Source organism: Raphanus sativus, chromosome 6, assembly GCF_000801105.2.
Source record: "Raphanus sativus cultivar WK10039 chromosome 6, ASM80110v3, whole genome shotgun sequence".
In the NCBI taxonomy this organism is placed as follows: Eukaryota; Viridiplantae; Streptophyta; class Magnoliopsida; order Brassicales; family Brassicaceae; genus Raphanus; species Raphanus sativus.
Genome location: NC_079516.1, coordinates 18794887 through 18939065, shown reverse-complemented (window position 1 = coordinate 18939065; position 144179 = coordinate 18794887). Strand labels below are relative to the sequence as shown.

At 31.5% G+C, this 144179-nt stretch overlaps 13 protein-coding genes and 2 long non-coding RNA genes across 24 annotated transcripts in view; 9 read left to right on the top strand and 6 right to left on the bottom strand.

Moving 5' to 3' along the window:
* The window catches only part of LOC108836700 (probable xyloglucan endotransglucosylase/hydrolase protein 27), a 2135-nt gene extending 1740 nt beyond the window's left edge, over nt 1-395 (top strand). The window contains exon 4 of the mRNA XM_018609822.2: nt 1-395. This exon is cut by the window's left edge and continues 365 nt beyond it. Coding sequence (XP_018465324.1) covers nt 1-143 — 143 coding nt within the window. The 3' untranslated portion in view covers nt 144-395.
* An 11121-nt stretch (nt 396-11516) lies between these two features.
* Nucleotides 11517-15624, top strand: LOC108810103 (type IV inositol polyphosphate 5-phosphatase 9). Of its 2 annotated transcripts, none has more exons than XM_018582236.2 (8): nt 11517-11679; nt 11816-12006; nt 12362-12469; nt 12560-12851; nt 14223-14410; nt 14792-14867; nt 14961-15112; nt 15190-15624. In XM_018582236.2, exons 1-8 carry the CDS (start codon nt 11659-11661, stop codon nt 15416-15418), a joined length of 1257 nt encoding a protein of 418 aa, XP_018437738.1. In that variant the 5' UTR covers nt 11517-11658; the 3' UTR covers nt 15419-15624. The 2 variants fall into 2 exon arrangements, with proteins under 2 accessions (XP_018437738.1, XP_018437737.1); XM_018582235.2 differs by having other exon boundaries at nt 11519-11679; nt 14759-14867.
* A 10128-nt stretch (nt 15625-25752) lies between these two features.
* Nucleotides 25753-29343, top strand: LOC108811806 (zinc finger protein SHOOT GRAVITROPISM 5). Of its 2 annotated transcripts, none has more exons than XM_056987163.1 (3): nt 25753-27362; nt 27583-27985; nt 28582-29343. In XM_056987163.1, the coding sequence occupies exons 1-3, from the start codon at nt 27188-27190 to the stop codon at nt 29318-29320; spliced, it is 1317 nt and encodes a 438-aa protein (XP_056843143.1). In that variant the 5' UTR covers nt 25753-27187; the 3' UTR covers nt 29321-29343. The 2 variants fall into 2 exon arrangements, with proteins under 2 accessions (XP_056843143.1, XP_056843142.1); XM_056987162.1 differs by having other exon boundaries at nt 25768-27371.
* Nucleotides 29344-45096: 15753 nt separating this feature from the next.
* LOC108812922 (transmembrane 9 superfamily member 3) lies at nt 45097-47875 on the bottom strand. The gene is made up of 7 exons (XM_018585320.2): nt 47644-47875; nt 47384-47424; nt 46708-47293; nt 46491-46628; nt 46257-46413; nt 45684-46168; nt 45097-45605 (listed from the first exon to the last, which is right to left on the bottom strand). Exons 1-7 carry the CDS (start codon nt 47793-47795, stop codon nt 45386-45388), a joined length of 1779 nt encoding a protein of 592 aa, XP_018440822.1. The 5' UTR covers nt 47796-47875; the 3' UTR covers nt 45097-45385.
* A 4639-nt stretch (nt 47876-52514) lies between these two features.
* LOC108807381 (uncharacterized) lies at nt 52515-54407 on the bottom strand. The gene is made up of 4 exons (XM_018579659.2): nt 54072-54407; nt 53727-53911; nt 53501-53570; nt 52515-53124 (listed from the first exon to the last, which is right to left on the bottom strand). The coding sequence occupies exons 1-4, from the start codon at nt 54148-54150 to the stop codon at nt 52718-52720; spliced, it is 741 nt and encodes a 246-aa protein (XP_018435161.1). The 5' UTR covers nt 54151-54407; the 3' UTR covers nt 52515-52717.
* Nucleotides 54408-62799: 8392 nt separating this feature from the next.
* Nucleotides 62800-65506, bottom strand: LOC108810713 (glutamate decarboxylase 4-like). The gene is made up of 6 exons (XM_018582805.2): nt 65280-65506; nt 64494-64899; nt 64048-64262; nt 63713-63966; nt 63551-63603; nt 62800-63457 (listed from the first exon to the last, which is right to left on the bottom strand). Exons 1-6 carry the CDS (start codon nt 65363-65365, stop codon nt 62990-62992), a joined length of 1482 nt encoding a protein of 493 aa, XP_018438307.1. The 5' UTR covers nt 65366-65506; the 3' UTR covers nt 62800-62989.
* Nucleotides 65507-70662: 5156 nt separating this feature from the next.
* LOC108809198 (protein NRT1/ PTR FAMILY 8.4) lies at nt 70663-73155 on the top strand. Its single transcript, XM_018581338.2, has 4 exons — nt 70663-70812; nt 70898-71000; nt 71081-71298; nt 71729-73155. Exons 1-4 carry the CDS (start codon nt 70756-70758, stop codon nt 73010-73012), a joined length of 1662 nt encoding a protein of 553 aa, XP_018436840.1. The 5' UTR covers nt 70663-70755; the 3' UTR covers nt 73013-73155.
* Nucleotides 73156-75491: 2336 nt separating this feature from the next.
* On the bottom strand, nt 75492-77518 carry LOC130496468 (multiple RNA-binding domain-containing protein 1-like). 2 transcript variants are annotated; one of them, XR_008935609.1, is made up of 5 exons: nt 76913-77514; nt 76483-76551; nt 76284-76390; nt 75879-76066; nt 75492-75789 (listed from the first exon to the last, which is right to left on the bottom strand). XR_008935609.1 is itself a non-coding variant. In XM_056988538.1 (5 exons), exons 1-5 carry the CDS (start codon nt 77217-77219, stop codon nt 75735-75737), a joined length of 609 nt encoding a protein of 202 aa, XP_056844518.1. In that variant the 5' UTR covers nt 77220-77518; the 3' UTR covers nt 75492-75734. The 2 variants fall into 2 exon arrangements, 1 of the variants encoding a protein (XP_056844518.1); XM_056988538.1 differs by having other exon boundaries at nt 75996-76066; nt 76913-77518.
* A 5169-nt stretch (nt 77519-82687) lies between these two features.
* On the top strand, nt 82688-85071 carry LOC108809275 (putative Myb family transcription factor At1g14600). 2 transcript variants are annotated; one of them, XM_018581419.1, is made up of 7 exons: nt 82688-83079; nt 83579-83655; nt 83751-83787; nt 84096-84234; nt 84374-84497; nt 84587-84616; nt 84716-85071. In XM_018581419.1, the coding sequence occupies exons 1-7, from the start codon at nt 82905-82907 to the stop codon at nt 84944-84946; spliced, it is 813 nt and encodes a 270-aa protein (XP_018436921.1). In that variant the 5' UTR covers nt 82688-82904; the 3' UTR covers nt 84947-85071. The 2 variants fall into 2 exon arrangements, with proteins under 2 accessions (XP_018436921.1, XP_018436922.1); XM_018581420.2 differs by lacking the exon at nt 84587-84616 and having other exon boundaries at nt 82700-83079.
* An 8561-nt stretch (nt 85072-93632) lies between these two features.
* Nucleotides 93633-94916, bottom strand: LOC130496379 (uncharacterized). Its single transcript, XR_008935484.1, has 6 exons — nt 94850-94916; nt 94537-94672; nt 94312-94451; nt 94185-94224; nt 93901-94077; nt 93633-93807 (listed from the first exon to the last, which is right to left on the bottom strand). It is a non-coding gene; the product is annotated as an uncharacterized LOC130496379 (long non-coding RNA).
* LOC108838621 (meiosis-specific protein ASY2-like) lies at nt 94917-99860 on the top strand. 3 transcript variants are annotated; one of them, XM_056988405.1, is made up of 3 exons: nt 94917-96479; nt 97548-98692; nt 98790-99860. In XM_056988405.1, exons 2-3 carry the CDS (start codon nt 97724-97726, stop codon nt 99741-99743), a joined length of 1923 nt encoding a protein of 640 aa, XP_056844385.1. In that variant the 5' UTR covers nt 94917-96479; nt 97548-97723; the 3' UTR covers nt 99744-99860. The 3 variants fall into 3 exon arrangements, with proteins under 3 accessions (XP_056844385.1, XP_056844384.1, XP_018467027.2); XM_056988404.1 differs by lacking the exon at nt 94917-96479 and having other exon boundaries at nt 97282-97682; nt 97770-98692; XM_018611525.2 differs by lacking the exon at nt 94917-96479 and having other exon boundaries at nt 97282-98692.
* A 23372-nt stretch (nt 99861-123232) lies between these two features.
* LOC108807997 (replication protein A 70 kDa DNA-binding subunit A-like) lies at nt 123233-126311 on the top strand. Its single transcript, XM_056988045.1, has 10 exons — nt 123233-123947; nt 124023-124287; nt 124410-124509; nt 124593-124717; nt 124811-124895; nt 124960-125091; nt 125186-125379; nt 125503-125626; nt 125709-125924; nt 126000-126311. Exons 1-7 carry the CDS (start codon nt 123819-123821, stop codon nt 125223-125225), a joined length of 876 nt encoding a protein of 291 aa, XP_056844025.1. The 5' UTR covers nt 123233-123818; the 3' UTR covers nt 125226-125379; nt 125503-125626; nt 125709-125924; nt 126000-126311.
* LOC130495624 (uncharacterized) lies at nt 125309-126155 on the top strand. The gene is made up of 4 exons (XM_056987044.1): nt 125309-125379; nt 125503-125626; nt 125709-125831; nt 126000-126155. The coding sequence occupies exons 1-4, from the start codon at nt 125309-125311 to the stop codon at nt 126153-126155; spliced, it is 474 nt and encodes a 157-aa protein (XP_056843024.1).
* A 487-nt stretch (nt 126312-126798) lies between the features above and the next one.
* LOC130496542 (uncharacterized) lies at nt 126799-127875 on the bottom strand. The gene is made up of 3 exons (XR_008935703.1): nt 127611-127875; nt 127302-127428; nt 126799-127025 (listed from the first exon to the last, which is right to left on the bottom strand). It is a non-coding gene; the product is annotated as an uncharacterized LOC130496542 (long non-coding RNA).
* An 8182-nt stretch (nt 127876-136057) lies between these two features.
* LOC108806926 (protein indeterminate-domain 5, chloroplastic) lies at nt 136058-142375 on the top strand. 4 transcript variants are annotated; one of them, XR_008936059.1, is made up of 5 exons: nt 136058-136360; nt 136610-137006; nt 139204-140357; nt 141568-141729; nt 142105-142375. XR_008936059.1 is itself a non-coding variant. In XM_056989789.1 (4 exons), exons 1-3 carry the CDS (start codon nt 136177-136179, stop codon nt 140351-140353), a joined length of 1731 nt encoding a protein of 576 aa, XP_056845769.1. In that variant the 5' UTR covers nt 136058-136176; the 3' UTR covers nt 140354-140357; nt 142105-142375. The 4 variants fall into 4 exon arrangements, 3 of the variants coding, with proteins under 3 accessions (XP_056845769.1, XP_056845770.1, XP_018434643.1); XM_056989789.1 differs by lacking the exon at nt 141568-141729; XM_056989790.1 differs by lacking the exons at nt 141568-141729; nt 142105-142375 and adding an exon at nt 140941-141277.
* The last annotated feature ends 1804 nt before the right edge of the window (nt 142376-144179 follow it).

Below are 144179 nucleotides of genomic sequence, written 5' to 3'. Positions count from 1 at the left end.
TGCCGGAGTGCGTTGTGAATCCGGCAGAGGCTCAGCGGCTTAGGGTTTATGATCCAGTCACGTTTGGTGGTACTCCGAGGCGCCGCCGCAGCGGAAAGCACAGGAGCAAGAGAAGCCGTATGGATGGAACAGAGTCGATATGATTGATTGTGCATTGTCATTAAATTATGGTGTTGGTTTGGATGGGGGAGGGGTTTCTAAAATAAGTCTTTTTAGTGGTATACTTTTGTTACAATGCATTTTTGTTATTCAGAGTTAGAGAGAGAAAGAGGGGGGGGGGGGGGGGAGTTTTGTTCATTTGTTGCTTGTATATGAAATAAAGTGATTTATTTATTTATTGAGAAATCTTGACTTGTTTGAACAATTTTATGATAAAAGTTTAATTTCTTGTTTTTGTGAATATATTCCGTTTAACGAATATTCGCGTTGTATTTTCTTGGCATTTTCTTCGTAGCATATCTTTGATTAATTTAATTTCAATTTGGGTACTTTATAGACTAAAGTTTTGTCTCTCTGTTACTTGTTTTATTCAATGGGTCCAACGAATGTTATTCTATTTAATTGTGTGGCCTGTGGACATGTTCTGCACATATGTGTATATACATTCAATGACAATTTACATAAAACTATTAGGTCGTGTCTAAAGTATATATGTACAAATGTTTTTGAGCTTAGCTCATTTTCATAGTCGAGTTTCGCATTTTCGGGACCATCTAAAGAGATAAGACTTGTGGGAAATAGAGCATCCTTATTGTGGTCTTTGGACCAAGTACTAAGCATTTTTGGGCTTAAAAGAAAATAAAAAAGGCTTAATTACCTAAAAAATGTGTTGAGAAAGTCCCATGTTAAAAAGTTTTTGGACTGGTCCTTGCGCATTGGTGGCAGCAATTGATTGGAGAGAAGCAAGTAGGGCAAATACCTTTGTTTCGTTTCATAAACCTCTCTTGTTCTCTCCGCACTCTCTCTCTCTCGACGGTGATAGAGTTGGCGATACAACGATGTTCTCTCCGGACACTCTCTCTCTCGACTCAGACAGAGTTCGCGATCGATCCTTCTCCGATTTCATCCCGATTTGAAAAACCGACGGTTATTTAGTTCTTATGAATTCAATAAAATGTTTGTTTGCTTTTTTCTAATGTTTGTAATTTTTTTTTTTTTTGCAAGTTTGTAATTTTCTGTGTTTTTTATTTAAATGTTTAATATTTATTTAAAACTAATCTTTTATAAAAAAATCTTAAAAAAAACTAAAAATCCTAGCAATAATCTACTCATTTGGATGTGTTTCTTACCTTTGTTTTTTAACATCACAATATTAATAAAAAAAACCTAAGGACTTGATATTTGGTCTTAGCAATAAGGATGCTCTTATCGTTCTCATTGTGTTGTTTTACGGATGTCGATATTTTTTCTTTTGCCAGCTATGGTCTATCTGAAACCCTCGGCATGCTTCCAAAGCACTTAATATTATCCCGAAAATACCTTTTTATTTTTTCCTTTTCAGAAAAAGAAATGCCTTTTCGAGTCGGATCAAGTTGATGTGGGTTGGAACGCTAGCTCGTTAATTATTCGAAAAAGAAAACTAATTTTTTGATTAAAAATTGCATTAGTTGTTAAGTGTTAATGTTATATATTGTGTTAACACATTGCTCAACTTAAAAGATTGGATCTATGACCAAAAAATCTTAATCGATTAATTCCTCACAAAGAGGTAAGTTTCTTCGACTATCCTCTTTAGACTAATATAGTTAGGGCTGGGCAAAAAATCCGAACCCGAAAAACCGAACCGAATCCGATCCGAAAAAGTAGCACCGAACCCGAACCGAAATTGATTAAATATCCGAACGGGTTCAAAATTTCGGTATTTAAAGAACCGAAACCGAGCCCGATCCGAACCGAAATATTTTGGGTACCCGAATGTATCCGAAATAAATTTATATACTTAAATATATACATTATTTTTATATATAATGTATATTAAAAATATATAAGATACCTTTAAGTTTTCCAAAATACTCGGAAAATATATGCAAATAGTCAAAAGTAAATGTTTAAAATAGCTAAAGTATACTGAAAACACCAAAATAGTTAAATATCTATTGATTCTTTATCCAAATATTCAAAGAAAACCAATTTATATGTTAAATTAAGGTATTTTGACATATATGTTATGAAAATTTATATGTAATATATTATCTTTCTTATAGATTTTGAAAATTTAAAGTATATAATGAATTTTGAAAATTTAAAAAACATTTTAAATGGGTTATCCGAACCCGAACCGAACCCGCAAACATCCGAACAGAATCCGAACCAAAATTTAGAAATATCCGAATGGGGCTGAAATCTTTGACCCTGAAAACCCGAAACCCGAATGGACTGAACCGAAACCCGAATGGGTATCCGAACGCCCAGCCCTAAATATAGTGTTGCTGTTTGCTTTAAATGGTTTCGTTTCTAACCCTAAAATCTTATTCCTTTTCTAAGGTTTGTATTCGGTCTCAGAATCCTAGCTGCTCCATATCCTACAGACCTAGAATACCCAGAAATAAATTAGGATTACTGACAGATAATGCATCTAATCTATTAAAAGTGAAGTACACTTAAAAATTAACTTTTACTTAATGTTTAATATTACAAAATTTGCCACTGCTTTTATTAGCATCATTTAACAATATTACTAAACCAAATTAAATTTACACAGTCAACCAAAACTAACGTGTTTCATAACCAATATTACAAAAACTACATTATATCTAATCTATTAATAAAGGGTAAGTACAAATAGTAAATACCCCTAAGTTTTCTTCAATCATTACATATCCATGCCACTAGTTTTAAAAACTGTAATTTTGAAATTTTCCTAAACATCCAACTTAAATTCACGTGATATTATTGAGTTTAAAAACATAATCTAAACATATCTTAACTACTTTTAAACTTGCCATATTAAAGTATAAAAATTACATATATTTTCTTTTTCTACGTGTAAAGAGAGAGAATAGTTCTCTATATGTAATCTCAAAAGTTTATTCAATCAGCTCACTTTTGTTTATTTTTTTTGTCTTATAAAAATATTTTCTAGGTTATCATTATTGTAGCTTATTTTATCACTAATATGATAATTCATGTATTTTAGGTGTTGGTCATATTTTGTCAAATAATAGTCGTTTTGTAACAACTAATTGGAAAGTTTATTAAAACTAGCTACTATTTTTGGAATTTTTTTTAAAAGTCTGAGATATGTTTTATGGTTATTTTAATTGACAAAAAATAATAATAAATGCTAGAGGTTAGGATTAGGTAGTTTCTCAATGGCATATGAGCATAATAAAAGTTATTTTAAGTTTTTTTAGATATGGTTTTGATTAATTTAACATCTAACCACAATATTAACCATCACCCCCATTTAAAAATATTTATAATCCATCTATAAATCATAATTAAATCACAATAATATTTATTACAATTTAAAAAACATCCATACGGACGCACGGATCAGAATCTAGTTTTATTAGTAAATCTAAATTCCTATCTTAACTAACCAAAATGTAAAACCTTTAACACTAAAAGGAAATGGGCATCATCTAATTAGAAACGTATATTCTATTTTCGAAAAAACGTGTAAGTAACGTCTTACTTAACTAAATATATGAACCAAAACTTTTTTAACTATATTTTTATTGGATGCTATTGTATTTTGTTAGTAGATCTCCTAGGTTAGCTTAATTATTTATCAGTAGATGAGACTAAAACACAAGGTAACTTTTTTTTATCAAGAAACACAAGGTAACTAAATTCAAAGGTGTATATATATATATATATATATATATATATATATATATATATAGTTATAAAAATAGTTTTAAAACAAAAATAAATTAAGAAATGTTTTTGAAATTATAATTATAATGCATAAAATAATAAATTTCAGTATTACTAAATAAATTTTAAAATAAAATATATGGAACTTAAAATTTAGAATTTATTTCTTTCATATTTTGAACATGTTTTTATTTAATTATTTGAATTTTTTTTTAAATGGAACCAAAAATTGTGTTACAAATAGCGCATTATCGAATTACATAATATAAAACAGCAAATGTGACAAAAAAAACAAAAAAAAAAACAAATTATAAAATATATTAGTTGTTATATAATATATAAATCAAATATCTATAAGTATAAAACAAAAAATACCCACACACAATATCTAGTTGTCCTTAAGCGTAGATCCTAAAATCTATATTAGGAAGAAAATAATGTGGGCAACAATTTTTTTGACGGTTACAGGTTCATGTAGGCCCATTCAAAGTAGTCGTCAATCGGTTTTCTTATTCTTTTGACGAGAAGGATTTGGTGACAAATCGTGGTCCAACATTTTCCTCCCAGACCTTCGAGTAAGTGACGAAGTCGAAGGACGAAAATCCTTTAGCGACTAAAAAAAAGATATGACTCCAAGTTAATTTTTCTTTAGAGAGTTCGTGAGGTCGTTTGCCATTCTATAGCAAGGTCAATACATAGGCAGCAAAGGACCTACATTCAAGGTAATGGGGTCACTTGACACCACATAAATACTAAAAACTAAATTTGCAAGCCAAGTTTATAGAGTTGTGTTGGTGTGTATTTGGTTAGATAAGTGTCCAATGAACCCACAACAACTGAGTTCAAACCACCTTGATGACACCCATGTTTATTTATTTTTGTATTTACTTGCATTATGACCCTTCAAAAAAAACTTCTGGGTTTGCCCCTGATCACAATAATATATACTTTCTCCGTTTCATATTAAGTATCGTTGTAGAAAAAACATTTCGTTGCAAAATAAGTAGTACTAGGTTTTGATCCGCGCTTTAAAGCGCGGGTTACTTTTAATAAAATTTTAGTTTATTTTACTTTAGACAATTAATATATACATATGCAATTTTTGGAGATATATTATATAATTTACTAATTGAAACCCGTTTTGATTGGAAACAATATTCAGTTTATTTTTGTTTTTATATTTTACTTTTTTATGAAAATATCTGTTCGAAATTAAATTTATCACATATTTTATGATTTTATTTGGTATAGATGATATTTTATAATTTATATTAATTTTGTGTCTATAAGGATAATATAAAAGTATTCTATTGATATGATAGTATTAGTTTACTTTTATTATTAATAACCTATTATAAGTTTTTTATTTTAGATTTAAAATTTAATTTTAGGATAATTTTAAAAATTTCTTAAACACTCGTAATTCCAGTATCACTATTATATACAAAATGATATAGTAAATAATATTTTTATTTTTTTGTGTATATACGCATTTTCGATCGTTAAATAGTATTATACATGAGAAATGTTATTCAAATATTTATTATGATATATGCTATAGGATAAAAAGTTTTGGTTTGTACTGAAAATATTCATAAATATTAATTTGAATGATCTATTTTGATATTGATAAATAGATTTTTAAAAATAATATTTGATGTAATTATGTTTGTTAGTTTAGATAGGATTCATGATATATGTGGGTCCAGTATTTAAATTTAAAATATTTATATTAACCTTAAAGTTATCTTATAAATATAGGTAGATCCGATATCTGTGATTTGTTTAGGTGTATCGGTATTACCAAAACCAAGACTTAAACCATATTATTGAACTTATAAAGATGAACTAGATTTTGACCCGCACGTCCGTGCGGGTGTATATTTTTATAAAATATATTGTTTTTCATGTCAATATTAGAGTTGGACAAAAAATCGAAATCTAAAAAATTAAAACGATCCCGATCCAAAAGAAGTACAAAACCCGAACAGAAGTTGATTAAATATAAAAATTTTGGTATTTAGAGAAAGGAAACCGAATCCATTCCGAATCAAAGTATTTCAGATACTTGAATGTATTCGAAATAGATTTATATACTTATATTTTTTTGACTTAATGTATATAAAACATACAGAATATGTATGGTACTTATAAGTTGGTTTAAATAGTTGAAAATATATATAAATATCTAAAATAATTAAAGTATATTCAAATCACTAAAAATACTTAACATAACTATTGATTTTATATCCAATTATTTAAATCAAACCAATTTATATGTTAAGTTTAGGTATTCTGATATATGTTATTCAAATGTATAAGTACTATATTATTTTGTTTATATATTTTGAGAAATTTAAAGTATATAATGAATTTAAATGGGTTATCGAATCTGAACAAACCCGCAAAGATGCGAATTTGCTTCCGAACCAAAATTTAGAAGTATCCGATGGGACTGAAATCTTTGATCCCGATAACCCGAAACCCAAACAGACCTAAACCGAATCCGAATGGGTACCCGAACGCCCATCCCTAATTCACAATCTATTTTTTTCATTTCAAACACACCAAACATATAATTAATAGTATTTTATATATACTATCAGATAAATAATCACATATATTATATTTTCAATAATCACATATATTGAAAACATTTTTTAATAATGGTTGTTGGAAATATTTTGGTAAAAAATAATTTTTTTGAATATATGTATATTTTAAATCAATTTTTGATATAAATCAACTTTAAATTATTATTTTGATTTGAAATATGTATATAAAGTTTAAATTTTGTTTTATGATTATTTTAAACAAATGATATTTTTAGATTATTAGATTAGCTCATTTTCATATATTTTAAAATTTACACAAATATATAGTTTCTCATAATATAATAGATTTTCAACTTTTCTTAATAACATAAATTTATTATTTTCTTAATATAATGCTATCTATGTTTCTAAACAATATTATATCTTTTTTATATCGATATTCATGTTTCCAAATAAATCTTTTTTTTTAAATTGATATTCATGTTTTCAAACACACTTATTTTTAAACTATGTTTCCAAAAAAACATAATTTGTACTTCAATTTTAATAATATAGATTAAAATAATGAATTCATATATATTGTTATGACTAATATATAAAGTCTCATATTTGAATGTAAGTTCACCTCAACCTTCTTGAATCTTCAGGTACTACATTATGCTCCAACAGTCCACATCCAATAGCATATTCCAGGACAAAAGTGATATGCTTTGGTGTCAAAACCAACTGAAAAATCAAGTGTATCCATGTTTTTCATCGATCTAATACCAGAAAAGTAATCCATATTTCACCTTAGAAAACGACAATTACAACAATCATTAACAACTTGCATTACGCATATATATTCACAGAAAAAGTTAGAAAATTTAAAAGGGTTTGAAAACGTTCTCACATCAATCTTCATGCCTCTCGAGGAAATCTTGTAAGCAGCCCATAGAGCATTTTTCAAACAAAGGATTGAATTTTTGTGAGAGTGGGAATCTTCCATACTTGTTCATAGTCCTAAGTAAATAGTTTTCAAAAATTATCCTCATTCTTCCGAAAAATCATCACCAGAACAAAACAGGGAATTATAACCGGACAAAAAAAGAGAGAAAATGTTAGCAAAGGTATGAAGGGATTTAACCAAAAACAAAAAAGAGGATGAAGAGTTGTGAAGCGTACTTCTCTATTTTCACTCAAGTAAATTCTGTAAATCATACCAAAAGGCACATAAAGGATGGATCTAAAATCGTCTGATTAAAGCAGCGATAGGTGGAGAAGTATATAGGAGGCTCTTATAATTTAGGTTAAGAGGATAGAAATGGGGAGTAGCTACAGCTAAGATGGTTTTATATTCTGTTTTTTTGAAAAGAAAAAAAATTGTATCGTATGAACATATGTATGCTAATCAAATTCTAATTATTTGTTAAAATTTCAAACGCAGAATATGGAAACTAATTAGTGATGCTTGCTTAATTGTAGTCAATTTTCAAAGAATATCTTGGAAGGCAAGATTAGATAATAAGAATTTTCTACAAATATACCAAATATACCGTGAGAGCAAAAATAAATGATAAGAATAAGGTAATATGAGTAATAGAATAGCCGTTTGCCGTCAAAAAAAAAAAAAAAGAATAAGGTAATATTCCATTGTTAAGATTGCAAGAGCTATATACGGAAACAACTTTTCTATAGAGATTTTAGATTTGATCATGTTTCCATATCTCAATGATTATCATTAAACACGCAATATTAAGTTACGTCGGTTTTGTTTCGAGATAATAAAGTAAGGCAGGTCAAATTTGAGTTGTTGGTTTAGCAATATTAATGTTTTATTCTAGTGGCATTCCATTGTAAATATTTAGAAAAAGTCAGGGTCAATTCTTATTTGTACTTCAATTTTAATAGATTAGATGTATTTTTGGCAAAGTTGCAATTTCATGAAGAATATAATTTGGGAATGATACTCTTTTGGTATTGATGGTTGTTCAGTTATTACTGATTTGATAATGCTTAATGTATACTAGATCGCACGGATATTAATTTTCTGTTTGTTTATATTAAATTATGTATCTATAATATTTGATTGTTTTATATTATTAAGTTAGGGGTGGGTATTTTTGTACCCATTCGGATTCGATTAAAATCTATTCAGATTTGATTTAGATCTTTGTGGGTTCGGTTCGGGTTCGGATAACCCATTTAAATTATTTTAAAATTTTCAAAGTTTATATATATTTTAAAATTCTCGAAACATATAAATCTGAGAAACTTAAGCCAAAATACCTAAATTTAAATTAAAAAGAAGTTTAGCTTGAGTATTTGGATGGAAAATATATATTTTAAGTATTTTTTTGGTGATTTTATTATTGTTTATCTACTTTTGATTTTTACTTTTGACTACTTTTAATTTTCAAATGATGCGTTTGTAAAAGTTAACTGTAATAGACTAAATATTTTCGGTGGGTTGACAACCTATTGTATCACCTATACACAGTATCAAATAAGTATATATAAATAGACTTATATATAAAATATATATGAAAAAAAAATTTTGAATAAAATATGAAGAAATAGAGAACTGAGTAAGTATGGTATATACAAAATTGATAAATTAGTTATAATGTTTATAAGGAAAACATTATTATTCAAATTCTATAAAATTTGTAACATATAAAACAATTGGATTAAGATTTCTAAAAATTGAATGTATCAAAATTTAAATAATTACAAATTAATTATGGGCTTGAGTTTGTGTCAATATACATAATAGTTTGGGTCATCTTAAATTGGTTGATTCCCAAAATTTTAGCTAATTATTTAATTATTCTATGAGAAAGTTAACAGTAAAAAAAGTAATTTGAGATGGAAAATTTCTACAAACATGTGTTCACCTACGCTAATTATTTATTTAGTTATTTTGAATTGATTGTTATTAAATATGATAGATACGAAAACCGATTGTATTGTTACCAAAAAGGTTGAAAGAATAATTCAAAATAGAAAATCCCTATAAATATGCATTTATATTTACTTAAATTCAAAATAGGAAATTCTATAAATATGTATTTACACTCGTATTTAATTAAAATTAGATTTAGGATATGCATTAATTAACACTGTTAAAGACAAGAATATTAAAAGGTAAGTAAAGTTATTATTTCAGTGGCATATAATCGTAAATAAATTAAAAAATTAAAGGATATTTTATATGTCTGTTTTAATAAGATAGATGTATTTTGTGTCAATAAATTACATTCAATATATCTAAGAAGAAATAGATTTTAAAAAATCATCTCATGTGAAACTTTTAGTATGATGTCTAAGACCATCTCCAACCCACCTCTATTTTAATCTCTATATTTTCTTCTAAAATAGAGAAACTCTATAGCTCCAAATGGTGACCAAGGGAATGTGTGGGAATAACTAATTCCTTAGCATTCCTTACAATTTACACCATATACAAGGAATATTTGTTACCTATGATTCCTTAACATTCCTTAAGATTTATGGAATAAAAGACTACAATTATTCCTTATGAAATTAGAAGATGAATGAATTTTCCTTTTATTTTATTCCTTTTCATTCCATTTTTCCTATTCCTTTCATTCCTTTTGCGGTTACCAGTAAAAGCCTATTATAGAGGTGGATTTGCTCCAATGTATGACTCTATAATAGAGTTTCTCTATTTATAGAGGAAAATATAGAGATATGCTATTTTCATCTCTAAATATAGAGGCAAAAAGTAGAATTTCTCTATATTTTCCTCTAAAATATAAAAACTCTATTATAGAGACATACATTGGAGCAAATCCACCTCTATAATAGAGTTTCTCTATTTTAAAGGAAAAAATAGAGGTGTACATTGGAGATGCTCTAACCCGCTTCCGCTTTTCGCTTTAGCATATGCAACAACATTTTAGAAAGAAAAAAAGGATGGAAAGAAATGACTTATTAATATAATGGAAATAAATGACTATAAAATGTACATGCCAGTAATGAATGCATTTTGCTAGTTAGTGCAAATACGAGTTACATAAATTATGGTTCTTGTTCATTTTAGGTTAGGTTGGATACTGTTGCAGCGTCATATGCTACTAATAATACATTATGAGGGGATCCACATACAAAATTAATATAATTAAACTGATGTTATATACAATCCGTTACAACAAACTACCAAATTAATAGGACGAATATTTTCCATATAGTCATTGTTGGTCGAACTAGTTCGACAATACTAGAAGCTGGCCAAATGGAGAAATTAATTCCAGTTACATATCGAAATTAACATAAAATAGTTCATCCTTTTGAATACATGTTTATAGCGCGGTATTTTTAGTTGTTGCCATTATATACAATGTAGCGGTCCACTGTGATTAGACCGACCAAAAAGTAACGATTTTCACTTTTACCGATCTAACTAATACTCCCTCTGTTTCACAATAAGTGTCATTCTGAACTCATTTTCTTGTTACACAAAGAGTGTCACTTTACAATTTCAATGTAAATTATACTAACTTTCAGCTGAAAATTAATTGCAAACTGCATTGATTTTATAAATAATTTTATTTATCTAAAATACTATTGGTCAAAGAAGTATAATTAATTATAACTTACATATATTTCAACAACTTTCTTAATCTGTGTGAAAAATGTCACAACAACACTCTTTAAAAAACGGAGGGAGTAGAATTTTGATCAATACAACTACCAGTCTACCAGTTTGAATAAGAACTAATAAAATTTTATAATCATTAGTTAATATTTTATCTTTTCACACTACGGTGTCAGGTCATTTATTCTTCTTATTGATATGGGTTATAAAAATGTAACAAGTTGGCCCGTGTCGTCTTGTTCAAAACCATGTAAACTAATTCGTAATAATTGAAAAAATCGTTTTCAAAACCAAATTTGTAGTACAATTCCGAGGAGGACAAACAAAATGATTGGTTGAAAAATTAATAAGCGTGGGATTTAAGGACGTCTATAATGTAATTAACGTGGTTTGATGTCTAAGCAGTCCAACAGGCAACAACCAATAACTAACATTACACTAACCAATCATCAACCTTCATTTCTTTAAGTATTTAAATATAGGCTTAATAATATCGACTGACACAATTAATAAATGTATAATAATCATCGTCCACGTCAGAATTTCACCTCTTTCTCTCCAGCTTTGCATGGCTCTTGCTTTCTCCTTATCTCCTTCCCTCTCCCTTATTACTTCCTCTCCAAATCCGTTGCTCCTCCAATAATCTCTCCCCCTCTCTCTCCTCTATCACTTTCCCTTGCAATGCTTGGAAGTTATAAAGAAGTGAGTAATCTGTTTCCTTTTAATACCTAAATTGAAATAACAGATTATCCCATGCATATTACCTCATTGTTATTGATTACCTCTCGATCATTGATACACAAAACACTACGATGATGATGCTATATCTACTTGTAAGGTTATGTGGCCAAGACTTGTGGCCAACAAGATCCTAAGGAAAAGCGTTGGAAGCAACAACTTCGTTGCCGATTTTCCACCAGATGCTGATGAGCAGCTTCTAAAAACTCCTGGATTAGTCGACGAACGACCTACTTTCGATTCTAAATCAATCTTTGTCAATCAACACAAGACTATTAATCTCAACTACAAGTACATATATATATAACTTTATTCTCTTTTATTTCCATTAAGAGCTTAGCATATGCTTACTGCTGTATTCAAATGTTCCTCTATAGACTATAGTCACACACACACACAGACATATATATATATATATATATATAGTTATTTAATTGTTTAGTCGAAATAAATATTTTTACCGGTATATAGTTAGTGAAATTTGAGTGACAGCTAGCCCCTTAATCTTGAAGGGCATCGGAATTAATGCTACCAAGGAATCTTGGTTCCTCGTGCTCCGTGAATCTACAACTTTTAAAATCTTATTATCCAAATATAGTTGCACGTTTAAAGTTTTCTTTACGTGACATTTAATTATATGTTTTAGGGTTCTCGTTAGCACATGGAACGTTGGTGGAATAGTGCCGGAGGATGGATTTGACATGGAGGATCTCTTGGAAACACATAAAACCCCGTGTGATATATATGTTCTCGGGTAATTAATCAAACACTACAATAGCATCAAAAGTGTATAGTTTAATGATTTAATTGTCTTCAGCGTTTTGAGTTAAATATATATGTCTAGGTTTCAAGAAGTTGTGCCACTCAGAGCTTCGAATGTTTTGGGATCAGATAACAACAAGGTTTCTGCGAAATGGAACTTGTTGATAAGAGAGACCTTGAACAAGAGCGTGGCCACTAGTGATGATATGGACAAGGTAATTAATGGTGTTTCCCAAGATTTCAAGTGTATCATAAGTAAACAGATGGTCGGAATCTTGATCAGCGTTTGGGTCCGAGGCGATCTCAGGCCGTACATCCGTCATCCTAGCGTCTCCTGCGTTGGGTGTGGCGTTATGGGTTGCTTAGGAAACAAGGTAACTATATTTAAAATTTCCACTATTCTATTTTGTTTTCCAAATCTCACTGTTAAATAAATAAATATTCGATTTAGGTGTTGACTGGTAATAGAAAATAGTTACGTATGCTTTTATGTTTGTGGCTATATATGGTTATTTTATTTCGCGGTTGTGGTTGAACCTGTATCTATCTTATTAAAACAGAAACATTCTATTGGACCTAACATTTATTTTGTAAGTTTTTAAATTAAATACACATTTATACTATATAGTTAAACATACATTAAATCACTTTATGTTTCTTTCTTTATACTACTATCCATGTTTCCAAACAATATACTTATTTCTTTATACTACTATCAATATTTCCAAACAATATATTTATTTCTTTATACTACTATCAATATTTTCAAACAATATATTTTTATACTACTATCAATGTTTCCAAATAATACAATAATTAATCTTAGTTATTTTATATCTATCATTTTCTCTTTAAAATTTTGTAGAAACGTCATAATTTTAAAGTTCACTATCATAAATTGCAAAATAGTAAACTTTAAAATTCCGATTATAAGATTACAAATTATGAAGCTATTACAATTTAAATCCAATTAGATTACATATCGGTCATCCATCAGTTCACTCGGTTAGTCTCGGATTTTAGTGATTTTTTAATATGAATATTTTAAAAACATAAATTGAATTGTCAGATCTCCGGATTAACCGGTATAATCACAATCGGGTTGAATTTAAAAATACTGATTTAAATGAAAAAATATTTTAAATATACACTCTTTAAAATTTACCAAAATATTTGTTAAATTATTAGTGAAATTTTTCATCGTAAAATATTCCGCGCTTCAAAAGCGCGGGTCAAAATCTAGTATATAATTAAATAAGATGCATTGTCTTATGTTCTGTGTTCATTTTACGTATATATTTTCTTAATCCTATTATAGTACAAATAAGCAGTAAACCATAACTTATGCTTTTTCTCTAAAAGTATCAAAATCTAAAGAAGTAAAAAAGAATCCAAGTACATTACAATCATGGTAACCAAATTTTCTAAAAGTGTATAAATGAGTGCTAAATGATTGAGGAACACTTAACTCTATAAACCGGTTCATTATTTGTTGTATGTTTAGTAACCTTTTTTTTTTTTTTGCTAAACAATGTTTAGTAACCTTGTTTTGAAAAAAAAATGCGTCTTCTTTATTATAATATTTTTAACGTCAAACCTGTTTTGTAGCATTTTTAGTTTAGGTCTTTGTCAAAAAAAAAAAAAACCTGTTTTGTAGCATTTTTAGTTTAGGTCTTATATTTTATGTTACTGTTTACAAATTGGAGAAGAAAATTTTAAAAGTGTCGTTTGTATTTTATCACTAGGGATCAGTATCGGTTAGATTCCGGTTGCACGAGACGAGCTTCTGCTTCGTTTGTAGTCATCTAGCCTCCGGTGGGCGTGACCGAGATGGAAGGCAAAGAAACTCCGATGTCACAGAGATTCTTTCGAGATCGAGTTTTCCTAGAGGCACATATCTAGAAGATTTGCCGAAAAAAATACTTGACCACGAGTAAGTTTATATATTTAATTAATCAAGTGCACAACAATAAAGTTACTATTTAATTATTTTTAACGCATGTTTCATATTCACATACCTAGCATTACACTTGTTGGCTGTAAATTGAAAATTGCCAACTTGTTAGTAATTAAATGGTTATGGTCAGGCCATTACTGCATAATACTATAGTTTAAGCAATTTGAGTGTTCAATTTAAATAAGTCTTGATATCGCGGGAAAAAGGTTAGTTTGGTTACCTAGTTGTTAAAAACTATATATCAACTTGTGATATCAATTATGAATACATTTAATTTAATAACTATACAATTTTGTTTTGTTTTTGTTGAATCAAATTAAACAGCCGAGTAATTTTTCTGGGAGATTTGAATTATAGAATATCTCTACCTGAGGAGAAGACAAGATTATTGGTGGAACGAAAAGAATGGAAGACTTTACTAGAAAAAGATCAGGTAACTAATTATATATAAATTTCTCTTAAGCAAATTAATCTCGTATATAAAAATGTCATAACCTCACGTTTATTTATTTGTTTTGAAATTAAGCTAAGTATGGAGATCATGAATGGCAAAATTTTCAAAGGTTGGCAAGAAGGAAATGTCACATTTGCTCCAACGTATAAATACATTCCAAATTCAGATTTATATTATGGATGCATTGCATACAAGAAAGACGAGAAGAAACGAGCTCCAGCATGGTGAGTCTCTTACTGAATTTACATGTTAATTTACTGTATTTTTGTTTTTTTCCTTACATGCATTGTATTTTAAATAGGTGTGATCGAATAATATGGTACGGAAATGGATTGAAGCAACATGAATATACAAGAGGGGAAGTGAAGATATCTGATCATAGACCCGTCAAAGCAATCTTTACCACAGAAGTTAAAGTGTTGCAATATAGTAACAAAATTCGTAATCTCTTTTTCTCAGAGAGATTTGAAGACAGAATTGATGGATATGATCAGATAGATTCGAAAGACTACTCGTGGATTTCTACCTAATTTATGAATTGGGGTGAAATCTCGTTGTTGTACATATATATAGTACACCCAATTATAGGTTCTTAAGAAAACAAAAGGCATATAGTGTTTGTTTTATTTGTTTTGTAGATCATACTGCTTGTGACAAGAATAAAGCTGTGAAAGACTAACTTTGTATAACAGTATCTTGGTGCACAACTAGTGAGATTTGTATGTTTAATAGGTAAGATTCATGATGGGCATGTACCTAACAAAGATTAACATATCAGGCAAACTAGTCTTCGGAAGAAAAGAAAAATGTATTAGATGTATAAATAATTACCAAGTTGGCTCTATCTTCTGCCCATCTCCATTCAAGTAATTAAGGGGGTCCCCATTCCATCCATGTATTAAATAAATATGTTTACGGAGTTCAACAACTATATGTTCATGGTGTGAGATTAATCTCTAAATTCTATATAACTTATTATTGTACTCATGGTCTTTGGAAGATGACTTTCCATGCAATAACATTAATAAACTACTAAGGTAACCCGAGACTTGATTATTAAAGATTACAAATAAACGTACGTATGAGATTACAAGAAAAGTAACAAGATTCCACTTGTTTATGCGTATGATTATTGATTAATGGCGCGACTATGGATGAATGGACAACGGCATATGGTACTTGGCGTTATGTGTAGTGGAGCATGAACAATTGGGAACTTTTATAATAATATTAGCTCAATAAACAAACTGTATTTAATAATTTGAGATTTTATCGTAAAAGAAAGGAGATATGGTTCCGTTTAATTATAATAGCAAGTGGTTTTAGTAAATGTATGGGGTGTTGTCGTTTGTATTTCAACATTATAGTTGTTGAGAAAGGATAATATCAAATTATGAATATTTACTGAATTTTAGATATATTAATGAGTACGAAAATATCTCATTATCGATAAACAAATCAATCTCTGTCCCCAAAAACGGGAATATAAAAATGAAAAAAAAACCATCGCATTATAAATAAAATGATAACTATGTCCATATTTGTTTTCTGGGAAATTTGTTTTTAAGACAAAAAAATGATAACTACAGTATGTCTCATTAGGCTAATCCCATATACTTTATGTCTTATTAGGTTAAATATTTTCAAAATGGCAATAGTACTCTTAATTTAAATTAGAAATTCAAAATTACAATTAAATAAACAAAAGAATAATAAATATTAATATAATTTTCAATAAAAGTAATTAAAATAAAAAATATTAAAAATCCCCAAATAAAAAAAACTAAACATCGAATTTTTTTTTTCAAAGGGACCGATTGATCCTTTATCACCAGGTCGATCTATTTGCTCGATCCTGATAAATATGACAAAAACAACAAAAATATGTGGAGTACATACTGATCGGCCAAACCAAGGTCAGTCGATCGAAGAAGCTCGATCGATCGCTTATTCTAGATCGATCGATCCTGTGTCCATGTAAGTCTCCCAAATCGATTTCCTGATTTTCGTCGGTTAAATCCGATTTGATCCCCATTCGATTTGAACCGAACAAACAAGATTTAAATTCTTAAAACTCGGTTTCTAATCGATCAAACCCATTTTTCTCTTCGCCTTGAAGAACAAAGGGGAGAAAACCATCTTCTCAAGTTCATAAACCCTAACTCATTAAATTTCACTATGATTTGGACGATTCTCGAGCCTAACCCACACGATCTAAAGAAAATCATCTTCCCGAGTTCATAATATCACACCAAATCAAACTTTTTCTTTTTTTTTTCAATTTAAATATTGATTTTGTAAATCATGATTTTCTTATTATTTAAAAAAATACGATTTAATAAATAAAAAGAAACTGAATATTTCCAAATATTCTCTCTCATATTTTTGGAACTGATTATTCTTATCTGTAGAATCTGTATTCTCCTATATTTAGAATACAGTAAACATGTTTGAAATCGATTTCTACTAGTTTTAGATTTCGATAATGTGTAGATTCTGATTTCTATAAGTTTTAGATTTATATTAATGTGTAAATTCAAATTTCTAACGATAGATTAAGCGCATAATGTGTTTTCCAAATATTTTTAAATTATTATTGTTTACATAGATTACGTTTGAAACATAGTAGTCCAATGAAAAAATGGATTATATTTTCTACTATTTAGAATGTCATTTTCTGTAGAACAAAATATGAAATTATGATTTAAACTTTTTTAGAACTTGAAAAAAATACTAATAAGTTAATAGATGTATTTTATTAGTAGTTGCTATTTTGAATTTGTTTTTATTTGTAAAATTATTTATTTGATTTATTCTGGAAAGTGCTAAAGGGTATTAGACTAGTTACTATTTTTACAGATTTTAGAAAGTACTTATTGGTATTTTTGGAAAAAATATCAATAAGTTAATATAGGTATTTTGTAAGTAATTGCTATTTTTGAATTTTTTTTATTTGTGAAACCATTTATTTGATTTATTTTGGAAATTATTATAGAATATTAGAGGTAAAAATGATACAAAATAGAAATTAATCTAATGTGACATAGTAGTTATTATTTTTTGGAAACAATTTTCCCTTTTCTTTCAATGATCAATACGATTAGTGAAAAGAGAACCAGACATTGGCTACCTGAAAATAGGCCACTGCCGACATCTCAGGTCTAATTGCTCGTTGCCTTTTCTTCTGGTGGAATTAATTACGTTTTGGATAATTTAGATTTCGATTCCACTTGTTTATGTGTATGATTAATGGCGCGTCTATGGATTAACGATGTTACTGCTGTTGGAACTGTTTTTTTTTTTTTTTGCAAATGGCTATGACCGGATCTTAGAACCATTTGTGAACACTATAATATATTGTAATTATATGTCAAAAAGATCGTCTGAATGAAAAATGAAAGTATAATATGGAAGTATTTGTAAAGTATCTATCTCCTGCTCAAGTTAATTTTCATAAAGTTTGATTACACTGATACACTATAATTTTTTTTTTTTTTTGGATACATTATAATTTTCTTTAAAAAATGTCTAGGATAACACTAATAAATTTTTTATCATAAATATAGTACACAAGAAAAAAATGACCAAAATGTTTTATTTATTTTACATTTATACCTCTAGGGTTAATTAATCAAAACCTTAGGTTTATAGTTAAGAGGAGTTTTGGGATTAAGGTTTAAAATTTATAAAATAAGAAATAAATACTAAAGTTTTAAAAATAAAAATATGAAAATAGTTTCAAAAGGAAATTTTCGAATTATAAAAGAAAATTTGAAAAAAAAAGAATTTCCAATTTTTTTTCCAAAAAATAAAAAATTTTGAATATGAAACTATAAAACAATTGTTTTTTTATCTTTTTATATTTTTAATTTTTATATATTTAGTGTATAAAAGTCTTTTGACCTCTTAAATGAAACATTTAGGTCATTTTCTTTCTTTTGTGATATTTTGTGACAAAAAACATAGAAAAGATATATTTAGGACAATTCCCAAATTTTTATTTAGTTTTCTTTTAAATATTTTCCAAATGACATATATAATAAAAAAGAAACATTTATAAGAAACAAATTCAAAAACGAAAATATATGTATATATAATATGATTTCACTAAAAAGAGAAGTTCATAAAATAGAAAATTTTATTTAAAAATATTTTTAAATAACATAATATATATTTTGAAGTAATAAAATATTTATTTATATCTATCTTTTTCTTAGATTAAAAATATATATATTTGTATATAATGTGATTTCATAATTTTAAATAATACAAATATATATTTTTCAAAGTAATAGAAATATTTTTTATATATCTAACTATTTTCTTTGATGATTACATAAAATAATTAAGTAACAAAGACGAATATATGTTTGTTTGAATAAGAATAGTTTATAATTAGGTAATATTATTGAAATGTTTTATTTATTTTTCATAAATTTATTTTATTATGTTTTTCAGTTACAGCAAAAAAAATGATAAAATATATTTTATTTATATAATATAATTTCTAAAATATAATCACACAATTTTTGTAAACTATTTATTCTTAAGAGATATTTAAAAAATAAAAAAATAATCGATAAACATCTTTTGATAAAATAATTACAAAACATTTTAAATAACATAACACTATATATTTTAACTAGGTAGATATATTATATTTTATCATTGTTAAAAAAAATTTTCTGGAACTTAATATAACTATAATCAAAATACAAAAGTGAATCTGAATTCTCATTTTTAAGATTATTTAAAATATACTAGATCTTGATCCGCGTTTTTGCAAGTGCAGAATATTTTACGATGAATTTTTTTACTAATAATTTAACAAATATTTTGTTTGTTTGAAAGAGTGTATATATATTTCTTTTTCATTTAAATCAGTGTTTTTAAATTCGACCCAAATTCGTGATTATACCAGTTAATCCGGTGATCTGTTAATTCGATTTAGGTTTGTAAAATATTCATATTTAAGAAAATCATGAAAACCCAAGACTAACCGATTGAACAGCTGAATGACCGACGTGTAATCTAATTTAAATTAAATTGTTACAGTTTCATAATTTGTCACCTTATAATCCAAATTTTAAATTTTATTATTTTGAAATTTGTGAAATTATGACATTTCTACAAAATTTTGATAGAGAAAATGGTAGATATAAAACAATTAAGATTAATTATAGTGTTTGGAAACATGGATAGTAATATAAAGAAAATGATATTAACGATTTAGTGTAGGTTTAACTATAAAGAATAAAAATAAGAACAACTTATTCCATCTTTCTCTAGATTCACAACAATTTCAAGTTTGGAGAAAATGAAAGTTTAATAAAGGGAGAATTTGAAGAAAAAGAGACACTTTGAACTTGTGTTTGTCCTCTTAAGACTTTTGATTTTTTGGCCATTTTACATGTGTTTTATCCTCATGTAGTGAGAAAAATAGGAGATAAAAATTTTAAAATATAAAAAAATATGAAAACTATTAGAAACATTAGTACTATTTGTATATTTAATTTTCTTTAAAAATATTACAATCATATTTTATTTATTTTTTAGATGAAGATAAAATACTCATTTGACCATCTACTTAATTTAGAAATCAGATACTAAATATTATATACATATCTATCGTTGGTATATAACGCAAATAAAACTTTCTTATGTGTTCTACCTTTGCTATAATTCGTTCGGTTTAATTCTGGCAAAATGTCGTTAGTCTATCCAAACCTTGATTACAAATTATAGAAATAACTTTATGATTTACCTATCTTATCTATGTGTCATAATATGTTATAACTATTACCTAATGCTAAGCCTAGGGAAAATAGGTTTTTCACCCACTATGCAGTGTACTAATCAATGTAGGATAACTATACTATATATGTCTTACATTAATGAATAGTATATTGTCTTACATTAATGAATAGTATATTGTCTAAGATTTCATTCACGCTGCCAATTCTACAAGACTTACAGAGTGACGAGGGTCAGCAAGCAATGGGAAGAGGCCTCTGATGATAGTAAGTGTTCAGCCTTATAAGAGTCACACATGTTAACCGAGGAAAATGATTCACAACAAGGTTCCTAAAATCTGTTTGGACTTGTTAACCCTACGAAACGAAGACCGTTCAAGATCTCAAGCACATGAGGCAACACATCAAACACGCCACCAATATACCTGCATCAATCTCTAGCATGATCAGAGCATAAACCGGTCTTTAAAACTCAAAGCTATTTGATTTACTAAATGGGATTTGAGAATTATACCCTGCAGTGGATGCAATACGCTCTTTGACAGTCAGGTTTTAAGGAAAGAAGCTTTATAAACAGGAAACATCAACACAACTCACTCCTAGATGATGAGAAGCCAACAGCCTAAAAGGGCTTGTCAAGACAGATTTTCCTCTTTCTCTAGCTAGCACTCAGAATGTTCTCGCTATCCTCCACCCATTGTCTTTATAGCTCAGTTATGTGATGGCCGTTCCATAGCATTCCTAAATGCTGACTCTCAAAACATTTCCAATTATGTGATGGCAGTTCCATAGCATTCCTAAATGCTGAATCTCAAGCAGCTTCACCCTAAAAGGGCTTGTCATAACAGTTCCATAGCATTCCTAAATGCTCATGTGTCATCTGCTGGAGAGAGTTTTTTGTTATTATTGTGTTGATTTATCTTCAATACATTAATCAGGCTCATATACGAATTATTTAATTACATAGGGGCTCAAAATTTTACTAAGTTCAAAATATTAATTTGAAAACATATCCCATGTTGTGATGTTGATTGATATTCATGGCCTAGCCCTTTTTCCGTTCAATGATCATATTTTAACAAATACTGTGAGGAAAAGGCAAGTATCTTTTTTTTTCACTTTCGAGAATTGTCTTCATGTTTGGACTTTAAAAATTGCTAGACCATTTTATTGGGCTTACGATGTCAGTTGAACTGGTCTGGTATTATACATTATCGGAACCCAACAAGATCAGACTTCATCTTCAAGAATTTCGAGCGCATTTCTAGGGTTCTAGCCTTCTTCAACTTCTGTTTTTTTTAGCGGACCAGTTTCACGGCCAGTCTCTGGCGGAGCCACCGTCCATGTCGATTTGTCTGGATTTCTGCTCACCGGTAGTGTGAAACCAGAACCGTTACGTACTGCATTCATTTGTTGTCATTAACATAGTTAATAACGTAACTCCATGCTCCCACTACTTCCACGATTTTCCATTCAATGCATCTCCTTTTTATTCCAGTCGGTGAATTTGCAACTATAAATAGGTTAGCTTCACAATTAATGATAGGATGAAACATTTGGAATCTCTAGGCAAGAACAAGTTTTCGTTGATCACAAGATTGACCGGAAGCAATATTGTTTTGAGTTACTCCAGTCCTGTCAAGCTTTCAGGTTATAAACTTTTGTCATATCAGTTTGTATATGTTCCCAGTTTAGAATATATGTTGCTTCTTCTTATGATTGATTCCTAAGCAACACACATTATCAGGGAGTTAGAGAAGTGAGTGTGAATCGAAGAGAAACAGAGCGTGTTGTTAGTGAGTTTCCTCCTCTGCTTTACCCAGTTGAATCTCCATAGCATCTCCACATGAGATAGCTTTAAGGTGGAAAACTTCAGAAAATGGAAATGTACATCAATGCATATTTCAGTCTTCGATTATGACTAAATTCATATAAAAAGGATCTCTAAAATTATCTTATTTCTTTTAAATTCTACGTCTATATATAAAAGCCTCTGCGACATCAATGTAAACTTCTTCGTTGATGGTCGGATAGGCAAAGCCAATTATGAAAATAGCAAAAAATGAATGTGATTACGAAAATATGACTGCATGAAGTTTTAAAAAAAAAATCAATAACAAAATTCTGATTTAACATATTTTACTAAAGTATAATAATTTGATGATACAATTATATTACATATATAATTAGTTCTTCTCTTTTGGTGATGGTTCATCATTTATGTGAAAACTGCATCATTTGTAATTTTATATACATATATATAAAATAAAAAGATATGTCATTTGTCGTTTTAAAATATATACGTAATTTAGAAGAAATATAAAAAGCTTTTTCATATAGTGTAAAGTAAAATTTTGTATATTTTAGTAAAACAATTACTTTATTAGAGCAATACATTTGACAATTTAATACACTTGATTTGAAATAGAAGTAAACAATTTATCTTTAAAAACATAAAGTTATTATAAAATAAGACAATTTCATAAAAATAATAAAAAATATGGTAAATTTGTAAATTAAATAAAATTGGTCAAATGTATAATAATACCAATTTACAAAAATAATATTCCTGAAGTAATCAAATAAAAAATAAATAAAATTACCAATTATACTTTCAAACTAATAGTAATATCTGGTTAAATTTACTAATCAGTTTGGATGATGTAGTTTATTTGATAATTTTTTTAATAAATATGGATATTTTTTATAGTAACCATCAATATTTGATTATTATACAATCTAGCTAATTTTCAATAAAAATAATCACTTTCATTAAAGGTTAACAAAATATTTTTAAAAACTATAAAATTTAAGTTATTTTTTTAATTTACTTACCCGCCCGTATGGCGGGTTTACCCTAGTTTTTTATAAAGGATAGTGTATCTTTTCGTTCCATTTTATTTCAAATATTGTGTAGTATCTATATATATATATATATATATATATGCATTTGTATTATAGATTTTAAAATTTTGGCAACTTGTTAGAATTTATTGATGCAACGTGTATACCAAACTTGAGGATGAAGATATGAGAATAAAATATCCGAATATAATGAGTAATGATGAAATGAGAATGTTATTGTTCCATATAAATACTAATAAAATGTATTTTATATATTTCCTTTAAAAAATATATGAAAAGATAAAGAGAATCAAAGGGGGGAGTTGGGGGAGATGATGACATTTCTTTGCTTTGTAAATTTGGAGCATGTGACTTGATCCCTCTTTCCAACTCAAATCTCATATTCATATTTAGTATTGTTATTCTTTATTACTTCTCTTACTGTCTTTTCAGTTTAATATCTTTTTGCATGTCTGCATATGTAACTGGAACAATCAAACAATGCTTGGAGTGAAGCAAAGTGTTAAGCGAGATTTGGGAGATTAATCTCATCGTAGGAAATGATTACAAACGAGATCTCGTTTCTTTCCTTTATAGAAAGCTGTCACCGTAACACAGTCACATCTATTATCGTTTTGTTGGTTTCTTTTGCCTTTCGGTCCATTTGGAACAAATTTAGGCAACTGACAGAAACATATTGGCGCATCGCTTCTTTTCTTTTTATCAGTCTGCAAAATAATCATTCGACAGTAAGGAATATAACTGATATTTACAATTGAAACAGAAAATTATGTTAAGAAAAATTATGTTTACACAATCTGTCATTAATAAATTTGCATTGTCTTTGAGTTCAATTCCAACTTGTTTAATGAAATAAAATGAGTTAAAATAACTTAACAGATGTATGTAATGTTATATATCATTTTATAGTATTTTATTAAAACACAAACATCATTGGAAAATAACTTTTATTGTTACGTGTGTTTATAATTTTAACTACTACTAGACATTTCATAAAATTAATTTGGTTATACTAATATGTTAGAGTATTTTAATAAAATACACCCGTATGGGATTATTTTCCATTATTTTTTAAATAATTACGATATTTCATATGTTTACTATAATAAAATCTTATATAACTTTTCAGTTCATATTGTTTAAATAACTAAACAAATTTATGATTACTCTTAAAAATATTACAAATTAACATCAACTATTTTAAAAATCTAAAAATTTAAACCTAAACAGAAATAAATAAATTATCAAAAAATAAATACAAATATAAATTAAAACTAAAATAATATTTTATTAAATTTAGTTATATAGAAAATAAGCCAGGATGAGAATCTAGTTACGTTGTTATATTTGAGACTAAATTTTGGTGGTACTTCATAGCCGTGGTGTTAGTGTTGGGAAGGGATATTTATGATGGTGGAATAGTGAATGAGTTTAAGGTATCTTATTCATTCATCCATTAAAATCAATTAGTCGATGCTAATCATTCCGTAACAATATCTTAAAAGAACCTTTGATTTTGATGTTTCTTTTAAGAATCTTTGATTTTGATGTTATATAAGATTATTGTAACAACGACGAGAGCCCGAGTATGGTTTTGTTTTAACTGATACGATCTCCTTACTATGCTTTGCTGCAAAACCAAAACTAATTTTCCAAACATTACATAGAAAAGAAACGTAAGAAGATTCATACAGAAGACTCCATTCCAGAAACACTAGAATAGTGATTATAAAGAAATTAAGTTACAAAAAAAAGTAATTATAAAGAAATTTTTTCATTCTAATAGAGTGATTTTAGTAAGATTTCGACACTAATATATATAATTTCATTATGTTTCGATGTAAAATACCTTTTCCCCACATTTTTAGATCTATTAGTGAAACCTGCCTAAGGAAATGACTCGGAACTCTAAAGAAAGGCAAAAGCCTAAAAGTAAACGATAGTGGGGGTGGAACAAAAGGTCACGTGAGTAAGACGTAAGGGAATACTAATAGTATAAATTAGCTTAAATCAGGATCCCGTAGAGTTTATATTCGTATATAAAATAATACTTTCACATTTGTTAGAACTATTTTTCTATGCATGTATTTTGATCTATCTTCAGCCATTTACTCTTTTTATGTTTTTTCGTTCAGCTGTATGGGCAGTATAGTACATCCAATATATAAGCCAAATAGAGAATAATAGTTTGTATGCATTATTGAAACTTATATAATTTCATATTTAGTGCAATTATGCAACTATATCCTTGGATTATTCACAAGAACCAGATACCTTTTTTCTCTCCTTTGTTTCCAAGTGTAATTCGAAAAGAATCTTAACATGTAGTCATGTAGGTGTGGACCAACCTTGGAAAAATGATGACATAGTATTCATGTATAGTTTTTTTTTGGTGTAAGTATTCATGTATATATTGTTGGATTGCTTTAATAATATTGGAACGCAAACAGTGGCGAAACTACACCTATCCTAGGGGCAGCTGCTCCCCATGAATTTTCAAGTAAATATATTTTTGTACTGATTTTTTATAATGCGTTGATAATTCAAAATTATAGAAGTATTAAACTGTAAGTTATAGTTGTGCCCTGGATAACAAATATTTCTAGATCCACCACCGAACGCAAAGCTGTATTAGTGATTTATAATCACACTATATATAGGTACTTGAGAGTGGCAGTCAGAAAGTAAATCACACTATACAAATATGTTAACCTAGTTATTTAATTATATCTTACTACGTCATCTATGAGTGAGCGCCATATGAATATTTGCAAATAAAATAGAACTACTGATCGTTTAAATCTACATAACCTGCATTATAATTTTATTTTCCTAGATTTGATTTCGATCGGAACAGAAAACCGCTTAACTACTGATCAGTGAACTATTAGTCTATTAATGGAGATATAAATTCCACACAATGATCTAGTTTATTAATGTAAATTATATAGTATTATAATTGTTAATTTACAAGTCAGGTAAAACTCGTGCAGAAAATAACAAAAACTAAAAGTTTTAAATTTTCATCTCAAATAGATTATGAAGGTTCAAGAATATCAGACAAATTCATCAATCAGACAAGATATGGGTCCAACACAAATAATATATCCAACATACTCTAAGAAACAAAATCTAAAATGTAAATACAAAATAACAAAAAGAAAAATCTAAATGTATACCTAAATAAACACCTCCCCCTCTCCTTCTCTCTTTCCATGAGTGTATGTATGTATAGATTGTATGTAGTGATGGAACAGTGCAATGATCTTTATAAGCAGAGGCAATATAGGGATCAAAGACCCTAACTTGCTCTAAACTCTCTAGTGTACGAGTTGAGAAAGGTTAATGATACCAAACAGCAAAGAGAGAGCTAGAGAGAGAAAGAGAGAGACCCAAGAAAAAGCTTTCCATCATTTAACATAAGAGAACTTTGAAGAGTCTAAGTAAAAGTTTTTAAAGCTTTGTTGCAGAAAGCTTAATTAAAAGAACTTTTCTCTCCCTATCTCCTCTCTCTCTCACTCACTTTATTAGTCCTTCCTCTTCTTTGTAAAGCTGAACCTCCCACTATCTTCAAATTTTTCTTCTTCTTTTTTTTTTTTGTCTCTAGGTCTTGTTTCATCAAATCAATCTCTAGAAATTCAAATTACATTAAAGTCAAAAAGAGAGAAGAAAAAGTAGTAAATGATGAGAACAGATCAAGGAGCAGTAGTGATGTTGAATGCTGCTTCCAACAAGAACACTACTAACACATGTTGTGTGGTTTCCTCTTCTTCCTCTGATCCTTTCCTCTCCTCTTCTGAAAATGGGGTCACTACCACAAACACATCCAATCAAAAGAGGAAAAGAAGACCTGCAGGTACACCAGGTAACCCCATAATAAACCACCACTACCGAAAATTTAAATATAAAGTACTCTTTTTCGGTTTTTGTTTATTTCCTTATTTCATTGGTTTCTCTTAATCCCCGTTACAATCTCAGAATCTTAAAATAAAAAGTAAAAAGTAAGATTTCAGTTTTATTGATGTCACTCGAAACGGATGACATGTGTTTTGATGGATTTCGTTTCTTCTCTTCAGATCCAGATGCAGAAGTTGTGTCTTTATCACCAAGAACTCTTCTTGAATCGGACAGATACATATGTGAGATCTGTAACCAAGGGTTTCAAAGAGATCAAAATCTCCAGATGCATCGAAGACGTCACAAGGTTCCATGGAAGCTTCTGAAAAGAGACAATAACATAGAAGTGAAGAAACGAGTGTACGTTTGCCCTGAACCCACTTGTCTTCACCACGATCCTTGTCATGCTCTTGGAGATCTTGTCGGAATAAAAAAACATTTCAGACGAAAACACAGTAACCATAAGCAATGGATTTGTGAGAGATGCTCTAAAGGTTATGCTGTTCAATCAGATTACAAAGCTCATCTCAAAACTTGTGGCACCAGGGGACATTCTTGTGACTGTGGTCGCGTCTTCTCCAGGTTTAATTTCGTGTTCTTCTCACAATAATTCGATTTTAAATCAGAAAGAGTCCAATTTTTTGGAACTTTCGACCAATTTAATCAATTATTAGTATTGTTATACTATTATTCATGAAAGATGCAAACATTTGGACGGATGTGATAGGTTAAAAAATTGCTTAGGATACAAGTAATTTTGCTCTGTTTGTTTTGTAACTTTAGGATAATCACAGATACCCAAAACCATAAGCGATACTTATAGTACTATTTGATTTGACTATCCCTCATCATTCTTACTAATTCTGTGTATTGATGTGCATGCATCACAGTTTTCTAAGATTTCTCTTGACTATTGTGTTTGGCTTTGGGACATAAAGGCAAACTTAATAATTAGATTAATGACATTGACCCCCAATTATAAATAAAATACATATTTTAGGCTTTTTAGTGTACCTAAACTCATGTTAATATAGTATAAGTTCTAAGATATTTCATAGGTTTAAACTAAGAAGCTTAATGTTAAATTATAGTGTTACCAATATAATAATTACTTTGACACTTCATAACCCTATATCATATAAAATAATTTAATTGGTAAGTTTCTATTTTCTTTTTAGGGTGGAGAGTTTTATCGAACATCAAGATAAATGCTCGGTACGAAAAGTTCACCGTGAACCGCCGCCTCGGCCACAACCTACTGTAACTGTCCCGACCTGCTCCTCTAGAACTGCCTCAACCACAAGCACTCCATCTACAGAAACGAATTACGGTGGTGCGCTTGCTACTCCTTTACCTCTTGAAGGGCGTCCAATTCCTATAAGAAACTTCTCATCAAACAATGTCAATCTTGAACTCCAGCTTCTTCCACTAACGCCAAATCAAAACCCTCATCAAGAAAACCAGCAACACAAAGTTAAAGAACCATCTCATCATCGTAATCATCATGATACGACAAACTTAAACCTCTCCATTGCACCATCTGCACCATCATTATCTCATCAGTACAACAACTTTGATCGAATAAAAGAAATAATGGCGAGTGAACATATAATGAAGATAGCGATGAAGGAGAAAACCTACGCAGAGGAAGCTAAAAGAGAAGCGAAGAAGCAACGAGAGATAGCGGAAAACGAGTTTGTCAATGCCAAGAAGATAAGGCAACAAGCACAGGTTGAGCTTGAGAGAGCTAAGATTTTAAAGGAAGAATCTATGAAGAAGATAAACTCAACAATTATGCAAGTTACTTGTCAAACTTGTAAAGGACAGTTTCAAGCGATTGCGGTTCCTGCGGCGGATGAGACATCTCTTGTGGTGAGTTACATGTCGTCAGGGAATACTGACGAAGAGGGATCATAGAATTTGAAAAAGGTTTTACTATATGAAAAGAAACTAAGATAAAATTGAAGCATTTTATCTTATTGTTTTGCGTATTAATTAGTAACTAGATTTTGACCCGCGCTTTTGAAGCGCGGGATATTTTAACATGAAAAATTTCACTAATAATTTAACAAATATTTTGGTAATTTATAAAGAGTGTGTATTTAAAATATTTTTGCATTTAAATCAGTATTTTTAAATTCAATCCGATTGTGATTATACCAGTTAATTTGGAGATCTGACAATTCAATTTATGTTTTTAAAATATTCATATTAAAAAATCACTAAAACCCGAGACTAACCGTTTGAACTGATGGATGACCGATATGTAATCTAATTGGATTTAAATTGTAATCTTATAATCGAAATTTTAAAGTTCACTATTTTATAATTTATGAAATTATGACGTTTCTACAAAATTTTAAAGAGAAAATGATAGATATAAAATAATTAAGATTAATTATTGTATTATTTGGAAACATTGATAGTAGTATAAAAAATATATTGTTTGGAAACATTGATAGTTATATAAAGAAATAAGTATATTGTTTGGAAAGTATAAAAGTATAAAGAAATGAACATTAGTGATTTAATGTATGTTTAACTATAAAGTATAAAAGTGTATTTAATTTAAAAACTTACAAAATAAATGTTAGGTCCAACAGAATGTTTCTGTTTTAATAAGATAGATTACGTTGTCTTATATGTTGTCCTCTTTGTATTACCATACTATTGTAATTGTTTAATTTTCAGTTATATTAAAACTTCCTGTACATCTTTGGTCCAACAGTATTAAGACTAGTTTTTAACGAAGCTAGAGCTAATATATGCTTTTTTTTTTTTGCTCAAATTGAAATTACATTAAAACATAAAAGTTTTACAACAACCCATACATAGACACCAAAGCCGGCAGAACACAGATATGTCTCCGGAAGCTACAACCCATACAAGGGTACCAAAGCCGGCGGAACACAGATATATCCCCGGAAACTACAATCCAACAAAGGAAAACTAATACACCACCTATCTTAAAGAACAACCATGGTACTGCAACCATAAGGTCAGGATTAAATTGAATAGCCCCAAAGAGAAAACAAGACATCAAAACTGAGCCGGATCAGAATCAACATCTGAAAAGAAAGAACGCCAGGTAGATAGACCCTCTGGACCGAAGACATTTGCGAAACAACAGCAAACTCCACAACCATAAGGAAGAAGGAAACAGCCTAAAGCTGAAAATCCTTTGACAAACTTTCACCCGTTGCTGCAGAAAGAGCTTAGAAATCAACTCCAACAACTAATCAACTACAAGAAGAGAAACTGCTGCAAAGGAGCCAACCCAAAGAAAAAGGCGAAGCGGAGACGAACTGGAAACGGGACCAAGAGCCACCCCTGGACTCAACAAGAAGAACCCGAGCCCAATCCAAATATCACTCGGCGAAAACAAGAAACAGAACGAGAGTTGTCGAAAGACCAACAATGTCGTCAGCGAATGCCCTGTACCGCCTCCCGCGGCTACACGCTCCGTCAAAAGATCTCCGATCTCCAATCTGGCGCCAGACACATAATTGAACCCAACTCTCCCAACCACCTTGAAACTCCCGAGACCGGAACTAAAGACAGCTCCACCACAACCTTTCAACTTGAGCTAGAGAACCATAACCACCCGAAGCCCGAAGACTTACACCGCGCTAGGTACTCGTACTCCAAAACAACAAATCAAACCCCTCGATGAACCTCCTGAGACCTAACGGAACCACCGACCAAAACCACAAACAAAACCTAGCTTAAACTAAAGAGAAGGAGGAGATCCTCCCTCACGTAGCGGCGGTGAGGAGCACGGCCAACCACGGAGGGAGATCGGCAACTATGGAGTTTTCTTTTTCTTTTCTCCCTTGAGCAGCGGAGGTTTTCTTTTTCTTTGTGTAATGAGCTAGAGCTAATATATGCTAATAATGGAGATCCGTGGATGGAGGTTTTTAATTATTTATCCTACGTCCACATAAGAAACCTTGGCCAAATCTAGAACAGTTGTATTGCATATATAGTTAATTATCCTCCATCTGTATTTGAATTGTTTTACCTTTTATTTTTATATTTCAAAGTTTAATGGTGTAGAGTATACTTAATGCATTTATTTTTGAAAGTAAAATATAAAAATATGAATAGTGTATTTTTTTAATTTGTGTTAAAAATATTAAAACCAATTAAATACAAATATAGTATTTTTTAATACGAAAGGAGTATGTATGTTTTTTTAAACAAAAAAAATTATATCGATTCAAAGATAAGGAATTAGGATTCGGTTACAAACCAACACGAATACACCAACCCAATTTTTGAGGTTTCTAAACCAGCTTCGCTCGACCCGTTATTTTCAGCGCATATCTTTAATCCATAACCAAAACCATCAGATTCTTCTTCTAAATCTTTAGCGTAAACTTTAAGAATGTGAGATTCACTTTGTTTTCTCAGATATCAGAATTTTTTAAGATACTTTCCAAAACCTCCGAAACTGACTCAACTTCAAAAACTAGAGACCAGTAGCACTACAACACCGCAATGGGACACAACATCCACCACCAAAGCCGGACAACTCCAACACCAGAGTCTGCACTGCTGCAAACTTGAAAGGAGTCGAACCATTTCTCCACCACAACGAGCAACGAAATCAAGAGAGAAATCTGAGAGTTGAAAAGTCAGATATAATCCTCAAAACCCTAAATGCCGACCACGACCTTCAGCAGCTTCTGCCAATAACCTTGTCATGACCTCCAAAGGAAGAAGAAATGCTATAGTTGGAACCTCGCCCGTGACAAAGACCCAAATCGAGAAGCTATATAGCATATTGATTAGGTCGAAAATAGAAGGAAGAACAAAGTAAAACCGATATAAAGAGAAAAGAAACCCTCCAGCACCGATAAAGGCACTTACACGCAGCGGACACCAGAGAAGTTGAAAAATAAAAAATATGTTGAGAGGGCATAGATAAATGTCGGTTATGTCCTATGATCACACTACATGTAGACAAAACAATAATTTCAGTGAAGCATAAAATGAGATACCTCAAATTCTATAAAAGCAGTTAATGTAACATATTAATGGATTCAGTTTCAGAAAAAAACATATTAATGAAATCTACATGTAACCAATAATGGTTAGGTTTGGCAACAAGATTTCACCTTTAAATCGAATACAAAGTCGGTAATCTATGATTGCTTGGGACGAGTTTACATTTGAGTGATGGGAAACGTACTATTATGATGTCGTTTTGGTCCGTGGCCGTTACACTTATAACGAGGTAGATAAGCAAACATCTTTTCATCTTTCGTTAGATTCGGACAAAAAGTGTTGACCTATAATCATGATAAAAGAGTCTCACCCATTTTCACTTGTTATATTACAATTTTTAGCAAACTTTCTAGCTACACATTTACTGTCTTCTATTTTCTTTTACATTCCTGATCATTTTATTTACTACCAAATACCGATAATAAAAAAATAAGTTTATAAGGAAATACATATGCATATTTATAGTGTCCACAACACCGCTCTAAATAGCACACATCTGATTTTCTAGAGTTAGTCGAGAGATTCTAACTCTTCTGCTATCATACATAAAAATTATCTAAGCCAATCATTAGAATTTTTTTTTTTCAAATCATCATAAACCAATCAAGTATCAGTTGCGTTTAGAAATATTTTGCTGTTGTTGCTAAACATCTTCAGAAAAATCATTTAAATCTTAGTTTACAAAAAAAATCATTTAAATCAGTAAATCCACTGCATTTTTTAATAGAAATTCGAATGTTTATCTTTGATGTTGAAATAGGTATGAGCGGAAAGCCACACAATAGCGAGACATGTTTGAAAACCATTTAATTGGTATGAATACTTACATTTTAGATTTCTCAATTAATACATTATAGTGGGGATTTATTAGATTGGACAGGTCTATGATGTGTGAACGCACATAATAAATGAATGTCGTTACATGAAAAGAGTAATAGTTGGATTGAGCGGGACCTCGTGGTTCAGTGGTAAAGGACAGTTCTTGGATCCAAACATATTTTGGGTTCGATCATTCTGCGAAAACTAAATCACATTATTAACGGTCACCACGACTGCGAATCCGTCTGTAGGAATATTTGGAAGAGGGACTATCGTGAATTTTATCTCTTATCCGAGAACTATGTGTGGATCTTTAAAAGACTTTAATTTAAATTTGTTTCTTTAAAAAAAAAGCAAAAAAATACAAAATAAGATGACCCTTTGCGTATGAGACTGAAGAAGCACTACAAAAATCTAAAATCGGAGGTGGGTTTGGTTTATGTACATCTTTTGGACCAGTTTCGATGCAAAAGTTAGGGAGATCGATAGACTTTATTAATGAGGAATTGAAGAAATAAATAAGAAATGATATGAATGTCTGTAGCGAGAACTAAAGAAGTGGGTTAAGTAAATAAGAGAGTGACAAATGCCTGCCCATTGCTCTTAACTCTATGGCACTGAAAATCATGACGGTTCTATCTTTCGATTTGCATTTAAAGTGCACTCAATTGCATACTGTAAGCAACTAGTCCTTCTCTCTCTCCACTCGTTTTCATCATTGTGTCAACGTAGGGATAGATGTTTTCAGATTCTGCAGCTATAGTTGTCACAGAAAGAGAGGTAGAGAGAGATAGAGAGAGCATATTAGGCCTTCTTTATACCAATGGCTAACACATGTGTGCAATAATGCATGCATTGTATAGATTTGATGATGGCTCATGTTACAAACTCGTGAATTTGAAACATAGTACATTATCATGTGTAACCATGTGTATCAAATGATGTAATCACCTTCGAAGATATATACACTTCTAAAGCGCTTCTTTTTGTTAATATATAATATATACATTTTTAACATCTCCACCCAAATAAATAATAATAATAATAATAATAATAATAATAATACATATAACATATGTGTGTGTATGTGTATTGCAGTTTGCATGTAATTACCGTACTTTGACATTATAATGCGTTAAACAAACAAGTGAATTATGATTGGATCATCTGTAATACTATGTTTTTTTTTCTTTTTTGACCAAAGTAATACTATGTTGTTGCTAGAGTTATAAATTTAATTAAAACAAAAAAGCAAGAACAGTGGAACGTGCAACACAAAAAGAGTAACTTTTTTTATCTCTTACAGTGTCATGTGCGTCTCTTCCTCTTAACTTTGAAATGCATATATTTCTAACCTAATGGACTTAATTTTGTTATTTTAGTTACATCTTTTCTTAGCAAACTATATATAGTACTTATCTAGTCTACTTACAAAAGGTTATAGAATAGGAAAATAATATCAAACTAGATTTTGATCCGCGCTTCAAAAGCGCGGATATTATTTTTCACTTTTATGAAATATATTATTTGTTTGTAATTATTGAATTTATTCATTTTAATAAAAAAAATTTTATAATAAATTCGACACATAGAGTATCTCTGGTAAACTATGTATTTTTCTAGTTTTATTTTATTCGCTCTTCAATCAACATATTTATTTGGCTTATTGTTAAAATAAATGATTATAGACTTTTATCTCTCCACTTCCTCGGATGTATATTTTAAAAAATATGATGATATTTGTTTTTCATGTAATTATTAGGGTTTGGCAAAATGAATCCGAAGAACAGAACTGAACATAAATTGATTAAATATTCGAATTATTCAAAATTTTGTTAGTTAGAGAAGCAAATCGGATCAGAACCGAAGTATTCGTGTACCTGAAATTATCTAAAATAGATTTATATACTTATATATTAATTATTTTTATATTTAACGTATATAAAACATCAAGAATGATACTTTTAAATTGGTTTAAAATACTTGAAAATGTATATAGATAGTCAAAAACAAATATCTGAAATAGTTAAAGTATACTGAAATCACCAAAAATACTTAAAATAATTATTGATTTCGTATCCAAAATTTTAAATCAAACCAATTGATATGTTAAGCTTAGGTATTCTGAAATATGTTATTTAAATTTATAGGTAATAGATTACTTTATTTATAGATTTTGAGAAATTTAAAATATATAGTGATTTAAAACTTTAAAAATAATTTAAATAGGTTATCCAAACTCAAACCCGCAAAGATCCGAATCAAACTCAAACAAAAATTTAGAAACATCCTAATAGGACTGAAATCTTTGAACTCGAAAACCCGAAACACAAACCGATCAGAACCAAACCCGTATGGATGTCTGAAAACCCATCCTTAGTCATTATTATATATGGTATAATTTCATCATATAATTAATCGTATTTTATATGTACCATCATATAAATAATCATATAATTAATAGTATTTAATATGTATCATCATATAAATAATACATATATTATATTTTAAAAACTTAATATGAAATATAAAAACCATCATTTGAGTTGGTATTTCAAATTTGGCTTTGTATTGTATTTTTCTTATATATATATATTGATAACATTCTTTTATAATGGACTTAATAACTTAAGCCCATTATTTTTTCTGTTTAATACTATTATCTTTGTTTCCAAACAAATTTTTTTTTTTTTAAATACTACAATCCCTGTTTTCAAACACAACAAATTTTTTTAATACTCTTATCCAAGTAACCAAACAAAATGATTTTGTACTTGAGTTTAGATAGATGTTCATAAACCATTCAGTTATTAGCGCTGTTGTAGTGAAGTTCGAGTTTTTTTTTTGTAAAGATATTTTTTTTACCATGCTAAACGTATTTTATGATCCGAATTCTAAACTAAGTGTTGTGATTTTTGATAAATATGGTGAACTCGTAAATCATACAAACAAGAATGGAGCGCCTTTCTGTTATTTATTTTTTATGTTAAGTATGTGAATGCGTAAATACTAACTCTAAAAGAATGATCTTGTAAGATAAACAAAAAGTGATCCTACAATATGTCAAAGAGTTTTTTCTTTTAAGTAAATGAATATCTTTTAGTTAACTCCCGAACTTCAATACATATAAATTTCGGATCTTCTATTTTTACCAAGGTTCATTGTCAACAATGTGTAATTTATTCAGTTGTTAGATTTTATTATACCAAATCTAATACAGTAATACTAATAAGGGTTCTGATTTGTAATCATCGCTTAATCCCGGAAAAATATTTAAACTGCGGAAAAATTAATTAAACTACAGAAAAATTTAAAATTTGCGGAATGATAGAATAAATGTTTAATTGATCAAAATATTTTATATGGTATTCACCTTTTATAAGAAAAATAAATATCAGTAATAAAACTAATTATTACATAATATGAAAATAACTAATATTTATTAAAATTACTTTAGCTCTTATTATAAATATTTAGCTTATATTTTAATATGATATTTAGTAATAGATTGACATTTCATAATATTAAAAAAAATTATAATATAACTTTATTTTTAACATAACTATTTATCATAAAAATTATTGCTATTTATTTTTGAAAAAAATGATATTAGCATATAATTTAGTAATATAAAAGTGTTGAACTTATATTTTTTCATCATAATTTACTAAAATTCACTTTTCCACTTTTTGATTTTTTATATATTTCTATCAGCAAAAACGCAAACATGTGACTCTTTTACATTTTTTATCATTCCAACAATATTTGTTATTGGTAAATACTTGCGCAATCGCGTAAAACGTCATTTTGCTATTCCGCAAGTTTACCAATCAAATCCATTTTTTTGTCAAAGTGAAATATATACATATATATACTAATGTACTTAGTTGATAAATATGGAAGTGGCTTAACCTGAAATTTTCTGATCACATGGGATTGCTTCACACTTTCCACAAAGAAACAACCATATGCTTAACTTGTATGTCATGACAAATATACCCCTGTTCTAAACGCGTCGCCGAGGGTTGTCTACTCACCGGAAGGCGGATCGAAGCCGCCGGGATTAAGCTGTAATCGGCAAAAAATCAGATGCTGTGAAAAAACTTTGTTTTACTTCACTTAAACTCTACAAATCGAAAATATTTCATAAATTTATCAAGTGTTAGTACAAATCAAGCAAAAGAATGAAGAAATCACTTTAAAAACAACAAAAAGATAGCCGACATAGTTAGGTTAAGGGTCATGTTCAAAACTGAACTAAGAAAATGACCAAAAATAAGGACTGGGGATTTGAACCCATGCCCAGAATGGACATTACCAAAACGCTGGCCACTAGGCCACATTAGATTTTTGATTATTCTCTTAAGTTATCTGGTATATATATGATAAATTAAATAAAAGTTAAAAAAACCGCTTCGTATAGTTTCTGCTTATTCTCCGATTTTTATGTTAAGCGCTAGATCCATCCCGACCATCCGACTAGCGCCTGACGAGTTCTCGAACGAGGAATATACCCCACACTTTGGTGTGGGTTTATTTAGCAAACAAAAATATGTTGTATGTTTGCGTAAGAAAATAATAATATAAATGTTATATATAGCTGGCCAAAATGTTGTATATTTATTTTAATTATTATAAAAGAAGTCGATGCGGTTTGTCTTTATTTCCTTAAGTATATGTAAATTATTTTAATAATGGTAAGCCGCTCAATTATGTGGATGGGCCCTCTCTTTGCTATATCTGTGTTTTGCACTGAAATCTGAGGCATTTTTTTGTCTTTTTCAGTTTTGTTCTTATGTTTGCTCTCGTAAATTTGATTTTGGCATTTTCATTTCTTATTTTATTTCAAGTATATTTAAATCTTCAGAATATTGTTCATAAATTTCTTTATTTTTTATCAACTCTTTCTTTCTTTATGTCTTTTTTTATCAACTCTTTCTTTCTTTATGTCTATGTGTGTACTTAGATCATGTTTCCTCATGTCGCAATTTGTTCTTTGTAATTTTCCACTTAGCCACTTTCCATTGTTTTCTCTAATAATGCAAAACTTTTTAATATAAAAATTTTCAGCTAAAACACGCAGCATGTAATATGGAAAATTAATCTGAAATCTAATCAACCTAAAGTTTTTAGTGGTATTAAAAATTGATAACCTAGAAGTATTTAGTAAACTTGATAACCTAGAAGTATTTAGTAAACTATCTTTTTTTTTATCAAATTTCTTTTTTGATCAAAAGTAAACTATCTATAACTGTTATCGGTATTATAGTCTTTGCATCCATGGTCCAAAATGTACTTTGCTTTCATTTACTTCTTCACCCTTTTATACGATGTGACAATTCAGCTGTTTTAGCATTTATTTCTCCAAACTATTAAGGCTTATTTTGGTTATTTCAATTTTTTTTAATTACAATTTCCTTTACTGTTAATAAATGAAATAATTTACGTTCAGTAATACAAACAAAAATTGTTTTCCACAAAAGAGATAAGGCTGAAAGAAAATGTCAGAGACACAGAAAATGAAACATGCATTGTGGCATTGTTAGCTATAAGCCAGGAAACAAAATTCAAATTGAGACATATAAAAAACGAAGATAAATCAATATTCTTTGGAAATTTTATATTATATATCTACCCATTTTATTTACAGTGATGGGTGTTTTCTTCCAGGAAAAGCGAGAAAAGCTAAAATTACAGTGAAAAAGGAAAGTAAGACAAAATTTATTTATTTACCTTTTCGATGTATCAGAGGAAAGAGAAAAACAATTTGAGTCGTATTATGCAGTATGTTTCGCAGAGACAAATATACCCCGCGCCTGCAATATCCTTTATTCAGTTTTTGAAATTACTAAATCACCCTTTAAAGTTAGACCTTGAGATGTCTTGTCGCACGTGAATTTCAACTAAGAAAGTATTATATATCTCTGTTCCTTACTGCATTCATGTCAAAGAGGAAAAAAATTAATTATATTTTATGTTTTATTATTTTTATTTTCATATTTTGAAGATTTTAAAGTATATTTGAATTTTTTTTTACGAAATTCAAATGAGTGCATGAACCAATCCGCAAGAATCCATACAGAATACGAATCAAAATTATAAATATTTGAGTTGAGATCTAAATCTATAATCCTGAAAATTTGAAATCTAAATATATACCTAAATTAAATGGATATCCAACGCCTACTTTTAAGCAAACCATTGCTTTGTAATTTAAGCTTTGGTTTAAATAGTATCCAAACTCATACCAAATTTATGAGGATCCATGATGCAGAGAGATATTTAGATATATTCCAAATATCTTAATTATCTAGTTTATTATTTGTTTTGATATTTATCTTAATTAGTTATAATTATCTTAAGGATTTTAATAGTTTTTAGATTATTTGGTTTTCATATAAATAGGTGTTTTATGCTTAGACTTGTAATCAGTTTTATTGATATTGATATTTTATAAAGAGAGGTTTGAAACCCTTTTATTTCCTTGTTACGGCTAGAACTCGAGAGTTCTCAACGAATCAAGAAGACTTTGATCCTAGGTATTCTCAGACTAAATAGGATTCATTGTGTTATCGTAGCTTGCGCTACATCAGTTTGGTATCAGAGCCAACACTTTGGTTTTCTAAATCAAAGTTGATTCTGCTTCGTTCAATACCATGTCGTTTGGGTGTTTTTATCAAACGGATGAATATCCATTTAATTCGACAACAGATTTGTACGGAGAGTACAAAGAGATTATTGGTCCTGCAATATATGATCAATACGGTGAAGACGTGATTATTATCAAACCGGTCGATTTGATATTATACAAGGATGTGTTCAAGTCAACAAACAAGCACGTGAGAGACTTTTTTGGTGCTGTCAAAAGTCAAATATCAAGGTCTAAAGAAGGTAATTGGTCTACACTTTCTCCACCGCAAGGTGTTGAAGACGTATTGGATTCTTCATCTAAATTTGCTGTGAAGTTCAAAAGGGCAAAGAGGCAATTGATTATGCCATGTGGCGTAATTGTTTTTTGGCAAACAAAAGGATTTTATACAAAGGATCAATATATTCGATGGCTTGAAGAATTATTTTATATATGGTATAAAAGAGGAAAATTAATCGAAGACCACGGTTAAGATTCGAGGACGAATCTTCTCCAACCCGGAGAGAATGATGCAGAGAGATATTTAGATATATTCCAAATATCTTAATTATCTAGTTTATTATTTGTTTTGATATTTATCTTAATTAGTTATAATTATCTTAAGGATTTTAATAGTTTTTAGATTATTTGGTTTTCATATAAATAGGTGTTTTATGCTTAGACTTGTAATCAGTTTTATTGATATTGATATTTTATAAAGAGAGGTTTGAAACCCTTTTATTTCCTTGTTACGGCTAGAACTCGAGAGTTCTCAACGAATCAAGAAGACTTTGATCCTAGGTATTCTCAGACTAAATAGGATTCATTGTGTTATCGTAGCTTGCGCTACATCAATCCACAATCTAAATGAGTGTCTGAACCTAATCCAAATCTCTAAGGATTCATTCTAACTCTGAGCCAAAATTTATAAATACTGGATAAAACCTATTTTTGTTTTGAAATTCAAAACCCAAATAAACACGCACTCAAATGGATATCCAAACAGTCACTACTAAGCAAATCATTACTTTGTGATTTAAACTCTGGTTTATTAAAAAAAGAAAAGAAATACACTTTGCCAAACCTTTGTTTTTAATACTCAATGGTTCTTTCTTCTTCTCCATACTTTAAGTTGTAGCATAATTTAACTATTTGTGAAACATCTTATGCATCTCTTTTTATTGAAGGTGGGTTTCATACTCCATAAATGCTCGATCCAATTCGAAGAACGAATCATCTCATCTCAAAGGCTCGAAATAAAAAATGTGGACCCGCTTTGAGGTCAGACAAATGTGAGCAACATATCGAGTGTGAACTCATAACTAGGGGGAACAATAGAGTCATGCTTAACAAATCGCATAATACAAACAATTCAGTCTGAAGAACACTAAATGCCCTTAGAACGAATCGGGCTGCATATGCGTATCGCATATATAACCTCATCAGTTATAATCGAATATATGACCTCATCAACAAAAATAATAGGTTATCTCTTTGTTGTATTCAAAGAATCAACTGATTGTAACAAGGATCCGGTTTCTGAGAATTCCTAAAATAAATTCAGAGAGATTAATAACTGAACTCCTTATTCTCTTGTACTACGAGTTCAATGCATGGACGTTTGGATCTTCGAATCAGGTTCGGATTGGTTATTCTCGGGTTTAGATCGGTTACTCCCTCGTTCATAAAATATACCAGTAAAAAAACAGTTAAATATCAGTAATTTTCGGGTCTGCATCGAGTCTAGATCGATTTTGGGTATTTAGAATCTGAAAAAAACATAAATATCCAAATCCCTTCAATTTAGTCAAAATATGTTATATATATAAAAACAATTACAAAATAACTTAAAATAGGCTATTAATAATTAACATAAAGCATTTTCAAACTTAAATTTTATATTTAAACCTTCATTTTACTTGAAAATGTTATAAAAGTAATAACAAAAATTGTAAAAAAGAACATTTTTACTAAATCATAAAATAAAATATAGAAATCATAAGTTTAGATATTCATGTTTTTAAGTCAGGTATGAATGATTCTTATTGGATCGGATCAGTTCTTTTCGAATTCAGATCTATTCAGATCAGTTTTTTCAGATAGAATTTTTTTGGATCCAACAGTTACTTGTAAATTTTTGGTTCGGATATTTTTTCGTCAGTTCTGGTTCCGGTTTTCAGGTTTGGGTAAAATAATTAGGCCTAAGCGAGTCCACTTCACATTTATGTCCTCTTTAAAACTTATAATCGACTCTGATTTACTTAAACCTACTTTATCTCTAACTAATTCATTAAACATTTAGGGCATGACTGGTTTTCCCGAACGCAGCTTTTGCGGTTTGTAGCGGTTGACAGCGTTTACAAACAATCATACAAACCGCTACAAATCGCTTTCGCTTCGAACCTCTTAAAATTAAAAAGCTGGTTCCAACAAACGTTTGCGGTTGTGGGTGGATAAATAGATATAAATTATTTTCAAAAATATTTTAAATTTTAAATTTTAAATAGAAATATTATAAATAAAATATGTAAACATTTTATATATTAATTTAAATTTACAAACCGTATCATAATTTGTTTTATAAAAAAAATAAACTAGCTATTCATTAGAATTTTTTTTAAAAAAATTAACATACATACATATATAAAGATATACACATATATAAAACGAAAAAAATATTCTTTTGAAATTTTTAATATAATTCTTCAAAAATAATTATTAAAATTATAATTTTCAACTGATTAAAAATTAAATAAATAAACATAATATTGTTATCAATCATATTATACTAATAATTATTATATTTTATAACATAGTATGTTTTCATATTTTATAATGTTATAATATGTCTATAATGGTAATCATCCTATATATTAAATGAGAAGTCACTTTATTGACTTTTACTTACGTGTTAATCACTGGTGAGGTTTCAGAAAATTTATATAGTTTGATTGGTCATTGATTTTATAATTTCTATTTATTTTAATTAGATTTAGAAATTTATGGTAAGTCTAAGATCATTTAATATCACTTGCAAAAATAATTAAAAAAATATTACAAATAAAAACTTTATGACAACTAATTTTCAAATTATGGAAAGACTAATAATGTTTGATTTTTTTTATTTATAATATTTATACAATATATAATATAATAAACAAAAAATTTAAATCGTATAAAATCCTCACATGTTTTATAAATCACTAATAATTTGATTGGTCGATGGTTCTCAATTTTTATTTATTTTAATTAAATCTAAAAGAAAAGATAAGTCTATAACCAATTAATACAATTAATCGTTGAAATTGTCAAAAATAATAAATAATCATTGAAATTGTGAAATTATCAAAAAAAGATTTGGTAACTAATCGTTGAAATTGTCAAAAAAATAATAATGTTGATCAATTTTGATATTTGTAAAATACATAAAATAGTAAACAAAAAAGAGTTTATATAAACTGTTATAATGCTTTTATATTTTTATATAAAGCATTATATTTGTATATAAATCATTAGTATAAATATTTACATCTAATATAGTTCATACATGCTTTATAAATCATTTACAAATATTATAAATACATTTATAAAATTATTTATCTTGGCTTATCATATATTTTAAATTATTATAAGAGGTTGTAATTTATAAAAGATATTTTGGAATCTTATCCCCTATATATGCTGACGTGTAATTCATACAGACAGTTTAACAAAAATTTCTTATAATTTCATTGGTCGAAATTCTTTTTTCTCACTTATTTTTAAATAATACTAAACACTAATAACTTATCTTATTTTGAATACGGATTACTTGCAAGTTTGATATCATATTTATTATGTTGCTTTAATGTAATTTACATTAATGATTTTAATTAGTTAATTTGTGATATTAATAATTTACCTTATCTCGAATATGGATTACTTGATATCATACTAATTGCAAACCACTTTATGAAATATAGTTTTAATATCTTTTTAAAAAAATTTAATATTTTTCTTTAAATTGATATCATATTCGCTTATGTAGAAATTATAGCAAAAAATCATGAAACATCATTGAAATGGTTTTCGTTGATAAAAAAGTAATGATATTACAAATTTTTGCAACTCAGAATCATCTTTTATTTTTATTGTAATCAACTAATATTTACAATTGTAATAATGTTTCATAACTATTTATTCTATTTTGACGCTACTCTTATTATTTATTTATTTCTAACTCATAACTTTTAAATGTTCAACGAGGAGACAAAAATTCATGCTTTAGTTTATCAAAAAATTTGAAACGATATAACTAAGGGTGATGCTATGGTCATAGAGTTATTCAAAGTGTACACAGCTATTGGTGATTATTAGACAAGCACACTACACACATCGTTTCAAAAGTAGTTTCTATCAAACAATTTTTTTTTGCAAAAGTTGATGATTCTCCAAGTGAAATTCCTGAAAAATATTTTGAAGATTACAATAATACTAGGTGTTTTTCTACACAATGCATATAAATAACTTTTTTGTTAAACATCAAAATGGATTTCTGGTATCCCAAAAGGTTATGATCCCAAAAGGTGACTTCAAGCTTGGCCTATTTTTCGTTATTAGATACCTTAACCTTATGTTTTATTTATACATAATTTACCTCATCACTAAAAACATTCGCCTCTATCCATCCGCACAGGGTACGGACCAGTCAATTAGTTTATTATTAAACCGCTGTAATATTTTATAATCAATCAGTCACAAATATCCTATAAACGTAACCATTTTCAAACGTTGTACCACTCATACAGAATGCTAAATAACGCTTCAAACCGTAAACAGTGACATCCACAAACTTCCACCCCCGCAACTACAACCACTGTGTTTTAAGTTTTAACAAGTCAGACCTTTAATCGAGCTCTTCTTTCAACACTCTTCCCTGCACGAACCTCAACCGCCCAAACAACCATAGGTACTTTCACTTACGACCGCTTGATAGGAAGGGATTACTAGTACATGGTACTTACGATTCAGCAAATCTGTTTTTTTTTTTTATGTTTTTAATATTATTAAGAATATTAGTTACTATTAATATTAGTTATAACGTTCACTCCTGTTTTCAAAAAAAAAAAAAAAAAAAAACGTTCACTCCTCTCTGGTTTCTCTCTGTTTTGAGATTTTATTACCGTCTCAAGCTAGCATGTTTTATGTAGTGAAGTCGAAAAACGAAAAACATTATAGATACAATGTAGTTAACTAATTACTCAAAAAGAGAGAAAACGTTTATAGTAGAAAAGACTCGCCTAAACAACACAAGTTTGAACATAAACGTTAGAAAAGAGACAAAAACTTAAGCATTTGTAATAAAATAACCCTAAGAATATAAAACCTTAAAAAGCCATTTGATGTTTTGGTTTGTGCCTTTGTGGCTCTAAAACAAAGAGCTTTATCTACTTACCTAAAGTACGGATCTCTTTCTTCATCTTCTTTGTTCAACCAAAAAGAATCGCAAGTGATGCTTTGAGAGTGTGTGGTTGGCAGCAACAGTTTTACTCGCATTTAATCGACCGGTAAATGTGACGGACGAAGAGGAGAGCGGCACGGAAGCCAACAGTCCCAAGCATGAGGAAGAACCCGTAACAAATACAAGCCATGTAACCAAAGAAGAAGGATGTTTGCATGAAACCAGACATGTCTGATCTCGCGTAGTAATAGTATAAGCAGTACGCGTAGATAAACAAACCAGTCGACCCACCGCATAGAAATGATCTGCAGATAAACATTAAAATAGTTCAAAATCCCTGCGATCGATGATGTAATACAAGTGCATCAGCAACGTGACCTTACCTCCACCACCATTCGTGATCTTCAGCGGCGAGTTGGAAGTAAGTCAGGGCAACGGTTATAAACGCGGTAACGATCAAGAGGATGATGAAGACGATGAAGAGGATGCTGTAAATGGTGTAGATTCGATGGCCCCAAACACTGGCAAAGATGTAGTATAGCTCGATGTAGATGGCACTGAAAGGAAGAAACCCAGCCATGGCCATCTGAGGTATAGCACTCCTGTACCATGGGAGTGGCGGGATCTCACGTGGATACTTAGTTGTGCGGACTGGAGCTTGGAACTCCGCTTTGCTGTTTTTACCGGCGATGCCACCCAATACAAGTAAAGGCGAAGTTACAAGTGTCCATATAAGGACGATCACAACGATGGTTCCAAAGGGAAGAGCGGCGGTTGCACTGTAGGCGATTGCTACGGTGTTTAGGAAGCAGAAGGTGAGGAATAATGGGCCACAGAAGAGACCTCCAGTGAGTAATAAGTTTCTCACCTGAGAAAATTAAATGAGGATGTTTAATTGCTTTGTGTTAAAAACAGTGATTGGTTTCGAGAGGAAGGGTTTGGTGTTTAGTACTTACCCAGTTCTTTCCTTCGAGTTGGCAGTAGAAAGAGGAGGCGGTGTATCCAGCGATTCCAGATGTGAGAGCATAGATAACGACCAAGGCGGTGAAGAGTGCTCCTCGGTTGTATGGGTAGAACACTCCAACAAGTGAAAGCATGAAGATGAATATAGTGCTGATGACATATAAGGGAAGATATGGTTAGTTGTCGGTAAAAAGAGAAGCATCGGCATGAAATGAAGAGAGACTTACAGAGTGAACAACTGTGTCCCGCTACCGAGTGATGCAGCAAATAAAGATTTGTGTTTTGGGAACCGGAACACGTCCCCGTGAATGTACTTCCATCCAGTTTCCTCTTGATCATCAGCAGCTTCCTCGTCTTGTGCATACCTTTACAAGTTGGGAAACAATTTTAGTAATCAAAGATAAAAGAGATGTGAGTTAAAGAGTCAGAGTTTTCAAAACTTACTTCATGAAATCATTCTTGAGGACTCGCATCAAGATGGTTGCAAGGAAACCAGTCAAGAGGAGGACAGTAACACATGAGTTTATAATAGAGAACCAGTGAATCTCCAAGTGATGTGGAAGAGAAGAAGACATTGCGTACTTATCCATCCTCTTCTCAAAAGGAGTCTCTGTCTCCTTCCACTTCACAGTGTACATAAACTCCGCATCAACTTCCTTATCCTCAGTGAGATCCACAAGCGAATGAGGATCCATCCTAGCACTGATTTCGATAACTCGGTCCTTGTTATACAAAATCTCAAACTGGATGTGCTTGTAGAGGAAGTACTTGAACTCGCTCGGATCTGATTTGCTCTCCTTGTCAACCTTCCCAATGAACCCCCAGATAGGAAGATCATCATAGTACATCTGAAAGTAATAATCCTTTTCAACCGCTCTTCGGAACTGTTCAACTTCTTCTCTGCTGAGCTTCTTTTTGCAGTACGTCTCAGAGTCTTTCTCATCTCTGAAGTTAAGCTTATATGGAGCACTAACGAGCCTGTCACCGTTCAAAACCTCACCAAAAGCTTCCTTCTTATCTTTCACTCCCTCTGCCAAAACCAACGGATCAAAATAAACAAACAGTGAGTCAGTCCCTAAGATCTCAAGATTGACAGGGAACCAATCAATCTTGATCGTACCTGGAACACAGAATGGTAGATCGAAGTACCGATACGTCTCACTGCGATCATCATCATCACAACACACAACTAAAATCAGTCATCTCATGATCAAGTTCTCTAATCCAATTCAATCTCAGATCTAACGGTCTCGTAAACGCATTACATTCATCGTAGCTCTTTTACAACAATCGCATGTACAGTCAACGATCAACAATACGATCTCAGATCTAAGATCTGAAAAACCTAGCGAGACGGAGGTGGAGTAGAGATCGTTTTACCTGGGATTGTGAAACGGGCCGACCTTGTTGGCGTAGAGAGGAACAGAGTCGCCTTCCTTGTAACGATGATCGGAGGCATCGGATCTGACGTTTCCGGCGGCGAAGATGATAAGAGCTCCGACGAAGAGGAGGAGCGTCGTCGGTGTTTTCATGGTGTTGCTGTGAGGGGGAAAGATCGGTGAGATCTGATTTTGCTTTTTATTTTAGGAGAAACGCAAATGCAAAATGGTGAAGAAGACGACAAATGATTATTTATTTATCTGATTGCCAGAAAATAAAATAAATTTTAACAAATGAAATTCAATTTTTGTTCCGACATAGACTGTTTTACATTGAGATTTTGAGTTTACATATTTCTGAGTTTACTATATGTGATTTATATTATATTTTGTAGTAAGTGATTTTTCTATGTTTATGCACAAAATACAAAAAAAATCCAGATAATTAATTTCTAATAATTAATTAATATTTTCCTTTTATTTTATAATTTATATAAATAATAATATGCTGTTTCTTATTTTTACATGTAAATATACATATATAAATACAACAATTATATTTCTTTAGTTTTGTTGCATATTATGTACTCCAAACTAAATTACAATTATTTAAATTACAAAACTTTAAGTAGATAAAATCTGATTAATCTTATAATATTGTAATTTGTTATACTAGGGTCTGCACCTTATGCAAGACTATATATATATATTGAATATTTTTGATTTAACTGTAATTTTTGAGTGAAAATGTTAGTTGGTATTAATACTAATTTAAAAAATTTAATCTACATATTTATTTAAGATTAGATATTCAGTATTTTCATATCTGACCCATACCCGCGGTTGAACCGGTAAACTTAATAATCCGTATATAATTTGGTTTGAATTTAATGAACATTTTGCTAACTAAAATTTTGATAAACCTGGTAAAATCTTTAAAAAATTATCATTAACCCATGACCTTTCTCTGGTTGACTCATTAAAACCCAGAGAAAACTGATAATATTTCTAAATTTAAAATTTATATACTTTTTAATTTTACATAAAACTGAAAAAACTATTAGATGTGTAATTTTATGTACTTTGATTAATTTGTTTACTATTCGAAAAATATTAAATAATATTAGTGTATTTTTGTTATGTATATTGTTTGAGGAATAAGTTTAAAGATGTTAGATGGTATTAGATATATTTTAAAATATTTATTTGTTACTATTGTAAATATATAAATTTAAATCGTGTGGGGGGGGGGGGGGGGGGGTTAAGATATTTTAAGAAACTAATTAAGAAATTGGTTAAATAATTTCTTATCTAGAGACATTAATGTTTGACCTTATAAATAATATCACTTTATAAAAAATTTTTTTTTAATAATCGTCCTATTTAAATTCTTAGATAGCTATTTTTCACAAAATAGCACTTAAGGAGGAAAATAACTAAAATAGATTTTATTAAAGGGTAAAATATAATTTTGTACATCTATGGTTAACTAATCTAGACTTAAGGTTTAGAGTTAACGGGTAGATTTTGAGAATGAGGTTCGAATTCCAAAAAATAAATGATAAATACTAAAAATTTCAAAACAAAAATGGGCTATCTTGATCATTTTATTTTTTGAATTCTATTTCTGTGACAAAAATTTGAAAATGGCTATTTGAGAGAATTGTTCTTATTTGTTTAACATCAATTTTTACCATAAATAAGACAAGAATTTAAGGTTGTTTTTGTTATAATATAAACTAGCTAGTTTTTGATCCGCGCGGGTGTTTATTCTTCATAATCATATATTTTTTAACTTTTCAAAATTCGATAAATTTATTTATTTTATATTAGTTATGTTATAATTTCATACATTTTTCGTGTTTGACATTGGTGTGGCTTGTCAATGTTATTAGCCTTAATTTATAAACTATGAGATTGAGTTTTTTCTTTTATTGTGCTTTTATTTAGTTTATTTGGTAAATTACATAGTAAAGTATTAGAGTTTTAAGTATACTTGTTGGTTTTATTAAATTATATTATAAATGTTTTGTTTTAAAGAATATAAAATTCAAATTTTGCATTCACTGTTATATATCATATTTTTCTTTTATATATCATATATGTGTTCTCATATAATTAATGTTTTTTACATACGATCATATAAGTAATCAAGTATATTATATTTTTCCAAATTAATGTCATTTAAAAATAATAATTTAATCAAGTATATTATATATATATAATCAAGTATATTATATATATATATGTTCCAAAAAAAAAAAAAAAAAATTATATATATATATATATTGAAAACATTTTTTATAATGGTCACTAAAAATATTTTAGTAAAAACACTTTTTGAATATATGTATATTTTTGAATCAATTTTTGATATAAATCAATTTTAAATTATTAATTTGATTTGAAAAATGTTTATAAAGTTAAATTACCTTTTTATGATTGTTTTAGAAATTTTTTTTGTAATTAGATTGGTTCATTTTCGTATATTTTAAATCAGGCTCAGATATATTATTTTTTAATATAATAGACTTCCATTTTTTATTAATAACATAACCTATTTTTTAGTTAAGATAAGAGATTTAAATCTGGTATAATAGATTAGCACATAATTAGGAATAAATAGCATTTCAAAGTTTGAAAGTAACATGCAGATTTTGTTAGTAAGATAGAAATCGTTTTAGTTAATTTCATAGCTTAAAAATAGGATGTATTTGGTAAGTTCTTAATTGTTGACTACGGAAATATATGATGTTTAGTTTAGTAAGTCAATTAAATTAATGTGGTGTGGTATGTCATTAATGATGGTTTAGTTTGTGACGAAATTCATGGTGATAACCGAATTAAATTGGTTAACTTAATGTTTAATTTAAGTTAGTGGTATTGATAGGTAATTGCTAAGCAAAATTTAGGGTTAAGTACAAAATGTACTTCCCTTCTAATAGTTTAGATACCTTAGGCTTAAGGATAATGTTGTAACCACATTGTGGTAGTCTAATGGTTTTCACTAGAGGAGGAGTTGCCATGTTGGTCCATATGTATGTAGCCACGTGGATATGAGTCTATGTTTACGGTCCATTTAAGTATCCGGGAAAAAATCTATCTGGAGACTGCACCTCTCATCCGAAAATTAGGTTTGTGTCTTTAATAGACCCAAATTTAACATTTTTCTTCAAAGAAAAAAGGATAATATTGTAGGGTTCGCCTCCCATTTGAGGAGAAGCTTTTTAGATTCTCGAAATAGGCTTAAATACCTATGTGAATTATCGGAATCTCCTTTACTTAATTTTATTATATAATATTTTTAAATTGTTTTACCTAGAATTAAAATAAAATTTGTTTTAATAGTATAAATTCTTAGAGCACCCGCAACGCGGAGTATTTGGCTCTGTTACCTAAAAAAAACATTAAAATATTTGTTGTGTTTGGTAATAATGTTGTTACCGGCCCTTTAAATCCTAAGGTAAAGATTCGTTTTGGTTGTGTTTCGCCACGTTTCGTGGCAAGATAAGCTCACTTTTACTTTTTTTTTTTAATTAAACGAAAAACAAAAAATTAATAAAATAATCAAAATTTGGAATTGGAAATCAAGCCATGGCAATACACGATTGCAGATGCTCTTAGCATAATTGTTTTCCTAGATAAAACGAAAATTTAAGGTTGTTTTTGTTATAATATAAATATATTAGGCTTAAAGATAATGTTGCAATACTTTAATTATATTATATAATATTTTAATTTTTTTTATCTATAATCAAATTGAATCCAATTTTGTGTTTCTGTTCTAATAGTATAGTTACGCTACTTCTTTTGTTTTTGGTATTTTATATATATATATATATATATATATATATATATATATACACACACATACACGCGCCACTTGCTAACTTGGCACCTTTGTTTCTAATTGATCAGTTGCCACTTTTCTTCTTCATTTTTTGTCCTACAGCTAATTAGCTCGTGCCGACAATACGTAAACATAACACAAGCACGACGTCATGAGCTTTAGTCCTAGCCATTTTTTTTTTTTAGTCCTAGCCATGTTGTTTCGTCGATACATTAAACAACGGCGGTGATCCAAAGCTGATAAAGAATGGACCCGAACGAGCTGCGGCTAATATAATAATACTACTAATGAACTTTATTCTTTTGTCAAACACTAGTGAAGTTTATTTCAACACTTATTACTAGCCGCATTCGATTCCAAATTTCTGATAAACTCTTCTATTAACGTCTAGACTCCAGTCTTATTTTTCTCTTCTAATATGGTGTACTAACTAAGTATCAACGATTTTATATAAAATATTTGAGGAATTTTTTAACCAAGAACATTTAAAATAATCCTTTTTCTTTATCTTTTTACCTTATACCCTTTTATATTCTCCATTTCAGAATTTCATATCTTCCTTTTGCTTTATTTAATGGCTCTTTTTCTTTATTCTTGATTTTATTTTTTTTCAAAGATTACAAAGAAACATAACTAAATACACTTGACCGTTTTTGTCTAGGATCTAGTGATCGAACGATAAAGAAACGGGATTGAAATGTTAACACATTTCAGGTTTGATTTACATGATGGGAGAACTATGTCATATTATTTCTGAAAAAAAAAAAATATATATATATATATATATGAAAGAATGTTATCTAAAGATTGTACCTCTATTTGATATGGACCCTCCATAAATCCAAAATAACCCATGATTAATAGAAACACACACACTTACCACTCGACCAACGTATATTTTTAAGTTATTTGCTATCTATCCTACTTTATCTATTTAGCTTGTGATCACTCTCTTGATAATAACAAAATGCTTTGTAGAATATGACAAAAAAGTAAAAAATCTCAAAATAAATATATAGAAATTCAAAAGAAGGTAATGTGATTATTCATATTAGAAAACGCACCGGATATTGTAGATCATTTTTTCAAAATTTACCTCCCCTAACTTTCTATACAAAAGCTGAAAGTTTCTCTCATAGCCAACGATTACTTTGGCTTTCTATTCTACATTGGCCTCAAATATTTTACACATTACAACCACAACTGATTACAAATATTACATGATTCATCCCGTAGTTCTCATTATGGTAATTGTGCCCCTCCCCTGTGTTTGGATCCTAGTAAGAGCCACCACGGGTTTACCGGAGAGACCTGGTCCATGGGTCGAGATGCACGTTCTAGAGGCAAAATCTCCAACCGGATGTCGAACAGGTCGAGCCGGTGGCATTAGAATCCTCTTGTTTACATCGTTTAGAGTTATATCTTCTTCTCGACCACCTGGTTTCACCAATCCAAATGGATAGACCACTCTCGCGAATAGTCTTTTGTTCGTATTACCACAGTTAGACAAAGATGGCTCGGTTGGAGATTTTTCTCGGACATAGATTTTGTCAGGAGAAACAGAAAAATGGGGAGACTCGTACTCGGTCGATATCGGCTCCTCACGGCTACGTTTTCCACTCGTACGTTCATCTGTACATCAGAAATGATTAATCAACAAGTTTTATATTGTAGGTTACTTCGAAATGAGACCATAAAGTTAAGAGTGCAAATAGAATAGACGTGGTGGCTAGAAATCCAGCAAACTAACTTCTAAACATGTAGATGGACCGCATGAAATTATTTCATTTATTTTTATTGCGGAATTTAGAAATGCATTGTTATTTCAAAATTTAGAACTATTGAAAAGTCATCCCGACCATAAAAGAATAACATCATCCTGCGGATTTTTTGAAACTATTTTGTATCCGGCAATAAGTTTTTTTTTTCTAAAAAAAACCCGACAATTAGATAAAATAATAGTTTCATCAAAACTATTTATATAGAAACATAGTAAAGTAGGTCTCACCTATGTTAACAGGTGGAGTGACAAACTGACTTTCCAGACAGCTATAACTCTCATGCAGGCCCCAATCGTTCTGCATTTTCAACGATCAACATTTTTAAATTGAATTTATATATTGTTTACAAAATCATTTGGAAATGATAATCGAAGAGAATATGTATAGAATATTAGGAAATAATTCAATAAATCATTAGACAGATAGTTTCAAAAAAAATTATCAAACTTAAACCTGCGAATATGAGTAGCTATCCTCGAGAGATTTTGATGGATCATCGAACAAAAGACGTCTTCTTTTGCTTCTCTCACAAGACTCGATAAGTGCGTCCTCAAGGTAACCTGTGGAGACGTCGGAATAATCCATCTCCGGTGATCTGTAAATCTGTTGTGGCGATCCATTTATGTATCCATATGCATCTGCAATTTATAACACACATTTCACTTCAATATTTTTCATCGCATAATCGTAAATAACTACATGTACGTCCATACAAAGATATATATAATATACATATGTATAATTTAGCAGAAAGAGGAAAGAGAGATAAATAGCATATATATGTATGTATCTAGATACCAGGATTCAAGTCAGGCTTGAAGAGTGATCCAAGGTTGTGTAGATTCCAAGTGGGTAAAGAGTAGAGAAGCTCACTCATGTTTTGTGTTTTTTTCTTTCTGAATGATTTGCTGAGTGTTTTGTAAAACGAAAACCTATATGGCTTCCTATTTATCTTGTTGTGTGTCAAAAGTGAAAGTAAATTCAAATAAAACAATAGAATTTGAAAGTAAAGTTAAAAAGCAGTGGATAGTTTTAGAAGATGAAGAAGAGATTGTACTCAATACAGTCAACGGTAGAAAAAATAAAGCAAAAGAACAGTTGTTGGATAGTGTCTTTTTCTCTTTGGGATATGAACATGATTTATGATTACTCGAACAATTTTCCGTCAAATGATCTATAATTTAAGCTGTTTCGCGAGTTTAATTAATCAAAAACGTAATTGTGCAGCTAAAATGAATTCAAAGTCATTCTTTTAGAAACGAAATTAATTTTTTAGTTAAATAATTATGTCATTTAGTCCGTCAAATAGTAGCATGTATGACATATATAATTGGAAATTAGTGTGGGAGTTTTATGTAGAAAAAGTAAAGTGTTTGAATTTTTGTTAGAGTTTGGTTAGACGGGGGACCTAATAATGGCTAAAGGTTATGATATCACATCATGCTGTTATATGTTCTTTTCTTACTGTCCCCCTTTAAGCAAATTTAGTAAACAATCTTAATAACTCGACTCAGTCAATGTATACTAGAATCAGAAACATATGGATTGTAAAAAAATGTCGGCAATTCAAAACGCACTAGATATAAACGTATTTGATTAAGTAATTTAAAAGATCTAAAACTGATATATTGTGTTTTTGACACATTATACGTATGTTTTCAAAAATGTTTTAGAGTCTTTATCGAATCTTTTAAATTTTTTTGGAGTCATTCCAGGTCTAGAATAAGGTTTGGAGCCTCTGGAGAGACGAGTGAGAAAAATGTCAAAATTGATGTTTTCCGCGTATAATCTAACGGATCAACCCAATGAGTGTCTCCAAAGTAGAGCAGTCTTCGACTTCTCCCTTATATTTAAGGAAACCAAGTTACTATTTCGGGATTTTCTTACTTCCTCTATCTCTCAACCCTAGTCGACAACACCTCCCTATATATACTCTACCTATTTTTTCTTTATTCGACTACACTAATTTTTGCAAGACACAAAACTCTTAATTTGGGATCTGCACTTTGTAAGAGAGACGGTTTTATCTCTCTTTCCATAGAGAAGATTATTCTGAATTCTATTTTTTTCTATTCAATCGCATAATGTATTATCAATCTATGTGCTTTCTTACTTCATGGCTGAGTAGTCAACTTGTTTAGTTTAGGATTTTAGGGTGTTAGATCTGTGAGGTAAACATAAATAAGTATCCACTGATTGTCTTTATCCATAACTATTCTTACTACTTACATTAAATTGATCACTTGATGTATGAACTTAGGTTTAATCTATCCATTAACTATGAGTTAGGTTGCTAGATTTGTTATGAATAAGCATTATATCTCTAATCAGCGAAAGTAGATATTAGGATGTTCTGTGAACTTATCAGACATAAACTTAATGTGTGCTATCGTGTCTTGATCCAAGCGAGAATTTACGTATCAAGATCGATCTGCATAAGGAAAAATTCCACAAGAATGGATGATCTAACCTTAGTGATCCGAGTTTTAGACTTTTTTCAAATTGAACTTGCATAACTATTTGGTTCGCAAGTGTTTGACATCCAATGAAGTAACCTTAGGCTAGCCTTTTTAATCATCTGAAATTTTTTCTAAATTAACTTGTTATTTGCATTCTGCATTTCTCAATCTTAAAAAAAATCATTGTTTTAGCTTAATATTGAACTCATAAGGATAGTGTGAATTGGTCATTTAAAATTAAAAATGAACATATTATAACAACGTTGTTAATTTGATTGTTAATTTGACAGTAACAAAGATTCACTTTTATTGTATCAAACACCAGAACTAAATTTTCTTTTTAACTGCACTTAGCTACTACCAGGTCTGAAATATAATTATATATACATATATTCTTTTTTTTGGTAACTTATATGCATATATTCTTAATATATAATGTACACATAGAATTCTATGCGCAATTAATTAGATTTGGTTGTTGCAAATTGTAGATCATCATTAGAAGTTTATAATATAGGATCGTTTTTTAAATGATGACAGTTGAGAAATGAACAAGACAGTAGAGACGTTCTTTCCAAAGTTTGTTCAGTGAAGACGATGATGTTTTTCTTGTTTTGTTACTGTTAGTTTAATGATAAAACATTGTTTTTGATCGAAAGATTATGATAAAACAATGGTGACAACATTAAAATAGTTCATGTAAGATTATAAACAGGTTGACCAAAATAAAAATTAAGAACACTTTAATATATATAAACTATGGCTTCCGATTCTAGTTTCTAGAACAATTTTAGTTTAATTATAGTTGACAAACAATATTAATGCATTTCGTTATGGACAGCGCTAATCCTGAACATTGTATTCCACAGCTCATAAAACCATTTCAAACGACAATAATGGTTGTTCAAAAAAAAAACGACAATAATGAGTCATGCAATATCTACTCTCTTTTTTTTCTCTGCGAACGACAAAGTCATCTCTGAAGAATTTTGTGTGTGTTTTGGACGTATAGGAGAACTTCTTTTTAATTTTTAATCCATTCGTTAAATCGTGATTCTACTTTGCTTCTGATTTGGTGAACAACCGTTCTTCTTTTGGATGCTCTTTTGGTTTTTTTCTTCATTCTTCACAATGGTGGGGGTTGTGTCACGTCCTTTCACGTTTACTTTCTTCCATTATTACATGCCTTTATTTCATTATAATTCCTTTTTAATATAACGACTGATTTGATTTGATAGGGTGATGAAATTATTCGGAATGGTTGCACTAGTCGAAGCGATGTAATCACTGTAGAATGAGTATGGTCGTGCAATCAGACCGATCGTTGTGATAGAGTTGAATAATGAAATGAAATTATTAGTACTAATTTTTTTTTTGCAAAAGTTAGTATTAAATTTCTTTAGTTTTGAATATTATTAGAACATCTCCAACCTAAAATCTTATTTCAAGAATATATAACAAAATCTTAATATGAGGATTCGAGGATCGATTACTCCAACTATAAATCTTCAAAAAGATTTTTAAAGTTTATTCATTTGTATTATAATCTTTGATATTAACAAAAATTACTAATAATAATAAAACATACTTTTAAGTGTCTCAAAAAAAGCCCTTTAATATATAATACAACACACAATATTATAACATTATATAAAAATAATAATATAAATTACATATATAATATAACAACACACATACACATAAATTTTATAAAATTACATATAAAGTATCAAATTACTCAAGCATTATAAAATAATGCTTTCATATGTGTTTATCAACGCATTCATATGTGCTCAATCAATGTATTAAGAAGTGATAAGTGAGTTTTATTTAATGTATTTTTCTATTTGTATGAATTATATTTTAATGTTATGTTATATTATTCTATTATTTTATTTTGATATACTTAAATTATTCGTAAAGGAAGTAGATGTAATTTTCAAAAAAATATGGTAAAGACTAAAAAAAATAGTAGTTTTGAGGTTGGATTGGATTGACAAAAATTTCAAAATTTGAAGATTTGAGATTATGATGGAGATGCTATTAGAATAATTATGAGGAATTCTTACGAGATAAATAAACTGTCCAAATGATGAATTACTTACATATTTAAATAATATTATATTAATTGGTTTTTTATTCATTTACATAATTTTTAAGACAATTATTTTGAAAAAAATAAAATAAAGTTTTTTCAAAAAAAATGAGGAAAATGACAAAAGAGATAAAAGATTTTTATATCCTATTTTATTATATATCAAATAAAATATTTATTTAAATAAAAAGTAAAATTATTTTTATTATTTTCTAATAATAGGTTTTTAGTTCAATTTTTTAATTTCTTTTTTTTCAATTTATAAAAAATTTATCTTGAAATCCAAAAATTATTTTGAAATTATTAAAAACAAATATTTTAAATTTTAAATATTAATTTTTTGAAAAAAAATCACATCTCCTCCACAAAACTCACAATTCAAATCTAAACCTTTATTTTAATTTAGTTAATCTAGGGGTATAAATGTTCATTTACTTCTTTAATGAATTATTTAATTTAACCCTTATGTGCTATATTTTTGATTAAGTTTTTAACAAATATCATCTTATGGGATTTCCAATTTTTTGTGCGTTTAAAATTATAATTATCTCAAACCTAACAACGTGAGTGATATTTTGGTGATAGAGTTTTTATATCTGCAAGCAAATATTGATTGTGCTTTAAGACTAGACTATTTAGAGGTATATGTATCAAGCATCCCGATTTGACAAAAAATAACCAAATATTCGATCTTGATCATAATTTTTATACTAAATTGGGTTTATGATCGAATGAATAATCAAAATGTCCATGTAAAACCTACAGTATAACCTCTTTAAATTAATAACCTATAAATTAATATCTCGATAAATTAATATAATCTTATTGTCCCAAATTGAAGTTTTAATTCAATTAGTATCTCGATAAATTAATAATCTCTATAAATTAATAAAAATATAGTTTTGGTGTAGTCCCAACATTATTAATTTATAGAGGTTTCACTGTATATGTTTTTCAAAACAAAATTACACATCCTATTTTAATTTTTCGAATTCCAAAATACATTCATTGAGCATAATTTTATTCCTAAAGTTTGCTGAATTTTTTTAGATTAAATGTTCAATAAATCTTATAAATAAAGAACAAAGGAAATAACATTTTAGAAAAGGAAAATAAAAGACTTGTGAAAATTGCAACAATGTATGATCTTCTAAATGACTTTATCTTAAATATTTACAAGAAACTTACCACATGATTACCAAAAAAAACTTACCACATATCTGTAGTGACATTATGACATGATTTCTATATTCACTTCTCTTAGAGAATCATTAGTAATTTATCCAGTTATAATAAGATTAGGATACAAGATATATTATCAGTGAAAAAAATCAATGACAAAAGTAAATTTTGAGATAAAATATTTAACATAACTCTTAAGGTTAAATTGTAAATTTAATTATAATTTATAAATTGATCGGTCATATCTTAATTATTTTATTTGTTATCTGTTTTCCTCAATGATAAAAATATTTATTTTATTTTGTGTAATTCTTAGTTTTCTTACAAAGTTGCTTTTTTAATTTAATAACAATTTTCATCTCTTTGTAAGAAAACAATTATCATTGATTTGTATTTTTCCTCTATTGTTGGTACGTATTTGCTTTCCTCGATTTATTAATTTACAGACATGTCCCCTCTAGTACGATTTTTGTAAGTGGGCCCAAATGAAGGCACGCTTGTGGGGGCCATAATGAAAAGACGAAATTTTGCGCCGGTATCATTTCCAGGCAAACATGATCAACCTTTCCATTTTTTCGAAATCCACAATTTTTTTAACCAAACAGGCAAAGAGTTAAAAAAAAAAACCCTCTTTATTTCACACTAAGAGCATCTCCAACTCCACTCCATATTTTACTCCAAAATTGAGAATGGAGTTAGAAATGGAGTGGAAAATGGAGTGATGACCAAAAAATAAAAGCATTACTCCATTTATAGAGTAATGCTTTTATTTTTGGTCATCACTCCATTTTCCACTCCATTTTCAACTCCATTCTCAAATTTAGAGTAATTTATGGAGTGGGGTTGGAGATGCTCTAACCTCTAGACTGAAATAGACTTTACATATTTAGTTATTTACAAAACATAAAGGTTTTTTTTTGCTAAAAACATTGCATATACAAAACATAAAGTTGCATACCTTAAACATAAAATAATGGAAAAATTCCATAAAAATATCCGAACTAAATTTTGTTAAGCTTTTTAATACCCAAACTTTTTCACTACCCAGTTTAATACCCCAACTAATTATTTTACTCATTTTAATGTCTAAACTTTTAAAACTGTGTCCACTTTAATACCCAAATTTTATTTATTTTAATACAAATACTAATAAGTTTCAAATAAAATTTTAAAAAATCTCTAAAATTTACAAAATAAACTCAGAAAATTCTAAATTTTTATGGTGTTTGAGAAATAAAAATAACTAAATAGTGTAAAATATTAAATTTTGTAATAAAGTTTCTAAGTTTTAAATATTGTATTTAGTTTGTTTTCTGAAATAAAAAACGAAATTTATTTTTATCATTAAAATTCATTTATTTTTTAAAAAATAAAATTTCCATGGTTTATCTACCTTCTTTTCTAAATCTTAAAATAAAATTAGAATTTTTAATATTTTTCTTAGATTTTAGAGATTTTATTAAGTTTTGTTCGAAACTTATTAGTATTTTTATTTAAATAAATAAAGTTTGGGTATTAAAGTGGGTAAAATGTTAAAAGTTTGGGTATTAAAATGAGCAAAATAATTAGTTGGGATATTAAACTGGATAGTGAAAAAGTTTGGGTATTAAAAAGTTTAACAAAATTTAGTTCGGGTATTTTTATGGAATTTTCCTTAAAATAATTAAGTAATGAGCGAAAAGAATGTAAACATTTAAGTTTGATAAAAGCCAAAAATATTGCATACGCTGCTCATTTGTGTTGACGTCACTAGTGACCTGTAGTTTGAAAGATCTTGCCGAGGCGGATGTGAGGAGACACAAAAAAAAGAGAAGAGCAACAGAAATGGTGTTTGTGTAATGACTCTTCATCTTGTATGTTTTTTTGGATGAAGTGAGCAAAGCAAAAATTAGTTAGAATTATATAACGTCGACTGAGAAATTTTACAAAAAGAAGTTACAGAGAACCAAACATCTTTCAAATCTCATTTACAACCTTATTAAGAGAGCTTTAAACTAATAGAACGAGGATCATAACAATGGGTCTTCTAAAGGAATGAAAGTAAATAAACAACACACACTGATCACATTAAGAGACAAGATCCTTTTAGGTCAATTTTCGGGGTCTACGGATCAAAAGACATCCGAGTCAGTTTCAAAAGTATCAAGGAAGACATTTGACTATGTTTGCTCTCTCGTGAAATATGATTTCACAGCAAAGCATGCAAACTTCAGCGACTCGTATTGGGCTTAGTAGACATCTTGGTGTTGTGTTCTGTTTTGTTAACATCCCTGCAAAACTCCAAAACAAGGACGACATGCAAAGAGCTCAATCTCTAAGATTTTGTTACCTTGCCACATATTTGGCAGTTTATAATTTTATGTTCTATAAAATATCAAGCAATAGAACAAAGGTGAAAACCTAAGAAAGTTGACAATTGTACAAAACAGAACACAGACTCAACATCGATGCTTTAAGTGGATCCATGACTAGAACTTTCAAGACATCCTTTACAAAAATATTTTCACTCTGCACCCAATCTTCACGGTTATACTTTCATCTAAGGTCTAATCTACAAAGGTAGAAACATTAACACATGATTGTAGGTAGAAACATCAACACATGATCACATATAAAAAAAACTGAGACTTTGCAAAAGAGATATACTTTCTAAGACCCAATACGCTGATAAACCAAAAGCCAAACATAAATGCAAGTAAAGCTTTACAAGACTGCATGCTCACTCTCCATGATCATTGATGGCACAGAGACATCTAACACAAAGCTATCGAATTCATGACCTTCCTGCTTACACCAAGTATGTTACCCTTGTAGCGTAGTCACTACTACAATCCGATCTCACCATCGTTTGTTGGCATCGGAGAAAACGAACTTCAATATACCTAAACAGACAATAAAGACTTTGGAGCAGCTTGACTCCAGTGAAGGAGTATTCTCATCGCCGGATTCTAGCCATCTCCGTAGAGTTGACGTCGAGACTGATGACAAATCAGAATCAAAAGCCTCGACAGATACCAATTGGAAAATACATATCTCACACACACACCAAATTAATTAGCCTAATTCAGAAAGAGATTAGAGGCGGAGCAGAGAAGATGCGAGAAAGAGAAATCCTAAGAACTATAGAGAGGAAGATAAAGGATGACGGACCCCAAGAGATAGCAGATCTTTGACAGCATTAGAATGTAGTGATCGAGCTGCTTGGTACACACGTCATGACTTGTGGTCACTGTCACTTACGAGGCCGTTGGGAAAACCAACAGACTCGTCTAGGTCTTTGCGGATTCGATTCTAAAGTGTTATAGTGACACTATTCGATTATGGTATTGTTAGCACCAATTGTTAATTGGTATGCGTTTAAACGCTTAATCGATAAACAAGTGCAAAAATGAGACATTGCTGAATCATCAACAAGGAACGATGGAGTTAACGGTTGCGAGGAGATGTCATGAGACTCATGACACTGACACATACTTTCTCAAAATTTTGGAGATTTTCTAATTTAATATTAATACAATTTGAGAAAGTTTTGATAAAAAAGATCTTAATTATATATTGGTTTATCTAACAGAATCAAGTACATGAAGAGAGTTATGAAGTTGATGCTCGGCAATTTTCGGATTTGCATCCTTCCTTCACTAGACCTAGCCGATGATATAAAAAACAATGAAGAGTTAGATATTTTGGTTTATTTCTTGAAAGAGTTTTCATTTTTTTCCACTGATTTATATTTCAAACAATTTGATAGTCTGAAATTTAGTTAATGTACGTATTTTTAAAAATTATAACGTTTTATCTTTATAAAATCTTTATTTATCTTAGTTTATTCAAATACATGAAAACTATAAATCATCAACGTCAAATCATGAAAAAAGAAAATTTGAAACCAAAAAAAATCCGAGCAGCTAGGCTGGAAAAAAAGAGTTTCAAACGGAGCATTATTAGGGATAAAAAACAGAACATTAATTCAATTAAATTCATTAGCAAATCCTGTTCTTGTTACTCTTCTTTGTCTCCACAAACTTCTTCCAATAAGCAGTAACTTCCCTCGTCATTTCCTCTTCCGTCTTCTTGACACCATTAGCTTTTCCGTTAACCATCTTGGCCTGAACTCTTGCCGGAAGCGTATCAAGCTCGTGAAGCACCTTCTCGAAGTCTGCCACCAATCTCTCGGCCAAGGTTCGAGAGAAATCTTCTCGAATCACGACTCGAAGGACGGTGACGTGTTCTGCATCTGCGGGCATCGTGTAGGCAGGGACAATCCATCCGAAGCGACGGAGGGTGTCGGCCACTTCGAACTCGTCGTGGCGGCTACTGTCTTTTAGAGAAAACGCCACTAACGGAACACCGTTTTCTTTAGAGACTATGTTGAAACGTCCTGTCTTCTCTAACCCTTGTCTTAGAACCATCATGTTTTCACGACAATTATCCATCACATTGCGATATCCCTAAACCCAAAAAAGACATTTTGATTATCAAACAATAGTATAAGAATATATACTGAAGTTACATTCGGCCTAATGAAATTCAACACCATTTACCTCGAATCCAAGACGAATCAGCTGGTAGTACTGAGCAATCACTTGACTTGAACCTGGTTTATAATTATACAAGAATCATTAATGTTTAGAACACTTCTATATGCGTACAATATGATATATGCTTTTTTATGAACATATAGAAATGGTAATGCAATATGTTACCTTTGGAGAAGTTGAGAGTGAAGGTCGGTTGATCAGCGCCAAGATAGTTGATATGGAAGATAAGTTCATCAGGCAAATCGGATTTGGTTCTCCATACAACCCAACCGATTCCAGCGTAAACTAAACCGTATTTGTGACCACTCACATTTATGCTCTTAACCAATGGTAAACGAAAATCCCACTCCAGTTCTGGATACAAGAAAGGAGCGATAAACCCACCACTCGCTGCGTCCACATGGATACCCGTATCCCATCTGCGTTATAAAAATATGTTAAACCGGAGTCTAACCGGTTAATTTGATTAATTATTAGGTTTATCTGTTTATTTTAGTTACCCGGTTTGTTTGTTTTTCTCGACTAGGAGGTCGTTAAGGAGCTTAACGTCTTCGAATTCTCCGGTTAGCGTTGAACCGAGAATTGCTGCAACACAGATTGTGTTCTCATCTACCATTTCGACCGCCTTCTCAGGGTCCATCACGTAGTATCCTTCTCTTAACTTAACTTCTTTCAGTTCCACCTCGAAATACCTTGCGAACTTCTCCCAGCAAACCTGTATTAAACCGTAATTTCAGTAAAACATGGGCGGCCTAAACCGGCATTACCATCTTTTTAGTTAATAATATCAATTATGTAGTCTAAAGTTTCAATTATTTTTGGTTGAAATCTGCAAATTGAAAAGTGAACTAAACTCGATTATATATATTTTGGCCTAGTATTTTAATTTATGATTTAAGGGAAAAAGAGCTAAACTGGTTCAGTATTTTTTTTTTGGTTGGTTTACCTGAACATTAGCTCCGGTTACGATATTAGGCTTATCATAAGGAAGCCCTTGAGCCTTACGTTTATTCTGCCACTGTCTCTTGAAGGCCAATCCAGCCAACATAATCGCCTCCGACGATCCTACGGTGCCTACGCCAACAGCAGCCTCGCCGTCACCGAGCGGTGCGTTGAAGAGACGCGCGATCATGTTGACGCATCGGTTCTGAAGCTCGGTGGTGACAGGGTACTCGTCCATGTCGACGTAGTTCTTGTTGATTGATTCCATCATGAGCTTGTCGCATTCTGGCTCCATCCATGTGGTCACGAATGAGGCTAGATTTAGCCTTGGGTTACCATCGAGCATTAGCTCGTCGTTGATGATTTGGTACGCTGCTTCCTTTGGGATCGAGTTCTCAGGCATCTCAAATCTGACGATGAAAAGTTTACGTTAATACTACGCAAAATAACCTATAACAGCAGATTAATGCGTATAATAAAAGTGCTTAAATTTGGATTCGATATAATATAGAACTTTGCTAGTTTGAATCTTTAAACCTATAGAGCCAAGAACATAATCTTACGATCTTGACATGCAAGGAAAACATAAAAGTCTTACAATGTTGATATGAGCCCTCGTATACAAACTATATAGTATATGCTAATTACAAACAAACGTACGAGCCACGGAGAAAATATATATAGTAAATAACAAAAAGAAGTCATGAGGTGAAATGTTGCTGTTAGTTTTTCAATACTTCAATAGATTAAAACATCAGACAAAAAAGAATGGTGTTTAATGTTTTGTTACCGTGGGAGAGAGGTGCGAACGTAACGAGAAGCAAAAGTTGAATGGATTGAAACATCAGATTCCGAAGCTGTCTTAGACAAAACCATCTTCTTCCAATTCACTTGAATTCTCCGATCTCTGGGTTTGAAATGAACAAAAGAAGAGTAGAGGGAAAATATATGTAATGTTTATTGTTTGTTATTGAAGAATTTGTGGAGTTCGAAGATAATAAGCAAATGGTTTATATAGTGAAGAGAAAGGTTCCCGTGGTTTCGTTTTGTAACGTGAAAGGAAGCATCGCTGGTCTTCGTTTATGGGCTCCTTTCAACTTTTCTCCCACCAATGACTTTTCATTAGTATAATATCAAGACTAACGAATGATTAATTACAACATAATATTTTAAATTTATAACTTGAACATTAAAATGAAAAACAAACTCCAATCTACCATCATCCTTTGATTGGAAAAAATCCTGAACATCTTAGATGGTAGAATAATTCTCTTAGTGTCTTGCCAAGTAGTCCGCATCCCATGTTTTCAACTTCGATGTTTACGGTTTACCAAAAATATATATTTTATGTTATCATAAAATATAGAAGTATAGCCGATGACAACGTGAAAGATCAAATAAAATTACTTATTTTATTTACACCAGTGAGTAGTAGAAATTTCACGAATAGTATATTGTTTTTGTCTCGAATAAACAAACATGTATAAGCTTATAGTGGTATTTAATATTGTCGATTTGAACTTAAATAAAATAGCTTCCTGCTTTTTTTTTTCCGATGCAACAAATACCAGAGGAAACCACATGTCCAGTGGTTTTCACAAGAGAAAGAATTGTTCTATTGGTCTAGGTTAGGGATCATTCTCTAGTGTAATATTATTAACTCCATATAAGTCAAGTGGATATGAATTCATTATTTAAATCCATTTGAATATTCATGAGATAATTTATCTGTAGATTTCACCTCTCATTTGGAATTAGGTCTATGTTTTTAATATTCGTATTTAACATGTTTTCGGTAAAAAAATAATTAATTCTAGAAGAAGGAAATCAATTAACAAAAATGTGGTTGGAGAAAAATAACAAAATTGTCATTTGTCCTACAGTGTGAAAAGATTAGATACCTTGTTTATACACGCAAAAAACAATCAACTCATTTATGATCAATATTTGGTTTTGATTTGACTATTGTTCGACTACGAAGAACCTTATTGGAAAAAAGAACCTAATTGGACGGAGGTCTAGGATCACTGTCGTTTCCTTTGATTAAAGTAAAAAAAAGTCAACACCATGCTGAAAATAATTGATTTGGAAAGATTTTGAATTTTCCTCCCACACGATTGATTAGTATTTTTTCGTGGTGTTTTTATTGTTGTCAAACAAAGTTAAAGTTCATAAAACAAACAAAGTTGGGCGATTAATCAAGCCTCCCACAGGTTTAGACTACCCTGAGCTGCTCAGCATAGTTTAATTAACTATATTGAAAAGTTAATGCTGCTACTCTTTCCATTACTAAAAACATAGTACTCCTCTGTTTCATATTAGGTGTCGTTTTAGATTTCTACACATAGATTAAGAAATCATTTAATTTTGCATATTTTCAATATAAAAATATCATTATCCATATACTTACTCATATTTCAACTAATAAAAAAATTAATAAGAGAATAAAATTAATAAATTATGTATTGAAATGTTTAAAAGACACTTATTTTGCGACGGAAAATTTTCTCTACAACGATACTTAATATGAAACGGAGGGAGTATTAAATTTCAAAGTGACATTTATTATCAAAATTTAATATGATTAGTTAAACATAAATTGAATATGTCCTTAATATTAAAAAATATGACAATGATATTCTTTATTAAATGAAGGGAGTATAAGTTTATAGAAAATAATATATTTATTATCAAAACTACACATATTAAATTTTGATAATAAATTTATTATTTTGTGTTTACTAATTTCTAATAATTCTAGAGCAACAGGATTTCAAAAAGTACAATTAGTTTTTTGAAGTTTAAAGTTTAGCTTTATTAACTAATAAAATATACTTACAAAACATAAAACTTGTATTCTTTCAAGTCAATTAAAAAAAAACATTAGCTTGTAGGGATAGAAGGAGTACTCTACAATTCATCGTTGTTTTCTAACCTGTCTTGGACATCTAGATCTTTAAAACCTTTTGATTTTGAATACTTAAATCAACGTTAGCTTAATTTTTATTATTCAAATCCATATTTTCAACAAATACATACCACTTTTAATTTTTAGTAAAAGAAATTGTAAAATACTGTAAAAATTTTAATTAAATTTTATAAATAGAATCTAATATATGATAAACAAATCCTCTAGATAAAAACTGATATCCTAAAAAAATAGAAAAACCAATATAAGATCTTAGAACCAAGTTTCTTAGAATTGGTCTAGGCGGCGCCTAACTGCCCGTCTATGCGGAAACTGGGTAATATTCAAAAATATTTTTAAAAAAATTTGATTTATATTCGATTCAAATTGATTTAAATTTTTCTAAATTGGTAAAAATTAGTCTCACTATGTTAAATTAAGAAATAATATTATTACGAATCTACAATTTTTTCTATTTTTTGTTTTGATAATTCATACAATAATTTAATAAATAAACTTAAAAAACTAAAATATATCATATAAAATATATATATATATATATATATAATAAATCAATAATTTGCTAACGTTTAAATCTTGCTTAGGTCCGAATAATATGTTTAGTCGCTAATCATTTATAAAACATCTAGTTACTGCCTAGAGATTTTTAAAACACTGTTAGAACTATCAGATGATACTATCCTTTTTTTAATTGATGGACTTTAAAAAAAAAAATATAGTATGCTCCATGAATCGGGAATCAAAGACGGTTACAAGATTGTTTTGAACAAAATATCGAAATCAAATTATTACAACTTTGCCCACCCATTAAACCCAACACGTTACCTCATATGCCGGGAATTCCCTTGACTTCTCCAGAGTAGATAGTTCCCGATGATCTCCACAAAGCAAATACCTTTCTCTGTCTATGAAGTTCAAACGACCGAAGGGGATGGTTCAAATACTTACCCAGGCCTTGCATGCCACCAAAGCCGGTTTGTGAGAAGCGCCACACAGTGCCTTGAACCGCATCCCTGAAGAGCAAGCGCTCGCTTCTGTCGCCAACGGAGCCTGCAAAAAATCGGGTTGTATCCGCCACCATATTCTGAAATGAAGTCTCCAAACCAACACAAGAAAGTCAGCTGCACCATTGTAGAAGGAAGAAAGCCAACACCACGGCGCCATAATGTGAACTAGACGAGATGTTGACTCAGTCGGAAATGACTCCCGAGACCGAATAAACATCCAAGGTCTTTGAGAACCAAAGATCCTATTTCTTGTCCACGAACAAACAACCTCCAAAGTCAAAGAAGATATACAACAAAGACAAAATACGAGACTTTAACTCCTAAAGTCAGGCCGCCGTCTAACTCTCGAAGAATCAGACCAGAACACCAGGAGAGAGAGCATCAAAAGAGTTTTGGGGAACTAGAAATCATCTTATGGCCATAGAGGACCACTCGATTCAAACCAGAAGCACCTATGCGAAGAAGCCATCACCGGACACTTTCACCACGATCACATCCGACATCAAACCTCACCTTCAAAGCCAACAACGATCAGAAACCTCCTGATTACGGTGAGCAGAGGCCGGAAGCTCTCCAACCAAAAAGCCCTAAGCAACCACCACCCTAATCAAACAAGCACGGCAAAATAGATCCACAACACCTGATCACTGCTGGACCTAGTCGTGACAAGAACCCTTGCTGCCTCCCCACGACGACGGAACACCGGAGAGCTCGAGAAGGGGAAAACGAGACCACCATAAAACCCTAAAAACCGACTCAGCACTGTTCTACTTCGCCGAAACCCTCGCCGCAAGTCCGGAGAAAGGAACCACCTTTGCCTAGTGTCGACTCCTTGCGACTGGAGCTTCCACCAGAGAGACAGTCCTAGCCTAGAAGAGCGTGCATATAGAAGAGAACGCATAAACGATGGAGAGCAAAGAGGAAATCGAGAGAGGGAAGAAAGAGTCCCTCCGGCTCCAGTATGCGTTCAGACGTGTCGTCCAAATGCCGGAGGGTAAGATACATGTGATAGTGAAGAAGACGAGAGATCGAAAGAATTTGGGGATAGAGGAGAGAGAAAACGCGGTCTTGATCCGATGATATTATCCTAGCTATATAGGAATATTTGAAACAAACTTAACATATAACAAAATTTATAATGACTTTATCATGGAATACCTGTAATTTAATAGTTTTATTTGATCAAGATCTGATTATCCTAATTCTTAAAAGAAAATAAGAAAAAAATTGATTATCCAACTTATAAGGCACATTTTTTTCAAAATAAAACATAAGGCACATTCCATATAAAGAAATCTAAAGACATAAAATAGATGATACAAAATTGAGAGTAAAAACAAAATACTTAATAGAAATTACAAGATCATGGCCTATCAATTTATAGATTTAACTAAGACTTACAGATTAACTGGTTGTATCTTGATTATTGTATTTGTTATCGATATTTTAGTCAATAAAGAATGTTTATTTTCAAGTTTTTTTTTGTAGTATTTCACTGGCAGTTATTTTTCCCCACACCATATACATGTTGTAAAAGAATAAATTATGTTTTCAGTTAAAAACTATATTCTGTTTTTGTTTTTGGAAAAAACAAATTATTATTTTGTTTAACTACTCGTTCAATTGTGTTTTTCTCAAAGTTGTTTAAGAATGGTATTTATACGTATAACGAGGTGATACAAAGGGTATAACTGCCAGCCAAAATAATTCAGAAAAAGTCGAGCCATCAAGTAACTCTCAACGCGTCAGTCAATGGGAACCTGCAAAAGAAGACGCCAATAGACGAATAAGCCTTAATACCGGCAGTTACGGTTCACCAGTTTATCACTTTACCTTTTCCAAGCTCTGACCGACTTTGCTTTAATCAATGGCATGCAATGCAAGTGCACCACGATATTCTGAAAAGGCTTGTTTTTCTAAGAACTTGTCCAATTCGTACACTATCCTCCAAAAATAAAATTGAATTATGGCGCTTAATGATGATCGGACGTTATCACAACGTGATGTATATGTGTTATATAAGTTGGACTTTTAAAAAAAATTACAAGGGGCCAACAAAGATAGTTAAGAAACCCATTAATATTAAAGCCCAAAACATGTAACCATACTGGTTCAACAAAATCAGATCTAACCATATCTGCTAATACTTTTAAACGTGGTTTATTTGGTTTATATTCCCTAAGAAATATTGTTTTTTTAAAGAATATGGTTCTGTGGTGACTAGTGAGTGACCACTCACACAACAACTTGTTCAGTGCGAGAATATATTTTAGTCGAGAAGCTTAAGTTAGCTTTGAGTGAAGGTTGTCATGTTCAGTGGAAAGTGAAATATGGGTTCCATCGATGAAGAAAGATCACTCCTTGATGCTGAACAATCTCTTTTACAGGTTCAGCCTCATGGGTCTATGTAATATTTGTGACCGTTTCATAAGCCTCTGAAGAAAATCCATGTCTGATTTCTTTATTTTCCAGGAAGAAGTGAAACTGTATGCTGAAGATGGATCAGTAGACATTAATGGAAACCCACCATTGAAGCAGAAAACAGGAAACTGGAAAGCTTGCCCATTCATTTTTGGTAAAAATCAATTCTAATACTTATGATCCTCCTCATGTCCTGTCTTTAATTTTCAAGAACCGGTATGCTTTGATGTGCAGCCAATGAATGCTGTGAACGGTTGGCTTATTATGGCATTGCCAAGAATCTTATCACTTACTTCACAAATGAATTGCACGAGACAAATGTTTCTGCGGCAAGACACGTCATGACATGGCAAGGAACATGTTATGTCACTCCTCTACTTGGAGCTCTAATAGCTGATGCTTATTGGGGAAGATATTGGACAATTGCTTGTTTCTCTGCCATTTATTTCAGCGTAAGCATCTTTTATTAACGAAAAAGTTGCTTTAGACAAAGGGTTTGCACGAACTGACCTGAACTTTTTGATTAGCCAAGCACATAGGTGTACTTGAAGAGGTTCATTTATTCAAGCTTTAGGTAGCATAGGACTTATTGTAGAGATGATAGCTGTTTATGTTTGGTTACTGAGTGCTTGGATGGATATTCGGCCAAGAGTTGAAAGATAGCCAAAGCCGGTCCTAAGCATATACACTACAATTAAAACATTGTTCTACCCAAAATTTTAAGAAATAACATAAATAAACATTTAGCTTCCAAACTGTTAATTTTTTTAAACTAAAATCTTCTTAAATTGTCTGTATTAATCTCCAATATCTTAGAATCGGTAGCTAATATAGTTTCTCTCTACGGTTTGGTGAATTTTCTGTACTTTTTATCTGTTTTAGGGAATAATAGCATTGACACTCTCAGCTTCAGTTCCGGGTCTGAAGCCATCGGAATGTATAGGTTCCATATGTCCACCAGCAACATTAACTCAGCAAGCAGTTTTATTTTCAGGTCTTTACCTTATTGCTCTTGGAACTGGAGGAATCAAACCATGTGTCTCATCCTTTGGTGCTGATCAGTTTGACCAGACTGATCCAAATGAACGAGTCAGAAAAGCTTCTTTCTTTAACTGGTTCTACTTCTCAGTCAACGTTGGTGCGTTTGTCTCATCTACTCTTCTAGTATGGGTTCAAGAGAGTTATGGGTGGGAGCTAGGGTTCATGATACCAACCTTGTTCATGGGACTTGCTACTGCTAGTTTCTTCTTTGGCACTCCACTTTATAGGTTTCAGAAACCTAGAGGCAGTCCCATTACTAGAGCTTGTCAAGTTCTTGTAGCCGCATTCCGTAACAAGAACCTCAAGCTCCCTGAAGAAGACCACATACTAACGGACGGTTACAAGTTCCTCGACAAAGCAGCAATGATCTCAGGAGAAGACGCCATTCACGACCCATGGAAGCTATGTACCGTGACTCAAGTAGAAGAAGTTAAGGTTCTGTTACGTTTGTTCCCTATTTGGGCCTCAGGGATCATCTTCTCAGTCCTCCATTCACAGATCTACACTCTTTACGTCCAACAAGGACGGTCCATGACAAGAACCATCGGCTCATTCGAGATCCCTCCAGCTACTCTCGGCATGTTCGACACTGCAAGCGTCCTCATAACCGTCCCTATCTACGATAAACTCATCGTTCCCTTTGCGAGAAAATTCACAGGCTTAGCAAAAGGCTTCACTGATCTACAACGTATGGGGATTGGACTGTTCATATCTGTCTTGAGCTTGGCAGTTGCAGCTATCGTTGAGACGGTTCGGTTACGTTTAGTTCAAGAAAGTGGAGACGTGGCAATCTTCTGGCAAGTCCCTCAGTACTTTCTTATGGGCACTGCTGGTGTGTTCTTCTTCGTTGGTCGGATTCAGTTTTTCTATGAGCAGTCTCCAGATACAATGAGAAGTTTGTGTAACGCTTGGGCTCTTCTGACTACTACGCTTGGAAACTACTTGAGCTCGATGATTGTTACGGTTGTGGCGTGTTTGAGCGGGAAAGATGATGGTTGGATTCCTTCGGACAACCTTAACAAGGGACATCTTGATTACTTCTTCTGGCTTTTGGTCTGTCTTGGCTCTGTGAACATTCCTGTTTTTGTCTTCTTCTCTCTTAAATACACGCATAAGAAGATTTAGTAAGGGTTTGTTCTTCATTTCTTGGTTCCCCACACGGGCACACCTAAAGTCTGTAACTTTTTTTTTTTGAAACTGGCTTTCTATTAAGCCTGTAACTTCTATTCTCATTTGTTTCGTTTTATAATGCCACTAGTGTTACTCTTGTGCTGCGGATAGGGGTGGGACGGACCGGGTATCCGGGGTATATTAGGATACCCGAATCCGAATCGGAATCCGTCGGATCTTTAAAGTTACTATCCGGATCCGGATTCGTGTCTTCCGAGTATTCGGGATTCAGATATCCGGACTAAAATCCGAATGTTCGCGGATACCCGGATCCAAACATTTTTTCTAAAAAAATATTAAAATTAAATTAAAAATTAACTAATTAACTATTTATTTAGTTTATTTTTCAATTTTTAAAAATAAAATTGAAAAATTATTTAAATTTAATAAAATTAAAATTTTAGTTATTTTATATATAAACTACATATGATGTACATATATAAATATAATTATATTTTAAATATTTTAAATAAATAATATTTTCGGATCCGAATCCGGGTATCCGAACCTAAAATTTCATTACCCGGATTCGTAAAAGCACTATCCGGATCCGGATCTGGACGCTTTGGAAACCCATTTTTTTACCGGATCGGATCGCGGATCCGAATTTTAATTCCAAGCCTAGGCCGCACAGGTCAAAGGTTTTATTTTTTTAATTATTTTATAAAAAGTCTGTTTTATACTATTAATAAATCTTTTAAGAAATCTATGTATTTTTTGAGTTTAAATTAGTTACTATTGTGTATTTTTTTGTCCTCATAAAACTTCCAAGCAAGATTATCATACCAGTTTTGTTCTGTTTCATATAAAAACTAGATCTTGACCCGCACTTTGGAAGCGCGAAATATTTTACGATGAAAAATTTCACTAATAACTTAACAAATATTTTGGTAATTTTTAAAAGTGTGTATTTAAAATATTTTTGCATTTAAATCAGTGTTTTTAAATTCAACCTGATTGTGATTATACCGGTTAATTCGGAAATCTGACAATTCAATTTAGGTTTTTAAAATATTCATATTAAAAAAATTACTAAAACCCGAGACTAACCGATTGAACTGTTGGATGACCGATATGTAATCTAATTTGATTTAAATTGTAATAATTTCATAATTTGTAATCTTATACTCTAAATTTTAAAGTTCATTTTTTTACATTTTATGAAATTATGACGTTTCTACAAAATTTTAAAAAGAAAATGATAGATATAACATAACTAAGATTAATTATTGTATTGTTTGGAAACATTGATAGTAGTATAAAATATATTGTTTGGAAACATTGATAGTAATATAAAGAAATAAATATATTGTTTGGAAACATAGATAGTAGTATAAAGAAAGAAACATTAATGATTTAATGTAAGTTTAACTATAAAGTATAAATGTATATTTAATTTAAAAACTTACAAAATAAATGTTAGGTCCAATAGAATGTTTCTATTTTAATAAGATAGATATACATCCTCGGCATGTTTTTTCCATAAAGTACATTCAATGATTGTTTCAATATAATTAAAAGCACTGAATTAATATGCAATCAAAGTTTTCGTAGCGCTTACGTAAGAACAACTTTGTGTAACTAAAATATTAACATAACTAAAATATTTTATACAATTAACCTCAGATCTCGTAGTTGAATATCAACACTTTGTTTAATTTCCTTCATAGTTTCTTTCTGTAATAATTTCATCCAGTATGTCTGCATAAAAATAGAAAATTAAGCAAAGATTAGCTAAATAATAATTTAGTAACTCCACTATCTATTGAAATATCAACTAAAGAAACAGAACATACCTATGAAGACATCATCAACATCTGACTGAGATAAAATATCTGGAAAATGGCTTAAGTTGAAGCGGATAGATTTGGAACCTTTTCAGATGTCTTCACATATGTAGTAAATATAAATTTATCTTGTAAGAGCATCTTTAATGGGATAAGTGAGGGGATATAGTTTAGGTGTAAAAAATTAATAAAATAATGTAAGAAGTGAAGTTTAGTAATATTTAGTAGTGGGATAAGTGGAAGGATATAGAACTTGTATCTTAATAATTATATAATTTAATAATGTTAAAACATATAATAATTTTAAAACATTAAAAATAATTTTTAAATTGAAAACATAAAAAAGTAATACTAAATTTTACTTGAAAATAAAAAAATACCCAAAATACAATTTCAAATTATTATGAAAAAAAAATAAAAGATATAAATGAAAAACATAAAAAGAAACAAACATATTAATTAAAGTACACAAACATTTTATTTAATGAATACAAAGTTTAAAAACCTTATTAATTTTTTGGAAGCTATCCAAATTTAATAAATACAAAGTTTTTAAAACCTTGATTAAATACATAACAGCCACTCACTGAGATCAGTTATGCAATTGGAAGAATCATACGGTAACTAAACTAATGTTACCGGTGAGATAACAACAAAATATTTTTGCATCAGTAAAGATCTTTTTACAACATGTAGTGTCTGAATCCATTTCTCGTTATTAGTTTGATTAACAAAACAGAATCAAAACAGAGTGTACTTCATCCTAAACACCACAAAACAGAATCAAAAGCTCTATCCTGATGAAATTCTTCAGCGTCATCAACATCTTCAAGCTTCAACAGGGTACTCGAAAGTGACATCCTTTCCAGTAAGTTTCCGGTACACACCCATCATAGTCTCGAGCTTGTACTCTGTGTTGTTCCTTTCCTTGGCCTCCAAATAGACCTGTGTGAAGTAATAATAATTCAAGAGCTTAGCGGATTCATTCATAGAAAGAGAATCTGATAATATTCTCGTAAAGGATATAGAGATACCTTCATGATCTTGGAACCATCAAGACGGTAACGAGTACGTTTTCCAGAGAGTAATGTGTGAAGATGGATCGAGAAAGAGAAGATATAGCTAGACAAAGAAAGAGAAAGAAACTTTACAGGCTGAGGTTTACTAGGATCTCCTCCTCCTCCTCCGGACTTAGCATGACCACCACCCGCCTATCTACCAACTGTGGTCCAAATAACAAGATTTTCAAAAACATAACCAGTATCAAAGAGTTGATGAGATTTATATTATTCAACAACAAATAGTTCCATTCTCTAGCATATATATATATATCTTATTCTAATGTTCCACCACAAAACATTCATCAAATATATATATATATATATATATATATATATATATATATATATTTCCCAGGCTAATAGAGATGGGGAAAGTACCTGTCCGTTAAGTTGTAATAAAGCTTCGTCGGCTTCTTCTTTGGAAGAGAATTTGACATAAGCAAACTCTTTTGGTCTGCATCTGATTTTGTCCATCACAACATTCACTGAAGCAACAAAAACGGTGTAGTAGAAGACAAAAAATAAATAAATAAAGATATGTAAATAAAAAGATTAGTGTTGAGATTACTAGACTTACCACCAAGAAGACGACCATATTGAGAAAAAGCTTGTGTTAATGTTTCTTCTGTGTTTGAGAAAGAGATGCCTGCAAACAAAAACAAAACCTCCCAGATTTTTAGTGCAAGTAACACAACCAATCCCTGAAACTGACATAAAGAAGAAAGAAGAAGCTCATACGATCTGCCGCAAAACATGTAAAAGTTTCAAACTTTAAAGTGGACGTTTAAGACCATCTCTTCTAAAATCAAATTTTATCAACTAGTAAACAGAGCATTACAGAAACAATCAAATCAATGATATAATCTCAACTAATAGACAAATCCCAGAAAGAACCATTTACAAAATTCAACGGAAGTGGCAATCAGGAAAAGGGAAATCAGATTAAGCAGAGCATCGAAGAGACCTAATCAAAGATACAATGAAGAGCGAGTCACGATCTTCCTTACCATCACCATCTCCAGAAAACCCATCTCCCAATTCACAAATCTTTTGCCAAACATCAACTTCCACTGGAACAACAGACAACCTCGGCTGTCTGAACAAAACGAAATCCTTAATCCCTTTGTCTCCTTTCATCTCCTTCAAATCAACAAATCTCCTCATCTCTCCGACAGCTTTGACGTCGACCGCTCCTTCTCCTTCTCCTTCGTCATCGTCATCTTCGTACCATTCGCGAGCAACCTCCACCACACCCACGACGCACCTCGATTTCGTACCGGAGTGGTAGAAGAAGCAGAGGTCGCCTAAAGTCATGGATCTGAGATTCTTATGGGCTTGTTTGTTCTTGACCCCGTCCCTTTTGCTCACGCCGCCGAGAAAATCAAGGAAAAAGAAATATGATCGCAGGAGGAGAGATATCGATTTTGCCGGAGGAATGAAATTTTAATTCATTTTCCAAAAAACAGAATCAATGAAATTAAGCCAAGTCACCTAATAATTTCAGCAAAACACTTCTTAAAGAATACTCGAGATACACATCTTTAGTCGCTTTTTCCTTTTATTCCTTTTATTATATTGTTGTAAGATGTGTTCAAATATACCTATAAAGATGCTCTAAGAGGAGAAAAAAAAAGTTGTTGATCTAGAAAAAAAAGTGAGGAGTCGCAGAGAAGAAAGAGAAGATGAGAAAGTAGAAGACTAAATCTGAGCCATTAGATTAAAACGCATCGGATGGTTATAAAGGTGATCGTGTGATTGATTTGTTTCAACCAATAAAAAAAGAGAAGAGGGATTGCTCCCCTAATATTTTGTTATGTTTACGGTTTTATTTTTTTAACATAATAAACAGATAATTGTTTTGGTTAAAAAACAAAAACAAAAACTGATATTTGTTTAAGAATTGACGTTTCAATTTAAAATGTTAGATTAATATCAAGCTTATGATTTGTATATAAAATTAAGTTTTAGGGTTTAGGGTTTGAAATATAGTGTGAGGGATTAGTTTTAGAATATAATACTTATGTTTTGGAGTTTATAATTATTGAATTTAGTGTTATGATATAAAAGTTTGGAGTATGTGTTAAGATTCGGAGTTTAAGTTGGAAAATATTAGTTTTAATGTGTAGATTTATAATTATGGTACTATACATAGGATTTAGAGTATATTTGAGGTTTGTGGAATAGGATTTGAGTTTAGAAATAGAGTTTGGGATTTAATTTTTAATGTAGGGGTTATAAATGTCAAGACTTAGTTATAAAATTAAATTTATAAAACTAAAGAATTTTAATAATTTAGATTTAAAGTTTATATTTAGAGTATTGAATGTATAGTTTATGTTTGTAGTGCCTGTTAGTATTAGGTATTTGGTTTATGGTTTAGGGTAAGATTTAGAATGAAGTATATGATTAAGTAGTAGATAAACTTGGATTTAAATTTAAAATTAATATTATAAGTTTGAAAATCTTATATTCATGATTTTATATGTCGGTTTAAGTTTAGGGTTAATGGTATCTATCTTATTAAAGCTGAAGTACAAATTCGGTGTGTTTGGATACTTGGATAAGAGTATTAAAAAAAATTGGTGTGTTTGGAAACATGGATTGTAGTCTTTTAAAAAAAAAATTGTTTGGAAACAAAGATAGTAGTATTAAATAGAAAAAATAATGGGCTTAAGTTATTAAGTCCATTATAAAAGAACATTGTCAATATATATAAGAAAAATACAATACAAAGCCCAATTGAAATACCAACTCAAATTATGGTTTTTATATTTCATATTAAAATTTTAAAATATAATATATGTAATTATTTATATGATGATACATATTAAATACTATTAATTATATGATTAGTTATATAATGGTACATATAAAATACGATTAATTATATGATGAAATTATACGATATATAATAATGACTAAGGATGGGTTTTCAGACATCCATACGGGTTTGATTCTGATCAGTTTGCGTTTCGAGTTTTCGAGGTCAAAGATTTCAGTCCTATTAGGATGTTTCTAAATTTTTGTTTGAGTTTGATTCGGATCTTTACGGGTTTGGTTTGGGTTTGGATAACATATTTAAATTATTTTTAAAGTTTTAAATCACTATATATTTAAAATTTCTCAAAATCTATAAATAAAGTAATATGTTACCTATAAATTTAAGTAACATATGTCAGAATACCTAAGCTTAACATATCAATTGGTTTGATTTAAAATTTTGGATACGAAATCAATAATTATTTTAAGTATTTTTGGTGATTTGAATATACTTTAACTATTTCAGATATTTGTTTTTGACTATTTATATATATTTTTAAGTATTTTAAACCAATTTAAAGGTATCATTCTTGATGTTTTATATACGTTAAATATAAAAATAATTAATATATAAATATATAAATCTATTTTTAGATAAATTCAGGTACACGAATACTTCGGTTCGGATCCGATTCGGTTCTCTAACTAACAGTTTTGAATAATTCGAATATTTAATCAATTTATGTTCAGGTTTGGTACTATATTTACTGATTGGTATCAGTTCTGTTCCTCGGATTCATTTTGCCAAACCCTTATAATTACATGAAAAACAAATATCATCATATTTTTTAAAATATACATCCGCGGAGGTGCAGAGATCAAAGTCTATAATCATTTATTTTAACAACAAGCCAAATAAATATATTGATTGAAGAGCGAATAAAACAAAACTAGAGAATATATAGTTTATTAGAGACACTCTATGTGTCGAAATTATTATAAAGAAAATTTTATTAAAATAAATAAATTCAATAATTACAAACAAATAATATATTTCATAAAAGTGAAAAATAATATCCGCGCTTTCGAAGCGCGGGTCAAAATCTAGTTAGGATTAAGATGCAGATTTAAGATTTAACAAACCGGTTCCAATATTGATTTAAGGGTATTGGATTAAGATGCAGATTTAAGATTTAAAAATACAAGTAAACAAAAAATATTTTATTAAATCTAAACGTGTTAATATTTTAACAAACCGGTTCCAATATTGATTTACAAAATTATATTTGGTTTTAACATTTTGTTTACTTCTTCATTTTACACTTGCCTTGAACAAAAGTTCAACACTTTTAACCTTTGGTTTGATCCAAGTCCATGAACTGAGCTCAAAATTATATTCAGTAAATTTATAAAACATATGTTTTTACATAAAATCTTTTTTCAAGTCTTACACAAATCGCTTAAATATTGAATCACCAGCCCTTTTTCTTCTCGTCTCGAGCCATGCTTCTTGTGATAAGGCATCGGTGGCGAGACCACCACCATCAAGCTTCTTCAGCCTCCTCCACCTTGTTTAACTAAGAACACAAAAACAAAACCTAGTAGAGAGCAAAGGAGAGGTAAAGACAGAGCTAGAACTGGGTCGGTTTCATCTCGGCGGAGCTAAATCGCGTCGTCGTTGTAACCGCCGTCGTCCTCTTCCTCTGTCTTCTTCGTCTCCACTACCGAGGAAGAGAAGCTTTGTCGTGGGTTCGCTTCTGTCAAAACGCCAACTTTCAGTTTTTAAAATGGGAATGATAGTGAAAATCGAAACCTAACTAATGAGAACAATGAGCAGAGCAAGAAACTACCTAATCAATAGACTTTAATCTATCGATGGGATGTCCACTTTCAGTTTTTAAAATGGGATTGAAATCGGTGGAGAACTCGAGGAGGGAAGAATCGCGGTGAGGCTGAATCGGAGGAGATGAGAGCCGAATCGGGTTGATTAGAGGATTAATCGGATGAGATAAGGGCTGAATCGGAGATGAGCTTCTTGAGATCGGTGGTGAGCGAAGAGAAAGAGAGTGAGGAGATGAAGACCGAAGAAGAAGGGGAAAAGAAGAATTTTTTTTTAATGCTATTGAAAGTATTGGTTTGGCTAATTAGGCCGAGAAAACCATTATTTTAGTCTAAGTGTTGGCGCTAATTGTAAAAACGTGTCGGATTAGTGAGTTTTTAATTATCTTTTAATGATTTTTGGGAATAGCATAATTTTAATGCTATGGTTTTATAACTCAGACTTCCAACTACCTTTTCATAGCAGTTACGAAAAATGTGCTATTATAATCTGCTATGAAAAGCCATATTTGTTGTAGTGTCTGGTTTGTTCATGTAATTCAGGATTTGGTTCAGATCCTGACCAATATACATTGCAGCTCGTAGGGTTTGTTGACCATAATTCATGAATCCGGTTATTATAAGAAGTATATTGTAATTATCTATGAATAATTTGATAGATAATCTCTTAACCATCCCATCAAATAAGTGGAAGATTTTCTCAGAAACGAAATGTTTCAAATGCTCCTCTAAATTCTTTCTCCCATGTTTCTGCACCTCTACCTCTTTTATCACTGAGTGATCGTTTAGAGGCACTCGGATGATCTCAGAAAGATTTTTTATCCAAAGTTTTATTTTTTTATTAATAGAAATTTTAGGTATAAATTTATATGGTTCGAACCAACCAACATTATTTGACCGAGAGGGTCAAGAAACTAAAAAGAGGTATGGTTATTTGATTGTTCGTGGAAAGAAGAGATTACTATTAATATATTTTTTGTCAACAGATTACTATTAGTATCTAAGAATATACGGCTTGCGGCTGTAAGTACGACCCCGGGTTCGATTTGCAGTAGCTACCAGAGAATTTACATGCGGACTTATTCTGGCGCCCGAGACCGAAGACGGTTATCTGGTCATGACCCACCTTCGGGTGTGCGTCCGCGCTGCTAAAGGTTCGGTCTCTAGTCTGGATTACCACGGTGGAGTCAGGACACTCTTATAAAAAAAATATATACACAATGTTTCTTCACGCAAGTTCTCTATATATAAAGTCGTTTCCTCAAGTTCAAAAAAAAAGTTGTATACTATGCGTCGATGGAAAAAAAAGAAGTAAAGCTATGAGTAAATTTCTGGTACGTCGACATGCAATGATTCTCTCTAAACTATTAAAAAATTAAGATAATACTAAATGGGGTCAAGAGTCTAGACTAATGTAACTAAAGTCATAGTGATTTGCGTATGATTAGTTGATTACAATTTTGTAGAATATGTATATCCTTGTAGCTAGGTCAAAAACACATGTCACCTCACTCTTTGAATAAAAAAGGTTATAAAGTAACAACATTCCAGCTGGTCATTTACATCTTTTTCATTTATTTTTTGAAAAAAATATCCATTAGTTATATTATATATTGATCAAGAATCGTGAAGTTGACTAATGCTAATAAGCTCACCAACTTTACGATCAAAATCTTGGATTTTTGGAATCATATTTTTATTCTTTCTATTTTGCTAGTATTCATTGTCTAAATAAGTGACCAAAAATTGACTTTACGAAATTTATGAATCGTCAAATCATCACTATATCATGAACAATTCATAAACAAAAAATTATCTATTCTATGTGTGTTTAACTCTTTTAGTGTAGATTTGTTCTAAGATGTAACATCTTTAACACAATTTGAACCCAAACCAAAACCCAAACCGTACTAAACATGTATGACTGATTTAAAAATAACATAAACTCCATTTGATCTACTTAGATGATTGTGTTTCTAAAACCAATCAAAAGGTATTAAATTAAATTAATTCCAGTTTTAAACACACCTACAATGAAATATCCGGCAAACAAAAATTAAATGAAATTTTGTAAAGTTTAAATTATTATTACTGTTATTTGGCTTCATGCAAAGATATATGTATAGAGATATAAAAGTATGAGTGCATCCAAAAAAGACAAAGAGAATAGATGGAAAAAGAGTCAGTCATCTTTTAGAAAAAGTCAGAAAAACCAAATCAGAAAACAAAAAAACTTACTCTTTTAATCCAACATAGCCACGAATCCTCTCTCTCTCTCTCTCCCTCTCTCTGGACTCTTCGTTTCTCTTTCTTCAGTTTTGTGTTTTGAAGAAAAAAAATAAACTCAAACTTCTTGTTCTTGGGGTTCTCTAGGGCTCTTGGGACTGATACCTTTAGAAAATGGGTAAAGCTGCTGGGAGAAACGGTGACGGAAACTACAACGGCGTTGGATTTAACGGTCATAGAGGTGGTGGAGTTAGGCCATACGTACGGTCTCCAGTGCCTCGGCTCAGATGGACGCCAGATCTCCACCGGTGTTTCGTTAACGCTGTAGATATGCTCGGTGGCCAACATCGTACGTCCATTTTCTCCTCGAATCTTTCGAAAATATGCGTTTTTTGTTACTTTGTTTTTATTCACACGTCTTAAAGTGAGGATTTTTCACGATATTTTATAAAAAGATTCTCATCCTTTTCTTTTCATAAATCATCTTTGTCATGTTTTTTAGACGAAGTTTTCACACTTGTGCTTTCCTTTGCTTCGTTCATACATACCTTCAAGTTTGAGTTTCTTGGATCTAACTTAGAAAGTTTGAAACTTTATCGCTTGTTCATCGTGTCATTATATTGACGGATCATCTCGCGCTCATGTTTTTAAACCAAGCTTCACACTTTTGGTTATTGGTTCCATTCATATATCAAAGTTTGGATATTTTTTGTTGTCTGATTTTGTTTTATAAGTATTGCAATTTCTCATTATTATTTTTTGAATAGTCGTCATAAAGAATTATCATATACCTTTCTAACTTTTTTTTTCTTTCTCTTTTTGTATTTTTGTTGGGTTTGATGAAACAGGAGCCACTCCAAAGCTTGTTCTTAAGATGATGGATGTGAAGGGACTCACAATTTCACATGTCAAGAGCCATCTCCAGGTAGTAATTTTACCAAACATTAGTTTTTTCTCTTATCATAATATCCTGAATATTTAATCACCTTTTCTCTTCACTTTTATTACCACATATAACAGATGTATAGAGGTTCTAAACTTACTTTGGGGAAACCAGGTAATGTATATTTCTCCGCTGTGTTTATTAATTTCCATAAATACTCTGAAATGATATGATTTTCGAAAGTATGGGACCGTTGATTTTAATTTGAACTGTTAACATCAAAACTATAATAATAGATGGAATTTAATTGTTTTACTGTTTCTGTTTGTAGTATGTACTATTGGCCTAGTGTCATGATTCATAAGACAATTGTCATAAATACATATGTTTTTTTTAAACAAGAAAATGGGTATTGCTATTTATATAGATCAAGAGAATATTCATTAAGGTCATTTACTTAAATTCTTTTTTTTTTGGGACAGAGGAAAGCTCTTCATCTTCAATAAGAAGAAGACAAGAGACTGAAGAAGATCATCTTCATGACAACTTGTCTTTACACACAAGGAATGATTGTCTTTTGGGTTTTCACTCCTTCCCTCTTTCTTCACATTCTTTTCTTAGGTAAATTTTATTTATTATATTTTTTATATATTTCCTGACAAGTTTTTAATTTTGTATCAGAAAAGCTATCATATTATACTCTTTTGTCTGCATTTGAATTGTCCTTTTTATTGTTTTTTATATATTTACTTTGGTACAGAGGAGGAAGAGGAAAGGAGCAGACTTCAGAGTCTAGTGGTGATGATGATGCTGACTTCCTTCAGATCATGAACATGAAGAAGACGAAAGAAACGACGACGTTTCGATCAAATCATTTCCACAAGGTGTATATTTTGTCAACATGAAATTTCATCTGATTATAAAAATATACTCTCAAATATTAATAATGAACAATGATAATATTGGAACTTAGATCTGCAAGATACCATGTTGGGGGATTAAGGTTTGGTTTATCTTAACCCGGTTTGATTGAAATTGGAGTAACATGAGCCGAATCTTGTCCGGTTTAGTAATTTATCTCCTCGTCTTTTGGGCTCAACAGGAAACAGAGAAGGAGAAGAACACTTGGCAAGAACACGAACAAGAAGAAGAAGAATTGTCGTTGTCTCTGTCGTTGAATCATCATCATTGGAGAAGCAACGGATCATCAGTGAGCGAAACGAGTGAAGCCGTCTCCACATGTTCTGCACCATTCATCTTCAAAGATTGCTTGGGTTCTTCACCAAAGATTGATCTTAACCTTGAACTTTCAATTTCTCTCCTCGGTAGCTGAAATCGATAAATAATATACTTGTTTCTTAGATTAGTTTGCTGCGGAACATTCAGATTTTTGTTCTGGATTTCTTGTTTTCCGAGATTTAAAGTTAATGAAAATCTTGAAAATAAATGTTAGATTTACGTTGATTTTTAGAACACCGAGAAAAATACAGTAACAATGAAATACAGCTACAATGTAAAAATAGCGACACAACTTTAATCCTAAAAAATAGTATGTTGATTTTTCATGTGGAAGATAAAAATCAGTTGACGACAAAAAGGTAGAGAAAATTAATTTATACTGATTCTATATCCTGTCAGAAATATTCAATTTTCTGAACTAATGTTGTGACCTTTTCTCTTGGTAAAATAGTCAAAAGATGAAAATATCTTTTAAAAACAAAAAATAGCTGCTAACAAAAAAAATATATTAAAGAGTCATAAAAAACCATGCGATTAATATTCATTGGTGATTTTCTCTGTTTCACAAGTTTTTCTTGATGTTACTGTGTCCTGAATTATGATTCTGGTATGTTTCATACCAGAAACTTGAAGTTTCTAAGCTGGAAGCTGTTCCGCGTTGAGCTACAACGAGAGACAATAACAACTTTGAATTAAACAAGCACGCTTTTGAATGGATAAGACAACGTATTCCCTTTGCCGAGAATTGCACAAGCATTGTTTCAACCTTGAAACAGAGGAAGTTGATTTCGTGGCCCGGCCCAATCTAATTTCATGCCTAATGCAGATAATATTTTTTTTATGCCATCCATAATTAAAATACAAAACAACTGAGAAATTTTTAACATAGATCAAATCAAAACCAGCAAACTCAACTTACTTTACACCGTCACCGATTCACTTCTATTTTTATTTCTATATTTTTTCTAAAATAAAAAATCTCTATTATAAAGTAGATTTGATCCAATGTTTATTTCTATAATAGAGTTCTTCTACTTATAGAAGAAAATACAGAAATATGCTATTTCCACCTCTAAATACAGAGACAAAAAGTAATATTCCTATATATTTTTTTCTAAAATAGAGAAATTCTATTATAAAGATGTACATTAGAGCAAATTTATCTCTATAATAGAAATATTTATTTTATAAGAAAATATAAATACATACATTGGAAATGCTCTTATAAAAAGTAAATTCAATCACTATACATGCCTCTTTAAAACTCAATTTTGTTATTAAACCCTTATTTGTTGTCAAAATGAGTTAACCAATTCAGTTAAGCTCAACTTGTGATAAGCTTGAGTTTTTCAAGAACTAATTCAGCAGATTCAGTATATAAATTCAAATTCATAACATTTTTATCATGGGTTAATTCATGTTCTAAAAAATAATCAAATAATAAAATAATAAAATTTATTCAAAATTTAGAAATATAAAATAAACTTTAACATGTCTAATTTATATTGTTTCTTCTGAAACTAGATATTTTTCTGGAAAAGATAATTTCTATATTACTATATTGAAATTATAAAGTTAAAACACAGAACAAAATCTCAATCATCAAGATATATATATATATATATATATATATATATATAGTTTTAATTCTAAGAAGATCAAGCTTAAGATTTAACTCATATTATCTATGTTAATCTCGTTCAATAGACTGATATATTAAATAACAACTAGGTGGTAACCTGCGCCTTGCACATGATGAATAGACTAAAATAAATTATAAATTTTAGTTAATAGATACTAAAAATATAAAGCCAATCTTATAATGATGGTTGGTTGTTTTGTATAAACCGTAAGAAGGTGTCAAGAAGAAATTGAACACCCTAGTCATGTATATATAGTGATAACTGATAGGAAAGTTGTCGTACCGTAGATATTAGTTCAAGTCATGTATATATAGTGATAACTGATAGGGTTATTTTCACCTCGATTTGAGAATATTCTATCCCCAAAATTTTAATCCTAATAATCCCAAAATTTTAGTTTATAATTTAAAATTTTGAAAAGTATTATAACTAAGAAATCAACAAATAGGAAACAATATTAACTATGATATTTAACCCTAGAAAACAATATTAACTATGAGATTTGACAATATTAAGAAATCTAATAATTTATATGGTCAAAATTATTTGTATGTCACCATTTATGTTGATTGCTTAGTTAAAAAAGTCATGGGACTTAAATTAAGGGATTACAAAGATTAAATTTAATATTGTACCATCAGTTAAGAGATTAAACCAATCACATCTGTTTATTCAAGCTCTAAATATATATATATATATATATATATATATATATATTCAGATCATCATCTACAAAATGATATATGTATAGACGATAATTTGGAATATAGTTTTAACGTATAGCTCATTAGAGCTCACTCTGAACAGTAAGAAACCTAAACTTCCGTTTAGCAATTCACTAAAAGGCACCGTAGATATTAGTTCAAGTCATGTATATATACTTATATAGTGATAACTGATAGGGTTAGTTCCATTTAGATTTGAAATAAAACGAATATTCTATCCCCAAATTTTTAATTGTAATAATCAGTAAATTTTAGTTTATAATTTATTGTTTTTGAAAAGTGTTATAACTAAGAAATCAACAAATATGAGAAAATATTAACTAGGAGATTTGACAATATTAAGGAATCCAATAATTTATATGGTCAAAATTATTTGCATGTCATCATTTATGTTGATTGCTTAGTTAAAAAAATCTTGGAGCTTAAATTAAAGGATTGCAAAGACTAAATTTAATATCGTACAATCAATTAAGGGATAAAAACCAATTATATCTGCTTATTCAAGTTCTAAATATATATTCAAATCATCGTCAACTATATGATGTATGTAGAGACGATAATTTGGAATATAGTTTTAACATATAGCTCATTAGAGCTCACTTTGAAAAGTAAGAAACCTAAACTTACGTTTAGAAATTCACTAAAAGGCACTGTAAATATTAGTTCAAGTCATATATATATAGTGATAACTGATAGTGTTAGTTCCATTTAGATTTGAAATAAAACGAATATTCTATCCCCAAAATTTTAATCCTAATAATCCCTAAATTTTAGTTTATAATTTAATTTTTTTGAAAAGTATTATAACTAATAAATCAACAAATAGGAGAAGATATTAACTATGAGATTTGACTCTAGGAAACAATATTGACTATGAGATTTGACAATATTAAGGAATCCAATAATTTATATGGTCAAAATTATTTGCATTTCACCATTTATGTTGATTGCTTAGTTAAAAAAATCTTGGAGCTTAAATTAAGGGACTGCAAAGACTAAATTTAATATCGTACAATCAATTAAGAGATAAAAACAAATTATATCTGCTTATTAAAGTTCTAAATATATATTCAAATCATCGTCAACTATATGATGTATGTATAGACGATAATTTGGAATATAGTTTTAAAAATATTTTTTGACCATGAAAAAATATAAAAATAAAGAAAATTTATTTGTTTCAATAGTGATTCAGATATTAAGGTTATAGTACGAAGAAAATATATTTTTTTCAACAGTGATTCATCAAAACCATTGAAAATATATTTTAAACAAATCGAATTAATTTACAGTAAATAGTCTGGTTCTCCCTAACCGAGTACCAATTATATTAACCCGACTGGTTTTACTGGTCAAGTTAATAAGGCATATATTTTGACTTGGCATTATATATATACATGTAAACCTATAAATGACAACTTCACTTTCATGTATAATATGTTGGTATATTATATGGTTAATTTAGATATATAGAAGTGGATTATATTATGTCAGTATTTAGCATCATATATATTAGAAGATATATATATATATATATATATATATATATATATATATATATATATATATATTAGAAGTTGTGAATCAAATAAAAGTCATATATGACATAGTGATATTTTTAATCATATTTAAAGAGTATTTAAGCGATATATGACAGCCAAACAAATAATGTATCAGTCCAGTTTATATTTAAATTATGTTTGGTCCATCTAAATTAACCTATTAATATTTCTTTGTTTATATGTAACAGTACATAATATAACAAATATGTCTAATGGCATTCTATTATAAATATTCTAGTAAATTATGTCTATTTTAATAAGTAAATTGAGAAATGCTATGTAACTGCCACATAAGTAATCGCATTTTTGTTAATCATTCATTAAGCCAAAGTTCATTACTAATAGTGCTACTCAAATAATAAGAAGGGGATGTTCATTCTATTATTGAAAATGGAGTTGAAATGAGTCAGCAGACCGCTCAATTGGTGACCCCTAATTCCAGGTAAGAATACAATGTGTTTTTGCAATAGTTTTTGTTTGGTGCGACTTATACAACATTAACATTCTCTGTATATCCATTTCTATCAACTCTCTAGTTATCTGTATGACAAAAATCTTGAATGTTACATCTTTTGTGAAAGATCAACTATGAATATCAACGTCGGAACTTTTAAGTAAACTCGCAAACCCAATCCAGATTACGAGAAGATCGATGCACTTAATGATGGATCTAAACTTATTTTAAACATGCATCAAAGTAAATGGGTAACTCTTAGACAAAAATAAAGTAAAAATATAGTGTCACATGGTTTTGAATCCGGTTAAGGGGTGTCAGCCAAAGTGAAAACACCACTAGAACTAACGAAATTCAATTCAAATAGATTAACAAATTAGGCGTTTTTATATTTTAAGGTGTGTTAACTGACATCATTTTTTGTAGTTATAGGTCCGCCTTTGATTGCACTTGATCGGAGATAGAACTATATAAGATTGCACAGACTGAATGAATATTTTTATACGTTGTCAATAGCAGTGGCGGATCGGAGCCTGTAATACATTTCACATAAGTTATCTATGTAATATTATTAAGAAGATACAAAGATGGTTTAAAAAAAAATTGATCTTGAGTTATGGGGATCAAACCAAAAGTTTTTAACAAAATATTATAACAACTACCTATAATACATATATAAATGAAATCCACTTTTTATAAAAATCACAGGGGTCAACTGACCCCTTACCACCACATAGCTCCTCCACGTCCAATGGGATTTGTAGTGTAACATGTTCTTTTCAAATATATTAACTGCTTATTGCTTTTGCCAAATTATGTCAATTTTTTATGATGAATTATTTTGGTTCTTTTTTTTGTTCTCTTAAAAACCTTAACCCATAATTAAACATCGTGGTATGGCTCGGGTCCATGTACATGTAGTACTGGGCTGTCGGCTGCTTTACATGCCATTTTGTGATATTAGCACTCTCTCCATCCGTACTCTGCCAAGTCCATGAGTTAATCATAAAGTTAATTAACATTGTAAGGTTCGCTAATCTTCTACTGTAACTTTGAGCCCAATTTATATTGTGCAAATATTATGTACTATAACATAATAGAATTAATTATTTAACTTGTAAATTTTTCTAAACAGAAACTAATTAATACTAAGATTAAAATAATAGAGTAACCAATTTATATTAGGCATTTAGTTTTTCAGTTTAATTAGGTTCAGACTTTCGGGCTTTCAGATTAAGACTTTTTGGATATCAATTTGCAGTGTGGTTATAAAACTTGCATTCATAATTTCATATTCAAGGACGTCATAAAAAATGATTGAGTAATTTAGCTTTTCTTATTTTTAGAAGATATATGGTTAAAACATAATTTTAACTTAGAAGATTGTTTAACGATAAATAGAACAAAAAGGAAAAATGATTGTTTTAGACATAATATTGTGATGACCCTTACACCAAGGGTGATATTGCCATCATCTTCCTTCACAAAGCAGATTTTTTGTATCGTGGACTTAACTTATTATAAGCTTAGAATAAACTAATTTGGATCCTGACTATTATACCACATTGTAACACATCATAATCGCCCCAATTTGGGTGTCCATATACCACTATTCGTTGTGGTTATTTTTACTCACGTTACATTAAAAATCACTTTTAATACTAAAATTTACTCCTTCTGTTTCGTTTCATGTTAAGTATTGTTATAGAAATTTTTTTTTCTTGCAAAATAAGTATCGTTTTAACATTTTAATGCAGAACTAGACATTGACCCGCCCGATCGGGCGGGTATTTATTTTCGGTTTTTAGTTTTTTGTTTATATTAAATGATGAATTTGTAATATTTACACATAAATCCAGATTGAAAATTAATTTTTGCAGTTATAATAAAAATTAAATTTAAAAGCTTAATAAAATATTTTGATATAAAATTTAAATTTCTTAATTAAAATAATATAGAGGTGGGTCATATTTTTTCCAATTCAAAAATTTTAGCATCCCAAATAAAATAAACTTATAAATACATAAAATATATAAACTTATTTGGAACTATAATTTCTATCAAAATAAATTTGTTAAAGAAAAATAATTTAGCACTGTTTTTGTTTATTTCTAGAGTTTGATCTGTGACGGTATAAATATTTGCTTTCATTTTAATTGTTTATTTGTATTACTGGTATAATATACACACACACACACACACACACACACACATATATATGTAAATTAAAATGTATTACATAATTATTAATAGAACATTTTAAAACATAACAATTTTATTTATTACTTTGAATAGTTATATTTGTGATTTTGATCGTCTATTATATCACAATGTATCACATAAATAAAACCAATATTTATAACTAATTAGACTTATATTATAAAACCATTATACTAATAATATATGAATAAATTATTTTATATTTTATTTATATGTTATATAAATTGATTATGATGTGTGATTTTTATTTTATTATTTATACTAATAAATATTAAAAATAATTAATATGTTAAAACGAAGTATATTGGGAAATCTATTTTTGTAAAGATTTGATTAACAAAATCTATTATTTAAATTGGAAAAAGACAAACATACTTAAATATAGGTTCAATAAAGACATCTATAATTAAAGAAAATGCATTTATAAATCAGAAAATACAACTATAATTAAAGAAAAGTAATTTATTACTTCATTGGCATTCTAATGTAAATAACTTTAAAAACTTAGGGGTATTTTCAAAGTGTACTTATATTTTAATAATATAGATTTATTAAATTTATTTTCTAGTTTATTTTTCTATTAGTTAAAATATGAGTAGGTGTGTTGATATTGATATTTTTATATAGAAAATATACAAAATTAAATGATTTTTAATCTGTATACACAAGTCTAAAGTGACACTTAGAAAAAGAGAGTATCATTTAAATACTTTAACCTAAACAGACTAATTATGGATCTTAATTAGAGCATCCTTAATGAGATAAGTGGGAGAATATAGGTTATGTGTGAAAAATTAATAAAATAATGTAAGAGGTGAAGTTTAGTAATAACTAGTGGTTTTCCGGCGCTACGCGCCGGGTTCGTATGTTTTATTCTTATATGAATTTATAATTTATTTTATGGTTTTAGTAAAAAAAATCTGTAAAATATGAAGATGAATATATGTTAAAAGAGAATGATAATTTTTTTATCCATTTTTAGCGATAACAGTGTATTACTTTGTTTTGAAGTTGGTTAGGTCAATATGAAATAACATAAATAGTTGTGATTGATCGAGTCAATAAAAGTATAATAAGAAGATAATAGTCATAACAAAGTAAAATCAGTTGAAATTTAAACATAAAATAAAGCTGAGTTCTAGAAGGAAAAAATGCAAATACTTGTGTTTGTTTCTGTGATTATCTTGTTTGAAGAAAAAATATTTTTCCTCTTCAAAATTGCCTCTCCACAATATTAATATACCACTTTGATAGTTCCCATATGCGGATTGGTGAAGATGGTTAAGTCCTTTGATAGATTTGTGATGAAAGAAGTAATGATTTAACACTTCAATGTAATGAGTCTCTGGATTGTCATTATCCAAACATTGACTCATTAACTTAATGTGTTGATTCTTCAATCTGATGGTTCCGCTGCAAAATATCATAAGCTTAGGTTTTTGAAATAAACGACAGAGTTTGTGTCTGAAAAGTTTCCGTCATGCTTTCGTCTGAGTTATAATTGTTGGCAACATTTAACATGATAATTTGATTATTTTAATCATGTGGAAAGGTTTATTAATGAGCTTTCACTATTTGTTTGCTTTTATTTTGTATTTCACTGTTTGTTTGTTTTTATTTTGCTTAGTTTCCATCCAAATTTGACCTTATAAACTTTACCGATCTTGAACTCTCTTTTTCATAATATTTTTTTGTCGTATGAAATTTTCTTATTTATTTTGTTGATGAAATTTGAAGAACAATATTATAAACATATTTTTTTTTTTTGAAATTTTCTATGTATTTTTGAAATTTATATATTTTAGATTATCTAATCTACAACTAACTAATTTGCTATTTTCTAAATATTTTTTACCAAGTTGAAGTTAATTAAGTTTTTTCACTAAATATTTATTATTTTACTTGTTATATCTAGGAATATAATTAGTTTGTTGTGACAAAAAAAATCTAATTAGTTTTGAGTTTCCAACAGATACTTCTTTTGTCATGTATCTGAGTTAGAAACTTGTGGGGCCAACAGCAAAATATTGCCTGAACTCATGGCCTTTTGGAAGCACACTTAGAGCTAGTCATGGAGCATGTTCAAGCCATGAATCAGAGCTTTCGTATTGCATAGCAAAATTGTGTACTTAAGTTGGTGCTTTCTCAAGTAAGCAAAGAAAAGTCATATCTTTATCAAAATTGTGTACTTTAAATTGGTGCTTTCCCAAATTAAAAAAAGGAAAGTCATATAGTTTTTACACCGAGAGCACAAATCATTATATTGTTGCACAGCTTATTAAGCTATTAGATGCAATCCTAAGTTGCTCTTCTGTGGTTTTCATCATATGGCTACAGTCAAGATCGGAGGACTGCAAAGAAAATCAAAGAGGTAAAAACACAATCAGAAACATGGATTTGCAATATATAACGATAAGAGAATAGGAAAAAGAACAAATGGCCACCTGCAGTGTGATAACGTTGTGCAGAACCAATTCAATCTCTGACTTGGATGGTGATAATATCTTCCTTGACTTTGATGTCCTTGTGCATCAGCAAGATCACAGAGACAATGCATTGTACCAAATTCAATGAGTTTTGACTGCTCTCCAAGTCTTGTTGGCCTGATGGTTCCAGCATTACTGTTTTCACCAATCACCAATCACAGTCCTTTCAGAACATGTTATGTGAGTTTGAAGCTCCGATCATACAGGAAAAGCAAGATATTGAACAGTAGAAACATGTTTACATGTAATGGTAAAAAATGCTTGTCCTAGCTTCTGGTGTTTCTGATAAGAAAAAAGGGGTCAAATCCCAAAAGATTAAAACATAAAACATTTAAGGACACCACAAGCAAAAGGGAAGTAAGTTCTCACATTGACTATATCGATCAAATATCCTGGTAAGAATTCACTTGTTACGTTGGTTTCAGAAAGTCTTGTAGGTCTTTGAGTCCAACTTGCAGATCATCCTGAGTATGCCACAATCAATCATTGTCCAAAGCAAGCTTCAAAATCTGCACCAACCAACCATTAAAGTATTTACCATGCTAATTTAGCTATACGATTGTCTTTAGATATAGGCGTAAACGCAAAACTTACTATTTGTTTGATACAAACTTTCTCTATAAGCTAGAGAAAAAGAAAGCTATCACCGATTCCTAACAAACATGAGCACACAAGGTTTGTAAGTGCTTTAAATGTGTCTCCCGCCATTCATTACTCTCAATCACTGAAACTGAAATAAACATAAAGCCATAATAATAAGATAAATCTATCATAAAGCTTGAACAAAAAAAATCTATCATAAAGCATTGATCACCGAAAACTTGTAGATTCCAGGCAAGAACTTAATCGGATAACTCTAAAACATTCAATCAAGGTGATAAAGAAGAATTTTCTTTTCTAATCTCACAGTGTCTAAGCAGCGGTTAGCTTGTAAATTAGCAAGCAAGATGGAGGAACTCGCCATTGTTGGAGATTGTTAGAACCGAGTTCGGTCGAAACTAGTAAAGAGAAGACGAAGAACTCGTCTGTGGGTCTAACAAAGACGTTTTATAGATGAAGATGTCAGGACTTGGTTACAATGGGAATGTAAAGAGAAAGACAAGACAGAGCTCGAAGAGCTAGCCGGGGAACGGTACAAGATAACGGATAGAGATGAGTGAAAACCCTAGATCTAGCCGTCTTGTGATTGTGTAAAAGTGTCGATCCCCTCTACGTCGTTTCTCCCCTTCCTTTTATAGACCTTCTCTTCGAGTTTGCCCTAATCCCTCTCTTCTGGATGGGCTTTGTCGATGTACCGACCAAATGGGCCTGCTGTCGTTTAGTCGTTTGGTCGCGGTAATCTCTTCCTGGGCCGCGCTTATCGGCCCATCGTCTGTTCGTCGTCCAGCGGTCAACAGGGCGTGTTTTACTGATTTACCGGGCCCTTGGAGGGGTGTAATCCTCCTCCTACAGTAAGTCCCCCCCCAGTTCGTCTGTTGATTAACGCCAGTCTAATCCTGACGGACTGTTAGCTGGATGGGTTTGGTGAATCCGTGAGTTTTGGTCTGGGGACCTTACGACGTTTGCTGCTGTCGTCGAGTCTCCTTTACTCGCTGGTCTTCGCCCTCGAACCCTCGGAGAGCGACTCTACTCGCTAGCCAGGCTGTTTCGTCGCGACATGATTCAAAGGACGGTTCTACTCACTGGTTCGGTTCACTTAGTCGCGATATGATTTCGTGGCTTCTGCAAGCGGTTCTACTCGCTGGTTTGTGGCATCGCACATGGCTTCCGAGAAAGATCTTATTCTTCGGGTTTGGTCGCGACATCGAGTGCTGCTTCTAAGATCGAATTAACTCGCCTGCTTTGCTCGTTTGGTCGCGCCGTGTTTTGCCTCAAAAAAAAATGCGATTCTACTCGCCTACTGTACTCCTCTGGTCGCGTGTAACTTTGTGGCTTCGAGACACGATTTTAGTCGCTGGTTTACTCATCTGGTCGTGACATTTAGCACTGCTCTCGAAGGCGAGTGTAGTCGCTGAGTTCACTTGTTTGGTCGCACCGTTTACTCCTGGCTCCAGAGCGATTTTACTCGCCGGTACAACTTGGTAGCCTCCGAGACAATCTCATTTAGCCGAGTAAAAACACCTTTTTGAACCTTCTCAAAAAAGATTTTACTCGCTGGTTAACTCGGCTGGTCGCAGCACTCCTCCTTGTCTTCAACCGTCGAGTTGCGAGCTTCTTTGGTCTTCCGAGTGCGGCCCTTACTCGCCAGGATGCTCGTTCGGTCGCGTATCTCTCTCTCAAGGATTCCCGCTGGTTTACACCGGTTTGCTTTCGGTACGACTTAACCCTGTCGGTTTGGGCCGGTTTGATTAACTCCTAATCCCCGGTTTGATTGCGTGATGTGACCGCTGCGAGCGATGAGAGAGAGGTTTCAGGCCTGATTAAGGCCCGTTTAGGCCTATTTAGACCTAATAATGATGCTTTGGGAGTCGTGCCCTTCTTTTTGCTATAAAAAGATAGTTCTGCTCTTCTTTTATCATTCTTCTCTGCAGCTTCAGGTATCTCTCTTTGCTCTCCCTTCTCTCTAGCTTTTTTTTTTATTTTCTCTCTCTAAGCTCGCCGGTGAGGTCTCATCGTTTGTGGGTCGCCATGGCGTCTGGGAAAAGGCTATCCCGAGAGGAAAAGGGGAAAGCTGTCGCCGGCGCTTCCGATCCGGAGGAGGTTAGGGCGCCGAATGATGTCGCGACCAACGCGATCCCGGAGCCAGATCCGATGGTAGTTGGAACGCCGGAAGGGGTCGGTGCGGCGAGGGCAGAAGGGAACGTTGGTTCCTCTCGCGTAGGTACTGGGAACGAGGGTCTCGAGGCGCAGGCGCGAAAGTTTAGGATCCCGAAGTATCGACTCCGCGAAGAGAGTGTTGATCCCCCGGAGTACAAGCCCACACGTTACGTCTCCGGCGACATCTTCGAGGAGCTTCCAGCGATTTCTCGCGATACGTTGCGTGATCCTCGAGCGGGGGGTCAGTCTTGGAGGAACGTGTTCCCAAGCTTCTCCACTCACAGCAGTGTGAAGCATTTGTTAAAGAGCTGTGGAGCTATCGGGGTGACTTATCTCATTCCGTCTGTCAGGCAGAGGCCTTGGTCGCCGCCTGAAGGATATCAGTGCGTCTACGAGTCTTATTTCGGCGTGGATACGAAGTTGTGGTTCCCTATCCCGCGTTTGATTACGGAGTACACGCTTCGTCGGGGTGTAGCGATTACTCAGTTTCTGAATGGGTCGTTTAGGATCGCCGTCGCTTTGATGGCTATGGCCGCTGAAGTAAGTATTCCGATGAGCGTGAGGACTTTCGAAGAGCTGACTTTCTTGAGGCCTATGCCTTATGGGTTACACTCGATAAAGATGCGCCCGTCCTATAATGTTCTGACTGGTCATCCGAACAAGACAAAAGATTGGCAGAGATACTACTTCTACATTAAGGCGGACGAGCACGCGTTTGATGAGCCGCCGAAAGACGATTTCCCGGTTCTTTGGGATCGTGAAATTGGTAGATTTGCAGTTGTCCCGAGACTACTTGAGTTTCTTGATGCTTAACTGTGTTTTTGTTTTTTTTTTTTTTTGTCTTGCAGTCCGTCACCCAAATACAATCGCCTATCCGGAGAAGTTCTTCGAGCACGCCCAAGCTATCGCGACGCTTAGCCATCGTCGGTGGCCTGATCTTAGCGCTGATTGGATACGTCGCTGTCAGGAGCGCGTAGCTAAGGGTACTCAATTTCCTGCTTGTTTTCTTGACAAGTCGCGGTTTATGCTTTACTTGGTGAGTATTCTTATTTCTCTCTTTCTTTTTGCAGAGGTTTGGAGATCGAGATTACCCTGCGTAGTCGTCCCCGGGAAGAAACGCTTATCGCTATTCACAAGGAAGCAGCAGACACTCGTGAACAAGGCGAAAAAGATGAGGCAAACTCCGGATTTGAGTGCTATCCTGAAAGGGCAAATGAGATCGTTGGGCAAGAAGAAGACTGCTACCGTCGTTGACGACGAACCAGCAGTGGTGAACGATGACCCTTCTCCAGTCGCGACTCCAGTCGCGGATAGGGATGGCCCTGCGTCCGCTGATCGCGAAGAAGGAAAGGAAGGGAATAACGGTTCTTCTGAAGTTAGGCACGAGCCTGATCATCCTGAAGAAGAGTTCCCTGAAGATCCCGTGGAAATGGCGCAACAGAAATTGTCAAAGAAGAAGAAGAAAGAAAAGAAAAGATCTCGTGAGGCTTCTTCTAAGAGGGAAACCGAGGGCTCGAATGCGAGTCATGAGGATGCTGTCGGGCCTTCTGCGAAGGCGTCTCCAGGAGCTCAACCTAAGAAGCAAAAGAGGGGGCATTCTTCTCGCCAGGAGAATCCTCCAATGGCGGATACTGCTCCCGGCGGTCTTGTTGACGATTTTTGCCCCGGGGAAGAGAGGGGAGGTGACTTTACTCCTGCTCCTGATGTCCCTATCGTGGCTCAGAAGAAGACTCCAAGGAAGAAGGCAGGCGCGTCGCGCAGTGCTCCTTCTTCGAGTGTGGACGCCTCTGGAAGTTTCACTACGCGAGGGCCTCGCGTGGATTTTCCCGATCGGGTGAACTTCTCGTATGATGAGGACACTCCGTTGATCTACAATCCGGTTCAGTGTGCTGAACTGACGCGTCAAGTGAAAGGTGGACCTATCGATCTTCCGCCAGTTGCTGACCTTCTTTTCAAGGACGAGTATATCAAGGCTGCTCAGGCTAGGAAACAGGTAATTTCTCCCTTAGGGTGGATTTCGGCTCGTCTCTCAAGTTGCCTTTGGTCGCTCAATTCCTTCTCACTTTTCCCCCTTTTTCTTTATACTACAGAGTGATGGAAGCATGAACCTTCTGGTGGAGAAGTACGAAACCGAGCTGAGACGGACACAAGCACAGCTAGGAGCCGCTGAGGAGTTGGCTCGCGCGAAGGATTTGGAGCTTTCCCGCGTTCTCGCGAAAAACGCTGAAGACAAGGAAATCCTACGTGTGAAGTTTGAAGATTTGAAGACCAAGCTGCTAAACTCTCGATCCTCCGTCAAGGCCCTTTCTCGCGAGAAGGTTACGCTAGAGAGGGGAAAGAAAGATTTGGAAAAGGAGAGGGACGCTGTAGTCGCCAAACTCATCTCGGAGAGGCGAAGGCTCAGGGATTCCCGTGTTTACGAGGTAACACTCGAGAGAGTTAGAGTTGAGACGGCTATGGTCGTGAAGGCGAAGCGTCGTTTTGACAGTATTAGGGATTACTCTGTTCGTCGTGACGCCTTCGAGGAGGCCCATAACCTGTATGGTCAGGCGTTCGGGACTCGAAAGTGTCTCGAGTTAGCAAAAGGGGAAGGCTATGACGTTTCTCAGGAGTTGATTGATTTTTACAGAGTGCAGGAGGGGTTGTACAAGGTAGAGGTGGATAAGCTCAAGGTTGGTGACATTCCTGAATCTGATCTCTCTCTTTCTCCGCTTATTCTGCCATCCACGTTCGTGAGTGAGGAAGTTCTTGCCGGTCTCGACAAGTATGGGTCGAATGACAGTATCATCGATTCGGGGACTTTATCGAGGATGCAATCGCCAGACGATTCTTTTGATATCATGATGAAGGAGCGCAACAAGGCCCCGACGGTTGCAGAACAGGGAACGACCGAGGGTCCGATCGATGCTCAGGAGGGTCGGAGAGGGAAGGATGCGACTTCAAATGAGACAACTGTTCCTCCGACTGTCGACGGAGAGGCGCTTGCTGCAGACTTGGTTGGAGCGGAGGACCCCTCGGATCAGAAGGAAGACCCAGCCAACTAAGTTGCTATGTTGTTGTATGTTTTAAATACGTTGTCTTCTTTTGCTGTTGTTGTTTTTTTTTTGAGGCCCTGCGGAGCCTTTGTTGTATTATTCAGAACTCACTATGTCTCGGCTTTATTGGATATCTGGTTATGACTGCTTCTTCCTTTTTGTTTTTGAATTCAAACTGTTTTTGTCGGCGTGCCGCTGGTCGCCTAGTTTTCACGCTGATGGCGGTTTAGTCGCTGGCTTCATGGTTCCCAAAAGCAGTTTTACTCGCTGGTTGGGCTCGTCAGGTCGCGACATGTTTGCAGGCGGCTCGGGTTGCGGACTTTCGTGGCTTCCGCAAGTGATTTTACTCGCTGATTTTGCCGGCGTGCCGCTGGTCGCCTAGTTTTCACGCTGATGGCGGTTTAGTCGCTGACTTCATGGTTCCCAAAAGCAGTTTTACTCGCTGGTTGGGCTCGTTGGGTCGCGACATGTTTGCAGACGGGATTAGTCGCTGACTTCATGACTCCCAGATGCAGTTTTACTCGCTAATTTTGGTCCCTGAGTCGCGACATCCCCTCCTTTCGCATATATGTATATTTTTTTGTTTTGTTATAGCTGCACTGGTTAAGGCTGCCTACGTACCTCTGAAGAGGATCAAGCCACTCGTAGTTCGTTTGGAGTTGAGTAAGAGTGACGCGGAGGGTGCACTTACTCGAAATTTTTTTGTTATAGCTGAACCGGTAAAGGTTGCCTACGTACCTCCGAGGAGGATCAAGCCATTCGTAGTTCGTAGGAGTCGAGTAAGAGTGACGCGGAGGGTGCACTTACTCGACTCTTTTTTTTTTTTTTTTTTTTTTTTTTTTTTTTTTTTTTTTTTTTTTTTTTTTTTACATAGTCGTGTAAGAGTGGCCCGGAAGGCGCACTTACTTAACTATGTGGTTGTTGAAGTGTAAAATTATGGAGAGTATCGCTTTAGATGCATGGAATTCCAGGCTCGCGGAACTGCTTCACCGGTTGACGTTTCCAGGCGATAGACTCCAGGTTTGATCACTTGTGTGATTTTGTATGGTCCCTCCCAGTTAGTTCCAAGCTTGCCAGCCTTCCACTCCTTAGTGTTCTCGAAGACCTTGCGAAGAACGAGATCGCCTTGTTCAAGAGGGCGCGACTTGACCTTCTTGTTATAGTAGCTCTCGATTTGATGTTGGTAATTCTGGATTCGGAGCAGGGCTTGATCGCGGTGTTCTTCGATTGCGTCAAGCGCGTCGAGGAGCATACTTTGATTGAGCGCGAGGTGCTGAGGCATTCGTGATCTTCGGAGACTGGTTACATTAACTTCGGCGGGAGCCATCGCTTCAACGCCGTAGGCCATGGAGAATGGAGTGCACTTAGTCGCGGAGCGAGGCGTGGTGCGGTGAGACCAAAGTACGCCGTCCAACTCGTCGGCCCAGCAGCCTTTTTTCAAGTCTAGACGTTTCTTTAAGCCGTCGATGATCGTGCGGTTGGATGACTCTGCCTGGCCGTTACTCTGCGGGTATCGGGGCGTTGCGGTGTTCAAACGGATTCTCCATTTGTCGCAGAAATCACGAAACTGATGCGAGATGAACTGTGACCCGTTGTCTGTCACAATCTCGTAAGGGAGACCGTGACGACAAATGATATTGCGCCAGACGAACTTCTGAACTTCCTTGTCGGTGATGTTAGCGAAGGCTTCCGCTTCGATCCATTTGGTGAAGTAATCAGTCAGGACAAGGACGAAACGCTTTCCTCGTGAATTCGGCATGGGTCCGATGATGTCCATTGCCCAACGCATAAACGGATATGGTGCCGTAAGGGTGCGCAATTGCTCGGTGGGACAGTGGATCGTGGGTGCGTGTCTTTGGCATTTATCACAGCGTTTGGCGTAGGATTCGCAGTCCGTGTTTAGAGTAGGCCAGTAGAAGCCTTGACTTCGGACTTTAAGTGCTAGGGCTCGTCCTCCAGAGTGATTACCCGCCGCGCCTTCGTGATTTTCAGCCATGACTAGTCGCGTTTCATCGCCTGATATGCATTTCAGGAGGACCTTGTTGGCGTTCCAACGGTGTAGTTCGCCGTCTATGACGACGTAATGGGCACTGCGTGCCTTCAGTCTTCGCGCTAGCCACTTATCATCTGGAAGGGTGCCGTGTGCTAAATAGTTGATCAGATCAGTGCGCCAGTCGGGGGTTTCGTCTGATGAGGAATCGACGTCCATTTCAGCCGCAACAGCTACTGCAGAGACATAGGAGGTACTCGCGCCTTGTGCCGTAATGCTGGGGTTTTCGATCCGATGAATGGGAATTGTCCGCTTGATCTGATCGTGTAGCTTGCTCCCAAGGGCTGCCAGAGCATCAGCGCAGACGTTCTCTCCTCTGGGGACTTTGGTAAGTTCGAAAAATTCGAAGTCTTTCGTGAGGTCCTGAACAAGCTTGAGGTAGGCGTCCATTCTTGCATTATGAGCATCGTATTCACCGTTGTACTGACTGGCGACGAGCTGAGAGTCGCAGTAGGCACTGAGGCGTTTGGCTCTGACGGCTTTGGCGAGGCGTAATCCTGCAAGTAGGGACTCGTACTCAGCCTCGTTGTTGGAAGCGGGAAAGCCGAAGCTAAAAGACTGTCTTATCAGTTCGCCGGTTGGGGATTGGAGCTGAACGCCGGCGCCAGACCCTTTATTGGTCGAGGAGCCGTCGACATGCAGGATCCAATTGCGAGACGACACGGCAAGATCCTGCTCGAGTTCGGGGGTGAGTTCGATCAGGAAGTCAGCGAGGACCTGGGACTTGGCTGCTGTCCGGTTCTTGTATATGATATCGTGCTCGCTGAGCTCCATTGCCCACTTTGTGAGTCGCCGAGAGTGGTTGGCGTTCTGCATGACTGTTCGGAGGGGTTGATTGGAGAGCACTTCGACCGTGTGAGACTGAAAATACGGGCGGAGTTTTCTCGCTGAATGTACCACCGCAAGCGCCATTTTCTCGAGAGTGGGATAGCGGGTTTCGGCTTCGGTCATGCGCTTGCTCGTGTAGAAGATTGGTTTCTGCTCCCCCCGATCTTCGCGTATGAGGACGCTGCTGACGGCGATAGGCGTGACGGCAATATAGAGGGTAAGAATGTCACCCGCTTCCGGTTTCGAGAGGACAGGAGGGGTAGTCAGATATTGCTTCAGTTGGCCAAAGGCTTCCTCACACTTGTCGTCCCAAATGAATCGTTTGTTTCCCCGCAACAGTTCGAAGAAAGGAAGGCACTTGTCGGTAGATCGCGAGATGAACCTGTTGAGCGCTGCTATGCGGCCGGTGAGACGTTGCACTTCTCGGCTGTTCTTGGGGCTTGGGAGATCGAGGATCGCCGATATCTGTTTAGGATTAGCCTCAATTCCTCTCTGGGTGACGATGTATCCGAGAAACTCGCCGGACATAACGCCGAACGTGCATTTAGCCGGGTTCAGTTTCATACCGTATTCGTTGAGCGTTGTGAAGCAGTCTTTGAGGTGCGTGAGATGATCCTCGGCTCGGAGCGACTTGACTAGCATGTCGTCGATGTAGACTTCCATAGTGGAGCCCAGTTTGTCGGCGAACATGCGGTTGACAAGGCGTTGGTAGGTGGCTCCCGCGTTTTTAAGGCCGAAGGGCATTACCTTATAGCAGTAGGTTCCTCTATCTGTTATGAACGCCGTCTTCTCGCGGTCGTCTGGGTGCATCATTATCTGGTTGTATCCAGAGAATGCGTCCATGAACGTCAATAGGGCGTTTCCAGCGGTTGACTCGACTAAACGGTCAATGTGCGGAAGAGGGTAACTGTCCTTTGGGCAAGCTTTGTTCAGATCCGTGAAATCGACGCAGACTCGCCACTTCCCGTTCTTCTTTTTGACGACGACAGGGTTAGCGAGCCAGTCAGGGTATTTGACTTCCATGATAGAGTCAGCGGCGAGTAAGCGGTCCACCTCGTCGTTGACTGCCTTTGATCGTTCCGGTCCTAGCTTTCTGCGCTTCTGGCGGATAGGCTTGAAGGTGGGATCGACGTTGAGCTCATGTGAGGTGATCGCTGGGTCGATCCCTTTCATGTCGGATGTAGTCCAGGCGAAAGTGGAGATGTTCTGACGGAGGAACTCGGAGAGTTGCTGCTGCATATCGTCCGGCAAGAGTGCTCCAATGCGGATTACCTTGCTAGGGTCAGCATCGTCGAGAGGTACGTTGAGGACCTCCTCTTGTTGGGGGAATGCCTTCTGCGAGGGGTTGGAGACGGTGTTGATATGCGACGTTTCTCGCTGGAGCTTTATGGTTGCGATTAACAGATCTCTGGCGGCTTGCTGGTCGCCCCGCAGCGTTCGGATCTTACCGTCTGTCCCCGGAAACTTAACGCATTGGTGGTAAGTCGACGGGATTGCCTGCATCGAATGCAGCCAAGGGGTGCCCAGAATCGCGTTGTAAGGGGCTTTGGAATCGACGACTGAAAACTTGACAGTCCGTGTCATGCCACATGCGTACACTGGAAGGCGGATGGTTCCGACCAAGACTTCGGACGAGCCATTGAAACCTGTAAGAGAGCGGGACGATGGTTTCATACTTCCCGTGTCAACGCCCATCTTGTCGAGTGTATCGCGAAAGATCAGATCGACGGAGCTGCCAGTGTCGATCAGGATTTTGGTGACTTGGCAGTCACCGATTCCGAGTTCAACGAGGAGGGGGTCGTTGTGTGGCATGTGGATGCCAAGGGTGTCGTCAGGGGAGAAAGTGATGTGATGATCGTTCTCGGTTTTCGTCGGCCACTTGCGTGAGGATGTTGCCTGACGACGGTAGTCTTTAATGGACCTGACAGAATCACCGCAGGGCGGGGAACCACCCATAATAACGTTGAGGACGGTGTCTTGTTCCTGATTGGGATGCTGAGTTCTAGAGGCTTCAAGCTTTTGTCGAAGGTCAGAGTATAAAGGACGATCGAGCTGACTTCGCAAATCCGGTTTCCTGGAATTAAGCTTTTCACGCAGGTCTACGGGGCGGGGTTTCATGGGACTTGGGTTATTCAACCGGCGAGTCTTGGAGGAGTTGATCTTTTCGCGGAGATCGGGGCCTGATCGACTGCATCTGCCGCTGATTTTTCCTTTCGCTTAAGGAGGTTCCGTAGGTCGCTAGGTGATGGGCGACCTAGCCGAGCGCGCAGGTCTTGGGGAGAGATTGGTTCGGGTTTGTCGGCGGGAGGTTCCAGCTGCGTCAGGACGACGTTGATGCGTCGCCTCGCTTTCGGGAGTTCGCGATCGCCGGCGTCTTTAACGGTTCTTGCGAAAACAGTCTCGACCCTTCTCCGATTCCGCGGTGATTCTTCGTCGCTGGACGAGTTCCCCTTTTCCGGCGACGCTGGAGTTGCCTCGTCAGGTGTCGCTCGCCTCTCTTGCTGAGGGGCTTTGCCTTGCGACTTGTTGGTTTTCCTATCCTTGTTTTTGCTCCAGCTCGCTGGTCCCCGTGTTCTGGTTTTCGGAGGTTCGATTTCGAGTTTCCCGTTCGCAACAGAAGTGAGAAATTGTTCGAAGAGCGTCTTACATTCTCTGGTGTCATGCGACTTAGCGTTGTGGTAGTCGCACCATTTCTCGGCTCCCGGAGGCCGAGAACTAACTGCTGCGGAGGAATCCGGCGGTTTTCCGTCGGTTTCGCGGTTGTAGACGTTCCAGCCTTTCTCTCGCACGATAGTTGTTGACGCTGGAGAGCCCTCTTCGTCGACAGCATAGACGAAATTCCTCTTTTGGGTTGCTTTATCGCCTGACGAGTGCTGTCGCGGTTCATGTCGACTATCCGCGTTCTTTACTCCGCTTTTGTCGGCTGTTGCAGCTTTAGACGCGTTGAGCTTAGCGATGAGGGCCTTTGTGTCCTCTTCCATGCGGATAAAGTTGTGGGAACGTCCGATGGCGTCGGAGAGAGACGTCGTAGGATTCCTGTAGAGGTCGTCACGGAAGATTGAGTGGACATACAACGTGTTCTTAAGTGCTGCGACCGCGACGCTGTCGGGTAAGACGACCTTCGAGACTATGGCCTTGAACTTCTCCATGAAGCTGCGCAAGCTTTGATCTTTCCCTTGAGCAAGGTTGAAAAGATCAGACACTGTCGCATCTTCCTGAGTGAACATGATATAATTCTTGAGGAAGGCGGACGACAGGTCGTGGAAGTCTTTAATAGAGTTCTCAGCGAGGCCCGTGAACCATGTAAGAGCTGGTCCTTTCAAGCTTTCGACGAAGAGTTGGCAGTAGCCGGCGTCGCGTTCTTCGTCGGAGAGGTTTGCACGGCGTACTGCAATGTTGAAAGACGTGATGTGGGTCGTCGGGTCAGTCAGGCCTTCGTACGTCGGGAGCCGGAGCTTCTCGATGTGTCGTAGTCTGACGCCGGTTATCGCTGGAGAGAATGGTGTTCGGAGAGTGTTCGCCAAAACGCGCTCTATCTGTGGTGCAGAGGTGGTTACGCAGTGGATCTTGGAGTTTATGTCCAGAAGCGACTGTTTGAGTGCTGCGACTTCGCGAACCATTTGCAGATCCGGGTTCGCAGGAGTGAACGGAGCTGCATCTGGGTTGAGAGTACTGGGAGGAGCGCCTTGGTTCGCCGGGCCGGCGGTTGTGTCGCTAGTGAACAGTTGTCTGCGAATGGTATCAGTGGCTGCGTCTGGAGCGCCGGCGAGAGGAGCGAGTAGTGCGGCGATTGCGGCGATTTGCTCGGTAGCTGCCTTTTGAGCAGCGTCTTGCCGGGCGAAGCGCTCCATGATGGTATCGACAAAGGCAGGGGCTATCGGGATAGCCGTGACAGGGGTTGGGTTCGGCGCGTCGTGTTCGTCGCCGGAAGTGGAACCTTCGGGGTTCTGACTCATCTTTGCTAACGTTACTTTGCTAGCCCCACGGTGGGCGCCAACTGTTAGAACCGAGTTCGGTCGAAACTAGTAAAGAGAAGACGAAGAACTCGTCTGTGGGTCTAACAAAGACGTTTTATAGATGAAGATGTCAGGACTTGGTTACAATGGGAATGTAAAGAGAAAGACAAGACAGAGCTCGAAGAGCTAGCCGGGGAACGGTACAAGATAACGGATAGAGATGAGTGAAAACCCTAGATCTAGCCGTCTTGTGATTGTGTAAAAGTGTCGATCCCCTCTACGTCGTTTCTCCCCTTCCTTTTATAGACCTTCTCTTCGAGTTTGCCCTAATCCCTCTCTTCTGGATGGGCTTTGTCGATGTACCGACCAAATGGGCCTGCTGTCGTTTAGTCGTTTGGTCGCGGTAATCTCTTCCTGGGCCGCGCTTATCGGCCCATCGTCTGTTCGTCGTCCAGCGGTCAACAGGGCGTGTTTTACTGATTTACCGGGCCCTTGGAGGGGTGTAATCCTCCTCCTACAGAGATGGTGATTAACAGAGATTGTTCTTTCTGATTTGCGGGAGTTACTCTGTTTATCGCTGGGAGCATACACATTTATAGGTGGAGCATCCGTCAGTTACTTTAGAAGCTGGTGAGATCAATTGAATGCTTCAGAGTGGAAGAAGTGGGTCGATCACGTTAAAGCCCGAATTAAAGAACATATTAATGAAAGGTCGAGGCGTTACGCCGAGTTGATCGGCGCTTTCTTTCCTGCAAAACTCGGACTCTGAGATACGGAAAAAAATAAAAGGTGAGAAGATGAAGAAACCTATAATTTTTTGGGCTTGACACAATAATTTTAAAAAGCCCAAACGCAAGTTAAATCTGTTAGAGTAAACAGAAAAACAAAAGTCTAGCCCAACAAAAGATAAAAAAGCTACCGGACGCGCAACAAAACCAAAACGCGTGGGAAACACTGATGCCCTACCGAGTCGACACGTGTCGAGAAAAGCCCCACCCTTCCTGAGCGACGTGGACGCAGGAAAAGGCAGATATGCCTACTTTATTGTATTAGATTAGTAGTGGGATAAGTGGGAGGATATAGAACTTGTATCTTAATAATTATATAATTTAATAATGTTAAAACATATAATAATTTTAAAAACATTAAAAATAATTTTAAATGGAAAACATAAAAAAGTAATACTAAATATTTTTTGAAAATAAAAAGATACCCAATATACAATTTCAAATTATTATGAAAAAAATGAAAGATAGAATTGAAAAACATAAAAAGAAACAAATATATTAATTAAAGTACACAAACATTTAGTATTACATTTAGAAACAAACATATTAATTAAAGTACACAAACATTTTCCAGAAAATAGAACTAATGAAACTAAGCCACATCACTCTAATAACTTAGGTGAAACACTTCTTGCATAACAACCAAAAAAAACACATCTTGATCAGTTTTTCATTTTTTCCTTTTATTATATTGCCATAAAAATGTATGGAAATATACCATTAAAGATGCTCTTAGGATATTGTACTACTTAAAGCTATTTTCGGATGACACAAAAAAACCAATTGTTTTCAGTGAAAAATAGTCAAAACTAAGCATTCATGTACCACCACCACATTTCTATGTATCAAAGTATTACAGTATATTTTATTATTTAAGATAATAAATTATAAATTTAAAATTGTAGAGAAATATCAATTTATGATTGTAACGCTCGTGACAATAATATATTCAAGATAGATATAGAATATTTATGAACTCTTCATGACTGACACGAGGCCAACATTTACTTAGATAGATATGAAACATTTATGACTTACAAACTGTCAAACATCTACTAATGATGGAGGACACGCACAACGGCACAAGTGTGCGAACTGCACTTTGATTTGCCATTCAACATTTTCGTTTTTATTTGTGCAGTGATTCACTTTATTAACAATGAACCACGAGCGGTTCATATTTGTGAACAAAACTTATGGACTACTAACTACAGTATTTACTCTACAATTTATGAGTGTTTCTAGCAGTTCCTCCTTTTTATTTAATGTCTAACCTAAATTATTTTAATTTAAATAATATGTAATAGATTATAATTTAGATTTTAAAATGATTCTAGTCATATAAATGCTTACAGAAATTCAGCCTTAAACAAAATTATTGCTGTAATTAATATTAAAGCTCCAAACTACTATATTTTTAATCCAAAATTATAATTATTTTAATTCATCCATATATCTAATTTTAAAGCTCAAAATAATTATATATAATTGATTTTATATTATATTTTGAAATTTATGTTTATTTAATTTATATTTAAATTTTACTTTTATTTATGAAAATAAATAGTAATATATAATTTTATATAAATTATTTAATTTTAACATATTCTGTTCAAAATAAATTATTATTTTAAATTGTTTTAATCATATAAATTTCTATAAAAATTCAGTCATACACAAATAAAAATTTATATAATCTACGTACTTATTCATATACAAGTCTTATTATAATTTTATGTCTTTTATTTTTAATTCTAAAATTCGCGTGTGCCAGCCAACAATTTTTTGAGTTTCATTATACTGGCTAGATATATTTTTTTTATTGGATATAATATTATAGTTTCTTAACAATGTGTTATTTTCAGTTTTTTTTTTAATATTTTAAATTTAATAGGTTAGTTAGTATTTAATCTTAAACTGTTATTCTATTTTATCAAAACATAATTATTTTTCAATCATCCAAAGTTAGATATACATTTCGATTTTAATCACTCTATATATATATTTAAAATAATTTTCTATTATAATTTGAATAAAATTATATAACTTCCTTTAAACAAATTAATACTTCGAATTATAAAATAAAATAGTAATATAATTTATTTTTAAATATGTACAGTATTTTGGACCACTTTTTATCCACTTTTACCATTCAAGCATATATTTTGGACCGCTAGATCCGTTTGATCCACACTTGTACCGCTAGATCCGCTAGATCTATTCTTGTTCCACTTGATCCGCTCGATCCGCAACGCTTAATCCGCTAAATTCGCAACGCTTGATCCCCTTTTCCCATTCTAAACCTAAGACTGAGAATGGGAGACGTTTTTTATAGCGGTACATACACTCAAAGTGGGTGATCCACTTTCATTTCCCAATCACAAGTTTTTTTAAAATTTGTGAATACTCCACTTTTACGTATCGCTTAGAAAAACAACACACACAATTTTTTTTGTTTGGTCACTACAGTGATAAATAAAGTGGAGCAAAAGAAACACTCCCTAAGCAGTTCTTTTGTAAGTGAATTAATAAAAAACTAGATCTTGATCCGTGCGACCGCACGGGTATTAATTTTCAGTTTTAATTTTTATTTATTTATACTAAATAGTATATTTATAATATTTGATCGTTTTATATTGACTAAGTTAGGAATATGTATTTGGGTATCCACTCGAATTCGGTTAAAATTTATTCGGGTTTGAGATTTTTGAGTTAAAGATTCTAGCTCTATTCGGGTATTTATAAACTTTGATTCCGGTTTGATTTAGATCTTTGCGGGTTTGATAACCTGTTTAAATTATTTTAAAATTTTCGAAATTTATATATATCTTTAAATATATTTAAATCTAAAAAATATAACATGTAAATTTGAGTAATGTAAGTTAAAGTATCTAAATTAAAAATTAAAATAAATTTAACTTGAATATTTGGATGAAGAATAAATATACATATATTTTAAATATTTTTGGTGTTTTGATTATTGTTTATCTACTTTAGATGTTTACTTTTGACTATTTTTTATATTTCAAATCAACTTAAAATAGCTTATATCTTGGATATTAACTCGAAAATAGCTAACATATTGAAGTATATAAATATGATTTAAATACATTCGAATATCCGAAATATTTCGTTCGAATAAGGTTTAGTTATGATTCTCTAGATACCAAAATGGTAAATCCATTTGGATATTATCTAGTTTCGGTTCAAATTTGGTAATATTTTTTTTCGTTCAGATTTGTTCAATGAAGAGTTGATATTATAATTTTCATGAATCGTTTGTCCAATAAAAATCGTTTGTCCATTAAACAAATTAATCAAAGTGAAAAATGTATTTTTTTGAATTTGACATTGATTTAATTGAGAAGTTAATGAAGTGTATTTAATTCAAATTTAATTTTAGAAAACACATTAATGTAAGTGGAAAAGACAACATTAAAATAGGAAGTATTATTTAATTGTGTATTTAATTCAAATTTAATTTTGGAAAATACATTAATCAAACTGGAAAAGACAACATTAAAATAAGAAATATTATTTAATGTCAGTGGCATGGAAATGTAAATAACACTTAAAACTAAGGGGCATTCTATATGTGTACTTCTCTTTTAATAATATAGATATTTGTTTGTATAAAATGTTATAAAGACAATTTTTATATATTTCAACAACACTTCCATAAATATTAGCAGTTCTGTAATAAGTAAAATATAATAAATTAATATTATTTTATATAAAACTAGATATAAGCCCGTTGCGTTGCAACGGAATTTTTGATGTTTTAATTTAATAAAGATAATAAAGTAATAATAATTTATTATAATTTGTTGATTGATTTGAATATGTTGTGTGAGATTTATTCTATAATTAAAAATTTTACATAAGTTCAAGTTAAAATTTTTATTTTATAATCATGATACATAAATAAATTTTATTTATTTATTTAATAGATAGTTTTTATTCATAATTTTTATTAAATAATTTATTATATTGTTGAATTTTATAATTTAATTCTGTTTAATAATTTTTATAAAATTGTTTGGTTCTTCAAAGTTGATAATTAATATGATGGCAATTATATATTTAAAATGTAACTTGTTCTAATATATCTCATAACTAAAAGAATATATACTAAGATAATAAACAAACAAAATTTTTAGAGAGTAATTATTGATATTATTTAATAGTAATTCTCCATTTTTGAAACCCTAACCAAAATACAATTGCAAAAGATTAATTGATAACAATTTGTTTTCTAATATTGTGACATGTGTTTTAAATATGTAATGATTAAAAATATATGTACCATAAAAATAAAATAAACGAAGTTTGAAACAACTAATTTTTAAAAATTATTTAATGTTAAAAACAATTTTAAAATTATTTAATAGTAACTTGAAGAAATTTTCGTTTTTCAATTAACAGAAAAAAACATATTTGAGAAATAATTTATATAATACTAATTTTCTTTTTCTAAAATTTTAATGAAATCTTATCATAAAATACTATATTTAGCCTAGTTTTTCAAAATTAATAGCTAACATGATTGTGACACATGACAATTATATATTTAAAAATATGATATGAGTTAAACTATCTCATAAATAAATAAATATATACTAAGATAACAAAAATGATCTCTGTTAATATTATCATAAATATTATTTAATAGTAATTTCTATTTTTAAAATTTTAAACAAAATATAATTGCAAAATAAAATTTGATGATATTTTTATTTTAAATATTGTGAAATTTGTTAGAATATTTTATGATTAAAAATATATATACGACGAAACTATAAATTAATTTCTAAGAAAATATTTCAAATTTATTAAATATTATGTTTAAATTTTAAAATATTTAGTAGTAAGTTTAAGATAAATTATATTTTAGAAATCCTTTATAAAAGTATTTGTAAAATAGATTACTTAATAATAAATTAATTTTTAATTAAAATATTAATTTTCTATTTACTCTAGTTTTTAATGCACATTTTTATCCTAAATTTTGTTAAAGAAATGTCATTTACTAAATTATCTTTTTCTCTGTCTTCTTTTATTTCGCAATTTTCATCTCTTTTTAACACATGTTTTTCTAATACATGTTATTAACATAAAACTAAAAACTATTAAATATAAGATATTTTATGGAGCAGTGAATACATCATAATGTAAGCTTTCCAGTTTCTAAAGTAAATAAAAAATTGTCAAAAATACTACATTCATATTATTACTTTTCATGTTTACACTAACCCTTATCATATTTTCACTTTTAAAAAGGAAAAGAACATTTATAATCCTAGAATTAACATCGACCAAAAAAATTAAGGTTAACTAATCTAAACTTAGGTTTTAGAGTTGAGAGATGAAGTAATGTTACTGTTTTAGGTTTAATATTTTTACATATATAAAATTATATATGAAGTCTTTAAGATAATAATTATTATTTTAAGAAACAACATTTGCATTAATAAACAAATATTTTTATAGAGTGATAACTATTACTGTACAAACACCTAATCATTATTGTGGCAATAATTTATGTAGGCAGCATGACAATAATGACAAAATAAATTAACATGAATTTGTAAGAAAAAAAGAATATGCGAAGATAAGAATACATAACCATACCTTGTATTTTTCTTGAATCAATAATTATACTTGGTGATCAAATATGAGGGAGTTTGGTTCTATATAAATAGATGTGAATAATTGTAATTCTTTTTGGTTTATGATCTTTTTAATTAGAATTTGAATAAAAGAAAATTAACATTACATAGTCTTTCATATTTTTTGGTCTAAGATTTTTTAAAAAGGATAACTACTATCAAATATTTCTTGGTATTTTTTTATTTCTTTAAAGTTATCTTTTCTTCGTGATTTGAATAAAGGAAAATTAACATTAAGCAAATTTTTTTTGGTTTAAGATTTTTCAAAGGGATAAATATAATTAAATATTTTTTACATTTATTTTTAAATTTATGATTTTAGAAAAGGAAATTATTGTTAAATATTGTACAAACTGATTTTAGTTCAAAACACATGTCACAATCTTAAACTTTTAATTGTCATGTGTCGCGATCAGTTAATTAGTAACTTTAAAAAATAAAGTTTCATTGGTCTAAGATTTTTTCAAAAAATATAATTATTATAAAATATTTCTTGACAGTTTTTTTAATTATTTACAGTTATCTTTTCTTCATGATTTCAATAAAGGAAATTAACATTAATCAATATTTTTTACAATTTTTTTGGTTTAAGATTTTTAAAAAGGGTAATTCCGATTAAATATTTTTTACATTTATTTTTTTATGATTTTAGAAAAGGAAAATTAGTGTTAAATATTTTACAAATTTATTTTAATTTAAAACACATGTCACAATCTTAAAGTTTTAATTGACATGTGTCGCGATCGTGTTAATTACTAACTTTGAAAAATCAAGCTTTATTATAATAAGAATTTTTTTTTGTTTAGAATTCTGAAAAAGGAAAAATTCTGAAACAATTAATATTAAATTAATTTTAACTATTAAATAATTTTTACAATTAGATTATTCAAAATTCGTATTTATTATATAAGTACATATATATTTTAATCATTATATATTTAAACACATGTAAAAATATTAGAAAGAAAATTACTATCAATAAGGGAAATTGCCACTAATACCACTTTCAAGATACCACTTTTCATGTTTACACTAATCAACTTTACCCTTAAAAATTTAATAGGTAAAATACTATTATACCCCTAATTGATCAAACATAAACATAGTGTCTTTCTCCCACGATTTCTTCTAATTCCAGATTCACCAATAACAATCTATCAAATTATCTTCGGTGATCAAATCCGGCGAGATTCAACGATTCCGACGAGTTCTCCAGCGAGATTCGACGACGCCGACGAGTTTTCCGGCGAGATTTGATGACGCCAACGTCCGGTGAGATTTGACGAAGACTTCAATCTCAAACGGACAGAACAAGACAATCTCTTACCACGAACGCGTAACAAAGGTGAGAGGATAATATATGGTGATTTCGTCACTTTCTGTAATTTTAACTTGATTTCTAATAATCGATCAGTTTCTGGGAAGGAAGACGAAGCTTTTCTCATGAGGTTTTAAAAATCTCAAATTTATAAAACCTTATAAATATTATCGATGAGGAACATAGTGTTATGTATTATCGTCTTTTGATGTATCTTGTTGATCCTTCAAGCTTTGAGTATTTTTGTGTTGAATATATTTTCACTCATACTAACTTATATTTCTTTTTTTCTCCAAATCTTTGTCTCGCGATCAAATTGGGAGTTGCTCCAAACGAAATCACCACTGAACTTGCTATCTCTGGCGAACTTGGCGAGATGTAGACGCGATCCAGCGAACAGAGGAAGAAGATTAGCGAAGGTGTCGAGATAATTTGAGAATAAAGCATCTAAAAACGTGATTTCTCTCTTCTACTTTTATTTTTCAGAAAATGATTTGTTTAATTAATTTCAGGTTGAAAATTTCCAAACAGGATCTGTTTATGTGATGTTGACGAAAGTGTTGATATTGAAATTGAAATTTTACTCTGTGATATTTATAAATTCTTATAAATTTCATATTTTAGAAAAACATACTATTTCTATAAGTTTTGATGTTTGAATATATATTGGGATATAATTTATTGGGATTTCACTGTTGATAAAGAAAGAGAAGGTTCAATTTGTGTTATTCCTAAAGATATATCTTACAAAGAGTTGATTAGGGTAGTTCTAAAAGAGGTACCAAATTTTATTTTGGAGCCAAGCCATAGACGAAGTGGATTTTGTGTTTCTTAGAAGTGGTAGCTCACAGATTCTATTCACTGAATCAAGTATTTCTCAGGAACTTGTGTTTGGATTTCTTCAAAAGTAGAGCCTATATTCATTTTAGATGTGGAAGAGTTTATTCAAAAGTCACTTGAAGTTGCTGGCTTTGTTGCACACCAACTGTTTGAGCAAATGATTTTAAGAGGAATGAGAGAACAACAACACAAGGTCCTGAGTAAATTACAAAAAAACATAGTGATTCAAATATAAACCCAATAAAGAAAAGCATAATTTCAGAGACAAGGTTTTTACAGAGAAGGAAAAGCTTCAGGTGGTTGTTTGTGACGACATCAATAATAGTTTTGGATGGGATAACTTTTTTGGTGATGATGAAGAGATGCTAAGTGTTTATGCTACTGACGTTGAAGAGCTTGTGCTCCTGAAATTTTCCAAAACATGAAGGTTTAAGTTTATAATTAGCTCGAGTACTATGGAGAGCAGACAATTATTTCTTAAAAATGATTTATAAGCCTCTATAAAACGTTATAAGACTTCATAAAATAATTACCTTTTGATATTCTACAAATCTTTATAAATGAATTTATAAATCCTTATAAATAACTTTAAATATTCTTATAAATCTAAAGAACACGTGCATGCTTTGTAAAGAGATGATGATACGTGGCAGATTCTGAGGCACATGAGGACAGCAAGCAAGGCTCCACCGCTTCAGAAATTTTACATAACCTTATAAATTATTTAATAATCCTTTATAAGGGTGTATAAATTATTTTTATAAATTATTAATAAATTATTATACAAACCATTATAAATTGTTTTATAAGGCTTTCTAAATGGTTATAGACTCTTTTAGTTGATTTATAAACCTATACAATTCTTAAATACCCAAAATACCCATTATAAATTGAATATAAGATTTGATAAAGTTTTTATAAACCCTTATTAATAGTATACATACCCTTATAAATTAGTTATAAACTTTCATAACTTTTTTATAAACATTTATAAATGGTTTATGGATTTTATAACTTGTTTTATATGCCTTTATTAATGATTTATATACTTTTACAAATAATTTTACAAACCCTTATAAGTTTTTGTAAAGAGATAATGATACGTGGCAGATTTTGAGGCTCATGTTGACAGCAAGCAAGGTTCCACCGCTTCAGAAATTTTACATACCCTTATAAAATTTATAAATGTTTTATAAATGGTTTTATATGCCCTTATAAATAGTTATATAAATATTTATATATATATATATATATATATATATATATATAAAGGTTTATAAATGATTCTAAATCTTCATAAATGGTTTATAAACATTTATAAATTATTTATAATCCTTATAAAGCCTTATAGGCTGATTTTATAAACTCTTATAAATGAACTATACTTTAATAATATATTTAGAAAGCCTTTATAAGGCTTTGTAAAGAGATGATGATACGTGGCAGATTCTGAGGTACATGTGGACAGCAATCAAGGCTCCACCGATTCAGAAATTTTAAATACCATTATAAATCATTTTATAATATTTTATAATAGTGTATAAACTTTATAAATTATTTTTATAAATCCGTATACATTATTTACATACCCTTATAAATTATTATACAAACCATTATAAATTATTTTATAAGACTTTCTAAATGGTTATAGACTATTTTAGTTGATTTATAAACCTATACAACACTTATAGTACCTCTTATAAACCTATACAACTCTTATACATCAGACAGAGAGCGTGACATATGTATTGTGAAACTAACTGTAAACGAGTTTGATTTCAAGTAAAAGTAGCTTAGAACTGCACATATGATCTCTTGGGTAATTTAAATTTAAAAGAAACAACTAAATGATTTAAAATATTTTCAAAATATTTTAAATCATTATAAAAAGGTGTGATCTTTTTGAGTGAGAGGAAGAATTCGAACCTGTGTTAGGAGGGAGAAAGCGAGTACACTTGTTGTCGATACAATCATCCTCAAGACTCCATCTTTAATCTTCGCATCCATCTCCTCTTCTTCTTCTTCTTCTACTTCTTCTTCTTCTTTCTCTGCGAGATCTCTCCCTCTCTCTCTCTCCAATACGAAATTAAACAAAGACCAGTACGGAGCAAGCAAAGCGTTACGAGGAGACAGTACAGTTCATAGAGCAATTCGTCACAGACGCCATTCCAAAAGAGGAGCATACGGTGGAAGATCGAAACCGCCGCCGTACAAGAACATGATCGGATTTCGCCGCCGGAGAGTCGATCAACGGAGAGAGAGACGATGGATCCAGCGGAGAGAGAGAAAGACAAATTGGAGATAAGGTAAGGTTAGTTTTGTCTTTTACACTAATAAAAAGTGTATTTGTGAAAATGTCCCTCTATTGATGGTATTATTGAATTGTGGTACCACACAAAGTGTAGTTATGAAATTTCCCCTATCAATAATCGTTTACAATTATCTTTTGTTTAGAATTTTAAAAATGGAAAATTACTATTAATAATATTAATAATAAAGTTTTTAATTATGAGATAGATTAACACATGTCACAATCTTAAATATTTTGTTTAGAATTTTAAAAATGGAAAATTACTATTTATAATATTTATGATAAGGTTTTTAATTATGAGATAGATTAACACATGTCACATAACATTGAATAGTATTTTCCTATATAATAAAAAAATATTTTTAATAAGAAAATTATATAAGATTAAAACTAAAAAAAGTTATTAAAAATATACCTTCTCATCGAGTAGGAGAAAATTCATTCCTATAAGCTCATTATTCTTATTTAAATTTATGGCCTCCCACTTTCTAGTAAGATGTACTACCGTACGACGGTAAGGACATTTTTTATTCAACTGATTTAGAGTTAAATAACTTGCTGAAACCATTTTTTTTTTGAAAATTTCTGGTAAATAGTCATAATAAATAAGTATAGTTGAAACACACAAAAAAAATAAGCATAACATCTCGTTATGTCATCCAACACCAATAAATGTATTAAATAAGACACAACAGTAACCATAAACGTATTAAAAACAGACACAACAGCACGAAGGACATGCCAAGTTATGTCACCCAACACCAATAAACATATTAAAACACAATAATACGAAGTACATGCCAAGTTGGGATATAAAACCTAACCTTGTATATTTCTTGAACCAACTCTTTTTTTTGTATATTTTATATATTAATTTTTATATATATATGTAAATATTAATTTTTTATTTATTTTAACTTTATAAATCGTTTTTATATATGTAAATATTTTTTTTGGGTTATGAACTTCTTAATTAGGATTTGAATTCAGGAAAATTAGCATTAAAAAGTCTTTTATATTAAAGGAAAATTAGCATTATTAAACAGTTAAAGGAAAATTAGCTTTATTAAACAATTGTTTAAATATTTTTGGTTTAATCTTTTAAGAAGATAAAATTGATTTTATTTACTTATATGTATTTTAACACATGTCACAATCTTAAAAATTTGCTGACACATGTTGCGATCGTGTTAATTAGTAACTTTGAAAAACCAAGCTTTATATAATAAGATATTTCAAACACAGCTTTATACTTTCAACAGTTTTACATGAAAATATGCAAATAAATAATTAATAATAGTTTTTACAAAATAGTGTTTATGTTATAGTCTTCTATGTTTAGTGGCATTCTTCATGACTTACACGCCGGATAATATTAGTTCTAACAACTTTATAGTCCAACTAATATTTAATTAGGTAATAATTTGAAAACTTTGAATGTAATTAATTAAAGTAGTTAAAGATTTAGCAAACTATATTATGCATATCTATAGCCAACTATAAAAGGGGATATGCATAAAATATATATACACACTACTCATATGGTTTGTATCTTTGGTCTAATAATAATTGGATAATCTATTTAACTTAATATTTAAAGTTAGCGTGATTAGTAACATAACGATTCATATGTAGTAGTAACATTATATATAATATATATCAACGTATTGTATATGTATTTCATTAAGTTGTATATGACTTTTATCTGATTTATAACTTCTAATCTATCTTATTAAAACAGAAATATTCTGTTGGACCTAACATTTATTTTGTAAGTTTTTAAATTAAATACACCTTTATATTTTATAGTTAAACCTACATTAAATCACTAATATTTCTTTCTTTATACTACTATCCATGTTTCCAAACAATATACTTATTTCTTTATACTACTATCAATGTTTCCAAACAATATATTTTATATACTACTATCAATGTTTCCAAACAATACAATAATTAATCTTAATTATTTTATATCCATCATTTTCTCTTTAAATTTTTGTAGAAACGTCATAATTTTATAAATTACAAAATAATAAACTTTAAAATTTGGATTATAAGATTACAAATTATGAAACTATTACAATTTCAATCAAATTAGATTACATATCGGTCATCCATCAGTTCAATCGGTTAGTCTCGGGTTTTAGTGACTTTTTAATATGAATATTTTAAAAAACTAAATTGAATTGTTAGATCTCCGGATTAACCGGTATAATAATCGGGTTGAATTTAAAAATACTGATTTAAATACAAAAATATTTTAAATACACACTCTTTAAAAGTTAACAAAATATTTGTTAAATTTTCATCGTAAAATATTCTGCGCTTCAAAGTGCGGGTCAAGATCTAGTATAGCATTAAGTACCAACATAATATATGCGTTATATATTTCCACTTCTATATATATCTTTTTTTTTTTAAAAAAAAGCTAAGTCTTTTTTTTTTTAACTCGAAGAAAGTTGAGATACATAGTGTCGATAAGAAACCAAAGACAAAGAATATAAACCAAACAAAATAAAACAAAGACATAAACTGAGCCTAAAACCCATATATGTCCACAAATCTATTCCTTCCACTTTTCGAGAAGAATTCGATATCAATGGAGCTGACCTAAAGAACAAATGTCTTGAGCAGTCCCAACCCTGAAGGGAATATCACCAAGCCATATTAGAACCAGCAACATCAGAAACAATCGAGAGGTCAAATCTATACCAACTCCAGCAGTTGCTATCCATGTGAAACTTGCATGACCAGAAACCACCACTAAAACTAAGACACAAGGACAAAAGACCTTGAAACGCTACTTGGGAAAACGTCAAAGAAGACCACCAATTCTTACACGCGGACACTCGCAAGGCAGCCAAGTGATCTACAGAACAAAGACTGCCCACCTCCTCGCAAGAGAAAAACTGAAGATCAAGTTAACTGCTTCGTCTAGAAACCATCTCCCAAAACCACAAAGGTCCAAGATAAGGTCTAGTAGATACCTATACAGCGAACATAAATCACAAAAAACGAACCCAAAAAGCTAACTTAGGATGCGACGAAGTGACTGAAACAACAAGAACCAAACAAAAGCAGTATTCCCACGACTTCAAACTAATATTAATTCACCACACAAGAACATAAGTTTCGGTGATCGAGATGCTAGAAAAACCATCTTTCCTAGAGACACAAAGCCGACGATAGAGATGTTAGAAGAACTATCCCTTCCCGGAGACAGAAAGCCGGCGGTAAAGAGCTTTGAGAGCCTCTTTCCCCAGAATCTTACCCTCTCCCGGTGATGGTGAGAACCACCAACCACCGAAGCAAAAGAAAGAAGACCGACGGCTACTCTTGTAACTTACTTGTGTTTCCAGAAATCTAAATATATGCCTTATTAATTTTTACGTAAAACCGGTCGAATTGATATAATTAATTCTCGGCTAGCGTGAACCTAACTGTATGTTGTAAATTTGATTTCTGCTAAGTAGCTTATTTTTTTCATAGTAAATCAAATCAGAAGGTTTTTTTAGTTAATGATCAACTACTGCATATGTGAATTATTAAACGTTAGTTTACGTTTCTTACTGTTCAAAATTAAGTCTAATTAGCTATAAGGTAAAACTATATTCCAAGTTATTGTCTATACATATATAATTTATGCAACAACGATTTGAAAATATATTTAAAACTTGAATAGGACGATATAATCGAGGAGATCTCTTGAATCCCTTAACTTAAGTACCAAGACTTTTTAACTAAGCAATCAATATAAATGGTGAAAAACAAATAATTATTCAATAAAAGTTATCGATTCCTTAATATTGTTAAATCTCATATTCAATATTCTTTCATATTTATTGATTCCTTAATCATAATACTTTCCAAATTTTTAAATTATAAACTAGAAGTTAGGGATTATTGATACTAAATTTTGGCTAAAGAATATTCGTTTTGTTTCAAAACGAGATGGAATTAACCCTATCAGTTTTCACTATATACTAGATTTTGACCCGCGCTTTCAAAGCGCGGGTTTATTTTCCTTTATTTTTTTTTAAATTGACAAATACTCGTATTTAGTAAATGTCATATTTTTATATATTTGTTTTTTTTTATAAAAGACTTAAGCTTTTTTATTTTTCTTTATCGTGTTTCACTTTAAAAGAGTATAGACCAGAACATAATATTTGGACCCGAAGAACCAACCCGAAACCGACCCGAAAATCAGGGTCCCGAACCCGATCAGACCCGGGGTAAATATCCGAATGAGTTCTAAATTGCTATATCCGAAGAACCGGTTCCGAATCCGACCCGAACCGAGAACCAAATGAGTACCCGAAGATATCTGAAATATATCTAAAAATATATGTTATAATTATATTTATAATTATTTTAATTTTTTAATTAATTTTATAAGTTAACTATAGTAGTTATTTTCGATATGAGTATTTTTGGATAAAATATGATAGTTTGGATAAAAATTTACCCAAAAAACTGTATAAAATGTATATTTTTGGTTACTATTGAATAATTTGGATACAAAAATTTGAACCGAATCAGATACTTTGGTTACTTTAAGTACAAATAACCGAACCCGTTAGATACTTTGGTTATTTGGTTATTTTGCAGGTTCTTATGCATGAGAACCGAACCCATCCAGACCCGGAAAGACCCGACTCGAACCCAGCCCGAAATTTTATAATACCCGAATGAGGTTTAATTTCAAAACCCGAATGGGGTTTAATTTTAAAACCCAAAAAACTCGATATCCGAAATAACCAATCCGTACCATAAAGGGTATCCGAACGTCCAGGTCTAATGAGTATTTATGTTTAGAAAATTAAACTTTATTTTTAATGAATTAAGTTGGTATAACTCTGATATATTAATTTTATTATGTGGTTAATTTTTTAATAAAAAATATATACTTTTAATAAAGATTTATACTTTTCAATAAAAAAATTCAAATTTTTTTATGAATGCTTAAATTATATTAAAAATAAAAAACATAATAATTAAGTTATTAATTTTTGTTCACTACACAAAATATTAAGAATGGTTGAAAATAAATTATTTGAATTAGGAAAAAAATAAGAATTGGATCTGATTTCTTAATCAGTCCAAATGGCCCAAGAGAAATGATGTGGGCAGTGGGCTGGATCAAAAAAAATGACCCAATAAAAATGTGTTATTAATATTACTTAATTGCCCTTAATGAAATAAGCAATGTGAGTTAAAGAAATGGCATGTTTAGTAAAAAATCCAAATGTGCTTGTACTTTAATAGTATAGATACATAACGTGAACTAATATCTAGAGTATCACAACCTACGAGGATTAAAAGTAAAGAAAATGAGTGCCATAAATTGCATATCTGATTTAAAGAGAAAGAAGTATATGTGGAAGACTAAGGTAAAAGTCATAAGATTTTAGAATCATATCCGATTTCTGATGGAGAGACCATTGAAATTGTTTCGTAGATGCAAAACTAAGTTGTGATATTGTCTGTATATTTTTTCTACTCAAAAACTATTATTTGTTTCAGCTGATGCTACTGTTTGTTTTAATTTATCAGGGAGATAAAATGCATGCATTGATTTGTTGTCCATAATATTTTTAAAAACTATAATAAATCAAATGTATTAATAATATAATTACTGTTTGTTGTCCATTATTAGATCGTCGACACCCGCATCTATATTATTAAAGTTGTAGTACAAAATCAATATGTTTGGATACAAGGATAGGTTTCAAAAGGAAATGTGTTTGGAAACAGGTTTAGTTATATGAGATTAATTTCGTGAGCCATTTAAATTTAAACAGGTTTAGTTACATTACTAATTTCGTTGGCCATTTAACCTTATTTCATTTCGTGGCCCATCTTAATAATGACAATTACAGTTTAAAAATAATACTTGCTTTCCACGTTCTGCGCACAATATCTATCATCCGTTTAAAATCTTCCAAATCTCCTAAATTATTTACCTAAAATAGCGAGAAATATATAACAAGTATTATAACTAAAAGATATTTTCAAAAGATTTCAATAACTAACCTGTCCTAATTATTTAATGCTAACCTTTATTCCCACGTTTTTTCTTCTCCAAGTATAATTATTTTTGCACAAGAATATCTTCACACACGCCATTAGTTACCATAATCTGCACACATAAGATATGAATTAATTCAAATAGTTAAAGTAGAGAATATACGCACACAATCTAACCACACGTTAAGTCTTCTTGACCTAAATTATTCACTTATCTATATATACCAAACCTAACACCTCTTAGACATCAACACACATCTCAGAAACCAAACATGTCTGCCAGCAAGAAAAATGGTTCTTATCAATGATCTCAAGCCTTTTAAAGATGAATGGCGGATTTGTGTGAAGCTTCTTCATTCATGGAAATCAAAGACTGATTACGGAGGTGAATCTTTTGAGTGCATCTTCGTAGACAAAACGGTAAGAGCAAAATTACCAATTTAATTCACTTTCGATGGCATCTTATATTCAATCTAACATACTTCGTTTGTGCAGGGTAAAAAAATCCATGCTTCATGCAAAAGAAGTTTGATGTTTCGTGTTCAACGTGATACACAAAAAGGAGAATGGAGAGAGGTTGAAAACTTTAAGATTTCAGCTGCTGGAGGTCAATATAGGCCATCAAACTTTCAGTACAAAATGACTATCATTGGCGATACTGTCATAAGACCTACTAATTATCGTAATGATAATCATTTTCTCTCCCTAGCAAGTTACGAAGACATAAGTAAAGGAGAGTGCAAACCATATTTTCTAATTGGTATGTACACAAAACTATTCTACAATCACTTTCTATTGAATGATAACCGATACCGATCCGATACCGATCCGAAAACTGAATTTACTTTATGCTTATTTGAATTTATTCTTTTCCTTAAACAGATGTTATGGGCCACATTGTCGATCTTGGAGGAGTAGCTGTTGTTCAATTACAAAATGGCGAGAACAGGAAGAGAGTTCAGTTTCGTTTGCGTGATACAAGGTATCTATCTTTTTTTTCCTTCCTCTATAAGTTCTTTTCACAAGGTTTAATAATATAGATGTTTTACTTTTTATCAAATATAGTGGGAATGAATTGGCATGTTGCTTATGGGGGACATATGCTGAGCAAATTGAAACACATGTTGAAGAATCAAAAGATGAAAGTATTATATGCTTGATCCGCTTTGCCAAAATCAAGGAATTCAGAGGTATAAAGGCGTCTTATTTAGTTGAAGTTGAACTGATATATCTATATTATTAAAGTTTATGAATCGTCTATATTACTTGCGAGAATTATATAGGTGAAGTGCAGATCACCAACGCTTTTGATGGTTCTGTTTTGATGCTTAACCCAACCATGGAAGAGGCTATTGACTTTAAACAGAAGTAAGTTGATTTACATTGATCTCATTGCAATTCTGATACTAAAATTTACTATATTAATTCTCAGGTTGTTGCAAGAGGATCTTCCTTTGGCTCTTTTGGGTCAAACTGATGAAAAAAGCTTATCTCTAAACAACCAGTTGATAATTGGAATGAGGTTGACATTAGATGTATTTCTGAGATATGTGTTGCTGTTGAGGTAACTTAATAAAGTAGTAAATATTTTTTATGCCACAGTTAGTCTAAAAATGTTTGTTCTATACTGACATAAATTTTTCGCTGTTAACATTAAGGCTGAGCCCTGCAAAATCGTCTGTACTATTGAAGCTATAGATACGGATTGGGGTTGGTTCTATTTTGGGTGTAAGAGGCACAACGTACGTACGACTAGGGTTGGTCGGAATGGCAGTCGTAAGATGCTTGATACTGATAAGCCACTATTCTATTGTGAAGTGTGTCGTGGAAACACATCTACTGTCACACCCAAGTAATCACATATATTTGGCACCCATCAAGATATTATTTTATCTTTTTATGTATTATTATTCTATTTGTTTTGAATATTGCTAAGTTTTATTTACACATATTGTTACATATCCTAAACCTGTAGGTATAAGCTTCATGTGTTTGTGAAAGATGACACTGGGTCATGCCACTTAATGTTACTTGATAGTGTGGCTAAAACTATCATTGGTGATGAAGCTAAAGAGCTTTGGGATGGTTCCTATCCTGAGGTAATTATTTTGATGTCCTAATATAAAATAATGATCGTTTAATGTTTAATAGATTTATATTAAGATTTTTTTTTATTTGCAGATTGAAGATCCAGAGCTTATTCCTATTTCAGTCAGAAACTTGGTTGGAAAATCGTTTTGTTTTGGTATTTCCATCAAAAGTGATAATATAACCAATGGATCAGATACCTTTAAGGTCTCTGAGGTATGGTCTGGAGATCATATTCATAGAATAGAATCACTTTCGGAACCAGTATCACAGATTGAGACCAATTCATTGACCCTTTCAACCAGTGAGGTGTGTAGTTATTTTGTTAATTTACAAATATGTGTATAGCAAGTTTTTAACGTTTTTTTGTTCTTTTATTATTAGGTTTTCTGCCTTGATCAGAACAGAGAGATTTCAGAAGATGTTTCAACTCCTTATTCCAAGCGTAAGGAAGGAGATGCTGAGCTTAATGATCCATGTTCTACATCTAAGAAGCTTTGTTCTAAGAGTATCAAGATTGAGAAGATTAAGGAAGATTAGTTGTGTGAGGACTACCTTACATATCGCGAGTTGGTTTTTTTTATTACTTTCATTAGTTTCTTTGGTTTTTCCAGTAATTTCAATTTGAACTTTGTTTTTAGTACTTTGTTTTTTTAAATTTTCTACCATAAGCTATTTTGATTCAATAAATTTCGTTTTTACATCTTCTCATGTTAACAAGTAATTATTTTCAAAACTATCACGTGGTCTAAGATATAACAGACACTAAGTTTACCAAAAGAATTACCAAAGCAATCTATCTACCATGTAGCAACCTATAACTTATTGTCAACTACCAATATTATAAAAAAAGGTTTGATTCGAAAATACCTTAGCTAACAAAATATTGTCGTTGTAACCACCAAGCCTTTTACCCATTCATGCATCTTGGCGTCCAAGAAAGATCTATAAAAAATATTAGTGAAAATATATTAATAATCATTAAAAAAATAACTAAAAAATCTAATGTAAGTCAAGATTCTCATCAACTATACTCTGAAGCAATAAACTTCTCAGGAAGCAGCCATGTCAATCCCTGCCAAATCCCAAATGAAACAAACACTGAGAACAATCAATTAAGAAGATCACAAAATCCCATCAAATCAACACTAACTAATTCAAGCAAAGAATCCACCTTACGTTGGCAAGAGAACCTAAGGAATGCACATACTCTCTGTTTCTCCATCTTGATTCCTTATAAGCTTTCCATGGATCGAGCTTAATCTCAGTTTCTCCATACCCATCTGGGTGTTTCCTTCTCCACTGCATTGCGAAAGAGACAAAAGTGACGAGACACTGTAAAAGCATCTTCACGACACTCCTTTCATTGACCCGCACAGCATCTTAAAGCTCCATTTTAGTTCCAATAACCTGTTATACCAATTCCAATTAATAAACACACAAAGAAACTAAATAAAAAATTTACTAACAAAGTAAAGCAAGTCTCATGATCTGAATTAATGTTCAGAACTAAATTAAAAAATTAACTAACAAACTAAAGCAAGTCCATAAAAAAATAAAAATCAAAACATGCTCAGAGCTTAATTTGCAATGACAGAAATGAAATTTGACAACAAACATCGACACCAAATGAATATACAGCTATTAACCCTCTAATTAATCGTATAATTAACCAAACAAAATTACCTTGTAGACTCCGACTATCCCATCAATGTTCTCTGTTCGTATTCTCTTCCGAAGACTGTTTGTTAGGACTTCAAAACTGATGTCCGATCTTCTGTAATAATTAATAAGATTGACTCCTGCTCCTGTTCTGCATGTAGATTAGCGAAAAGGGGAGTTTATATAAATCAGATCGAAGATGTACTATCACCGAGGGAAATTAACGAGAAGAGTAATACAAGCGACTCAGCATATGAAAATAAGGAAAACAACTTAAATCAGTTAAAATAGATGAATCTTTTAAACTAAATTAAACTAGGATCAAAAACTAACCTTCATGATAGAAGAGCAGAAGTAAATATCCAACGGTTATCCTTATTTCTTCTTCCAGAGATATATTGATTTGATCTCGGTGATTAATGGTAAATATCGACAGTAAGGAGAGGCGATGAAGGGGAAATAGGGTTCGTTGAAGAAGAAACTGGATAATAGAATGAGAAAACAGTCGAAGGAGAAAAGTCGTTTATTGCTATTCTGTTTTTTTCCCGGAAAAAAATTATTGGGTTACCATTGTCTATATTAAAACTGTTATGGGCCATGTTTAATAATATATATTATTGGACTACCATTATTAATATTAAAACGTGGGTTGGGCCAGGTTTATTCATATTAGAAATAAATAAAATTGGATTATATAGATGGATTTTAATTCAAAAATATACATATTATTAAAAAATATTTTTGTACTAAAACATTTTCAAATGACCATTAAAAATACAAATATATATAATAACAATACAGTAGAAAGGTCAATTTCTAAAACAAAATTTAAATATAGTTTTATATTTCACATTAACTTTATTATAGATATATGTTTTAGATGAAACATAGTAGGTATACAGTGACCTTAATTATATGATCACACACTTATGATATATAATAATATCATGAAAAACATAAAAAAAAATATAATAGAGACATGTAAAACATAAAAACATGTAATAGTGACAATCAATAAAATTTATTTAAAAACATCAGTTAATATTTTTAAAAACAAAATTCAAAACCCGCGCTTTTAAGCGCGGGTCAAAATCTAGTATTCCCTTAAACTTCCAAAACCAAATTGTAGTTTTTTCATCTCTTTATATCAAACTTTACATCTTTTATTATATTATTATATAACATATATGTTACGTGAATATGGTTTTTATCTTTTAGTATCTATATATTGATTAAAAATTATAATCTCTTTTAATATATTCACTCTGCGCATGACGTATATCACCACGTGGTATATGGTTATTCCATAGTTAAAGGCAACAAAATAAGATACCAACGCCACAAAAACTCAGGTAAAACTCGGTGAGATAAAAGAGATAGAAATTCTATTTTGATCTCTTTTTTTGTCAACTTATTTTGCGCTTTTTAAAGAAAAAGCTAGATTTTGACTCGCGCTTCAAAAGCGTGAGTTTTCTGAAATATAAAAAAGTTAAATATGAATTAGTATTTTTGGGTTATTATATATATTATTATGTTATAAAACTGTATTATATTGAATAAGGAAATTTGTTTAAAGTTATATAATTTATGAATTAGTTAATTTGATATTTTGTATATACACTTTTATATAACTCTTTCTTAGGCATCAAAATTTTAGTCTTATCTGAAAAACAAACCGAAATTGACACACAAAATACATGTTTGGGTATGGGATCAGGGAAAGTTTAAAATTATATAATTTATTAATTAGTTTATTTGATATTTTGTATGTATATTTTTATGTAACTCTCTCTTAGGCATGAGAATTTTATACGATCCAAAAGACGAACCGAAACTGACACAGAATACATGTTCGGGTCTAGGATCAGGGAAAAGTACCTATTAGATTTCTTGGACCAGCGGATATCTTCTCGAGTACGGGGACCCAAAGTATCCAAAATGTTTTGTGTATATTATGTATATTTGGGTATTTCATATATGTTTTCAGTTTACAAATATTTTTTATAAGTTTTTGGTTCGCTTTTTCGGTTTATAGTTTCAAGGTTCGGTTAATTTTTTAATTTTTTAAAAAATGTATTTCGTTTTTTTGAATAAAAAATTGGATTTTTTTGGTTCATCGGGTAAGATTTGATAAAAAATCGGGGTTTTGGGTATTTCAATATTTTGGACGTTTGTTAGACTTTTGGGTATTTTTGTGTTTCGGATTTTACAGCTTTTCAGGTGCTTTGAGTTTTTTTGGTCTAAATACCTAAATATCGAGCCGGACCCATTATGTACTCGAATTGCTGGTATTTTAAATTATATACTCGATCTGACCCGGATCCAAAAGAAACCAAACTAAATTATTTTCAAATACCTAGTGGGATTCAAATATCGAAGATCCAAAGAACTTGAACTGGAACCGATTTATACTAGATCCGAAGACTCGAATGCCCAAACCTAATCTTTTATTATATTTCGTGTATATTTTATAAGATTTAAATTTATTAATTTGGTGAGAATTGTATTTACTTTCGAATATTTTTGAATAATTTAATAGTACAGCTTTGTAGGTTTTTTCTAAAAGTTAAACAGAAACATAAAAAAAAGATTAGTAGGGTTTTTTTTGGTATTAGTAGGGTTTTTAATAATTTTTAAAGTTATCTTAAATAACAAATTTTTATTATAAATAATTTAATAAAAAATAGCTTAAAGTTATATATATGTATATTTATATTTTTTGACAGATAGTCATTATAGTGTTTTTATCTAATTTTATTTTGTATATATATTTTGATTTATATAAATTTTAAAAATAATTTAATGTAATAATATCACGATTGACACTATATTGATTTTTTATGTTTGGCTAACTATATATAAGGTCAATATATATATTGCATATTATTTACTTGTTTTGACTTTTTCCTTTCGTATGAATTGAATAAATAAATTTAAATATTGAGATATGTAAAACGGTAAGTTTGATGCAAAAATCTCGGGTGATCTAGTTATTAACTTGTTTCCATTTTTTTCTTAGGTATGAATTGAATAATAATACACTTAAATACTGAGATGTGTAAAAAGGTATGTTTGATGCAAAAATGTCGGGTGATATAATGATGAAACATTATTCTGTTATAAACAAAATCTTAATTTGACATAAATAATAACCGAATTAGGTGGGTTGATTAATTAAGGTAATATAAACTATATAACATAAATAAAATTATGAAAGGGTGCAATAACCTTATTTAAATAAGTTTTTTCATAATGTTACGTGTTGTTGTTAGGAATGGAATGTTTTCATTTTCCTGAAAATTCTTTAGCATAATAAAAAAATTGTGTAAATAAAACAAAAACACCATGCCAAGTTAACAATCTACTTCTTTGGAAAATAGCCTGAATTTAAAATGATTTTGTTAAACTGTTGAAAATCTCCTTTACATATATATATAGTAAGTTTACTATATAATTTTTTTAAAAAAAAATACAGCTATTATATTATATTTATTCTCTATATTAAAATATATAATATATATATATATATATATATATATATATATAAATTTATTTTTTCCGACAACAACAAACTAACTATGATCTATGCTCAATTGATTCGGAAAACTAAGCTGGAGGCATAGAGTCGACATAAAACATAGCAGAAGGGAAACATCTTGCACCTTGTGCTAGCTTGTCCGCCACTGAATTATGCGCCTTCGTAATATGTCGAATTTTAAAAGAAGGGAAAATATCTTACTGCTCTAGAACTCCTCCAAATGTGTAGCAAAAGTTGGCATTTCTCCAGGTGAGGACACGATCTTCACTAGCTGAGAACAGTTCGTAGCGAAAACTACGTCCGAGAAGTTAAGAGTCTTCATGCACTCCATAACCCAAATCAAAGCCTCGCATTCAACATGCAAAGCAGATAAGCTTCTTCGTAGGTTCATAACTCCCATCATCTTCTCGGTTGACCCATTTTACGGCAGAACCATCCATGTCCTGAGTACTTATCTTGTGCTCGCCATACTCCATCAACAAAACAAATCCTAGATGACTCCAAAGAAAACTACTCAGAAGATGAATTATTTGTCTGATGCTGATCAGGAACCGTCAGTTGGGCCTATGTCCATACCGCTGCTTCCACTTTGGATATCCGAAGAATTTTCGGTGGATACGTCGACTTATTAGTATATATCTTATTGTTCCGATTTTTCCAAATATACCACATAATCCAAGGGAAAGAACCAAAACCATAATCTTTCGGTAATCTACAAAAGAGATAATCCATGTTAGAGAACACTGAGGGTCCCGGAAAAAAACCCGGGAGCTGAAGATATTATCGACAGAGCCCATGTTTGTAAAGCGGGTGGACATTCAAAGAGAACATGATTAATAGATTCTTCCTCAGCTCCACACAAACTACATCTTTGATCACTAACTGTGCCCCTTGACCTCAAAGTTTTTGCAACCGAAATTATCCCCTTAATGACTTGCCAAATAAAATGTCTCAGCTTTGGTGGGCACTGCAATTTCTATGCATGACTTAATAAAAGATTTAATTCCCGGCCAAAATTTACCTCGTGCAGGACCTTATCTGGAAATTGTGTTTCTATTTTATAACCAGATTTAACTGTATAATGACCAGTATTCATAAAAGTTCATCCAGTTGAATCTGGTCTATGGAGCCGGCTAATTGCCAAAACTTTTATTATGTTGACATCATCAATATGAATAAAGTGCATTAAGCAAATCTTCGTTCCAAGAAAGAGTAGCCAGATTAATGAAATAATCCCCCGTAAGAGAGTGAACCAAAACATGTGATTGATTTTTTAGGGTTGCTGACCTCGGGCGAGGAGCAGGAATTCAGGGATCATTCCATACTGGGATGGAGTGACCATTTCCCACTCTTTTGATTAGTCCTTTTTTAACCAGAGATCTAGCTGAACAGATACTTCTCCATCCATAAGAGGGTGAATAAGATCTGTGTGGATCCATAGGATCTGTATTCCTAAAATATCGACCTTTTAAAAATTTCGAAAACAAACAATCTGGTTTATCAATTAGACGCCACAATTGTTTAGCCAGTAATGCCGTATTAAAATCTTGAAGATCTTTGAAATTCAATTCGTCTTCATCTTTTTTTTTACACACCTTATCCCATTAAAGCCAATAGAATCCTTTTTTATTTCCACTTTCGCCCCACCAAAAGTGAGAGATAGCCCCTGTAAGTTTCTTTGTAACCGCCTTAGGTAATCTATAACAAAACATCACATGAACATCATATAAATTTCTTTTTTGATTAACTACTTTATTTTTTTCGGACAAACACACATAAACATCAAAGTTTTAGAAAATATGTGCTAAGAGATTGGGGATATACCTATTTGGGAAAATTATTAATAATAGAGTTTTTTATTTGGGGAGATTTAGCCAAGTACTTTCATTTAGAGGTGAAATCAGAGGAGTGCTCATCTTTAGACACAAAAGTATATTACTATAACATTTTCATCTCAAACTTTCAAAAATACACCTACTGCCAATTTTTCATATCTCTGTCTTTTTCTTCTCTTTCAAATTCTTTTCTTGTTCTTCATTTTATACGATTCTTTTTTTCTTTTTCTTTGCAAATTAATTAAAATAATTTTTTTTTTCAGTTCAATTGAACCACATGTAAATATGATTCCCAACAATCCTTTTCCATCATTCATCAACACTGAAAGCTTTTCAAAAATCTGGGCCCATCAATTTTTTTCTGAGTCTCCCAACTGCTGTCAACATTAATTTCGACACCGTTCTTTCGTCGACCTTCCTCCTCCTCCGACATTGTGACAAAAATTTGAAAAAAACTGATATAAGAAGTGTTAACAGTTAAAAATGTAGAAGTAAAATAGTTAATGATTAACTTACCAAAATACACCAACTGTTACCATGTTAACAAACAATGTAACTAATTATGAAGATTATTGAGAATATATGACTAAAAATATATCAAAGTATTTTAATTTTTAATATACCACATATTTTTTTGACATGATAATATGTTATCATATGTGTAAGATGTTAAAAGAAACAATAACGCAAAAGTAAGAAATACTTATTATTTTCTACCAACACACGAACCAGCTAATAAAATATGTATCATGTAACAATTTAGATGACAAATCATATATCAAACAAACTATTAGCTAATTAATTGTTTATAGGCAAACAAATAATGTATCAACTGATGATAGTTATTTGGTAACATCTTACAAACATCATATCAAAAAGATATAACAACAAACAAACAATGTATCAAACTATTTATCCCTAACAAACAATGTATCATTTGAAAAATATTTATTTGTAATATCTTACTAATCATTTATCAGTTATGGGCAATCTTTTGTAACAGCTAACAAAACATGTATCTTAAAGAAAAATATGTAAATTGGGAGTTTGCTAAAACATAATTAATATAAGCTAAAAAGAAAATGTTGGTATACACTGTTGTTATCCAAATCATTAAAAAACTTTATGGATTCGCTTTTCTTTTTTCTGTTTTACGCTTGGACAAATTCACCGGTTTAGTTTTTTCAGAAATGAATTTTTGGAAGATTATGTAGGAGTTTATTTCGAAATCGCTAACTATAGGTAGCATCTTACCAACCATTATATCGGCTGAAACATTTATTTTTACTATCCCCTTCATCGATCTCCGTAAATCTAGATTTTCTCAGCCTCGCCTTAAAAATGGTGTGGTCTCGATGGTCACATATGCGGAGGATTCCAGAGAAGTTACAAAGACAATCGATTCTTGGATTGCATTCATGATCTTGTGATTCAAAATCAAAGGAGAGGTAGTGATGGAAAATTTAGGTGATGTCGGTAGAGTAAATAATTGTTGCAGTAGTAATAAAATTAACAAGAATTAAAGGAGGTGGTAAAAATCTGACAGTGATTTGGATAATGATTTAGAGTTAGATAAGAAATAAAAGAGATGAAGTTGCATAAGAAAGTGAGAGATAAAAGAGAATGTAAAAAAGGAAGAGAAAAAATATAGCTATGAAAAAGATACAGAGTGAAGTATAAGGACAAAATGGAAAGCAAAATTAATTTCTGAAAGTGGAGGTACTCCTCTAATTATGTGCTCATGGATATCATATACAAGCCGATTATTCCTTTTTTTTTCTCTAAACTATTAACTATTTTAATATGGAAAGAGACGGCTAAATATATTTGAAACAATCGGAATCGCTTTTGTTCAAAGAAAAAGCAATGGGAGTAGCCTTTCTGGTTTTTACTTTACCACATGTACATGAAAAATATTTACAGTCATTTTGTCCTTTTTATCTTTAGAATATCTCTTTTTACATTCAACCTTCCATGATTCACAGACATACATACAAACATACAAACATACATACATACATACATACTATATAGATATATATGACACGACAGGAACTCTTTAAAACCAAAAGGAGACCCATATGAGATGATGATTACGATCGTGACAAATAATCGTACTTTGTTAAGAATATAAGAAAATATTAGATGCTTTGTGGAATATAAATCTGATATACAATTTTTTTGTAAATGATATATATATATATATATATATATACAAAAATTGAGATAATATTTTGGATAATTTTCGGAATTTAAAATATCAAATCAATATTTTCCTGTTTAAAAGTTTTATATCTCTTATTGTTTATATTTAACATTTAACAGAAATTTTTAGAAGTAAGTATTATTTTTAAATATACCAATATAGTCGGTTCGTTAGTGTTTAAACATGTTTTACATATGCTCGATATTTTTTTCTTATACTACGATAGTTTAATCAACTAATTAATTTTCAAATTTTATTATTTTTTCTAGTTTTGGATCCACACCAGCATTAGCAATTGGTTAATTAGTATTTGGAAATGTATTTTACGAACCTTATACATGGTCGAATGTTTAAAATTAGTTATATCTAACGTACGCACAAAATTCCAATATTTTAAATTCTTCTTTTTACTTTTTACTTCTTTAAGATATATGGAAAACAAAATATAGGCTAGATATATGTGATTGTTAACCTTTCTTTGTATAAGTATAATGTCAAATATCTCCTACTATGTCTTGGTGTCATAGTTACACCATGGTAATATGTTCTATAAAGCTCCTTAGATCCAGTTTTCGTTCTCTTTAAATTTATTATTCACATATGTTAGCGAGAGAGAAGAGTTGTTGAGGGTTGTCTCACGCACCATCCGCTGTCGCTTTGTGGCAAATGGATTGGGTCCACTGACCTGACCTCTGTAGTTCTCATATTTTTTTCTTTCTAAAAATTAATTTACGTATTCAAAAGAATTAATAAATTGTTCTGTATAGGTGTTAGTGTAGTGTATACAGTCGGCAGACAATTTTTAATATAATAGTTTCATTCAAATGCGTAACAAGCAAAACAATTGCGAAGAATATTTTATTTATAAATATATATATATATATATATACTTTAGCATCCTATGTACCATATAAAATATCATACATAAAATAAAAATTACACCACCAAACTAACCAAGCTAGATTTAGATTGTTTTAATCTGTTTGCACTCTTAACACATTATGCTAGCTATGGAGTTCGGTGAGATTTTTATTTATTTATTTGTTACTACCCTAGCACTCGTTTTCACTTGTCACTATCACCTTCTCTCATATATTACCTCACATAAATTTCTCTGCTTTAATTTCTCTGTTAAAAATAAACAACAATTAATCTAAAATCAGAAATATCCCGTTTTTAGGGCTTTATTGAGATAAGAAATCAGTGGAAGTCAAAAAAGAATTTAATGTTACGAGTTTGAGTTTCTTCTCTCTAGTTACATTTCTTTCTTTTCTCTTTCTCTCTCTCTCTCTCACCATCACACAGAACATAGAAGAATCCATGGCTGCTTCTTCATCCTCTAGTGCTTCCTTCTTTGGAGTTCGAGAAGATGATCAATCTCACCTTCTTCCTCTGAATCCCCCCGCCACCGTCCCTCCTCCTCCTCACCACCAGCCACTGCAGTCTCAGCAACCCCTTGAAGCTCCACCACAGAAAAAGAAGAGAAACCAACCAAGAACTCCAAGTAAGTTGCTTATCACTCCTTAATTGAATCTTATCATCTTAATCTTATATAATTATGTGATCAGTTTTTAAAAACATTGTTTGGTGAAAAAGAGAAATCTTTTTTTCACTAGCTGAATCTTGAAATAAGAAAATTAGCAAACCCTAGTTCTTGATTTCCAAAATTGAGTTTTCATTAACCATTTTATGCAATAAAAATCCTTAACTAATCAATATTTTCACCTCGATTTCTTCTTCTTCTCTTTACTAGATTCCGATGCAGAAGTGATAGCTTTATCTCCAAAGACACTAATGGCTACAAATAGATTCATATGTGAAGTATGCAACAAAGGTTTTCAAAGAGAACAGAATCTACAACTTCACCGAAGAGGACACAATCTCCCATGGAAACTTAAGCAGAAGTCGACCAAAGAAGTGAAGAGGAAAGTGTATCTTTGTCCGGAGCCCACGTGTGTCCACCATGATCCGTCACGTGCTCTCGGAGACCTCACCGGAATCAAGAAACATTATTACCGTAAACACGGCGAAAAGAAGTGGAAATGCGAGAAATGTTCTAAGCGTTACGCTGTTCAATCGGATTGGAAAGCTCACTCAAAGACTTGTGGTACCAAAGAATATCGTTGCGACTGTGGTACACTCTTCTCCCGGTAATTATTCGCAAAATCTTTTGAACACTTTAAATTATAATTAATCATATATAGCTCAATGATATGTGTGTGAATATGTGTCTTAGTCATTCTTCATGAATTAGGGTTTATTCTTCTTTTTTTTTGTAAACTGGCATGGGTTTATTCTTAGGTTCACTTTCTGTTACGCCTCGAAGTCTTCGATGCTGCTCTTATCGCTTTCTTTCTGCATTAAATACAACTTTAATTTCTTTTTTTCTTCTTCTAAAATAAAATATTTAAAATCATAATTGATAGATGAACACTCGTGAATGTATGTGTGCATATAACCATATCTATATGACACTTTTTTGTAACACGTACTATCTATATATGACACTTAAACTGCCATATTTCATTAGATACTTTCTAGCAGAAACTCAAAACCAAAAGGACCAATTTCAAATCTTTGTATTTTTTTTATCAATTCAAATTTGTGTCTTTTGTTGTTTTTCAATATATCTTGCCTCGTAAACACCGCCCTATTTTCTGTCAGAAAAATAAATCAAATTTTCTCAGGATTTCTTTTCTTCGATTTAATTATGTACTTATACTACGGGCAATTCACGTGCTGCTAAACTATATAATAGAGAGTTTGTCATTACAGTGTTTCCCTTTTATGGTTCGTTTGTACTCTGCACCATAACCACACAAACATCATATTTTTTTTTGAATGAACCACATATGATTATTTTTGAACAATTTCGAATTTGAATTTTCTTTTGGTTCTTGGTTGGATTTGCTGTGTTTGTGTGTGTGTGCGTGCAAGTAGAGTTCTATAAATAGAATGAAGGAAATAAAATATGGTAGTATAAATATATACATAAGTGCATTTATGTAAGTATAATATAAGTCCTGATCAATGAATACATGCTGAAGTTGCATTTATTGAACTTATAGGATCTTGAATTAAAACATTCATTTGACAATCATTCTCTCTACATACTACTTTTGTGAAACTTAGCCTTTTCACCTACCTTTTTTAATTCTTTGTATACGCATATATTATTTTAATACACATTAACGCACGCATACGCATGGAGTTATAGTTAGCAATATGAGCATATAAGAGAAACATTACGAAATTTTTCACTAAAATAATTATTAGAATTTTTAGAAAAATAAATTGGTTCATCTAAATATATATTAAACTAACCATAAAATTAATTAGTAATCTATAAATATTTTTTCCTTAAATAAAAGCTACGGAATTACCTAATATAACTAAAATATATATGACAATTAATGATTTTAAATAATAAATATTTAATAATCTCATCTTATTTTTCATTAATTTATATTACCAAAATAAATTGAACTATAAATAGTTAAAATTTAGATTTTTTGTATAAAAAGTATTTTTTTAAACGAATATAAATTGAAAAATAAGTTTCACATTGATTTTTTGTGGTCAATTATAACAAGATATAAATGATCATAAAATCATAGGATTATGAAATTCCATTTAATAGGTATTTGTATTAAAATATATAAATAATTTGATTTCAAAATTTAAGAAATCTGTATTATACTTGAATTGATAAAGATAAATAGTTTTAAAATTTCAATTTGATCAAATCATTAAAATATATTTTACATATGTTTTGTTATTATTTTTTAAAAATATATATTTTTAAAGAAATTATTGAAAATATTTATAAAATATCTCGCTCCTCTCATGCACAGATTATTACCTAGTCTTATGCATATAAAACATCTTTAAAAAAATTAAACAATGATTATGTTAATTAGTTATTGCATAGACTGATATATATATATATATATATATATATATATATATATATCGTAAGCAAAACCATATAGACACATACATCATCAAACTTGAAGTGTGACACAACATTGTACTCCTACTTTACATAGATGAAATAATAATGTAATAGATTCGTACAATAGAGTAGTAGACTAACTTTCTAGCCATACATCTACTTTTCAAGATCCCATAATTACACGCGAATATATTTTAAGCTACGTGAAATGATGAGTCTCTCTCTCTCTACTTATAAATATTTTGTACTTTTATTTTCCCCAAAATATGTCTTTTTATTTCATCGCTTAGTATATCTGACGATCCAATAGATTCCATTATGAATGAAATAATTAATATTATCTTTTTTGAACAAAAAAAAAAAAAATATTATCTTTTTGTTTTGAGTCACAGGCGAGATAGTTTCATTACACATAGAGCCTTCTGTGACGCGTTGGCTCAAGAGAGTGCGAGACACCCAACTTCTTTGACTTCTTTACCAAGTCATCACTTCCCGTACGGACAAAACACCAACACCAACTCCAACAACAACACTTCAAGCATGATGCTTGGTTTGTCCCACACGGGGGCCCCACAGAATCTTGATCATCGCTCTGGCGACGCTCTCCGACTTGGAGGAGGAGTAGGTGGAGGAGCCGCCTCACGCTCTTCATCTGATCTGATTGCTGCAAATGCTTCAGGTTACTTCGTGCAAGACCAAAACCCTAGCTTTCATGATCAACAACAAGGATTTTTGGCTGCAAGCAATAACATCAAGCCATCACCAATGAATTTTCAACAGAGTCTGATGCAGTTCTCGCATGATAGCCATAACTTTCCTTCCTCCAATCTCTTCAATCTCAGTTTCCTCTCTGGAAACAGCGGAGTTACTTCTGCTACAAGAAACTCTAATGCTGCTGCTGTTTCTTCGGGTAATCATATGATCTCGAACCATTTTGATGGCGAAAATGCTATTGGAGGCGGAGAAGGAAGCACGGGCCTCTTCCCTAACAATCTGATTAGCTCGGCGGACAGAACCAGCTCAGGAGCAGTGCCTTCCCTCTTTGGCTCATCAATTCAAAATCCCAATTCAACACCTCACATGTCAGCCACTGCTCTTCTTCAAAAAGCTGCTCAAATGGGTTCAACCTCAAGCAGCAACAACAACAACAATAATAGTAACAATGCCTCATCCATTCTAAGAAGCTTTGGGAGTGGAATGTACGGAGAAAACGAGAGTAATCTTTATGATTTGATGAACTCTTTCTCTAACCCCGGTCCAACGGGAAACAACGCTAGTGGAGTACATTCTCCGTTTGGTTCGTACGGAGGAGTGAACAAAGGTTCGAACGCTGATAAACAAAGCATGACTAGAGACTTTCTTGGAGTTGGACAGATCGTAAGAAGCATGAGTGGAAGTGGAGGGTTTCAACAACAGCATGGCAATAGTAGAGAAAGAGTTGGCTCTTCGTCCGATTCTGTCGATAGAAACAGCACGAATTTGAATCCTGGTGGTGGTCCGGCAACTTCACCACCGTATGGAATCCATCATGCTAGTTGCTAGCTAGGTACGAGAATTTTTTTAAAAAGGTTTTTATTTCATCAAGGTACATGCTATCTTTTTCAGGTATGCATATCGTCATCAAAATCCGTAATTAAAATTTTGTTGCAAGTGATATTTAAGTTTATCAGAAAAACATAGTTGCAAGTTATCTAAACTCAGAGCTCCTTTTTCTCTCTTGTAAAAGATTTTGCGTTTATAGTTTATTAAATGGATTCCCTTGTGAAAAAATTGCAGATGAGTTTATGCCTTTATATATGGTTTCAGAATGTATAGTTTTATTGTTCTATTTTAAATAATTCGTGGAGTTCTAATATGTGATTTATATATTTGGGATTATGAAAGGTTATATAAATATAATTATTATAGTTTCTCATGGCTTATAGTTTCAGATAAATGAGTAACATCTAAAAGGACCACTATAATAACGAGTTTAAGCTATGAAGAATTTGGGTGTGAATAATTTGTGTTTTGTCGACGGTGTGAATAATTTGTTATTGGTTTTATTTATTTATTTATTTTTGTTAAAAAGCAGTCTTGGTGTTTGTCTTTGGCTGTAATATTTATCGTCTTATCATTGCATGGTGCAGTCAATGAGTTGGAGAGTAGAAGCAGCTTTTGCTACGTTTCTTTGTCTTTATGTTTTTATTTTCTTATATTTGCCGTTTTATTCTTTTATTTCTTTTCATTTGTCATCCTCAGTAGCTGGCAATGTCACGAGTGTTTGTCCTGTGATCCCACTTTCTAATATTTCGATACATGTTTGATCAAAAAAAAAAAAAATTCGATACATGTATACACAAGTATACATACATGTTACATGTGCATATAATATATAAAATATAAATAATTCTGTATGTAATGTGTTCCCACCATATCCTAAGGCTTGTCCCGGTCATATTTGAATTTAACGGTCCAAAAATCTTTCAACATTCACAGTGTACATTGTTGATGCTTATTTCCGGTTTAAAATAGCCTCAATACGAAACTGGTTTTTTTTTTTTTTTTTTGAAAAAAGCTCAATACGAAACTAGTTCTAATGCAAATATAGTTTGTACCGTTCTGATTTCGTTTGGACGCATGTTTTAAAAATATATAGCTAAAAATTATATCATTAATTTTTTAACAAGACCAATAACTTCTTTAAAAAGAATTGAATCTGGATTACGACTTCGTCTTTTCTATGATCTAAACAATTACATTTTATTTTTATATAGGGAGGGGAGAGGGAATATTTTAAACTGTTGCATATGTATCTTAAATTTCTGTGCACCAGTAAAATTCCAACATTCGTTAGTCAGACGAAGTCCGATCAAATACGGGTGTCGTAGGGTGTCGTAGGCGCTAGGAATATAAACTCGCTATGCCCCCACAGTATGGTACGCCTTTCGGTTTAGGAAATTTATTTTTTTAAGATAAATATGTAATTTCTGTAGGAAAGAATAAATCAGATTTTAAAACTGATATAAATACGAGTCTAAGAATTTGTAAAATTATTCATTCATACAATAATAAAAAACTTTAAATAAATATTTGCCTCAATACATTTTGTTCTTTACTTTATTTAAAGATAATTCGCGTTTGTTCATAACATAAAGAAATTTTAGTGCATCTTTAGCGGTTTTTGTTGATTTAAATTGTGTGTGTACATGTACATCAAATACATTACTGAAGACCATGAATAGTTTTATAAAGTCATTGTCGTAATAATTTATATGGAGAATATCAATAATAATATCATAAAAATAATGCAGGACAACATACAAGTGATTCAAGTAAGGAGGCCCATCGACATGCAAACAGAAGGAGAGATGGTAGCGTTGTCTCACCAAAAACAGACAGCTTTTTATTTTTTAAGTTGCCTTAAAAAAAAAGAAGAGAACTCCTTTTTATAATTATAATACATCTTAAGTCATCATATCCAAAATGAATACACTTGAAGAAATTGTAAATTTAAACCATTTTGTGTAAAATAAATTGTTTATGATCGGATATTGGCCTCCAGAATAAATTGCATACTACGTATTTTTATGTCTCGAACAGGTAGCTAGCAATCAAACTTTGAAGTTTGAACCAAGCTGCCATTATTTTTTTCCGTTACACTTTTAAAATTTATACCGATCTGACCACTAAAGAGCAAAAAATCTTCGTTCTCAAGTTGTCGAGAGAGTAGAATATTTGTATCTTCCAGAGCAATTTATGCCCTGCGGCAACTTGTCCATGAAAAACATATTTATGAAAGTTAATCTATTTTTACATGTTACATGGTTTATAAGAGAATATAAACAAATATCTTGAAAAACTAATATGTAATTGGTCAAGGAGCCAATAAATAAGAGGAGACAAAATGAAAATTTGAATCTTGGCCGGAAAATGACAATTGGTTCAATTGTGTGCTTTGTTTTTGTTTCGTTTTCGTGAGCTGGTAGGAAAGATAAGAGGTTGTTGTGGTTTATCTGGAGGAAAAATGTTTCCACAATAGAGATATAAGCGATTAAAAGTAAATAAAACTCTCTGGAGGAATTCTAATTTTACCATAAATCTGATATCACTTTAAAATTTATCTTTAAAAGTTTGACATTTTTCATAAATACTTTACATTTGCGACAAAACAATTAAAACAGATCTCGTAAATCAATTACAATTTAATAATCATTTATAAAAATTTATAAACCCAATCTCATCTTTTAAATACTAAACGCTAAACCTCAATGTATTTTTTTGAAAAATGATAATTAATTTATAGTATTTCAAACAATTTTTCCATCAAGTTTTGGGTAGAATTGAATAGTAGAAAGAAAATGAATTTCAGTATAGTTTCTCCTTAGATTTAAAGTTGTTTTAGAATTTTTGTCTTGTTTAATTAAGTGTATTTTGTTTTTAGTGCATACTTATATATAATTCCATTTTAATTTTCTTTATTATAATGTAGTTTGATAGAGAAAACTAGGTAATGTAATGATAAAAGATATAATAAATCATTTGATATTTTAATATGTGTAGAAAATTCTTGGGGATTTACAAAAATATCTTAAATTTTGATTTTCAATGCAAATTTGTACTTTAAATGAAAATTTGTACTTAAAATTCAATCAAATTCAAAAATAACTCAAAACGATGACAAAATTATAACTATTTCCTTATGACCAAACAAAAAATCAGTAATCATTTTCATGATTATAACCCTACAAGCTCTTTTAGGGTTAGTGAAATCTTTTCATAAAACTTCTAGATTCTCATACAAGACTTCACATGTATTTAATCTTAAAAGTAATTTATAAAATTTATTAAAAATAATTTAATGGAAAATAAATTTAAAGCATGTAGTTATAAATTAAGATGTAAATTTAGATTATTAAAATTGAAAATTTCAACATAGATGAGTGAATAAATGTTGTAGTTCATGTTTGTCCTTGGTTTATGAAGGGTTTCAACGTTGATGAAACCATTGCACTTTTTAGCCTTGATTTCAGCACATGTTCAAAAAGGCATTTTGGAAAAAACGTTTTTTAAAAATAAAAAACGAAAATTTTTTGGGACATCTATTGAAACCTATTTTGGTCATTTTTATTTTCCGTGTACTTTTGATAAAAAATATTTAAGTCTTTTTCAGATATTTTTCCTATTTAATTATCTGCTAATGTAAAAGTACTATTGATTTTTAAAATATATACTTAATCAAAAATACTATAACATTTGAGTTTGAGTTTAGCGATCATTGTTAGTATTTAGGGGATGAAGTTGAGTTTATAAACTTCTATAAGGGGGGTGTATTGAACTAATGATTTTAGTAGATTTTGGAATGTTTTAATTTTTGTGAGTTTTGAAG

Excerpts from the sequence above, each read along its gene's own strand:
- LOC108810713 (XM_018582805.2), bottom strand. The coding sequence starts at position 65,365 with ATGGTTTTGTCTAAGACAGCTTCGGAATCTGATGTTTCAATCCATTCA. Across the intron at positions 64,263-64,493 it reads TAACCGGAGCTAATGTTCAG|GTTTGCTGGGAGAAGTTCGC; the intron begins GTAAACCAACCA and ends GGTTTAATACAG. Across the intron at positions 63,604-63,712 it reads CACTCTCAACTTCTCCAAAG|GTTCAAGTCAAGTGATTGCT; the intron begins GTAACATATTGC and ends ATTATAAACCAG.
- LOC108812922 (XM_018585320.2), bottom strand. The coding sequence starts at position 47,795 with ATGAAAACACCGACGACGCTCCTCCTCTTCGTCGGAGCTCTTATCATC. Across the intron at positions 46,169-46,256 it reads AACTCGAAGGAAAGAACTGG|GTGAGAAACTTATTACTCAC; the intron begins GTAAGTACTAAA and ends TAATTTTCTCAG. Across the intron at positions 45,606-45,683 it reads GATCACGAATGGTGGTGGAG|ATCATTTCTATGCGGTGGGT; the intron begins GTAAGGTCACGT and ends GTTTATCTGCAG.
- LOC108807381 (XM_018579659.2), bottom strand. The coding sequence starts at position 54,150 with ATGAGTGAGCTTCTCTACTCTTTACCCACTTGGAATCTACACAACCTT. Across the intron at positions 53,912-54,071 it reads CAAGCCTGACTTGAATCCTG|ATGCATATGGATACATAAAT; the intron begins GTATCTAGATAC and ends TATAAATTGCAG. Across the intron at positions 53,571-53,726 it reads ATAGCTACTCATATTCGCAG|AACGATTGGGGCCTGCATGA; the intron begins GTTTAAGTTTGA and ends TTGAAAATGCAG.
- LOC108807997 (XM_056988045.1), top strand. The coding sequence starts at position 123,819 with ATGGTTCTTATCAATGATCTCAAGCCTTTTAAAGATGAATGGCGGATT. Across the intron at positions 124,718-124,810 it reads CAAAATCAAGGAATTCAGAG|GTGAAGTGCAGATCACCAAC; the intron begins GTATAAAGGCGT and ends AGAATTATATAG. Across the intron at positions 125,092-125,185 it reads AGATATGTGTTGCTGTTGAG|GCTGAGCCCTGCAAAATCGT; the intron begins GTAACTTAATAA and ends GTTAACATTAAG.
- LOC108838621 (XM_018611525.2), top strand. The coding sequence starts at position 97,418 with ATGAGCCGCCGAAAGACGATTTCCCGGTTCTTTGGGATCGTGAAATTG. Across the intron at positions 98,693-98,789 it reads CTGCTCAGGCTAGGAAACAG|AGTGATGGAAGCATGAACCT; the intron begins GTAATTTCTCCC and ends TTTATACTACAG.
- LOC108809275 (XM_018581419.1), top strand. The coding sequence starts at position 82,905 with ATGGGTAAAGCTGCTGGGAGAAACGGTGACGGAAACTACAACGGCGTT. Across the intron at positions 84,498-84,586 it reads GATCAAATCATTTCCACAAG|ATCTGCAAGATACCATGTTG; the intron begins GTGTATATTTTG and ends ATTGGAACTTAG. Across the intron at positions 84,617-84,715 it reads TACCATGTTGGGGGATTAAG|GAAACAGAGAAGGAGAAGAA; the intron begins GTTTGGTTTATC and ends TGGGCTCAACAG.
- LOC130496468 (XM_056988538.1), bottom strand. The coding sequence starts at position 77,219 with ATGACTTTAGGCGACCTCTGCTTCTTCTACCACTCCGGTACGAAATCG. Across the intron at positions 76,067-76,283 it reads TATTACAACTTAACGGACAG|TTGGTAGATAGGCGGGTGGT; the intron begins GTACTTTCCCCA and ends TTTGGACCACAG. Across the intron at positions 75,790-75,995 it reads ATCCTAGTAAACCTCAGCCT|GTCTATTTGGAGGCCAAGGA; the intron begins GTAAAGTTTCTT and ends TACTTCACACAG.
- LOC130495624 (XM_056987044.1), top strand. The coding sequence starts at position 125,309 with ATGCTTGATACTGATAAGCCACTATTCTATTGTGAAGTGTGTCGTGGA. Across the intron at positions 125,380-125,502 it reads ACATCTACTGTCACACCCAA|GTATAAGCTTCATGTGTTTG; the intron begins GTAATCACATAT and ends CTAAACCTGTAG. Across the intron at positions 125,832-125,999 it reads ATACCTTTAAGGTCTCTGAG|GTTTTCTGCCTTGATCAGAA; the intron begins GTATGGTCTGGA and ends TTTTATTATTAG.
- LOC108809198 (XM_018581338.2), top strand. The coding sequence starts at position 70,756 with ATGGGTTCCATCGATGAAGAAAGATCACTCCTTGATGCTGAACAATCT. Across the intron at positions 70,813-70,897 it reads CTGAACAATCTCTTTTACAG|GAAGAAGTGAAACTGTATGC; the intron begins GTTCAGCCTCAT and ends TTTATTTTCCAG. Across the intron at positions 71,001-71,080 it reads AGCTTGCCCATTCATTTTTG|CCAATGAATGCTGTGAACGG; the intron begins GTAAAAATCAAT and ends TTTGATGTGCAG.
- LOC108806926 (XM_056989789.1), top strand. The coding sequence starts at position 136,177 with ATGGCTGCTTCTTCATCCTCTAGTGCTTCCTTCTTTGGAGTTCGAGAA. Across the intron at positions 136,361-136,609 it reads AAACCAACCAAGAACTCCAA|ATTCCGATGCAGAAGTGATA; the intron begins GTAAGTTGCTTA and ends TCTCTTTACTAG. Across the intron at positions 137,007-139,203 it reads TGTGGTACACTCTTCTCCCG|GCGAGATAGTTTCATTACAC; the intron begins GTAATTATTCGC and ends TTTGAGTCACAG.
- LOC108811806 (XM_056987162.1), top strand. The coding sequence starts at position 27,188 with ATGATGAGAACAGATCAAGGAGCAGTAGTGATGTTGAATGCTGCTTCC. Across the intron at positions 27,372-27,582 it reads AAGACCTGCAGGTACACCAG|ATCCAGATGCAGAAGTTGTG; the intron begins GTAACCCCATAA and ends TCTTCTCTTCAG. Across the intron at positions 27,986-28,581 it reads TGTGGTCGCGTCTTCTCCAG|GGTGGAGAGTTTTATCGAAC; the intron begins GTTTAATTTCGT and ends TTTTCTTTTTAG.
- LOC108810103 (XM_018582235.2), top strand. The coding sequence starts at position 11,659 with ATGCTTGGAAGTTATAAAGAA. Across the intron at positions 12,470-12,559 it reads TGTGATATATATGTTCTCGG|GTTTCAAGAAGTTGTGCCAC; the intron begins GTAATTAATCAA and ends ATATATGTCTAG. Across the intron at positions 12,852-14,222 it reads TGGGTTGCTTAGGAAACAAG|GGATCAGTATCGGTTAGATT; the intron begins GTAACTATATTT and ends TTTTATCACTAG.